General features: G+C 39.0%; 4 protein-coding genes and 3 pseudogenes across 21 annotated transcripts in view; all 7 read left to right on the forward strand.

The window, feature by feature from the left end:
* The first annotated feature begins 1,702 nt into the window (after window positions 1-1,702).
* Window positions 1,703-81,439, forward strand: dyrk1b (dual-specificity tyrosine-(Y)-phosphorylation regulated kinase 1B). Of its 3 annotated transcripts, none has more exons than XM_049468949.1 (11): window positions 1,703-2,601; window positions 65,769-65,914; window positions 66,748-66,867; window positions 68,115-68,303; window positions 69,643-69,790; window positions 71,754-72,040; window positions 74,797-74,943; window positions 75,110-75,271; window positions 77,322-77,625; window positions 77,744-77,847; window positions 78,533-81,439. In XM_049468949.1, the coding sequence occupies exons 2-11, from the start codon at window positions 65,852-65,854 to the stop codon at window positions 79,265-79,267; spliced, it is 2,259 nt and encodes a 752-aa protein (XP_049324906.1). In that variant the 5' UTR covers window positions 1,703-2,601; window positions 65,769-65,851; the 3' UTR covers window positions 79,268-81,439. The 3 variants fall into 3 exon arrangements, with proteins under 3 accessions (XP_049324906.1, XP_049324896.1, XP_022518295.2); XM_049468939.1 differs by lacking the exon at window positions 1,703-2,601 and adding an exon at window positions 39,690-41,795; XM_022662574.2 differs by lacking the exon at window positions 1,703-2,601 and adding an exon at window positions 39,690-41,795 and having other exon boundaries at window positions 75,110-75,250.
* Window positions 81,440-89,222: 7,783 nt separating this feature from the next.
* On the forward strand, window positions 89,223-105,331 carry zp3d.1 (zona pellucida glycoprotein 3d tandem duplicate 1). 3 transcript variants are annotated; one of them, XM_022662577.2, is made up of 10 exons: window positions 89,223-89,961; window positions 91,484-91,602; window positions 92,375-92,481; window positions 94,394-94,568; window positions 96,750-96,861; window positions 96,946-97,037; window positions 98,227-98,297; window positions 98,648-98,754; window positions 101,294-101,861; window positions 105,249-105,331. In XM_022662577.2, exons 1-9 carry the CDS (start codon window positions 89,425-89,427, stop codon window positions 101,801-101,803), a joined length of 1,830 nt encoding a protein of 609 aa, XP_022518298.2. In that variant the 5' UTR covers window positions 89,223-89,424; the 3' UTR covers window positions 101,804-101,861; window positions 105,249-105,331. The 3 variants fall into 3 exon arrangements, with proteins under 3 accessions (XP_022518298.2, XP_022518300.2, XP_022518299.2); XM_022662579.2 differs by having other exon boundaries at window positions 89,227-89,961; window positions 101,297-101,861; XM_022662578.2 differs by having other exon boundaries at window positions 89,228-89,961; window positions 96,949-97,037.
* A 3,075-nt stretch (window positions 105,332-108,406) lies between these two features.
* The window catches only part of LOC125780519 (zinc finger protein OZF-like), a 108,810-nt gene continuing 73,037 nt past the window's right edge, over window positions 108,407-144,179 (forward strand). For 11 of the 13 annotated variants that reach the window (XR_007427507.1, XR_007427519.1, XR_007427506.1 and 8 more), the window contains exons 1-3: window positions 129,408-129,497; window positions 131,314-134,066; window positions 140,899-141,375. Coding sequence is in view for 1 of the 13 variants with exons in the window: in XM_049469056.1 (XP_049325013.1) it covers window positions 131,383-133,098 (1,716 nt within the window). In the remaining 12 variants the exon portion in view is untranslated. Of the gene's footprint in view, window positions 108,543-129,407; window positions 129,498-131,313; window positions 134,205-140,898; window positions 141,376-144,179 lie in introns of those variants that run through there. The other 2 variants (XR_007427505.1, XM_049469056.1) reach the window with 2 other exon arrangements.
* On the forward strand, window positions 108,437-125,699 carry LOC111188781 (zinc finger protein 239-like). 2 transcript variants are annotated; one of them, XM_049469156.1, is made up of 3 exons: window positions 108,437-108,542; window positions 120,011-121,161; window positions 125,641-125,699. In XM_049469156.1, coding segments are annotated over exons 2-3 (1,083 nt in total). In that variant the 5' UTR covers window positions 108,437-108,542; window positions 120,011-120,080; the 3' UTR covers window positions 125,643-125,699. The 2 variants fall into 2 exon arrangements, with proteins under 2 accessions (XP_049325113.1, XP_049325112.1); XM_049469155.1 differs by lacking the exon at window positions 125,641-125,699 and having other exon boundaries at window positions 120,011-121,242.
* LOC125785381 (zinc finger protein 239-like) lies at window positions 125,710-129,058 on the forward strand (annotated as a pseudogene).
* The window catches only part of LOC125785681 (zinc finger protein 850-like), a 92,606-nt pseudogene continuing 77,834 nt past the window's right edge, over window positions 129,408-144,179 (forward strand).
* LOC125784903 (gastrula zinc finger protein XlCGF26.1-like) overlaps window positions 129,408-144,179 on the forward strand; it is a 31,644-nt pseudogene continuing 16,872 nt past the window's right edge.

Genomic DNA, 144,179 nt, shown 5'->3' on the forward strand with positions numbered 1-144,179 from the left:
GTTAGGAAGTAGACAATGTTGTTGAAATTTAAATATCTCCATGTTCAATACTTGAGTAATGTTGAATACTTTAGTACTTCCACTTAAGTATGGAGCACTTTAAAGACCACTTTAACTGTGACTCAAGTTACTTTTTCGATGAAGCAACTTAACATTAACATTTTAATATTTAATATAACATTATAGTCATCATGGCTTTTAGACAAAGATATCGAAAGTATCTCCATTCATTACTCTGTACGTAGAAGTATAGATACTTCTTTAAAATACTTCTGTAGAAGTTAAAGTATCAACTCAAACTTTTTACTCTTTAAGTAAAAGTACTGGTTTCAAAACTACTTAAAGTATAAAAGTAAAATTAATGTAAGGGGGAAAAAATAAAGCCATTAAGGCTAAAAACAAAAGCTTAGGCGATGTCACAGAGTCCTATAGTGCACTACCCCCCTCCCCAAAACACATTTTTCTAAAAGCCATAATGACTATAATCTTCTATTAAAATGTAAATGTTGATAAGTTTGGAATGCACAATGCCCCCTGTTTCAGCTGAATATAAGCACATTGAAAATGAATGTATTTTAGAAATATTTTAAAGAAGCTTAGTTGGACTTTTGTCTTAAGTTTTTCTTCATACTCTGCATGGATCATAGAAAACAAGGTTGCGTGAAAATTAATTACTCCAGTAAAGTGTAGATAACCAAATCTGTATTACATTTCATTCTGAGAAATGAATGTAAACCTGTACTTTTGCTGTATAAATTGAAGTTAGCTAAGCTTAGCACAGCTAACAAATACCACCAACTGCGCAACCACATTTGTGTATCATTGTAACAAGGCAATTTTTACAATGTAAAGAGTAGAAAGTACAGATAATTGTGTGAAAATGTAAGGAGTAGAAATAAAATATTGTATTAAAAACTAACTACTCCGGTAAAATATAGATAACCAAATTTCCATTTTAGTAAGGTAGTGGAGTATTTGTATTACATTACATTCTGAGTAATGAATGTGAACGTGTACTTTTGTTGTAGAAGTCGAAGCTAGCTGAGGAGTAGAAAGTACAGATATTTCTGTGAAAATGTAAAGAATAGAAATAAAAGGCTGTCTTAAAAGTGAACTTCTCTGGTAAAGCATAGATAACCAAAATGTTCACTTTAAGTAAGGTAGCGGAGTATTTGTATTACATTACATTCTGAGTAATGAATGTGACGGTGTACTTTTGCTGTAGAAGTCGAAGCTAGCTTAGCTTAGCATAGCGTAGCTAACAGTTAGCACCAAGTGCACAACAACATTTGCAGTTGTTTCACAGCTTGGCGAGGGTTACACGTCGATTTTAACGAACCCTACGGAGTCCAGCGACACTTAAGCGCGTCGTTTTCGGACTATTGTAGCTTTGCGGTCGAAATCCCGCCTCTTTTATCGCGAATCCGAGAGGAATCCGGCGGAGCTGGCGGCGGCCGCCGCGCGCGAGAGGTTTGTTTAGGCGGCCATTTTGTGAGGGGAAAGTCAACCGAGCGCTGCTCGCTCGGATCGGGGGCGCGCGCTTCAGCTTCCACTTCAGCAGGGACGCGCGGGTGCGCGCGTGTGCCTTCCTCCCAGCAGAGGCGCGCGAGCGAGCGAACTAACGAGCGAGCGGTCGGTCGGTCGTGAACGAGCCCGGTGTGCGGGGGCGCGCTTCACCCTCTCTCCCAGCCAGAGCGAGCCGAGTGAGATTAACGGGCACTGAGGGGGGCGCAGCGCCGCTAATTGGCGGAGAAACAGCCCGGGTTTGCGTTTTTTTTTACGTTTTTTAGCCTTTTTTCGTTTGGTGTGTTTTTTTTTGTTTTATATTGTTTTTAATTTAATCTTTAATCTCCTTCTCACCCCTTTACCACCACCCACTCCCCCTCTACTACATTCTGCTACTTCTCCTCCACCACCTCCACCTCCTCCTCCTCCACCACAACAAGCAGCAGCAGCAGCAGAGCCTCCAGTGAGAAACTAGCTAGCCTGAGAGAGCTAGCCACCGAAAAGCCGCACAAAACACACAGCGAGCCGAGGGGGATTCTCGCCCTCTAAACGGGGAAAAGAGCGGCTAAAAGAGGGAAATCTGAGGGAAAACTGAGGAAAATATCACCCGAACCTTCTCAGAGAAGCCGGTTGTGGACGTTTTTCTTCAGCGTGGACCGAAATACGGCGTTTTTCGCCGCCGTTTCTGAGGTAGATTGATCAGACCGACTGCAGCAGTACAGCAGCAGAAGCGGTGGGAGCTGAGGAGGAGAGGATTTCACTGACATACTAGCTAACTGGTTAGCTAGCTAACAAACACAAACGATAATCGGCGTCTTTTTGGACTGAAAATCGCACCCTGTGGAGGGGTGGCGGATTTTTTATTTGGGGGGGAGGGGGTGTCCGAGCTTTATTTTTTATTTTTTTGCCGGTTTTGTGGTCTGGCACTGGTACTGGTAGCTCTGTAGAGATCTATCTGTCTGTGTAAGCTCTGTAGAGGTCTATCTCTCTGCTTGTGGAGGTTTAGGAGCCACAGGCGGAGGGACAGGAGGAGTAGGACACTGCTGCTGCTACTAATGGCTGCTTCGGGAAGCTGGACACGAACCGCCGCCTGAGGTAAGAAACGAAGCACCCGCCGGTTGGTGCATTTTCACCTCCCCTGTCAACCTCCTGTGGTTGGTTTTTGAGATGGTAGGTAGGTAGGTAAGTTAGTTATGTATATAGGTAAGTAGTTAGGTAGGTAGGTTGGTTAGCTTGCTGACTGCTAGACCTGGTAGGCTGGCCATGGCTCTAAAAGGGCAGTTCAGGGGCTGTTCCGATGTTCCTCTGACTGATCACGGCAGCGCCTTGGCTGCCCAATTTCTTCCCGGAGACAGTGCGCCGACTGGCCGCAGAGCAGGCAGTGCAGGCCGTGCAGCCCGTGCAGCGCCGGGCTTCTGGATGAAGCTTAGAGTCTGTGCTGTTGAAATGGTTTCTTCCTTCAAACTGGGTCAAAATGACCCGAAACCAACACCCTAACCCATCATCTCTTCTCATCCTTCATCCTTAGCATCATCCACAGCCTCTGCATCATTCTCACATTATTGCAAAAGCGGTTGAAAATCACCACCAGTCACCGATTGCTTGCTTGGCTTGTCGTTTTGGACCTTGATAAGGTGCACATTCCCTCACTGAATATATGTATCTGTCTATTTTTCTATATGTATCCGGCTATCTATCACCATGGTGTCTTAATGATGGCCAGCTAACCACCACCATCACCACCACGTCTAGTGTGTTAGTTAGCTAGCATGATAGATCATCTTCCTCAGTTGCACCACACAAACCCTGAACAAACCTTAAAACCTTCATTCTACTAATTGTTGGATATCTGTTTCTTAAAGATCAGACCCCAAGAAAAAAAGGTGCATCTTGAATGCAAGTAAGGGGTTGCAATGTAAGAAAAAAAACCCAAAGGAAAAAAGATTTAAAACCCTTCCCACACGCCACAATTGCATTAATGCAAAACTGCAGTGTCTTTTTTTTCTGGAGGGAAGCTGCTATTTTAACACTAACCAGCCATGCCTAGAGAGGTATGTGCATGATTTGTTTTAAATCTTGGCAACCATATATGCAAATATTTACAGTGGATAATATAGGGTGACGTTACAGTTTTACCATTAATGTGCATACGTGCACACTGGTAATGGCTTATGTGCATTTTTTTTTAAAACTGCTATGGGTCTTAAACAGCATCCCTGTTTTTGAGGGTCTAAAATGTTAAAATGGCACATAAATGGCATCTGGTGTTCTTCATTTTTCCTCCATATATGTGCTGCAAGGCTGGGATGTGACTGTGCCTACACCCCTCATCTCCTTGGAGCGGTTTGTGCAAGGCTTTTGCTGTGGTGCTGAAGTACAATGCCGGTTCAAAATGGACACACTTTCCCCCCTCCCTGCTGTTCCTTTTTCCATGTTACCATTTCCACCAAATCTGTCACCACCAATCCACCTTAGAAATGGTTTCAGCGGAGGTGTATTTGGACTTGTGGGATCGGGATCATTAATGTGGCCTGTTAAAATGCAAGAGATCATTTGGATGATTCTAGTATCTCTACCAGTGGGGTAAAGCAGCATGGGTGCAGTTTGACATTGGGCTAGTCTGCTAGCAACAGAGTCATCTTATGTACACCAATTTAGAAAGGTGCCAAGTATGCTTGCTTGGTGTGGAAGAACCTCATTTGGTTCCTTACAGATCAGACTTTAACCTTGGAGGCAAGGATATGTACTGCGACATTGTGGATTTCTCTATCAAACCAGTCTTAGATGTTCTAGATTAAGGCCTACCTCTTTGCTCTCTCAGAATAAGCTTTAGCTGCAACAAACCATGATCTAGATAAGGGTTCTTAAATTTTAGCTCTGGTGTCTACAATAGTTTGCCAACCTTCCTGCTCTAGCACACCTGAAAATGGCCAGCTTTAGTAGATGTGATTTAACAATTGAAGAACTAGTCTGACTAGTCTGAATTACCACTAATTCTTGGAAGCAAGCTTAGATAGAAACATTTGAAGAAGCCAGTTCCATCTCTAAAGAACATCTATTTAACTTAACATTTTGAATTTCTTTGGCTCACATAATCAAATGTTTTAGACTGTGGTCTGTTTATTCCAAATCAAGATCTCTATACTAAGGGGATGGAACCTACCTCAGTCTATATGAGGATTCTGCAGTTCCAGCTCTATCTTCTCAACATCTTGGCATTGATGATAGAACACACCTACCAGGTTTATGAGGTGTGTTTGGGCTTGGAAAGATCCAGACTCTGCTAGATATGACACCAAGGTCAGAAGTTCCCAAACATGTCTAGTTTATTTAAGGTTTTCCTAGAGATCTGATTAGAATGGATGGATTTCACAGATACCCATTCAGTCCTGATTAAAAGACTTACAGTGCCATCTGCATCTCTCTGAACGGCTTCCTTTTAATCAATTATACTGAGAGGTAGGCTTTGTCAAGGCCACACCTTACTGGCAATCTTTTTTCGAGAGCTGATTCTGCTATTGACTCTATGTCTTCATTCATTAGTTTGGGTTTTGTTGGTTATTATGATAATTTTATACACATGTCAATTGTTTTCATTATGTTCTTAGAGGGCTAGCATTGAGGTGGCTCTTGACCAACAGTAGAGTGGTTTTATTTTTTAATGTACCGCGTAATATTTAAGCATTTTCTGTATAAGGACACTTCTTACAGTAAAAGAGCCTAGTGTGTCTTTTCTCATTTAGTTTTAAAGTGACCTCAATGGGAAGTTCACTATAATTCCCAAATTTGGTGTTTTTCTAGTAGTAACTGAAGTCATGCTAACTTTTACTGTATAATAATTTACTAATTTGCATTTTACATTTGTCAATGAAATAGCTTAATCGTACATATGCTATTGTGGCTAGCATGAAAAGTTTTAGCAAGTTACTTTCCTTAATGCTTTATTTTAGGTTCTTGCCTGATCCATAATTGTGTTCATTTTATTATTTTCTGTGGAAGTCTCTTTTGAATATTCTAATACTAATTAATCAGCTAGCTCACACATGTATATGTAAAGTGCGTAAATGTATTTTTGTATTAGTATTAAGGCTATTGGTAGCTTTACAGTCATTTCTCTGCCTTGAAATGTTAAGTGTTAAGTCTGATTCTTGTGTAAAGGTTAGCTACATTAGCCTTTTAGCTGCAGTACTAGGACATTGGCTTTCAACTTCCACTTTGATGATTGATTATCTGATGATACATGACGTTATACTTATAGAGGAACAGTATGGGTACAGCAGATTTCTGTATATACTGTAACTGTAGATCTGAGGGAAATTGCTACGTTCATTCTGCTGCAAGACACACCTCCACTCAAAGGGAGTCACGTTCTTGCAAGTAGGCACAATTCAGCACAACACCTAGAAAGGCAACTTGGGGAACTCACAGCAAACCTATGTCCAACATCTAACCTGGGCTCTGCCCACCCAATTCTTGAGTGCTTTCAGTCACTAAACTGCAGTGTTGAACTGGACAAAAGTAACCCGACTAAATACAATGTAATACAGACACAAAGCCTCGGTTGAACTTTTGTTCAAACTTTAAATTGGAAAATCGCCCTAAAACACACATCTCTTAGACAGAACTTCAGAATTTTCATGACACAAGGCATCATCATCCCATTCGTCAGATTTGGCCTTATTAATTATTATATTTGATTTAATCGAATAAGTAATCAAATTTATTGAGAAATGCAGAGGTACAATAATTTAATATAATAGATTTCTATAAATTATTTGACTCCAGCCACAGTGTGTCTCCTCTTAAAGCCTTCTGTGGCCCGTTTTCTCTCTTCCTGTGGCACTGCCCCAGTATGACTTTGCCCTCTTTCTTTCAGGACAGTCCCTTCCATTCATGTGATTCCTCATTGATTTCTATGTAGCCCCAAACAAGTCGCTTTTCCAATGAATGGCAGCTTTTTCAGTGCCGACACAGCACAGATTTTTCACTGAACTTAGTTAGGGTCAGTGACCCTGTCTTGTGTTGTTTTTATACTTTATAGAAGTAGAAAGAACACATAACTTTACAATTATTAGTTGAAGATTATGCCAACTGTTCCCGGCACTAAAATGTATACACTGGTCTTTCATGTATGTTAAAGGAACAGTTCAGCTTAAAATCAGAAAAATTTTAATTGATCACTGACTCTTCAAGCTTCAGTTGATTAGGCAAGACGTGTTTGGTGTCCGACGTACTGTTGGTTTAGTTTACATTGAAAGATGCTATGCTAACATTGCTAACACACACTGGACTTAGACTGACACTAGTCTTATCTCAGTGACTATAAATGGATGTGGTGTACAACAGCCTATTAACCCAAACAGAAACTCCAGCACAGATTAGACAGCAGATAGCAGGTTTTAGTTTTAGCCTAAAGGTCTAGTCATGCTGCTGTTTGTGTCCCTACTTTCCTGATTGTTGTAGCTTTTTGTCTTCATATAAATTTAAATTTTCTAAGATGAATATTGTTGGTTGAAATCAAGCATATCTTGGATTGATCTATGATTGTCCAATCCTGTCCAATCCTGTTCTTAGTTAGATTTTTTAGTTCCGGCCAACAGGGATTGAGCTGGGATATTTTAGGATCTACGGCACTTAGCTGCTTCTGTCCTAACTTCGAAATCTTACAAAAAAGGTCTGACAAAGGTTTTATATAGTATAAGTGATGTTTGGGAGATTCTTTATTTACATAAATGTAGACATAGGTTTTAGTGATTTGCCTTGATTGTAGTGGTGATGTAAAATGCAGCGCTTCATTGGAAAATTGTGATGCATTGAACTTCAGATGCCTCAAAACTTTAAGATGCACTGTTACCTATTGTTCTATGGGATTTTGGAATCGTGTGCTTCTGACATTTATCTACTTGGAATTTGAACATCCCAATCCCATTCATCATTTTCTGCCAATATTTAACCTGTACCCTCCCATACCCTTTTTAGTTAGAGGTAACCTTCAATGGGAAGGTCACTATAATTTCCCCAAAACTTTTACCGTACAAGAATTGACTCATTTACATTTTAACATTTGTCAGTGGAATAGCTTAACTGTTCATGCTAATGTTGCTAGCATGGAAGGTTTTAGCCACCAATTAGTACCCTTGCTTTAAAGTCCTACTCTACAAATGCTCATTAGGGAGAAACATTAGGCTGCTTTGTTAGCATGTTAGCAGTAATTAGCTCTACAACCATTTGTAGCAAAATGTAGCCAGTACCTCTCGTTTGCTATCGTTGAACATAATTATGATCCTGGTCACACTGATCAGAATCACAAATGTTATGTTTTTTTCTTTTGTTTAAAAGAAAAAAAAAGAAAAGGAAAAAAATGTAACTTGTGGGTTGGAGAACCCACTTATGAATCTTCACACAGTTAATGGTTATTTCTGTAGTATGCGATATGGGCGATAGTATTGATACACCCGCTAATTCATTGTTTCTTATGAAATCGAGAGTATTGACAGTTTATTCTGCTTCTGTTAGAGTAACTGTCTCAAATGTTTGGGAAAAGTTTTACTTGATTTTGAAGGAGGTTTTGATTTAGCATTAGTAAGGTTAAGATGTTAGATGATCGCCATTCTAAAGAACACTAGTCCATGTATGGCATTTGCATGCTGTTCACAACTAATTGCTCCAGAGAGTCCTATTCTATTGGCAGTACTTTTTGTGCAGGTTCTAGACAAGCTGTATGTGCTTGTGCATTTGCACATCTATTGCAACTTAATTTAAGGTAAATTAATGCATTCACTGGAAAGGGTGTCTACAAACATTTGGACATATGGTGTATGTGGATATATTGGATGTTTTCTAGTTATTTGACTTAATAGGCATTGCTCAACCAAACATGCTAATGCTAGTGTATGTGTATATCAGCTTAAATGTTTTTTTTCCATCATGCTAAATCGTGGCTATTCTCGTTCATGCATTATTAGCAACATCTACCATTAATGGCTTAACTGTAATCAGTATCTTAGCATGATCTGGAGATTTTGGACGATTAGCCTGGAAGGAAAGCTGAGTTTCCTCCAGTTCCTGAGCCGAACTGCCTGGCTCTGTCTACATGACCCAGCAACGCTAACCGCTCAGCTGTTCTATATGACCTAGCGGACGCCCAGATTGGTTGGTAGCCCTGCTTACATCAGCAGGGAGTGAGGAGCCCATCCAGTCTCCACAGTGAGAGCTCACAGGTAACTGCTGTAATCTTGCAGATTCTCGCCCACAGATGCAGTTAAGCACCATCTTGGCCTATATGAAGCGTCCTTCTTGGTTGCTGTATGGATTTTTGGGTGGATGATGTGGTGATATTTTATCAGTACTATTCTAAATTCTGTGACGATGGTGTGCATGAACAAGAAAAATATGATTTAGTCTAAATATCGAGAGGCTGTAAACAGCATTAGCATTAGTCTGTTAGCGTATAGCATTTTTAGTGTGTATAACCTGCCTAGTAAGAATCAGCTGATTGGTTAGCATCTCATATATAACGTTGCTTAATTAACCCTTATTAGTTATTACTGTAACTGTTTATTATAATGCAGTTTGTCAAAGCGACAGAGCATTGTAGAGCGCCCCCTACGCTTCCTGTAGTGTATTGCAGTCTGTCAGAATGAGCATTTTGTTGATCATATGAGCATTATAGAGCATTATAGAGCCCCCTACGCTTCCTATACTGTATTACAGTCTGTCAGTATGAGCGTGTTGTGGATCATATGAACATTATAGAGCATTATAGAGCTGCTCAAGGCTAGCCATTTGGGGTCCTAAGCACAAATGTTTTGCGGTGCCCTTGTCCATTCACCCATTTTGTAAGTTTGATCACATATAAATTCTATGATTAATTGTATAGAATGCGATCTTTGTGGATTGAATGATGTCATTTGATAACAGGTTGATTTGCTTTTTGCCTTAATAGGATTTCAGATTCTGGTTTATGCAAAACCGAATAGACTTTTTTTCCTAGGTATGACTTCCCATTACTCCAATATTACTGCTACAATAATATCACATGAAAGATAAACATAGAATACAGGAGAATTAGCTCTTTACATATTTAGTGGGTTGATATGATAAACCTTTGATTTTCTTATTGTATAGGAGTCATAATTTCTTATACATTTGCCATCCCATTAACTTAAATGCGGACATTATTATTACAAATGTTTCTTAAGACTTCAGTGTTTTTTTCATTTGATAATCCTTTGATTTTCTTTATTAATAAGACTTTGAATTGTGGTCTGTATATAACAATGTTTTAAATATAGTGGATTTTTTTTTTTGTATTTTAGTGTTTTTAATAAGAGAACATTTGCATTTCCAGAATTTTACACTGTTCTACAGATAGGTGGTAGTTGTGTTTCTGGTGTATATGTGTTAAATAGAGCTGGTTAAATGATGATTATTGAGTGAAAAACTCTTGTTTCCTTTCCATGTTCAGTTTCTCTGCAGGAGAAGCGAGCGCAGCTTTCTCCCCCAGCTCTGCTGTGCATGTTGCTACCATTATATGTGGTTTAGAAGCGCACTCCTACTTTTACACAGATTCATCTTTTTCTACAGCAAATACGTTACTTTTGTATAGCTTATATCTGTTAAGATGCTTTATATATATAATTTTTTAATGTGTCGTTATTATGATTGCTGTTATGATAATTTTTACAAGCCTGTTTTTTGGTAGCCTGATTATTGAGATCATGTTTATTTATTGTACGATAAATCAATAATATATTTATCAAGACAGGCCTACAGGCATGCTACACTGTAGCTAACACTTTGACTCCATAAATCATATAGAAATAATAAATATATAAATCAGCCCTAAGTCTCAGACTAGGAAATTTACAACTATCAAATAAGTGCTTGTTTCATACATATGTACATTTATTGACCTGCACATCTCAACTTAGAAATATTGACATATTTAAACGCTGGAAAAACGATAGTATAAATGTGATGTACACTGAGATGTGGGGTATTGGGTTTGTGTGAAGAACATTAACATTTGTGCAGAAAGTTTAGCGCATCCAGAATCGCTCAGTGATGTGCAGAGAATGGGTTATTGTGAGAGTTCTGGACGTACGTAGGGCGCGAGTTATGCTGTAATTTAATAAAGCGAGAGAGTGCCGGACATTTAGGACCTCAGAGATGCTGCAGGTGACCCAGTCCTGTTCACACGTACAGGCCTGCGTACACACAAAGCTGCATTCACTCTGAACCACATGACTTTACCTAAAAGTCTTTTTACTTTTTTAGCGATTTTTGTAGTGTGATGTGAGAAGATGGCATGGTTGTCTTTTTGTTTTGCGGCACATGTTGATTTTACATTTTATGCTAAAATAGTTTTTAGCTAGACATACATTTATTGAGTGATATGACTGTCAGGCTCTTTACACAGAGAATATATAGTTTACTCATTGATGCGAATCACTGAAAGCTTTTTTTTTTATTTCTAACAAGCTAAAAGTGAATAATCAAGATAAAATCAATGAACCAGCAGTTTGCAAATTCATAAATGAATAAATTAAGTGTTGCCTCAGGGAAAATCTTGGGAACGCACACACCTGTATAGGATCTGAGGTGTTATCTTGTGAGCGTGGTTGATGGAACATCGCTGGCCAGTGTGCTCATGGCAAGGCCACAGGAACTATAGGAGTTGGAGTGAGACGTAACAGTGTGTAGTTGGTGGTAATGATGGTGACTGGTAGCATCTGGCTAGAATTGTCCATTGTCTCAGTTTTTTTTTGGCTTGGAAAAAGTCATGACTTTTGGCTAAACAATGCAGATGGAGTGATGGGTAGGAAAATGGGCAGATACAGTAAAATAAAAGATGGATTGGATGGAGAGATGCATTGAGCTTGGGAACAGTGGAAAAAACAGTGGTTTGGAAAGAGTTTGTTGGGAGTTATGGATGAGGTGTGGTGTTGATAATCATCCACCATTCTGACCTCACTATTAATTGCTCTTGTTACTGTACACAGTGTGCAATTTTTTTTACAGCAGTTTTCCAAGATCTAGTAGAAAGTTTTTTCTAGACTCTTTTCAATATCCTTAATTTCAGAACAATCTTCTGAAAATTATTTTTGTCTGTATATTCCCTATAGAATCACTTACAGAAGCTATAAATATGTACTGTGTGCAACTAAATGCCTGTGTCAGAAGTGGATCATGTTAAAATAACAAATATTTTGTATTTTATATTTCTTTTGAAAACAGATTCTGGTTAAACATCAGCAGGCCCGTATTTGCTTTTCTTACAAATCCTTAAAGAGCTTTTTATTACAGGAAAATGAAACTGAAGGATATTAATTAGGGATGCACCGATGTTGGAACACCCCAACATAACTTTAAAACTAATGGAAATAAATAAAAACTAGCTTAAATCAGTGAATTGGAGCATGGAGCATGGCCAGTGTTGGTCAATTATAGTAGCATGAAAATCATTACACTTTACCTCTCTCTCTCTTTGCCTGTCTCTCTCTTCCTCTCTCTGACTATCTTTCTCTGATTCCATCTCTCCACCTGTCTCTATCTCTCGCTCTTTACCTTACTCTTCCTGTCTCTTTACCTTGATTTCTTCACCTATGTGTGTCTCTCTCTCTCTCTCTCTCTGACCATCTATCTCTCTACGTCTATCTCTTCACCTGTTTCTCTACCTCTTTGTCACTTTACCTCTCTCTTTACCTGTCTCTCTCTACCTCTCTCTGGCTGTCTATCTCTCTCTCTCTAGTCAGGTTTCCATCCAAACCTTTCGAAAAAAGAATGCGCAATTTCCAAATTTCGGCAGAAAAAAATGCGAATTAAGCCGTGTTTCCATTCACTACAGTTATGCGAATAAACTTTAGATAACGTGGGAGAGGACGCCAAACAAGCATGGAGAGGTTTGATTCTGTTTTTGCTCTGATACGTCATTTTTTATGCGAAAAACCCTTTTCCATCCAGTTTTTCCGAATTTTGGCGATGCGATATTCTAACTTTTCCACCCCCTCCTAGCGTAAAAATCGTTTTGCGATATTTGGGGCTTTTTTCGAATTTTTGACTTTTTCCATCCAGCTTTTTTCATGCGCATTTTCAAAATGCGCAAAAACTTGGTGGATGGAAAACCCTCTTCTGTTTCCATCTCTCCGCCTGTCTCTACCTCTCTTTACCGCTCTCTTCCTGTCTTTTCACCTCTCTCACTTTACCCATCTCTCTTTTCCTGTCACTTTACCTCTCTCTCTTTTCCTGTCACTCTCTTCCTCTCTCTGACTTTTTCTCTCTAATTCCATCTCTCCACCTGTCTCTACCTCTCTGTCTCTTCTTCACCCATGTCTCTCTCTCTCTCTCTCTCTCTCTCTCTCTCTGACCATCTATCTCTCTTTGTCTCTTTACCTTTTTTCCTGTCTCTTTACCTCTCTCTTTACCTGTCTCTCTCTTCCTCTCTCTGGCTGTCTATCTATCTCTCTCTCTCTGTTTCCATCTCTCCACCTGTCTCTACCTCTCTGTCTCTTTACCTCTCTCTTCCTGTCTTTTCAACTCTCTCTCTTTACCCGTCTCTCTCTTCCTCTCTCTTCCTGTCTCTCTTTTCCTCTCTTAATATTTTTACCTGTCTCTCACCTTTCTCTTTCTGACTTGGTCTATCTCTCTCTGTTTTTATCTCTCCACCTGTCTCTCTCTTCACTGCTCTCTCTTACCTTTCTCACTATCTGTCTTTGTCTATCTAGCTCTCTCTCTCTGTTTTTATCTCTCTTTTGGTCTCTCTACCTGTTTCTCTCTCTCTCTCTCTCTCTCTCTCTCTCTCTGAGTGAATGAGTGTATGGTTGCTCTCCTTGGTGCTGTTTTCTCCTCTCAGTAGTTCTGCCTGCTGACCAGTTGCAGAGAGAGAGAAAATGTCAAAGATATAGAAAGTAAAAACTAAGGATAGACTTAAGGATATATAGTTTCATTATTTGTTTTATAGAGTAAACAGGATATGAAAGTGTTATTAATTTGGAAACTGATTTCAGACTTTTGAAGTGTAGCTCATGAGTGATGAGAATCAGGGTAAAGAAGTGTGAACAGCAGAACTGGTTAAACTGGGAACTGATTGGACATGCTCAGTTACAGAACCAGAAATTCCAGTGCAGTCCGAGTGTAGCTTCATTACATACATTGCCCCCCCCCCCCCCCCCCCCCCCATTACCCAATCCTTTCAAACGTACCTGCTGAAAAAAATACAGCCTGGTCTGGTCAATCTAGCTTAAGGTATTTAATGATAATAAACCTCTTTGCCAGTATCTTGGGTATCTTAGCAGTGAGTTGGATGGTTTAGCTGGTCTACCAGCATTTCCAGTCTTACCTCGCTGGTTCATCAGTGAGACCGTACAAGTTGATTGTTACGACATGCTGATAGACCAGTTAGTCCTTCGAAAGCCACCCAAATGACTATGGCAATGGCGGACTGAGTCCAACACAGTGTGTTCAGACTGCAGGCAGATCAGATTATTTTCTCAATTTAGATATGTTGAGATGTCCGCACATTTATTGGCAAGTAATCAGATTGGATTTGCAAATCTGTGTGGGTTACTGTGGTATTTTGGTGGGTAGCATGGGTTGTTGCTGTGTTATATGCATGCGTTACTGTGGTGTCTGCGTGGGTTGCTGTGGTATCTTTGTAGGTAGTTGTAGTATCTGCGTAGGTTGCTGTGGTATCTTAGTAGTAGTTGTGTTATCTGGGTGGGTTGCTGTAGAATCTGCGTGGATAGATGTGGTATCTGTGGAATGCTGTGGTCTCTGGGTGGGTTGCTGTGGTATCTTTTGTATGTAGTTGTGGTGTCTGGGTGGGTTGGTGTAGTAAATGGGTGGGTTCCTGTAGAATCTGCGTGGGTTCCTGTGGAATCTAGTTGGGTTTCTGTGGTATCTGCCTGGATAGATGTGGTATCTGTGGAATGCTGTGGTGTCTGCGTGGGTTGCTGTGGTATCTGCATGGGTTGCTGTGGTATCTCGTTGGGTTGATGTGGTATCTGCGTGGATAGATGTGGTATCTGTGGAATGCTGTGGTATCTGCGTGGGTTGCTGTGGTATTTAAATGGGTTGATGTGGTATCTGCGTGGATAGCTGTGGTGTGTTTTTGGGTGGATGTGGTATCTACGTGAGTAGCTGCGGTACTGCAGTATTAAAGCATTTTAACAGTATTTTATGAATATTATGTCTGACGCTCCAGATTTCTTCTTTGTGGCTAACACAGACCAAAGTAGCTCATTCATTCAGTGCATTTAAGATGGTCACAGGACAGGGCGCACTCTAATTTCGAAAACACAGGTCCAACCTAGTTGTATGTTTCTCCAATGTTTGATAACAGCAATGTTCTGAACCTGCATGTAGAAATCTGCAAGAAGTTTAACTAATTAAGTAAGTCTATGTTTTTAATCATCGGTTCTCAGTTTGGTTAGCCAATACCAGCTGTACTGAGCTCCCTAAAACTTTATTTGTGCTAGAGCTAGCTTAGCAAATGAGCTTCAGAACCCAACAATGGAGAAAAATGCTAATTTCTGCTATGTATCAATCTTGTCTTGAAGTTTATGAGTGGAGTTCCCGTGTGTACAGTGTTTTCAATGAATCTGTAAACAAACTGAATGTTATATTTTATTATTCATCAGTTTAAATGTAGTGTTTTGACAGAGTATAACTGTATAAAAGAGGGAATACCTTCAAAACCAGGTTCTTGGACCCTTACACGTCCCTCACTCTGGATTTGATCTGGTTGTAGTTTGTTTAAGATTTAAAACTTAACAAAACGTCTCTAAACTGGCTTTCTTGATAAAGCACAATCCAGTATAACCAATTGGAACAAAACATGTACCCAAGCAGTGTTAGTTTTACAAAATAAATTCTCTGTACACTGCAGGTGTGGTATAAAACTGCTATACTTTCTAGATAATTAGTTCTAACAGTATAAAATTATACCTGTGTATCTAGTATTTCTGTAGGTTGTCAGTATATAGCCACATTGGTGTGGGCACATTTTATATATGTGTAATATTGGATATCAACCCAGAATCATCCCACTATAAACTAAAGCATCTTCACTGCTGTGGCATGCTAAACTGTACAGACATATGAACTAGTCCAGAACATCACCTACTTCCATTATTAACCCTGCCTCAGACAGATCTGACCAATAAGAAAAGAGAATGCTCTCACAAGGTTTCTTGTGTGTGAAACTAAACCAGACCCAAACCAAGGTTTATAAACTCATTCTTATTCGGACCTGAGCAAACAACATGTTTGGAAAACGCGAAAAATGTCCAGTAGGTGGGCAAAATAAAAAAAAATTGAAACATCCTCAGTATAAAGTTTGATTACAATATTGAACATTAAAGTCTGTCTTATTGTGTTATGTGTTCTAATCAGGGGTGGGTGAAATGGCCCTGAAATTATATTTCAAAAACAATATTTCATGGTATCTTTGCAATAACGATACTCTTGCCAATGACAAAACACTATATTAAAAAAATATATTAATTTTGAAAAAATACACTACTGCAACAAAATGAAAATTAAATTGTATTACTGCGTACGTGGTGATATGGCACACCCCTAAAAACTGATATATAAAAAAAATACAAGAATTTAATCGGATTTGTAACAGAAGTCAATGATCCAGAATGTCATGATACTACTAATAATAATAATGCACACCAAATACTATAATATCTCCATATATCCAGGATTAAAGCAAAAAGTGATATAATCTGTCTCTAGTAGATATTCAGTATAATGGCAAATAATGAGAACAGTGTGAATTTTTCTTTTGCTAAAAACAGTTAAAAAAAAAAAAAGTAGAACCCTGATGTGATAATTAGGGGTGGGCGATATGGCACCATATTTCAGGGTATAGTATTGCTTTAACGGTATTTAAAAAGGTTGGTGGTATTTTTGTGAACAGTACAAAATGGATTAAAGGGAAAATTAAAAAAATCTCTGCATAATGTAACGCTTCAGATGTTGAACACTCATTTCGTGTGGACATTCTTTTTTGAGTGTTGAGTCGCGTTTTGGTGCATTTAGGTTTGTGCCTGTGTGAAAACAAACCAAACCAAAAGGGAAATAATCCAATTAAACAAACTCATCCATTAATTCAGACCATAGAAACCAACTACAGGTGTGAAAACACTGTAAAACACTACGGTATAGACAATTTTACCGTTTAACTGAGGGGCACCACTGGCTGGGTGGTCCTTTCATAGTGCCCCCCTACACTGTAAACATGTGAGAGATTTAGTGCCTCACTTCAGGATGTTTATATGAGGCTCCCTCGTTCTGTCTGTGGCTCAGAGAGAGAGACAGCGAGAACCAGCTGATCAGGGAGACCATCAGCACAGCTCTGATTCATGACCAATACCAATCTTTCTGTCTGTCTGATTTTCTTATCTGTTTGTCTGATTATCTGTCTAATTATCTTGTCTATCTGAATGCATGTCTGTCTAATTGTCTGTTTATCAGTCTTTCTGTCTGCTTGTCTGTTGTCTATTTATGTAATCTATCTATCTATCTGTTCGTCCAACTATTCTTTCATCTGTCTTTTTGTCTGCGAGTCTATCTGTTTGTATCTATATGTCTATTTGTACGTCTATCCATTTATCTAGCTATCCCATGTCTCTGTTAATATGAGTAACTAAGGATCTGTTTGTCTGTCCATCTTTCTTTCTCTCCACCTGTCTCTCTTTCTCACTGTCTCTCTCTTGGTTTGGTTTGATTCTTTAGGAAACGATTCGGTTCATCAGAGTCTCAAATTTCTCCACAGTTTACTTCTTTAGTTCTGAATTTGAGTTGTTATTAATAAAACACTGAGAGTGGAACTCTAGAACTGGTGGATCGTTTGACACAAAACATGTTCATGAAGTTCTTTGCACAAAATCACATCACACTCATCTGCTGAATCTCAGCGACCAGTAGGTGTAGATCCCTCCCTCAAACGAGACCCACGTGTTAATGTCATACTACGCAAAAAGTGATTATTGCATAGTACGTCCACTTTAGTATTGGTTAAAGGAAAAGAGTCTGTGGTCATATTGATTCTTTAGGAAACGATTCGGTTCATCAGTGAACCTCACTTTTCCCCACAGTTTACTTCTTTAGTTGTTTAGTTCTGAATTTGAGTTGTTATTAATAAAACACTGACAGTGGAACTCTAGAACTGGTGGAACGTGTGGAGTTATCCACTACTAAGTGTTCATGTTCATATAGTTCTTTGCACAAAATCACTCTCACATAATGATAAAGATCTCATCAGCTCTATTCTCAACAGTTTTAGTCCCTTTCAGAATGAGCCGTTTAAGGGCTCTGTCACTTTTATGCAAATAAGTTTACGCTAAGCATTTACTACACTTTAGCGTTAGCTTGTAGTAAATGGCAAAACACAAACAAGCAAGTTCATGCTTAGCTGTAATAGAAGCAGAAAACACATTATTACATCTCCTTCATCTGCTGACTCTCGGCGACCAGTAGGTGTAGATCCCTCCCTCAGACGAGACCCACGTGTAAATATCATACTACGCCAAAAGTGATTATTACATCATATGTCCATTTTAGTATTTGGTCATGTTGATTCTTTTAGGAAATTATTGAGTATTGAGTTGTGATGATTGAGAGCAGGTTGGCAGAGGAGAGAGTGAAAGGTACTGATTATTGATTATCGGTCATGATTTGATGGCAGTGATTTTATATGGCTGTGCTGATTTGCTGGCTGTGATCTTGGGCCTGTTTGCATCATTTCCAAACTGAACATAGGAATTATGTAGTCTATTGTGTGTGTGTGTGTGTGGAGCAGTATGGGATCCTTATCAGGGACAGCAGTGGGTCAGTCACTCCTCTCAGGGAGAGAAAAGTGGGTCAGCACAGAAAGAGAGAGAGAGAGGAGGATAGAAGAAGAGAAAAGAGGAGGAGAATGATGAGAGTCAGTGAGGAGGACAGAGATGGAGAGAAGATAAGAAGGAAGAAGGGAGAAGAAGACAATGCAGGAGGAGAAGAAAGTAGGATCGATAGAAGAGAAAGTGAAGGGAAGACGGGAAAATAGTTGAGCGATGAAAAAAGTAGTGTGGGAGATGGGGAGAGAAGAAGAAGAAAAAAACAAGAAATAGGAAAGGAGGAGAAGAAAAGAAAAGAAGAAGTAGGCTTATATGAAAAAAGAGGACAGAATGATGCAGGAATTGGTTGAGAAAGAACAGAAAAGAAAGTAGAGTGGTAGAGAGGTTGAGAGGAGAGGTAGGCGAAGGAGAAAAGTGAGAAATTTTTGTAACATGACCGAAAGGAGGAGAGAATGTGGAAGTAAATATTTAAAAAATAGAGGAAAAGAAAAGTAGAAATAGAGAGGAGAGTAAGGTAGAGAAAAAGGTAAGTGAAAAGAGAGGAGGGATAGGTGAAAAGAAACGGATGTAGAAAAGAGAGGTGGAGAAAAATGGAGAGAGAAATCCTTGGAAAGATCTTTTGGAGTCCATGGAGTCTCAAAGTGTCAGAGCTGTATTAGACAGGTGGTTGTAATGTTATGGAATGTTATGATGGTTTGATGTATTGTTTTGGGTTGTATGTGTTGGGTACTGTGCATTACTGCACCGAAAACCATGCGATTTCTTCATTTTACTGCATTTGGAAACTCTAATGAGTGTTGTATTTTATTTTAAAGATTATTTCTGCAGAAATAATCACAATTCAATCACAATTCGTAGAAGTGCACTTTCACAGTATTGGGAATCAGCATATTGATGCCCATATTGGTGTAATAAATGAACAATACATGATTTATATATAAGCAAAGTTTGGTCGGTATATAAACAGGATATAATGGCTTCATAAGTGCAGTATATTGTCAGGTTTGATGCAACATTTGTTCAGTAATTAAACAGTATATAATGGCTTTATAAGTGCAGCATATGGGCAGATTTGGTGCAAATTTGGTCAGTATATGGACACTATATAAGGGCTCCTTGGGTGCAGTATATGGGCAGATTTAGTGCAAAAGTTTGTCAGTATATGAAGAGTGTATATAATTGCTCCTTTGGTGCAATATATGGGCAGATATGGTGCGAGAATTGGTCAGTATATGAACACTATATATATAAGGGCTCCATAAGTGCAATATATGGGCAGATTTGGTGAAAGATTTTGTCGGTATATAAACAGTGTATACAAAAGCTCATTAGGTGCAGTATATGGGCAGATTTAGTGCAAAAGTTTGTCAGTATATGAACACTATATATATGAGGGCTCCATAAGTGCAATATATGGGCAGATTTGGTGAAAAATTTTGTCGGTATATAAACAGTGTATACTAAAGCTCATTAGGTGCAGTATATGGGCAGATTTGGTGCAACATTTGATCACTATATGAACACTATATATAATGACTCCATAAGTGCAGTATATGGGCAGGTGTTTTGCAACATTTGGTCAGTATATGGCCAGTGTATGTTAGGGCTCATTAGGTGCAGTATATTGTCAGGTTTGGTCCAACATTTGTTCAGTATATGAACCGTATATAATGACTCCTTTGGTGCAGTATATAAGCAGGTTGGTGCAAATTTGTTTCAGTATATGAACAGTGTATATATAAGGGCTCCTTAAGTGCAATATATGGGCAGATTTGGTGTGAAATTTGGTCAGTATATGAACAGTGTATATAATGACTTCATAAGTGCAGTGTATTTTCAGGTTTGGTGCAACGTTTGTTCAGTATATAAACAGTGTATATAAGGGCTCTTTAGGTGCAGTATATAGTTAGATTTGGTGCAACATTTGATCACTATATGAACACTACATATAAGGGCTCCTTTAGTGCAATATATGGGCAGGTTTAATGCAACATTTGTTGAAAATTTAAACAATATATAATGGCTTCATAAGTGCAGTATATAGTTAGATTTGGTACAACAATTGGTCAGTATATGAACACTATATATAAGGGCTCCATAAGTGCAGTATACGGGCAGGTTTGATGCAACATTTGATCAGTTTATAAACAGTATATAAAAGAGCTAATTAGGTGCATTATATAAGCAGATTTGATACAACATATGATCAGTATATGAACAGTGTATAATATATTGGCAGATTTGGTGCGAAAATTGGTCATATTTCATATATGGGCATATTTCATGCAACATTTGATCAGTATATGAACACTATATAAGTGCTCTTTAAGGTGCAGTATATGGGCAGATTTGGTGCGAAATTTGGTCAGCATATAAACAATATATAATGGCTTCATAAGTGCAGTGTATGGGCAGGTTTGGTGCAAGGTTTGGTCAGTTTCTGAACAGTGTATACAAGGGCTCATTAGGTGCAGTATATGGGCAGATTTGATGCAACGTTTGTTCAGTATATGAACAGTATAAAAGGGCCCTATATGGTCGTTCCGTAATCATTATAGGGTTGTTACATGTGCAGTATACGAGTATTATATGGTCATTCAATGATTGTGTGTTCCAGTATATGGTCAGTATATGTGCCTGAAATTTGCAGTATATTGGTAATATATGTGCAGTAGTGTTTATGGATGTAGTGTGGAGTTTAGCAGAATGATATTAGTTGGAAAGAAGCTAATCCTGAACTGGCTGGTTCAGGTTGGGGAATGTGAACAGGAGAATAGATGTCAGTCTGAGTTACAGCCCAAACACAGTTTTAACCAGCAAAATGCCTTGGTTTAGCGATGTGGATTTATGGGGTGGGTTTTGGTATTTCTGTGGCAGGTGGGTTACCCTGTGGACCACCCCAGAACACCCTGGTTGTTACCCTGGTTGGCCTGTAAAAGCCCCTCGCTGCATAAATCAAGCCCGCAAACTGTAAGTGGCTTTGGATTAAAAGTGTCCACCAGATGACTTGATTAGCTGGCTCGTCTGTCTGAGTGCGCCACTATTTTTCTATCAATTAAGCTAACGACCTATTTTTATTGATTGGTGGATTAATCTAAATGATTTCCTTCCAAAAAAATCTAACTGAGCATTTTATTTTCCTTTTATTTCTCTTCATTTCAAATTGATTGTTTTATTATTAAATATTTTTTCATTTACATCATTTGTGCACTATATATGCAAAAGCTTAGATGTGCAAACGCTCTAGAAGAGAAGTATTGCCAATAGAATAGGACTCTCTGCAGCAATGAACATGATCATATTGTTTGCATCATGCCTAATGCCAGGTGTTGCATAGAGGGCTATAAAATCAAAGTTTTAAGAACACTGGAACTGTTTTCTCTGGAATGCAAAGGAAACTCAGGGGACTAATTGGGACTAAACAGTTCTGAAGCCTTAATAAATCCATTTATCAGCGAGGCTTATCAGTAAGGATAACCAGCGAAAATGACTTTAATTCGCTAGGAAGCGTAAATATTGGACTTTTGAGCAATGGAAGAAGGTCATGTGAAGGTCTGGTGATTCCAGATTTACCATGTTTCAGTGTGTTGGAGCATCATGGTAAGAAGAGAGGCAGTTGGAAGAGGTGATGCTCCCATAATGTATGATCTGGAGTTGGTGCAGTTGGTCTGCAGGTCTAGGTTCAGCAAGGTTATGTACCCAAAGAATGAGGTCAGCTGACTACCTGAATATACTGAATATAGACCAGGTTCTTCCTGGATCAATTGATTTTTTTCTTCCCTGATGGCACGGCCATATTCCAAAATGACAATGTCAGGATTCATGGGGCTGGAATTGTAAAAGATTGGTTCAGGAATCAAGAGATCATCATGGATTGGCCACCACAGAGTCCAGACCTTAACCTCATTGAGAATCTTCGGGAAGAACTGGAGAAAAAACAATCAGTCATGATCTTGGGAAAAAAAAAAAAATTGTGATGTTGCAGAAGCTTGTGGAAACCATAATGTTTGGTTCAACCAAATATTTAGAGTTGACTTCTTTTTTTTAACCAGGAAGTGTATAATTGAATTGTAACCCCTGTAATATGATGCACGTTGTACCACCAAGCAATACCAGGCGTGGTCATGCGGGACCTCAGGTGAGACCGGTTGCGGTTCCGTATTAAAGGCCATGTTCTCAGTTTGGGAGTGTGAGACTGTTTTATGATAGCCAAAAAGTGTGTGTGTGTGTGTGTGTGTGTGTGTGTGTGTGTGTGTGTGTGTGTGTGTATGTGTGTGTGTGTTGCATGCCTTCGCGTACCCTTTGCCAGCCTCCATGCCTGTTCTAAGCTGGCATAGCAAGAATTGAATAGCCAGAGCTCCTAGAGATTATGTCCGGCTTAACAGAAGCTTAATCACATCATATGTGCCATATAGAAGGAACCGGTGGGCGGTACCGGGTTCTGCCAGAACGTCAGGTGTCTGATCTTAGCATCATGGCTAATTTGGCAGAAATTATTGGTATTTTTTTTTTGGTGTCTTTTACTTGTGCATCTCAAAAAATAGACTAGCATTGAAATGTTACTTTATTTAAGTAATTCAGGTCAAAATGTGAAACTCACACGGAGTGATCTATTTTACTGTTATTGTTGATGATCATAGTTGATAGTGATTATATAAGACCAGTTGGTACTTTTGGCAGTGTGGGCAGTGTGCCAAATCCTGCTGGAAAATGAAATCTGCATCTCCATAAAAGTTATCAACAGCAGAGGGAAGCTGTAAGATATGAAGTGCTGTAAGATTTTGTGTGACAAAAAAACTGCACTGACTTTAGACTTGATAATAATACACAGTGGATCAACACCAGCAGATGACATGTCTCTTTGTCCAAACCATCACTGATCATCAGTAAATTTTACATTTCATTTAAAAATCAAGGGATCAGAGTCTGGAGGAAGAGTGGAGAGACACACAGTCCAAACTGCTCGAGGTCTAGCTGGAAATTTCCACCAATCAGTGATGGCATTTTGTTTGTTTAAGTATTTGTTTATTTATTTATTCTTTTTTTTTTTTTAGAAATATGCTAAATCAGAGCTATCCTCAGGGATCAGCTGTGATCTGACTAAAAGCTAGCATGCTAATGCGGCTACACTTGAAATCGAGATACTGAACATTCTAAATTTGATATAAAGTAAATTGGATCATGCTTTGTTTCTTTGAAATCAAGGGTATTAAAGAGTTTAACCTGCTTTTGTTAGAGTAACTGTCTCTAATGTCCAGAGAAGGCATTTTAAAAGATTTTGGAGGAGCATTGCTGTGAGGATTTGGTGTGAACCAAATTTCAGTTTGGTGTGAACCAAAAAAAGCAGGTGTGAAAGGTGCCATAAACCACACCCTGGACCAAAGAACTAAAGTTTGTTCCTACTAAAAAAAGGTGACCTCAGTTCCAGATCAGCTAAACCATGGTCTGTTTGGTTTGCAGAAGGGGTGCGCCATATCGTTTTGTACGCAATAATATCGGCAAAAAAATTATCCTTATTACAAAAATATCCTGTAATATTGTTATTTTTCAGGCAATGCAAGCCATCAACTTTTTTGCTGTTTGTATTAAAAGAAAAAAATCGCACTGTCCTAATTTCCAATGAAATAATATCTACTGTATCTAGACTGTATTTATACTGTATCTGTCCAGTAGCAAGTATTTTACTTTAAACCTGTATATATGGTGTATATAAGTATTCTATGCAATCATACAACAGATTACAGTGCTGGTGATTCTGTATCTACTGTAACTGTAGATTAATTACAGAGCAGTATGGGTACAACAGATTACAGTGCTGGTGATTCTGTATCTACTGTAACTGTAGATTAATTACAGAGCAGTACGGGTACAACAGATTACGGTGCTGGTGATTCTGTATCTACTGTAACTGTAGATTAATTACAGAGCTGTACGGGTACAACAGATTACAGTGCTGGTGATTCTGTATCTACTGTAAGTGTAGATTAATTACAGAGCAGTACGGGACAACAGATTACAGTGCTGGTGATTCTGTATCTACTGTAACTGTAGATTAATTACAGAGCAGTACGGGTACAACAGATTACAGTGCTGGTGGTTCTGTATCTACTGTAACTGTAGATTAATTACAGAGCAGTATGGGTACAACAGATTATGGCGCTGATGATTCTGTATCTACTGTAACTGTAGATTAATTACAGAGCAGTATGGGTACAACAGATTACAGTGCTGGTGATTCTGTATCTACTGTAACTGTAGATTGACCTTTCTGGTAGAGAGACAGAATTCAGCGCAACACCTGTCAACATGTGGCATTCTACAAACCAATCAGTGTGAAGGATAGGGAGACTCCGCCCACATAGGTGATTGTGACAGAACATAGTAAATTTGTTTTAAACCAAAGCTAAATGTACAGAATACAATGTAACGCACATCAAGCTTAGTTTAGTCTCTGTTCTGGGCTTTTAGGTGTGAAAACTCCTTGATGAGTCACTCTGACCTAATGTAGAGTATTTGGTGATTTGGTATTTACTTATTTATCGTGAACTGATTGTTGCATTGTGTCCTCAGATTAACCCACTGGCATTAATCTGATTGTGATGATGGCATTACATCACCGTTTGGTTCACACACTTTGCGTTATTATCTTTGATGTTGGCATTTTTTTCACACTCATTCAGTGCAACTTTTGTATTAAAATGTGGCAGTTATCCAGATACTTCACTACAGAAACATGAATTAAATAATTGAAATAAAAATGTGTCTAAATTACTCTGAACTCTGGAATGAGCTCCTGAATCAATTTTATCTACTAAACATGAATTTGGGGACCTGGAAACATAGTAATCCTGCCATTTCCTCATGAGAATTGGTTCTGTTACACAGTGATTTGAATATTTGCTAAATTAATATTTGCTATATTAATTAAACCATGTTCCCTTTTATATACTGTAAAAAAAACTCCAGATAAAGGAAAATACAGTAAAAAGAATGAAAAAGTGACACTCTGAAAAACAAAAGATAAAATAGTTTTCATGCATCTTGGCATCATGTTCTCCTCCACCAGTCTTACACACTGCTTTTGGATAACTTTATGCTGCTTTACTCCTGGTGTAAAAATTCAAGCAGTTCAGTTTGGTGGTTTGATGGTTTGTGATCATCCATCTTCCCCTTGATTATATTCCAGAGCTTTTTAATTTGGTAAAATCCAAGAAACTCATCATTTGTAAGTGCTCTCTTATTTTTTATTCTATTATTATATCTGTACATGTATATATATACTCATATTTCTATTGTATTACCATCAGGATTCCTTATAATTAACCAGCCCTAGTTTACCCAGACTTTTGCATGCACCTCCTCTGTGTGTGTGTCTAAATATAAACATATAAATATAATGTTTTCAGAGGTACTGGTATGGGAGTACTGGTCTGTGGTAAAGCATCAGTTGGGTGTAGTAACTGAGTTTGGCCACTGGGGGCAGCAGAGGAGGGCCCAATTCAGGCACACAGCACTCAATACAACCTGGAGCAGAGCGTCTCCCGCTGTAACCCTGTCCCTGCCTCCTGTCCCTGCCCCCCTGTCCCTCGCTCTGCCTGTCCCCCGACTGCTGTACATATAGAATTTAGGATTCCTGATTAATTTCACAGCACTTTTTCTGATCTAAGTTTCTGATCAGAGTATCTACCTGAGTGCAGGGTTACCGCGCCGACGCGTCTCCCTACCGCAGCTGAACCGCCTGCATGAGCTGGAACCACCCTGCAGTCAGCTGACCTTTGACCTTAAACTCTCTCTGACCCTTTAAGAGCAGGACTGGTGTAATTCCGCCGGTGGAGGACCGTCTCACTGCGTCCACAGTCTGAATTACGCAGAGTTTACAGGTTCTGCACAGGGGGGACACTTCTCGGACCGGACCGCCCGGTTCTAGTCGGGCAGGGCCGGGTGGGGTCGGGTCGGGCCGTGTGCTGATCCGCTGTAGAGGATGTGTGCTTTTCAGGTGAAAGGTCACGGCAGGGGAGGGGGTGGGTGGCTTGCGGGGGATTAACCGTGGGGATTCTCCTGCCTGTGACTGTCTCTCGCCTCTCTCTCTCTCTTTCTCTTTCATGCTCTGTCTGTCTCTCATTGTCTCTTTCTCTTACCCGTCTCTCACTATCACTCTCTCTCTTTCTTTTTGTCTCTTTCTCGTTGTCCCTTGCTCCCTCTCTCTTTTCCTCTCATTCTCTTTTCTGTCTATCTCTCTCTCTTTTTTTATCTCTCGCTCTCTCTTTCGCTCTTTGTCTGTCTCTCCCTCTTTTTGTTACTGTTTTTCTCCCCCTCTTCTCCTTGTCTTTCTCTCTCCCCTTTCCTTTTTGTCTCCCTCTCTTTCTCTCTCCCTCTTTTCTGTCTCTCTCCCTCTCCCTCTTGTCTGTTGCTCCTTCTCTCCCCCTCTCATCTGTGTGTCTCTCTGCCGTCTTCTTTTTGTCTCCCTCTCCTCTGTCTCTCTCTCCCCTTTCCTTTTTGTCTCTTTCTCTCTCCCCGCTTTTTTACTGTCTCTCTCTCTCTCTCTCTCTCCCTCTCGTCTGCCTCTCTCTCTCTCTCTCTCTCTCTCTCTCTCTCTCTCATCTGTCTCTTTCTCTTTTCCCCACTTGTCTGTCTCTCTCCACTCTCGTTTCTCTCTCTCTCTCTCTCTCACTCACTCTGAAAGGGACAGACCTCACTGCGCCAAACAGGGTTTGTTCATTCACATATTTTCCCATTTTGTAATTAAATAAAGTAAAATGCTGACGCTCCCTTGTATCCAGTGTGTGATGGATCATTCAGTGTCCTACCTGTCTCTAAATACACTGTATGGTGCGTTATTTTGGAGTTTATTGTTTGGTGGTATTTAGGAAGCGAGGCCTCTCTGTAATGAATCAGTGTTGTAGTCCAGGCTTATGTACACATGGTTTTGATTTCAGCATATTAAATACGGGAAACGAGGGTTATTCCACCAAATATTGATTTCTGTACTCTTAAAACTTTATGAATATAAACTTGTTTTCTTTGCATTATTTGAGGTTTCTGCTAATCTTTACAGACTTTCCCTCACCGTGCACTGCTCTCCATATATAATAGCTGTATATTAAAGAAAGTGATTAAGCACAGACGTAAAGATCTGCTATTTCTGTGATTTTAAACGGCCGGTGTCGGGTTCTGTGTGTCGTCAGCCTCATGGTGGGTTTTTCCTGTTGAGCCCCCCCAACACACACACACACACACACACACCGGAATTCGCGTCTGCTATTTAGGGACCTCCTCAAACTTTTCTAATGTTAAACTGGACGCAGTCTCCTGGCAGAACTTCTGCTGAGAGCACTAGCAACATTGGGCCATTTTTGTCGCGTGTAATTTCAGTCTGCAGCTCAGAATGTGGGCTAAAGTCAGCTGAGAAAACAGGAACATACACACTGAGCCTCTCCTAACACTATAACGCTAATAACATCTGCTAATTTAACTCAGTTCATGTCTGTTTATGCTCTCGTTTATCAATCAATCATTAATCCATACAGTTTCAACAGCTCACTCATCTGTCTGTCCAAATATTAGCTGTGCTACAGTTATTAGCCATACTGCAGTTATTTGTTGGCAGTGGTACAATTGTTGGCAATGCTACAGTTATTAGCCGTGCTACAGTTTTTAGCCATACTGCAGTTATTAGCCGTGCTACAGTCATTAGCTGTGCTACAGTTATTTATTAGCAGTGGTATAATTGTTGGCCATGCTACAGTTATTAGCCGTGCTACAGTTATTTATTAGCAGTGGTACAATTGTTGGCCATGCTACAGTTATTAGCCGTGCTACAGTTATTAGCCGTACTACAGTTATTTATTAGCAGTGGTACAATTGTTGGCCATGCTACAGTTTTTAGCCTTGCTACATTTATTAGCTGTACTACAGTTATTAGCCGTGCTACAGTTATTAGCCGTGCTACAGTTATTAGTTATTTGTTAGCCGTGGTACAATTGTTGGCCATGCTACAGTTGTAAGCTGTCTTAAACTTATTTTAGCCGGGCTACAGTTATTTTTTTAGCAGTGGTACAATTGATAGCCATAATACAGTTAATGTTAGCTGTACCACAGTTATGTAAGCCACGCTGTGGTTGTTAGTTGTGTTACAGTTGCTATCCATGCTACAGTTATGATAGCTGCACTACAATTATTTTTTAGCACTGATGCCGTTGTTAGCCATGCTACATGTATGTAAGCAGTACTACACTTGTGTTAACCACAACTGCAGTTGTTAACCAAACTACAGTTATTTTTTTAGCAGTGGTACAATTGGTAGCCATGATACTGTTCTTGGCCGTTCTGCATGTATGTTAGCCGCACTACAGTTATCTGTTTGCTGTGCTACATTTTTTAGCTGTACTGTAGTTTTTAGTCATGTTGCATTTATTAGCAATGCTACAGTTGTTAGGTGTCCTGCATCTGTTACCCATGCTGCAGTTGTTAGCTGTAGTACAGTTATATATTAGCCATGCTGCAATTGTTAGGCATGCTGCAGTTATTGGCCATACAACAGTTGTTAGCTGTATAAGTTAATAATTAGCTGTAAAACAATTGTTAGCTGTACTACAGATATTAGTTGTACTACAGTTATTTGTTAGCCATGCTACAGTTATTAGCCGAACTGCAGTTATTAGCCGTACTGCAGTTGTTAGCCATACCGCAGTTGTTAGCCATACTGCAGTTGTTAGCTGTACAGCAGTTATTAGCCGTGCTTGAGTTGTTAGCCGTACTGCAGTTCTTAACCGTACTGCAGTTGTTAGCCGTACTGCAGTTGTTAGCCATACTGCAGTTGTTAGCCGTATTGCAGTTGTTAGCCGTACTGCAGTTGTTAGCCGTACTGCAGTTGTTAGCCGTACTGCAGTTGTTAGCCGTATTGCAGTTGTTTAGCCATGCTACATTTATTAAGTATACATAAATATATATATATATATATATATATATATATATATATATATATATATATATATATATATATATATTAAATATATATAACAGTTATTAGCCCTATTGTCTCACAGTGAGAGCAGCACTTCAGTACGCTATTTTAAACAGTTCGGCAGCAAGAGGTCAAACGGCGCCTCCTTGCTTTATTTAGTAGTAAATAGTTCTCTGTTGGTGGACAGTCGTTGGGCAAGTGTGGAAAGTATTTGTGGGGTATATCTGGGTATTTCTGCCTCTCGATAAGGAGCTTGAAGTGTCGCTGCCCTGCAGAAAACTCATCGTACCATTACGACCTGTAAAAACTTAATTATCTTTTAATAGAAGTGATTGAATCATTTATTTCAGAAGAAATATGGTGAAAATTCTATTTGTTTTAAAATTGCAATATATATTGTATCTAATATCAGCTTTTGTACTGTTCATTAACTGAATTTATGAAATATATTGTGAAAATGTTCTCTTTCATCCAGCCTAAAACTTAACACTTATAAACTCTTTGCTTGGTTAAATAATGGTGCTTTGGTTAATTTGGTTAAATTTGGTTAATGGTTAAATGATTCTTTATATATAAGGAAATCTGCTTCATAATGTGTGCAAGAAACAACTACGATAAAAGATCAAATTGTACTTTTAACCTTTTTGACAGGGATATAATAATATAACAACATAATAAAGCAGTTACACCATTTTATAGCGCAATGAACTTTTAATTAAATCAGTAAATAAACTGGTTAACAGAAATCACTGAAAATCACAACTGCATAGTACAGACTAATTCATGTTTAAAGAATCTCCTTACTAAGAAAAACGATGGGCAATACTGGGTTAAACTTTATTCATAACATGATCATATATTGCACAATAAGATGGTAAATCAGTCATCGGAACAGAACTAGAGATTGTAAATTACTGTTTCTTTTTAACTCCAAATATCTCCATATATGCAGAATTAAAGTAAAATAAATGAAACTGGACAGATATAATCTGTCTCTAGTAGATATATAATTGGAAATGAGAACAGTGTGAATTTTTCTTTTGAAGAAAAAAAACAGTGCAAAACAAAATTGGACCCTGATGTGATAATTAGGGGTGGGTAATATGGCACCATATTTCATGCTACTTTTGAGCATTTCTTTTGGCCATGATAGTCAGATTGTTCTTAAAACATTTGCCTTTGATCTCTAAGGACTTTTCTAAAGAACTACAAATTTAAGAATTTTCAGTTTCATTTAAAGTTTGTCAAAATAACAAGCATCAAAAGAATTGATGAGATAATGTATATAAATATTGTGTATGTGTGTATATATATGTAGGGTGAGGAAGACCTGATCCGTCTGCCACCCCGCAGTGTAAAAGTGTAATTACAATAGATCTCATATCAGTTTCTGAATCAGTTTCCCTGAATTTGCCTTTTATATGTTTAAGTAAAATGAACATTGTTGTTTTATTCTATAAACTACAGGCAACATTTTTCACAAATTCCAAATAAAAATATTCTCATTTAGAGCATTTATTTACAGAAAATGAGAAATGGCTGAAATAACAAAAAAGATGCAGAGCTTTCAGACCTCAAATAATGCAAAGAAAACAAGTTCATATTCATAAAGTTTTAAGAGTTCAGAAATCAATATTTGGTGGAATAACTCTGGTTTTTAATGTTTTTTTAATGCATCTTGGCATCATGTTCTCCTCCACCAGTCTTACACACTGCTTTTGGATAACTTGATGCCATGAATGACATAAACTGGAGGTCCCTAAATTAGTTCTTTATAAAAGTTCTTTAAGAACAAAGGCCCAATGTTCTTAACATTGTGTCAGAATGTCATAGCCAATAGAAATGCCCTTAATTAATTTAGAATATAATATTTTATGTATGTATGTATGTGTGTGGGGTTAAATTTAAATTTCAAGTCACTTTGGAGCATTTCTATTGGCCATGACATTCTGACACAATGTTAAGAACATTGTGCCTTTGTTCTCCAAGGAGTTTCCTGAAGAACTAATTTAAGAGCTTTCATTTTTTTGTCATTCAAAGTTTGTCAGAAAGTTGAAAGCAACAAAACAGTTGATGAGATAATGTATAGAAATACTGTATATGTGTATATACATATGTAGGGTGAGGAAGAGTTCAGAAATCTAGAAATATATATATATTTCATGCATCTTGGCATCATGTTCTCCTCCACCAGTCTTACACAGTGCTTTTGGATAACTTGTGGATAGAACAAAGGACCAATGTGCCACCCTGCAGTGTAACAGTGTAATGGTACTAGATAAAATATATATCTTTCTATATATTTACTAGCTGTTACTATTCTGACAAAGTCTGAATGACGTAAAGTGGAGGGGAGGTTCTTAATTGTTTTTATTTTTTATATATTTTTAAGTCCTTTTTAGAACAAAGGCCCAATGTTCTTAACATTTGTGTTTTTAAAATGTAATATATATATATATATATATATATTATTTTTATAACAACATATATATATATATATATATATATATATATATATATATATATATATATATATATATATATATATATATAATGTATGATATGGAGGGTGAGGAAGGTCTTTGCTCGCGCGCGCTGTGGATTGTGGAGCTCGCGCTGCTGCTGCTGTTCCCCGCAGTGTAATTGTAATGCGCCGCTGCTGTGTTACCGCGCGCGCCGCTTCTTCTGCTCCTTCTTCCCGCGCGCTGAGACGCCGCGCTCTGAGCCCGCGTGCTGCTGCTGCTGCTGCTAGAGCTCGAGCTCGAGCCCGCTCCGCTACCGTATCTTCCCACTGCATCATGTTTACCTAGCAACACGCATCACCCGCAGCCGGCCCTCCCATTGGTCAGTTCAAATCGCGAGCGCGACCAATGGCGGGGCTGTTGCCATGGTACATTGTGTAGTTGCCGGGTGGAATTTCGCTGCGAGGCACGTGAGTCCCGGAATCTTCGCCGCTGCGTTTTTTAATCTCGGGTGTCTGGAGCTCCGCAAACGTGATTTATAGGAACCGAGTCCAACCGACCCCCCCCCCAACCCAACACAGCACAGCACAGAACCGGTACCGACTAACGCACGCGGCCGTTTATCCGCGCGCTTACCCGTTTAAACCCCCAACACCGAATTCGCACGGAAGGAGGTGGGGAGGTGGGAGGGGGGGCTGTGTATGGTGGGGGTCTGCAGTAAAACACAGGAACTTCAGGACTAGTTTTATTACAGCTCTCGCGCACATAATCACATATCAGCCCAATAACAAGCTTCAGCTCATCACATGTTATAATCACCCACACTGTGACAATAACCTGCATTTTTGTTATATATTAATCATTGTGTATAAAGTTGCTCTCCCGAAAAAATGCACAAGGCAGGGGCAGCATGCTGTTTCCAAGCTGATAATAAAAGTATACATTATTGCAGCTCTTTGTGTTTGCACGGCACCATTAATGCACAATAAGTGTACTTTTTTAATATTTTTTTTTAGGAAACTGCCCCAAAAAATACAAAATTAAAGTAATAACAATTCTAGTTCTAACAATTCTAATATCTAGTTAGTTTTATGGAGTTTCACAACATTTTGCTGTCTAATAATGCAGTAATAAAACTAAACAACCTAAGAAACATTATTATAACCTATAGCCTTTATTATTAATAAGATTTTTTTTTTTTTTACAATATTATAGTAAAAATCTCATCTCTTACAGTCAAGAACGAGCCCTGACTTGTGGAACTTTGTTCAATGTAAACAAAAAAAAAAAACTAGATTCATCTTGGAAAGCTATTAATTTTGCTTTTATTTTATTTTGGAATGTTTATTTAGTTATAGGATGTAGGTGACATTTCCAAAAAAGAAAATTACTTGGCGATTAAATTAAAAAGGTGAGGATATGTAAGTGTGTTGACAATCTTACTCTATGCAGTCTTTGGGTTGGTGGACATGTATCCACTTTATAAAGTTATTGTGAAAGAAAAAGGCAGTGTGTTTTTGTCAAACTGACTGAAATTGGATATTCTTGGTGTTAGTACATCCATACATAAATGCAGCTAAAAGTGCTTTTATGAATTTAACGAAATATAAAAACTGTAGGGCAGACCTACTAAAAAAGGAAAAAAGTAGAATAAATAACACAAGTTAATGTTACAAACTGACAGCAGTAATCATTTTAAAATTATCTATATATATAATACTTCTGTATGTTTTTAACTCCTTATAACCTCTTATAACAAAAAATATATTAATTTTACATTTAAGTTTAAAACTTTAAAAATAAAGAGTATTTTATGCATAATTGTATTTCTCATAATTTTGCATTAATATTATGTAATGATGTGATGGTTTTATAAAATAATCTTGGTTAGTATTTGTGTCTAAAATATACTACAATAAAGTTGTTTTTTGGTTTGTTTTATTGAATGTTTGAGACTGGTATACTAAGTAAAATTATTTTGCTGCAGTACAATATAATAAATACAGTATTTCAAAACAAAATAAATACTGTCTATATATATATATATATATATCAGTATTTTCTAACACCCCTACTAATTTTAGTCACATAAAAATATCGCCCAACCGTAGTGGCCTTTGACCTGCATATTATAGTGTAAGATACAGTTTATAATAAATCGAGTGTGGTGTGTTTGGGTTACAGTACAGATGTAATTTGTTTATATTTTGCATTAAACACTATGAGGACTGTAGGATTCTGCAGAAACAGTATTTTTTCTGGTTTATTTGATGAGTAAACCCTGAATAAAGCAGTTAGTGTGGATCAACAGTGGATAAATTACCGGCTGCAGTGTGGAAGAGCAGGATTGACAGTGTGGGTTACAGGAGGAGCTTCGGCCGGGGAACAGGACTGCCTGTTCTGCTCTCCTCAAAACATTTACGCCTAAAAAAAAAAAAAGTTAGAACTTTGTGGAGTGTAAATTTGGCACAGGAACAACACTGAATAAATGTATGTAAAGTTTTGGAACGGAAAAGCTCAAGTTAATGCACATCTCCTTATGCTGTATATGAGTGTGAGAGTATAGAAAATAATTACATTTTCAAGTTTTAAGGCTGACAGAAAGCAGTTGTATGTAGTTTATTGTGAGGATGTTGCTACTAAAAACTGGTCTTTTTTGACATTATATGACATTTTGTATTGTATTGAAAGTTATTAATTAGTGGGGTGCCATATCACATTGTACACAATATAGTTATATTATTTTAAATGATTTCTAAAAGAAATATATTGTGCAAATATTGCTATTCTCTTTGATTTGTATTTATTTTGCTTCTTAAGAAAACATAAGAATATTTTTTGTATATATTTTTTTATGTTTGTTTACGGTTTTTATGCATACACTACATATTCTGCATCTCAGTTTGGTAAATATTGTTTATCTGTTGCATTATTTGTTTTGTCTCATCCTTATTATGTTGGACCAAATCTTGGTAATCTTGGAGTTTTGGTAAATTAGTGTTGTTTACTAATCAGACAAAAGGTGCTTTTTTTTTGGAAACTGTAAAATAATATAAAACAGTAACATATTAGTTACACTAGTATATTTTTGAAATTCATAAAATGTGTTAATAAATTAAATTAATCAAGTTATTAAACACATATCTTCAGAAATATTGTTGTTTCATAAATACCCTGAAATACTGTAATAGCATAGACTCCTTATGTTGCAGTATAATACTAAATGTGCTGTGTAGCTTTGTTAAGAAAATGTATTCTTTCGATTCGTGTGTTTTAATCCATATTTACTTTATAGAATGTGATCAAAAATAGAGTAAATTGCTGACAGAAACTAGAGTTTACTAGCAGAAGTTACATGTAAAGGCTTTGTAGTATAAAACACTGTCATGTGTATAAAATATGAAATATTAATAAATATATTATTATAATCTCTGCAGTGTCTAATATATTCATTCTAAAAACAGAGTGATGTGGTAGGTTTGTTGCATGTCATTTATGCCAAATCCCCAAATTACATGGACTGATGCTTTAAAGATTGTGGTTGTGTAGCTAAACTGGTTCTGACTGGTTTCTTAAATGTTGCTAGGTGGTTGCTTAGGTGTTGCTATGGTACAGTTTTTGGTTGCTAAGTTGACACGTGGTGGTTGCAAAGTTAGGAGGTTGCTATACTGTTACCATGCAGTTAGAATGCTAATGTGGAACTAGGGTATTGCTAAGGAATGTTATGCTATAGCTGTTGGTTGATAAGGAGTTGCCAGGTGGTTGCCTTTCTGCATTGTTCCAGGTTTAATTGATTGGTTGCAAACTTGAGGACGTACAAAGGAGGAGTATGCAGTTTGATGCTTTGCAGTGAGAAACTATGAACAGATTTGTTGTTACATATATGTTATTCATATTTGTTTCTGTATTGATACAATCTCATGTTAAAAAAATATTAGATGTTATGCTAAAAGAATATAACATATGCAGGGCTAGGAAATTGCATTTCTAACTTAGATATTTAATAAAATACAAGAATTTTATCAAATTAGTAACAGAAGTCAATGATCAAGAATGTCATAATACTAATAATGATAATGCACTCCAAATATCTCCATATATCCAGGATTAAAGTAACATAAATGATACTGAACAGACATAATCTGTCTCTAGTAGATATGAATTGTGAATTTTTCTTTTGATAAAAACAGTAAACAAAAAAAAGTAGTAGCCTGATGTGATAATTAGGGGTGGGTGATATGAATAAATATTGATTAAGTAATTATTTAGCAATTGTTATTGAAATATTGGTTATTTAGCAATTTTCATTGATATAGTAATAACTTAGCAATTGTAAGCATAAACACCAGTACCTTTCTTCACAGTACGATGCATTATGACACACTTCTAGGAGTTTTTGGAATAATCAAAATTGTTAATTTAACTCAAACAAATTGTAAAACCAGAGAAACTGATCATTTTGATGATATCTCTTAATTTTTCTTGGAGCTTTGTATGTATGAAAAAAAGTGAGTTATTATTTGTATTTTTTTAAGGAAACGTTTTTTATTGCATATATACTGCCATCATAATATTAAAATGTTTGTGTGTTTCTATTGTATTTCCATCAGGATTCCTGATAATGGAATTTTGTTTTGCTAATGTTGCATCATTCTGTGTGTGTGTGTGTGTGTCTAAATATAAATATAAATATATAAATAAAATGTATGTGTTGATTATGTTGGATATTGATTTAATTTATACAGCTCTGGAAAAAAATGAGATCACTTCAGTTTCTGAATCAGTTTCTCTGCTAGTTGTAGGTTTATGTTTGAGTAAAATGAACATTGTTGTTTTATTCTATAAACTACAGACAACATTTCTCTCGAATTCCAAATAAATATATTCTCATTTAGAGCATTTATTTACAAAAAATGAGAAATGGCTGAAATAATAAAAAAAATATGCAGAGCTTTCAGACCTCAAATAATGCAAAGAAAACAAGTTCATATTCATAAAGTTTTAAGAGTTCAGAAATCAATATTTGGTGGAATAACCCTGGTTTTTAATCATCAATCAAGTTTTCATGTATCTTGGCATCATGTTCTCCTCCACCAGTCTTACACACTGCTTTTGGATAACTTTATGCTGCTTTACTCCTGGTGCAAAAATTCAAGCAGTTCAGTTTGGTGGTTTGATGGTTTGTGATCATCCATCTTCCTCTTGATTATATTCCAGAGGTTTTTAATTTGGTAAAATCAAAGAAACTCATCGTTTTAAGAGCGCTGTAAATTGTGTATATCGTCTGATCAGGACAGGCCTAGTGACACACACATTGTTCTTCAGTGTTTCTGCTGCATATCTCCTGTTTTTGTGTTTATTTCTTGTAATCTGCCTGTCCGTGTTTTGTTTTTTAAGGTGTATTTTAGTGTTTTAATGTAAAAACCCTGAGTAATCCCGCATAGTTAGCGCAGTTTCCAGCTTTAAGTTTCGCTGTGGAGCCCCTCCCCCTCCCCCTCCTCCTCCTCAGCGCGCGCGGATCCGTTTACCTGGAGTCCTGTGTTATTCCCGCGTCATTCTGCCCGCGCGCACAGACAACCAGGAGTTCAGGGGGAGGAGGGGGGGGGGTGAGTCTCTCCGGCATCAGCCCCGCCCACAATATTCAGCCGACCAATCGAAGCAGCGGAGGGGAGGCGCTCCGACCAATCGCAGGCGAGCTGCCGTGGCGTCGGCTAGCAACAGAGCATGTGAACGCGCGTCAGCTGGAGCGCGAGGGGGAGGGTGGCCGGGGGAGAGCGCGAGCGCGCGCGCGCCCGTTCGCCTCGGCACAGCAAAGTTGTGTGAAAACTCCTGAGGGGAGAAGAAAATGTGGAATAAATCATTTATTACGTGATAATTACGACCAAAACACATAAATATGACTAAAATCAACCACTATACAAGATCAAACACAATTTTGAGCCGTTTTTGGTGTCGGATTTTGGGTTTATTTTACCTTTTTTTTTTTTTACTGAATGTGACAGCTGATTAACCTAGTTAGCTAAACTAGCTAGGTAGCTGACTGCAAGCATTTAGCTTACTGTACTGGTGAGGTAAATGCTAGTTAGCTAAAATGGTTTCAAACTTACTAACTGGCCAAATTGAAGCTAAAACGGTTTTAAATCCAGTTTTATTCAGTCTTAACAACCAAATTGTGTTTAATGTAGCAGTTAAATATTGCAGTAATCATATTATTGCAGTGTATCTGACTGGCTACACTGTGGTGACTATGCTAGCTTAGCTAACTTTACTACAAATTGTTGTAAATCCAGTTTTATTTGAGTCTTAACAACCAAATTGTGTTAAAATGGAGCAGTTAAATATAGAAACATCATATTGTTGAAGTGAATCTGACGGTGAAGGATAGCTAGCTCACTGTAGTAATGGGGTCATTGCTAGCTAGCAAAAACGTTTTTAATTTAATTGTGGCGATTTTAACTCTTTCAAACCCTGCGTCCATTGCAATGGCCGTCATGTATTTCCTCAATCATATTTATTTTTTTGTGTAGGAATGGTTTGTGACATAAAAAAGGTTAATATCCTATATAAAATAAAAATGTTAAACACGGGCTTTCAATACAATGGACATTGAAAAAAAAAAAGTTTTAGTTAATTGGATTGAACTGGATTTTATATTATACACTAAGAAAAATATCGTCAACTTAATATGTGTCAAGAACTTGATTAAAAAAGGACTGGCTTTATAATATGAAAAATGTATAGTTAAAATATACCTTGTTTTTTAGTACAGTGATACAGAATACTGAATATACCTTTTTGATGGTTAATTGGTACAAATAATTGGTACTTCCTGCAGTTAGGAAAGACTTTGTACTTCAGAGGGAACATCTGACCCTGTAAAGACCAGTAGTACGGGTACAGTTATGAAATGTTGTACCTGTAAATACGAGAATGTACATATCATACCCCTGTTTTTTTATGTGTATGGTATTAGTTTGTTATTTTGTGTGCATTACTATGGAAGCCGCCATCTAAAATTAACCAGCTCATTCTTTTCTTATGATTAAGTAAACTGCTGTCTCATTATTTTGAGATAAGTCTTTATTTTGAAATAGCAAGTCATTATTTTAATATACTTAGTCATTATTTTGAAATAGCAAGTCATTATTGTGAGATAAGTCGTTATGTTGAGTCAAATTTTTTGAGATAGCAAGTGTGTTTGCTATCTGGGGTGGGGGGGGGGATTTTTTCTTTCAAAATATTAACTTACTATCACAAAATAATGAGAGAGTATCACAGAACACTATACTTTTGTCATTCCAGATTGCTCACAGATAGAAACTCTTGATCATTTTTTATTTGAATGCTATGGAACAAAATAGATTGTTTTAGCAATACAATTAATACAATGACAGTGATGTGTTTTTAAACTTCAATTGAACCTAAGAGAAAAAGGACTTTAGACATCAATTAAATTTTAAGCTTTGAATTTATTTTATTGTAAATATGTTTTGCTGATCTATGTTTTGATCTTGTTTGGATAACTCTGTGAGAATGATTTTGTATGGACTCAATAAAGTATAAATAAAATATATCACTATTACTTTTCGTGAAATAATGAGATGGCAGTTTACTTAATAATATTAATATTAAATAAATGTGCTGGATTATTATGATTTGTTTTTAGGTGGCAGAAGTAGGCTTCCATACATTACAGGTAGAAAGCATTTTTCTCTTTTTCCATCACTGGAACATAACCCAGGATTGAAGGGGTTAATCGTGTTAAACGTGTCGGAAATGTGTCAGAAACGAGCCATAGCGTGTCAAAGTCCCTGAGATGGTCATTTGATGCGTCAACCGCTCCCCCCCGATTTCCCTGCTGATGGTTCAGCCCAGTCCCCCCCGTTTGGACGGCGGTGGTGCAGTCCGCATCGCAGGGTGTGGAGTGGGTGCCGGGCGGAGAAGCGAGACAGCGGGCAACAACAACGGCAAAGCCAGGCTGGTGTGGACGGAACTCTAATTTATCTCCACTCCGGAGAGACGCGACGCGTTTCGGAGTAAAATCAGGCCGGGAGACGGAGGACGCTGAGCGGCAGCGCGGCTCCGGAATAATGTAAGGGGAACCGCGGCGGATCGGGATGGGAACGAGCTTGACAACAAACCGTATGTTTGTTTTCTGAACGCGCTGAAAAGTCGTTATTCGAGGACGGAGGATTTGACTTCACTTTTCTCTCTCCGCACCAATCGTCTCAACTCGCAGCTGTCAAGACTTCTGGCGGACCTTTGGACCTGTTTGGAGTGTTTTCTGGTTCCGAAAGGCAGCAGAAGCAGCGGCGACACATTGCAAGCGAAGCTTCTTCAACTATTATACTCGAAGTGTGAGACGGAGTGGTTGGAACCCTTGTGTTGTGTAGGGTGCGCACTTCAACTCACCACCCATTCCTAGACCAGACCCCATTTTGGAAAGGACACGTCTTTTTCCCCCCTGGTTAAAACATCAACAACAACAACGACAATAGTACGTTTTGTGCCTGTAAACCAAGACTTGCACTTTAGCACTTTTGCTTCGTCCTTGTTGGTGCATGCACGTCTTTTGTTCCTACGGATGCATCCCTGTCACTAGCAGTTTTTGACTAGGTTTGTAATTGTTGTGGTTCCGAGCACCTTTTGACCCGCGCAAAGCTTTCGGATCTTCTCTGCACATCTCCAGACTCTGAGGTAGTTCATTTATTTACAAGTAGCCGTGTGCGTGCGTGCATCTCACTTTTTTAAAACACTGTTGTTGTTATCGTTCAGTTTTTGGAGTCGGGGTTCCACCTTTCCCATTGGAATTGCTGCTGCGCCCTCTCTGCCACACCAGGAATAAGCTACAAGGTTAAAAAGCGAAGAAAAGAAAATAAAAGAAAAGAAAAGAGGGCAACCAAATAGTAGTTGCCCTGCACCTGTCCATTTCACTGACTGCTTCACTGTAGGATACTGGGATACGCAGACAGAACCCAAGAAGCCCTCGCTATTTTTAGAGATAGTGATGGGGTAAATGGTGTTGGAACTGAAGACCCCCCAACCCCCACCCTCAGCCCACCAGCACACCCGGGTTTAGCTCTGGTCCTCGCTGCCAGCTGCTGAATTCTCCGTACTGGAAAAACTCAAGTGGGACTTTGCTTCTGCTTCCACCAGCCTCCTCGTCCTTGTCTTACAAATTTAGCCCCTTCAGCTGGACGGAATCTTCTCTACTTCGGTGGACAATGAAACTAGATAGTGTACAAGTTAAGCAAGCAAGCAAACTTTAGTAACCAAATAATTTCATCCCCATATAAACAGAGAGAGATCTATATATGTAACAGAGTCTATATAATACAGATATATATTGCAGATTAGTAGTTTGAATATGTATATTCTATTTTTTAATGCTTAAAGTGAGCGTTGTTGCCTGAAACCCAATCCATTGCCTTATATTTACAGTAATAAAGGGAATAGCAAGGACTTGGTAAATACAACAGTTTTGGAAGTAACTTAATGGTGCCTTTTTCGTTTGTCAGTCTCGTCACTTCAGGATTTCACTAGAAATATTTTTGTGGTTGACTTAAGTTTAAATTCTTAGATATCTATAGCTCTATATATATACATAGATAAGAATATAATTAATAATAAAAATATATATATATGTTACTGCCTTCATGGCTCACACTTGAGTTTGATTGCCATTGGATGTACCCTACCCAGCTCTATTGAAGACTCACGATTGAAGCATGTGGAAAGGATTATATTGTACTAGATGTCATCAACTTTTTCCAAAGTGATTTTTTGAACACCCACCACCCCACCAATCCCCACCAACAAACTTGATTGATGTAATTCTTTGAAGATCACGGCTCAACACTAAAGCATTTCCGATGGTGATCACTTCATCCGTGGAGGAGAAGCCACAGCCTTCCAACAGAATGGTCGCCAACCTGTCGACCGAAACTTGGATTGGCAACCCAGAACAGAGTCACTACATACCGCAGTCTCACCTGCTCCGGAAGCCGTCGAGAAGTTAGTACAACCTGTTTGTCCATCCATTTGTTATGGAGCTTTGCCTGTTCGTGTTAGTGAATGAAGGCTTTATAGTCATTGTGGGTGTTCTGTCTTCTGTGATGTAGGCATGTGTTTGATGTGATGGAAGTTTGAGCCATGTTTGGAACACCTGTGACACTTGCTCAGGCAAAAAATGTCTAAAATTGCTTTGGGAATTTGGGTTTGGTCTCTCTTGTTTTAGCAGAAATTGATGTGCCTGGTAAAGATACGCGAAAAGTCTTGTAGTTGAAGTTTCGAACCTTCCACTTCGTTACACTCCAATGTGATGCACTCTCAGAATGACCTTTCGCTGGGATGATTGGTCCTGTATTTTGAGAGATGATGAAATTGCCACGTTCGTCTTTCGTCAGTGCGACAAAACAGCAAAGTGAGCGAGTCCGTAAAAAAAACCCACAGAGTAGTGATGATGTAACAATGACATAACGATGCATAAGCGGGGAATTCCGGGGAATACCCAGCTCAGGCTTACTTTTAATCAAACAGGGTTGTCATATGACAGACAGTCTGTTCTCTTGAACTAATTCATTTTGAGTTTTAGATTGAAATCTGAAATATTACAGATTTTTTTTATACTTTATACTTTATGGGGATGATACACAAATTGGGTAACTGGGGAACGGGAGTCCAACCTACGCTTTGACAATTTGAGAATTTTAATTCCAGTCGGAATACACTTTTTTAAAACTACGTAATGCTTCGTTGGTATTATTATTGTTGGCCTTCAAGTTGTTTATTTAAACAGTTTCAACGCTGATTGGCGTAGGGTCTAATTTTCAAAATCCTGGAACGCCTTGGGCCAATTCTTTCACACACTTGCTTTGGAGACCCCCGTAGATTAAGGTTCCTTTTCCCGCCATTGTTTTAGCTTTGGCTTGGTTCAAACAATCATGAGAATCTTCATGCACTGCTGTAGAGGCAGACTGAGATGTTTGTGTGGATTCAGTGTGTTTTGAAGTAAGTGTGTGTGTGTGTGTGTGTGGATGCGCACTGCGCTGTGCTGTGAGCTCACAGTGATGATCACCCTGTTGCTGGGAATGCTAGAGCAGAACACTGAGCTCAGGAACTGTGTGTTCTGCATGGAAAAGTGAGAACAACTACTTTGGGAATTGATAGTTGGGATGAGATGAGCTGAGGGTGGCTTTAAAGAGGAATTTTTAAAGAAGTAGTTTAACCAAGTATGCAAGCGTGAATAATGGTAATGTTTGTTCATTTGCATAAAGTTGAAAGTGTTTGCCTTCTTCCCTGAACTCTTCCTGTTCAGTTTGAGCTGTAATGCTTGTGTATCGAAGGTGACTCTTCGATTATGACGTACATTCTTGATTATTTTGTACTGGTTTACAGATGAAACCTCAATACAACACAAAATACTGTAGAAGATATCGATTAAAAAAACAATAGAAGTGAATCTTGTCTTTGGAGGCGTTGGCTTTACCATCTTCTGAAGTTCTAGATTGATGTTGATTGTTGAAAAATATGGTCAAAGGTATGGTCATTCTGTTTAGTCCTTGTTTCTAATGTGACCCGATGACAAGAAACTCCAAACAAACATTTGAAGAAGTTAATTGATTAATCCTTTATCTCCTTATTATTGCACTCTATCTGGTTATGTCATCCTTATTCTCACTCGCAGAATTAACAGACTCAATTACCTGTTAGGTCTTAAGCTCTATAATGCAGTTAAGATATAATTGTTTAATTGGCCCATTTTGAGGAAGTTTCCAAACAAGCGGTCAACGTCCACACAATGTTGGCTCTGAAATTAAGGCTTTTTTTTTTTAGTAGCCATAGCTTCAGATTTCAGGCCATCAGGTTGTGTAGGGAGCTGGTCCAAAGAGTGTCACAACTCCCAACCCCACCCCCCCAATGACCTATTTAACTCTAAAGTGACACCAGCAGGACCTATGGGAACAGCGACGAGGGACGCTACATAAAATCCTGCATTCCCAATCCGCTAACCAAGCACTGCCTGTTCTAACCCATAAAAAGTCCATACTGTTTTAGAAATTCCAGACGATGCCGGTCAGAACTGTGTTTGCCTTAGTTGGAATTGGACTCTAAAAGTGGGTGTAGGATGTGTCCTAATTAACAATGTCAAATCTTTCAGAAAGAGAATGGAGAGTTCTTGTTAATGGTGTAATAATGGGATCAGTTCAGGCCAATGGGGTTTGGTTCATTGATTTCATTGGGTTTAAAGAGTTTGATCACTCTTATGATCACATTGTTGGTTTTGTTGCGTTGTTGCTATTATACACAAAAGTGTACAGTTTTTTTTTTTAGTTTGTTCTAAAAGTTTGAAACGATTAACATTAAGTTTGTTTCCTATTTTTATTTTCACATGACAAAGGTAAACATTTTAAAAACTCTCTGAAATTTTGTGATTTAATTTTAGAAGTAGGCAGGAATTGGCTAGGAACGTGGAATGACTTCAGCGCATTACTTATTGTGATTGGTTATTTATATCGGTGTATCCAACAGACTTCTCTCGTGTTGTCTATTTCTGTCGGCTGTGTGCTCTGTGTGCATAACAGAGTTTCAGAGGTATGACTAACTGTCTTAAAGATAGCCGTCGCAGCAAGTGACCAACAAGATCCATGAAAGCTCTAAGGGCTCTGAAGCACAAGCTCTCTGGTTTCGGGTTCCACTTTTATTGTGAAGTGAAGTGGTGTCTTCAGCGCGACGCCTGTTGCCATGCCAGCTTGCGGTCGTCCAAACACGGGGCTGCTGTCCCAATTTAGGGAAATGAAGTGCTTTCACACACCTTCGCTTTCCGCTTTCCTCCGGGATTGTACATGATTTCAGAGCACAAAAAGAAATCAGATTAAGAGTTTAAGTTGTTCTAGGTCACAATAACTAACTTTTTTTTTTTTTGTTGGAACGATTTTTTATCCTTGAAGTCATGGTGTTTAAATGTTGCTATTGTGATGTTAAATACACAAATTTAAGGAAAATATAATAAAATAATGCAGATGTACCCTATTTAAAGTTGATGAGCTTTTAATTTGAAAAGACGTTGACTCATTCTTGTAAAAGGAGAGTCTTGAGGGTTTTTTGCTAAGAAGAACATAAAGGGCAACATTGAGATTGCAAGATAAGTCAATTATGAATGAATGTAAGTCAATTATAATAAATAATTAAATTATCGTGATTGTAGGCAATATTTTTTTGTGTGGGGCGATATAAATGCGTATGTTACTAGATACACAAAAAATCTACCAAATGACAACTTTTACAGAAGGACAAAAATTTTAAATGTAGGTCAGTGTAAAAATGTAAGACATTATTTCAAAAATATTTGTTTTTTTGAGACACAACAAGAACCATCCTTTCAGTGAATGTAACGTTTTATGTTTCACGATTTGTAAAAATGATTATGCTTGACTTATTTTTATTTTATCTCAATTATCAAAAATTATTTTGTTCATGCATTGAAGGTTTGCAGTACATTACATGGATATGGATTGTAAAAAAATAACACACATTTATGATGCAGTGCGCCTTGAGTTTCACCAGGGTGTTAAAAGTTTAGACCTGCATTGTTTGTGACTCTTGTCACTGTTGGATTACATAAATATCTTCTGGACGTGTGATTGGTCAGGTTGGACGGTCTTTTTGCATTTTTCTGTTTGTTATGACCCAGGGCAGTAGGGTAAGATTATGTATTGATTGATATTTATCAATATTTACCAAATGTGGTGGGGCTGTAATCAAATGAAAAGGGTAAACTTGCGAAATTCTGTGAAACTGACACCAAAAAATTCCTAATTCCTGGTATTTTTTTATTTAGGCGTGTCACAATAAGATTTTTTTGTGGACGATATATTGTCCCATAAATTATTGTGATACAAGATATTTTTGTAATTTTAAGACTATTAAATGCCCCTGACATAATGATAACAGAATAGCCTAAAAAAGCAATTATACACTTTTTATAGACAACAAAATTTGAATAATCATTTATTATCATGAGCTTATGAATGGAGTCACAGTTATTGAAGGACGACTGGCTAAAATACTGTTATATATGTTATATATGTGAACAAACATACAAATAAACACAATAGTCAAAAAATATCACGGTTATCAAAAATGATTGAAGTCATGTTTGTTTACTGTACGATAAATCGATATTGCAGTTATTGTGACAGGATTAGCCTTATTTCGAGTATCGTAGAATCACAGTATCGGGGTATCGAAATTGTAGGCGACACATTGGACCCATGATTTCCACCCATTAGAAAACGTATCACAATGCGATAAAATATCATAAATATCATGACCGTGTTTTCAGGGCATAACAGTGCAAGAGGGTGGTATTTTTTGGATTTGGATTGGAACACAGCCATGCCCTGTGTGTTGTGTAGAGGAGCCTGTTGAAGCTAAAAGATAAAAGGAGAAATTATCCGGTTAGCAGGAGGAATCTGACCCGAGTCGTGCTGTTAGTGGAGTTTGGACTCTGATACATGGCAAACAACTCGTCCCAATCCCCGAGCTTTGCTCCGTCTCGCTCTGTCCAGATACTGATGTCTAAAGGTGGACGTTCAGAAGTGTTTTCTCCAGCAGTACCTGATCACATGCTCATGCTAACGCTGAACTCTGATACGCTGCTTCTGGATGTCTATAAGTGCACTTGAAAGATGATTCCGTTGTTGTTGGAGTTCTGTTCTAACTTCAGACCGGCTCATCTGACATAACGGGCCAGTGTAAGAGAGATGGGAGCATCGGTTTTAAGCATAAATAAGTGTATTAAGAACGAGCGACGTGAAAAATGTGACAACAGTTTAGCACCAGATGTATCGATTCTATCTGATAATATTGTCATATATTATCTACAGGGGTTAGACAATGAAACTGAAACAAGAGCACAGTTCTGCTCTAAATATTGCAATGCACACAACATTATAGGGGACATACCAGAGTTAAAAAGAGGACAAATTGTTGGTGCACGTCTTGCTGGAGCATCTGTGACCAAGACAGCAAGTCTTTGTGATGCATCAAGAGCCACGGTATCCAGGGTAATGTCAGCATACCACCAAGAAGGAGCAACCACATCCAACAGGATTAACTGTGGACGCTGTAAGAGGAAGCTGTCTGAAAGGGATGTCCGCAGCCACAGTAAATTATTGTGCTCTAAAACAAGGTGTTTCAGTTTCATTGTCCAACCCCTATATGTACAGTACAGTATAGGCCAAAAATTTGAAGAGACACACCTTCTCTTTTTCAATGCTTTTACTTTATTTTCATGATTCTCTCAATGAGCTTCAAGAGGTGGCCACCTGAAATGAAAAGTTTTCCAACAGTCTTGAAGGAAGGAGTTCCCAGAGGTGTTTATTAGCACTTGTTGCTCCTTTGTCTTCTTCACTCTGTGCTCCAGCTCACCCCAAACCATCTGGATTGGGTTCAGGTCCGGTGACTGTGGAGGACAGGTCATTTTTTTGTTAAGTACATAAAACTCCACATGTGTTCATTCATAGTTTTGATGCTTCAGTGAGAATCTACAATGTAAATAGTCATGAAAATAAAAAAAGGCACTGAAAAAGAGAAGCTGTGTCCAAACTTTTGGCCTGTACTGTGATATATACAGGGTTCGTACGGTCATAAAAAAAAGTCCTGGAAAAGTCATAGAATTTGAAAACAACATAAGTTTTGGAAAAGTCATGGAAATTTGCTGTACAAATCTTTGTGTTTAAGTTTATCAATGGAGAAAATCTATTTTGAGCTAAAAAAAAAAAAAAGGTTAATTTGGTAATTTAGCTCTTCTATTGGTCCATTCATCATGAAGAGGTGTCTCATAACGCCAAAAGACATAATACATACATACACAAACTTAATGTTGCTTTAGATAAAGTATCGGGTCAGTATTATCTATTATGTAAGATAAATCTTAATAAAGATAAGACAATATTTTTGTAATATATTGCAATAACATAAAAACAGCTTTTTGTGCTCATGTGACATAACTGGGCTGGAGGCAGATTGAGGTAGTGCTTTCAATATCAGGATAACCAACAGAACTATGGCTCATCACATTCTTTCTCCATATCATACACCCCTAGCATTATCAGATAATATAATCATGTATTAGTGCTGTCAATAGGTTTTTCCTCTAAAACTATTTTAAATTGCGCAATTCAAAGGAGTTTTAGGAAAGCTGACTTAAAACTTCACAGCTTTTTGTTTTGCACGCATAACGATTTCATCATTCAGTTTGTTACTGAAATTTAAGTAAGAGAAGCAACAGTTTCACTGTTTTCACTTCTTACATGTTTCTTTTTTAGCCAGTTACTGAAATCTGTCCGTATCATCATCAGAATTCATAAATCTTTCTGTGATTATTCTAAATTAATAGTGTTATTGTGAGATAGTGAGATGTATTTCTGTTCTCAGTTATTGTGGAGAGGTTATCTGAGCTACTGTAGCTTTTCTGTCAGCTCCAAACGTTCTGGCTCTGTAAGGTTTTTTTTTTTGTCTGTAGAATTTAAGAACCTCCTACTGGAGGTGTTCTCTTTATTCCACTGCTTTTTGTAAAGTCTAGAGACTGTTTTGTCGAAAACCATTGAATACTTAAAGCTTTGGATACTTACAGCTTACAAGCAGTACAATAAATATTGGAATCTCTGAGATAAGATTTGTTGTGAACATCTGAAGCTCATACCTGAAGCTGCTAAGCTGATCTGCGTGGGTTTTGTTCGTGATTGGCTGATTTTGTTTATTGTATGAATTGCTGCCTTCAAGTCCTCTTCGGAAATTCCTACTTACGAGGTAGGAATTCATAATAACGTAATAATTGCTAGTGATTATATAACTTCGCTAATAACAGCCTGCAAGTGTTGTAGCAATAACAGAAGTGTAGACAGTTTAAACAGTTAATTTATTGAATTTATTATTCAATTTAAATTGAAAAATAAAGACACCTCTAACTGGGAAACTTGTGGCATATCTAAAAATCTTCCCGCTGGTGAATACGAGTTTGTGGTGGGGTTTATGTGCTCTCATCTTATAAATACGATGTTTCCAACACGACGTGGAAGGCAGGAAATGTGTGGGTTTGGAGGTGTTTAAAATAATGTGCTCATGTGCAAGTAACAGAACAATCATTATAAAACTGCAATATCAGTATTGCAATAACGAAGAACTAATGATATATTGTGCCATTTTAGTGTCAGCAACACAAGTTTGGATTCGAATAGGGCTGCAGTTATTTGCGCTGTTTCACATTAAAAGTCCACGCTAAACTCTGTGCTCTGCGTTTTTAAATTAATTAAAAGATTCCTTGATTCACAAAAAAATTAATTGATCCATTTTTTTATCGAGTTTTTAGATTAGGAGCAACAGTTCTAATGTTTTGATGTTCGGGTGCATCTAAATACAGATCCAATCCAGAGTCAGGTTTTGTGGTGTTATTGTTCTGAGACTGGAGGAATTAAACCATAGATTTCACACTTTCAGGGAAATCATGCCATGTGCCCATGGCTCGCTCTGATTGGTCGCTTTTGCCCATCCTCCGGATGTTACTGAAGGCTCAGATCCGAGCGAAAACATGTTATTGTGTTTGTTGGGAAGAGAAAGCATAACAACCTCGATCACAGACACCCAAGACCACCCTCCCTCCCAACACACACTCTCTCACGCTCGCTGACATCATGTTCCATCATTATCTATCCCGTTCTATCAGAACCACAACGGAACAGCATCAGTAATAACAGAACCCTACAAGAGTAGGTACTTTTGGTGCTCCATCACTGTAAAATAAACAAGTAGTTTATTGAAGAATCTCTTCTTTACTTCAAGAACCTCTGAGATATCTACTTCCATTCTCTTGGCTGTAAAAAATTCCGAAGGTTCCTTAAGGATCTTTAGGCTTAAATATTTGGATCCTTATGCGAGAGACTGGAAGTTAATAAATTTAATGTTTTTGATATTTGGTAAAAAAAAAAAAAAGAAAACCTTCATTCCTAAGAATGGATTCTTTTAGGATGGATGGATGGATGGATGGATGGATGGATGGATGGATGGATGGATGGATGGATAACTGTTCTAAACTGTTCTAGCTCTCTCACAATATAAACCATGGAAATGATAATATTGATACAGAATATTATTGTCTGTTCAAGTCAATTTTATGCCAGTAATATAATTATAAAATAAGAGAATAAAAAAGGTCATTGTATTCTTTTAAAGAGTAACAATAATATTTATAGTAATAAAATAATTACATCTAGATGCTGTCTAGATGGACATTTAAGCACATTTGTTTTACTGGACTAAAAACTGTTATTAAAGTTGACTGGGTTCTACATCTCCATCTTTTGCAAAAAAAAAAAAACCCAGATCCAGCTCAAAAAGCACTCATTGATGAGCCGAAACTGTCGTACTGGTAATAAAGTCGTTGATTTATTAAGCTTAATAGTATAGAGATTCGGTAGTGGTCAGGCGCCAACAAAATAAAACTGTAAAGGACATAAAAAAAAATAAAAAAAATTAAAATCATCTGCTTAATAGTGTGTTGGTCTGACTTAAGACAGGAAAGCTGACCTGTTGAGTTACGTACTTCAGAAGTAAACACGGTTAAACCTCACGCATGGCCTCCATCCACATGGTTGGGCACGTGCTCGTAAACGTGAGCACGTGCAGAAAGCTGTGCTCCTCAGTCCAGCACAGTTTAGCAGTGCAGATATTTCCAGTTACAGCTGAATTCACACTTTTAATCCCAGAAAAACAAACACTCTTCTTATTTATCTTTTTAAAAGACATTTAAATGCTGATTAAAGTGCAGATTACTGTTGTTTTGCTGATTTTCTCTGGTTTTGAGTTGAGCTCGGCGCTGACTCGGCTCTTGATCGGTCTTGAGCATCTGGGGGCGGGGCTGGTGACATCATGGACGCCCTGCATTGTTTAATATCGCAATGTAATTTTTTTTTTCAAATATATTGCAGCCCTATCAGTGAACTGTGGACTCCCATGTTCAAAACGTGTCTTTTCTTGGACACTTTTGGTATACTGGGCAAACTGGGAACACCCAACAATTGGGGTTTAGGGCTTGCATGATGTTCTGGAGATGTTCTGACCCAATCGTTGTCTAAAACGTCACAGTTTGGTTCTTTTTGATGTGTTTCGGGTTCTTAGCACTGCGTTACTCTGGGGTTACAATAGAACTAGGTCGTTACTGATCTTCACTTTGCTTAGTAGTGGTTTTAATGTTATGGCTGGTTGGTGTATACAGATTCAAAGTCAGTAATCACAATTTGCTGTTTGCTGTTTGACGTGGTTACATCACACCAAAACATAATGACCTCATTATAGCCTAGCCTGGTGTACAGCTATATCTAAATTTGAGGAGGTGTGTTAGTGCAACATTCCCCTTGCATGTACGTTCATAATTATGTTGGCGACGTTATAGAATCTTTTATAGTGCTTCCTGTGATTTGTCCACAAAATGTATCTAGGGCTAAAGTATTGGGACACTAGGGGTGTCACGATCTCGATATTTTATCGAAATCGAATCGAAATGAGGTCACGATCTCGAGTATCGAAGTCAAAAAGAGGATCGACGATCCCTCCCGCGCGCGCTACGCAAATAGCGCAGCGCGCTACGCAAATGGCGCGGCACCAACACAGCGCATCCTATTCATTTAAATAGAGATAGCCACTGCATGAGCGCAGTCGGCGGGAGTGTGATCACTGTTTTTATCTGTCCAACGGGGGAGGGGGGGGCGGGGGTTGGGCGCGCAGGTTTTGTATCTGTATCTAACGGAGGGGTGGGTGCGCGCAGGTGAGAGCGTGTGAACTCGCTGAAATGCGTGTGTCAGTGTGACTTGAGAACACTGACTATAGATCACAGTGAGGTGGATTAAAAATCTTAAACTTATAATTGACTACACCTGTTGCTTTCCATTGAATTAAAAAAACATCTTTCTCTCAGATAAAGTAAACACAAGCGTGTTTCTGACTAAAATAAAAGCTTTTCAGGAGAGATATAAGTTATGTGTAAATATTTATAAGACAATACCCACATCACTTATCTAACCAGCCTGTACTGATTTCTGCCCCCCAATAATGCTTTCAATAACCTCTTGTAACCCCTGGGAGCCAGGGGTTACACTCTAATAGCCTTTAATAGTCTTCAGTAGCCTTTAAAAGACTTACCTGGCGGCCGTGGTGTGTCCACTAAACTCCGTAGTTCTAAACATCCTGAGGTTAGCAGCACGCTAACTGACCTGTTTATAATGTAATCCGAGCAGTGCCTCCGTGTCGGCTGTTCTAACCTGCTGCTGTTAGCTGCTTGGGCTGAAAGATGAACTGTAGTGAGCTGTATTATCCGGTTAGTGGGGTTAAAACCTTTATTTGTTTACAGAAACAGTAAAAACGGACTGGCTGAGCTCTGTAGCCCGTGGCTGGGCTGTACTGAAGTAGTGATTGAGTGAAGAGAGCGGGGCTTGTGCTGCTGCTGCTAGTGGTTGGATGAAGAACTGCAGCTTCATGTAATGAGCAGTTTCACCAGCCATCCACACACAGCTCTGATAAACTGCTTGTTTTAATAGTGCACACTGTTGCTACCAAAAAAAGTCACTAGATGGCATTACCATATATATCTTAATAAATAATAATAATAATATTTATAATATTTATAATAATAATAATAATAATAATAAATATATTATTTAAATTTTATGAGGCATAAAATAATAACAAGAAAAAAAAACAAGAAAATCGAGAATCGAATCGAATCGTGACCCTCAAATCGAAAATGAAATCGAATCGAGGATTTAGAGAATCGTGACACCCCTATGGGACACATACTTATTGATTGTTTCTTTAGAAATAAAGGGAATTAAAAGAGTTTATCCTGCTTTTGTTGGAGTAAATGTCTCCACTGTCCACCACATAAAGACTTCATGCTAGAGTCTTGAGGCAGTTTTGCTTTAAGCTCAACAAGAAGAGTATTGGATGGAGCGCCATCATTCCAGAAAACACAGTATGTACATGAAATGTATTGGCGTGATCACTTTGCATAAACTCGGTTTATATAAGTGATAATGAAGTAATCTTCGCAAAAAAAGCTTCATAATGTGGTTTTGGACGTGACGCTGCTTTATGTTATTAAACTCATGAGAGCTGAATAATAGAGGCGCATTTTCTTATATAATGTGGTATATCATTATATATATTGTTACCGTGATATTAAAAATTCCATATCGTGTTATATATGGTTTTTCCCAAATCACCCAGCACTACTCTAGCCCACGTCTGTTTTAGTCTATTTTATTGGCGGTATGTCTAGTCTTGACTAAACAAGCTGTGTGTGTGCGTTTGCACATGTGCCAGCAGTGGGTGAAATTCACAAAGTAGATCAGTGCAATCATTAAAGGGGGCGTCCACTAGTATTTAGGTATGTGTAGTGTTGTGTAGTGAAGTGTAGACATAGCCTATACAGCTACATTTTCGCTTACCTCAATATGGCAACATGTGGACTAATGAAGCTTCAACTTTACGGTTGGTTTGGGGACGAGTGTTAGCAAGTTTAGAGCATCTATGTTTCAGTAAATATATCCGTATTTGATGCCACGTATCGATAATGCATACGAAATTGTGATAATGATATTCTGTCTGTGGGACAAAATATTTTTTCTTGTTAACAGATTCCAATAGGTTCCAATAGATTCTTCTTAATTTTTCCTGCTTTAACTAGTCATCTTTCAAAAGTGAATAAACACTGAATTCATCGAAACTACGAAGAAAAACATATGGAATTATATAGCACACAAAAAAGGTGTTAAACAAACCAGAATATGGTATATATTTTAGATTTTTCAAAGTAGAAGCATCTCTTTCTTAGATCTCTGCTGGATTTTCTCAGTCAGTTTTATGAGGTAGAGTCTCCTGTAATTCAGTTCTTTCAGTTAACAGCTGTGCTGAACTCATCAAGTTCAAATTAATTACTTGAATCTCTTGTCTCTTCATAAAGTGTTTGAGAGCATCAGTTAAAGTAAAGTAGTGAAGAGGTAGAGTTACAGGTATACAGTGAATAGTGAATATTTGAGTAATGTTCGAATCCAGGTTATGAGAAGCAATAGGGGTGGGAATCGATTACTATCTCACGATTCGATTCGATTCCGATTTTGGGGGCCACGATTCGATTCAAAATCGATTTTTGATTCAAAACGATTTGAATTATAAAAATTTCTGCTTCTGGCTTATGAATCTTATTGAAAAAAAAACCCTCCATAATATACACTGGTCCTGGAGCAAGTAATGTGTTACAAAAACAATAAAATGTGCAGGAATGTGGGTCCTCAGTGACAGAGGAATCACTGGGATATCACAATGACGTTAATGAACAATAAATAAATAATAAATAACACTGCTTTATTACCAGGCTACTAGCGGTGGTGTGTAGGTGACGCTGCTGGGCTGATGTGATGATAGCAGTGGAGCGCTAAAGTTCAGGAGCAGCTGCTGATTAACTAGTTAATTTAAGGTCGTTGTATTTCTTCAGAAAGGGGGCAGGAGGTGGAGAAATTAATTCATATTGTCCATTCCTTAATTCCTCTGTGATGAGGAGCTGAAATGAGCTCTGATTAGCTTATTGTTATTTTTCCGTTCCGCCTTAAATGCTGCAGCCCGCAGCCACCTGTAGCGTTATTTAAGGTGGAACTGGAAAGTTAGCTTGTTAGCTAGCTAACAGTTACTGAAACTAACTACTAGCGATCTTTTTTATGCTTGTTATGAAGCATTCTGCCATAAAACATTAAAACTACACGTTAATCTAAGGTAATATAGTGCTTGTTCTGCCATCTTACCGGTGATTCTCAAACACCTACTACGCTCTGTGTGGGTCTGGAAGACCTCGGTTTGAAGGGACAAGCGGGTTGCCAGGTCCAACAAAAATACCCAGCCCAAAATCAGTCCAAAACCCGCCCCTCAGAATCGATTTTGGGACATTTTAAATCGATTCTGAATCGTAGTAAATGAGAATCAAGATTCTTATGTGAATCGATTTTTTGGCACACCTCTAAGAAGCAACAACTACTCAACTAAATACAGAAAAAAATACTTTAAGAAAAGATGAAGGTCAGTCAATCCGAAAAGAAGAAAAATATCGAAAACATTAATAATGATGGAACTGGAACTCATCAGGATTGCCCCAGTAAAGGAAGAGCGAGAGTTTTATTTGTTGTACAGGAGAAGTTTATCCTAGTTACCAACTAGTAACTAGAAACCGCATGTTAACAGCTCCCCTTGGTTTGTTTTTAACACTGTTTTTAAGTTACTACATGATTCCTTATGTGTTCCTTTATAGTCGGATAGATCACTATACTATTTATTTACTATGTAGCTTATGACTTTAAACAACTGTTTAGTTGTTTTAGTGTATATTAGTACTGGAATTTAAATGTCGTAGACGTTGCAGAAAGGGGCTGTGGGCTCCAAAAAACGCTAAAATCCCCCGAAACCTCCCAAGAGTGAGGGCTGAGTGCGGCGCCTGTTGCTGAGGTCGAGCTTGGTACGGTTCACAGACTGAAGCGGTATTTTTATTTTTAATGTCCTGCACCAGTTCTCAATTTACCAGTGTCACTGTTTGAGACGACGACCCAGATGGCCTTTATTAATAGTGTGGATCTGACTCAGCGGACGGGTCGGGTCTTAAAGTTCACGCTGAGAGAGAACCGAGGGGAAGGGTGGAAGAAATGACCTCTTCAGACTCCGCCCACTAATGTGTACTTTCGTAGATACGGTACAATTAAATCCCAATAAAAGTCTAGCCCCGCCTCCTCTGTGTATAATATCACAATACCTACATTTATAGTGTTGTTAATATATATATTCACTTTAATAATGAGAGACAAACTGTAGCTCCGCCTCCTCCTCAGTGTATAATATCACAATACCTACATTTATAGTGTTATTAATATTAATATTTACTATAATAAAAACAGACAAACTGAAGGTCCGCCTCCTCCTCAGTGTATAATATCGCAGTAACTACGTTTAGTGTTATTAATTATTACTATAATAATGAGAGGCAAACTGTAGCTCCGCCCCCTCAGTGTATATCAAAGTAACTACATTTAGAGTGTTATTAATATATATTCACTATAATAATGAGAGACAAACTGTAGCTCCACCTCCTCCTCCTTCTCCTCCTCAGTGTATAATATCACAATAACTACATTTATAGCATTATTATTAAATATATTCACTCTAATAATGACAGACAAATCGAAGCTCCGCCCCCTCCTCCTCAGTGCATAACATCAGAATACCTACATTTAGAGCGTTAATATATATTCTCTCTAATAATGAGAGACTGTAGCTCCGCCTCCTCCTCAGTGTTTAACATCACAATACTTACATTTAGGGCGTTATTAATATACATTCACTCGTTTACATATTTATTCAGTTCTTCATGAATAATCCTTCATCCTCCTCTTCTTCCTTCTTTTGAGTCAGACTGTGAGACACACTGCACTTCTATCTTACACCAACCTTAAAACAGCCAGACTGGGCTGCACTGAGTGTGTGGGTGTCCAACAGGAAATGGAGTGGACAGTGGACATTGAGAGAGAGAGAGATGTAAAGGTATGGAGGGATGACATAATGTCTCTTTCCCAGAATACTAGAATTCCTAATATACGTAATTACAGACTGTAATAGGGGTGAAACAAGGCCTGTCACAATAACTACATTTATCAACTTATCCTTCAATAAATGAACAAGACCTCAATCATTTTAATAATCGTGATCTCGTCCATTGTTTTTGCACTTACGAAAAAGCTATTAAAGTAGAGTAATGCATTATATTTAAAAGTGTATGTTGTCCGCTTAAACAAGTGATTTAATATTTAATTGAGAAATAAAACAGTACAGTAGTTTCTGTGCATTTATACAAGGGTGCATTTTTATGGTTAATGCACAAGGCATGGGGGATTAATGAAATTAATAGGATTTATTGAATTACTGCTTTAATTCGATTTTCAAAATGTGATAATAGAGAATGTGGAAGCTGCAGAGTAATTCTCAGTAGATAGACCTTTCCTTCTGTCAGAAACCTGTAAAGAACTCTCTTTTTTTATTATGCAGTGATTTACATATTTTACACTTTTACTTATTTTTAACTGAAATATAGGCAGGTTATGTTTACACCATGTTTAATTTAAAAGCTGCATGAACTAAAATTGCTCATATTTTTAAATAATATTTGTAAGCGATTTTTTGACGGTTTTACAGTATCGCCAAGCCCTATATATATATATATATATATATATATATATATATATATATATATATATATATATATATATATATATATATAAATCTTAAAATTCTGATAAACAAAAAACGTCAGATTCCAAAAAAACACTTACAGGTTTAAACAGTTAAAATTGCCCATGATGGGGCACTTAAAGGAGAATTTCAGTGAATACTGTTTGTCTAGTTGGGGACTATTTTGTGTCTCAGCACCCTGCAGCATGTGTCCCTTTGCCATGTTAATGATATCAATGATTACTGTACTTTTATTTATTTAATATGGGCTCTTATTTTGATATTTTGATATTTTCTTTGGTTAACTGGCTGAGTAAAGCATGCTGCTGGTTCTGGACTAAATGATTCACCAGTGGGAAAATACTTACTCGTGACTACGTTAACATTGTTTGGGTGCTTGGAGTTAGCGCGACAAGCTAACCCCGCCTCTTACTGCAATTTACACAAAACTCCTGGAAACCTGAAAGCTAATTGCTGCCTTTAGTTTCAGTCCACTTCTGACCGTGTTAGCATGTTAGCATGTCAGTGTGAGGCAGTGTTCTGGCGTGCGGCGCTCCGGATGATCCTGAGGACTGGCGGTGGTCTGGTTGGGAGCGGATGTGCGGCGATGTGTTGATATGATATCAGATTTGATTATGGTGTTAAAAGTAGGTGTTCAGGTATGTGGTAGTGAGAGAGGTTCCTGCGGTCCAGCTCCGGAGCGCAGGCTAGCATAGCGCTAAGCTTTCTAAGATTAGCCTTGATTCCAGGCATCTAGAGTTCCACCCATGCCTCCGGATACGACGCAGTTTATCAGTGGATTTGAGCAGAATGAATCTTTTGGAAGCTTTTAGCATAAATCTGATTGTTAGTTTAACTGTAATTATTTATATTTTTTATGTTTCTGAGAAAATGATTGGTGCGTTACACAGGTTGTTGTTTGTTTGGATCTGTTGCTTATAAACTGCAATTATCTATGACAAACAGATTAAGTGAATTACTAACCTGGAGTAATAATATTAAGAATAGTAACTGGGCCTGGTTACATTTTATAGCATCATTTTGGCTTATAGTACAGACTAAGATATTAGTTTTGGTCTTAAGCCATATAGAAGATGATAATTTAGCTTTTACCCCTTTAAGGACCAAAACTCACATGAGCGTAATTGGAGTTCACAAAAACCTGTATTTAAATACCTATAGTTTTGCTAAAACAGGAAATTTGTACTAGAAGAATACTAAAAGTAATTCCCAACTAGTGCACAAATATCTGCACTATAATACTAATTGAATAGTATTTCATACTAAAACACCAACACTTATATACACCCCAGAATATCTTAGTGATAATGAAAAGTAAAATATTCTCAGAATTCATACTGGAACAAGAAGTTCACGCTAGAAAATTGAGGAACATTTGAGAACAGAGGAACACTTCACGATTAAATAAATTAAATTTATATTAAAATATACAGCAGGAATTTTAGGACAACACCCAACAGCTGCGTAACCAGCCGCAACAAGCCGCAGCCGCACCAGCCGTAACCATAACCAGCCACAGCCATAACCAGTCGTAACCAGCCACAGCCATAACCAGCCGCAACAAGCCGCAGCCGCAACCATAACCAGCCGCAGTCGTAACCAGCCGCAGCCATAACCAGCCACAGTCATACCCACCGGCAGCCGTAACCAGCCCCGGCCATAACCAGCCACAGTCATACCCGCCGCAGCCGGAGTCGTAACCAGACGCAGCCTTAACCAGCCGTAACCAGCCGGAGTCGTACCAGCTGCAGCCATAACCAGCCGTAACCAGCCGCAGTCGTAACCAGCCGCAGCCATAACCAGCCGTAACCAGCCACAGCCATAACCAGCCGCAGTCGTAACCAGCCGCAGCCATAACCAGCCACAGTCATACCCACCGGCAGCCGTAACCAGCCCCGGCCATAACCAGCCACAGTCATACCCGCCGCAGCCGGAGTCGTAATCAGACGCAGCCTTAACCAGCCGGAGTCGTACCAGCTGCAGCCGTAACCAGCCGCAGCCATAACCAGCCGTAACCAGCCGCAGCCATAACCAGCCGTAACCAGCCGCAGTCGTAACCAGCCGCAGCCATAACCAGCCGTAACCAGCCACAGCCATAACCAGCCGCAGTCGTAACCAGCCGCAGCCATAACCAGCCACAGTCATACCCACCGGCAGCCGTAACCAGCCCCGGCCATAACCAGCCACAGTCATACCCGCCGCAGCCGGAGTCGTAATCAGACGCAGCCTTAACCAGCCGGAGTCGTACCAGCTGCAGCCGTAACCAGCCGCAGCCATAACCAGCCGTAACCAGCCGCAGCCATAACCAGCCGCAGCCGTAACCAGCCGCAGTCACCTACAACACCCTTCCCGTAACCAACTGTAGCCCCATCCTACCTATACCCAACCCTCACCGTAACCACCCGTAGCCGTAACCGCAGTAACCATTCACAGCTGTATCCCACCTATACCCACCCCTTGTTGTAACCACCCATAGCCGTAACCCCGTAACCATCCATAACCAGAAGAAGAAGAAATTCATCCTTTAAGGTTCTGAAGCTGCAAGGAGTTTTGGAGTTTTGTGTAAAGTTGGCATTTCTGATGTTATTATATATATATATATATACATATATATATATATATATATATATATGTATATATATATATATATATATATCCCTTCACAGTAAGAGGCGGGAGGTTAGCTTGTAGCGCTAACTCCCATTTTTAGATTTCTGGGTTAAAGGTATGAACTGAAGGTGTTCAGGTTATAGAAAGGTCATGTGGTGGGGTAGAAGGTATGAGGTATTTGCAGCGGGGTTGGCGAGCGCTAGTCCTACCTGCATGCTAACACGCTAGCGCGCTAACCCCTCTGCCCGTGTCCCTCGCGTCGCCTGTCCAACTTTGGCCGTGCGCAGGTTCTGTTACCCTAACTGGGAATGGGATAGGGGTCGATGCGGACACTGGGGGTGGGGTGGGGGTGGTTAGATATGTATGTTGGATTGGGGGGGGGGGGGTTCAGCTGTTCTGCTCCCTCTTCAGCTCCTGCCTCTTCCTTAGAGACAGGGAGTGGGCTGGCCTGTTGCCATGGCGACTCTCTGATTGGCAGCTGGCAGCTGTGTTTGGTCAACTGTGGTAGTGGTAGTTTTGAGGGGGGTATGGGGTTGTGTATTCATTGTGTGTGTGTGTGTGTGTGTGTGTGTGTGTGTGTGTGTGTGGTGGGGGGGGGGGGGGGGGGGTCATTACACTGATATATTTAACCACTGTGATTTAACACTGTTAACCCTCCCACAACGACACAATCAGTCCTGAACACACACACACCTCTACCGCAGCCACAGACAACACACACACACACACTGTCCTTATAGAGTTAATATAGAATTATTATTAATATTACTGCTGAGACGCACACTAAAACAGGGGACAGCACAAGAGTTAAAGAGCAAGAAAAAAAGAATTACAGAAAGAGAGGACCAACAATGAAGTGAAGAAAATAAAAAAGGTGAAGAAATGAATAGAGAGAGAGAAAGAGTGAAGTGAAGAATAAGCATTAAAAAGAAAAATGATAATAGAAAAATGGAAAAGAGAAAGAAGAAAGCAGAAAAAACAGAAGTAAAGAATAAGGGAAAGAATAAAAAGTCTGAAACATAAGAATGATGGATAACGGCATGAAGCAAGAGAAGAGCTCAATAATATGAGAAATAAAGAAAATATAGAAAAAAAAGAATCATAAGAAGAGAAAAAGAAGATAAATAAGCATGAGGAAGCAAGAAAGCATGAGATAAATAAAAATAAGAAGGAGAAAGGTAAGAATGGGAGATGAGAGAATAAGAAAAAAGAGAAAAAAAATATTTTAAAAAGATAGAAACGACAATTAGATCCATAAAGAGAAGGAATGAATAAAAAAGAGAACAATATAATAAATAAGAGAAGAGAAGAAAGAAAAAGAGAGTTAAAGAACAGATAAGAGAGATAGAGATAATAAAGACAAAAAAGAAAAGGAAAAAAGTGAGAAGACAACATGGAGAAAGAAACAAGAAAGAGAAGTAAAGGAAGAACATTAAATAAAATGAAATAAAAAGGAGAGACAGAAAGAGAAAGGTGTGAGAAGAAAAAAGGACGAGAGGCTGGTCAAAAGAACGAGAGGAAAAAATTAAAGAGAGAAAAGGAGGAAAGAAAAAAGAATGAAAGAGAGAAAGAAGGGGAGAGAGAGAAAGAGAGAGAGAGAGAATGAGAATGGCATTGTGGGAAGGGTTGCTGATACAGCACAAGCTACCAGGTTTATTTATAGAGACCTCGCCGCCCAGCCCTTAGATACCAGCAGCCAATCAGAAGGAGGGAGGGAGGGCCCTTCGGCCAATGGGAGCGGAGGAAGGGGGGCGTCACTCAGGAAGTTCTCAATGTGTTCGCTTCAGCATTTAAAGGGCCAGCGTGACATTTTTCCTACTGTTCTCAGCACATCCACCCTGCGCACCCACCGCACCACCCTCAGCCTCCCAGCCGGCGTCACACCGGCTAAAATTAGGCAGCTGTAGGGGGGTAAAAATACGGGCAGGGACCGACTAAACACAAAAGACTGTTTCAGAGTTAAACCCAACAGCCCTGAGAAACAGCCTGCGCGAGAGTGTGTGTTTGTGTGTCAGAGTGATCCTCTGTGTGTGTGTGTGTGTGTGTGTGTGTGTGTGTGTGTGTGTGTGTGTGTGTGTGCGCGCGAGTGCTTGGCTCTGGTGCTGTCAGTGCTGCATCACTGTTGCTGAGTGAAACTGGTTGTGTAAGCCTTCCACCAGCTTCAGCCAGTATCTGTGCAAAAAAAGAGGGGAAAGTGAGGTGATTAATAAGCTGGATGAGGATAAAATATATACAGTAATATATTTACATATGCAGCTCTGAAAAAAATAAATAAGAGAGCACTTAAAAACGATGAGTTTCTTTGATTTTACCAAATTAAAAATCCTCTGGAATATAATCAAGAGGAAGATGGATGATCACAAACCATCAAACCACCAAACTGAACTGCTTGAATTTCTGCACCAGGAGTAAAGCAGCATAAAGTTATCCAAAAGCAGTGTGTAAGACTGGTGGAGGAGAACATGATGCCAAGATGCATGAAAAAAAAAACTGTTTAAAAACCACCAGGATTATTCCACCAAATATTGATTTCTGAAATCTTAAAACTTTATGAATATGAACTTGTTTTCTTTGCATTATTTGAGGTCTGAAAGCTCTGCATCTTTTTTTTTTGTTGTTGTTTCAGCCATTTCTCTGAAAGATTCTGTAAATAAATGCTCTAAATGAGAATATTTTTATTTGGAATTTGGGAGAAATGTTGTCTGTAGTTTATAGAATAAAAAAACAATGTTCATTTTACTCAAACACTATAAATAGCAAAATCAGAGAAACTGATTCAGAAACTGAAGTGCTCTCTTCATTTTTTACAGAGCTTAACCCTCTCTCCCTTTCTCTCTCTCTATTTACAGATACATATATCTGTAAATGTACAGTACTGCACACACCATCTCTGTTATATAGAGTTAATTGCTATATAGAGCTGGGTTTGTTTATTTGGGTTTAGTATTCTAGTGTTATATAGAGTTAATTACAGGTAGACACTCAATGACCACTGACTTTATTTACACTGGAATGTGTTGCTGAGGAATTTCTGCTCAGTTTCTCTGTGCTGCTTGTGTTGAACGGGTCGTTATTGGTGTCAGAAGGGTGTTCAGTCGGTTTGGTTCTCTGTTTGATTCAGAGTCTGTTAATGAAGTGATTCAGTGAATCATTTACTGTTGAATCGTGTTTGAATCGTTGAATAGCTGCTGTACTGTAACGGGTGTTGTGCTGTCTGGATCCATTAGAAAGCACTGAGGCCTGATGCTAATGCTAATAAAGTTCTGACTGTATGAGTGAAGTAATGCACACATACACACAGAGAGCGTCAGTGTTTGTGTCGGAGTGACACGGCAGACTGCAGTCCGTTTTCTCCGGGTCAGAGTAACCCAGAGTGATTTTAGGTAAATAACTGATCTCAGAACTGCTTCACTACAGCTCCTCCTCCCGGTTCTGATCCAAACAGAACCTGCAGATCCACCGAGTCCTGGAGCTGGAGCTACTTCTACACCATCAGTCATTTAGTACCAATCAGGAACTCCAGGTTAATTATTCATTATACAGTAAACGTTTGTTGGTATCTAGTATGACTTCTTCAGAATATAGTATTAGAATTTTCCAATAACTAGTATGAATTATTTAGTGTTCAGCTTAAATTCTTCTGTAAGTTAGTGAATAACTAGTATGAATTGTCTAGATATTTGTATGAATTGTCAGGTAACTGGATTGAATTGTTCAGTAACTAGTATGAATTATTTAGTGTCCAGTTTAAAGAGTCAATATATAGTGTGAGTCAGTAACTAGTATGAATTATTTAGTGTCCAGTATAAATTGTTCAATATAGTAGTGTAAGTGTAGTAGTGTAAGTTAGTCAGTATCTAGTATGAATTGTTCAGTACAGTAACCAGTATGAATTGTTTAGTAACTAGTATGAATTATTCAGTACAGTAACTAGTATGAATTATTCAGTACAGTAACTAGTATGAATTATTCAGTACAGTAACCAGTATGAATTATTCAGTACAGTAACTAGTATGAATTATTCAGTACAGTAACCAGTATGAATTATTCAGTACAGTAACCAGTATGAATTATTCAGTACAGTAACTAGTATGAATTATTAAGTTACTTGAATTGTTCAGTAACTCGTATGCATTCTTCAGTGACTAGTATGAGTTGTCCAGTAACTAGTATGAATTGTTCAGGAACTAGTATGAATTATTTAGTGTCCAGTTTAAAGTGTTCAATATATAGTGTAAGTTAATCAGTAACTACTATGAATTGTTCAGTACAGTAACTAGTATGAATTATTAAGTTACTTATATGACTTGTCCAGTAACACATTTGACTTGTTCAGTAACTAGTATGAATTGTCCAGTAACTAGTATGAATTGTTCAGTAACTAGTATGAATTGTTTAGTACAGTAACTGGTACAAATTGTTCAGTGACTGGTATGAATTCCCAGTAATTCATAAATTGTTCAGTAACTAGTATGAATTGTTCAGTTCAGTAACTAGTATGAAATTGTTAGTACAGTAACGAGTATGAATTTTACAGTAGCTAGTATGAATTGTTCAGTAACTAGTATGAATTGTTCAGTAACTAGTATGAATAGTAAAATAACTGATAATATTAAAATAAATAGTATAAATTATTCAAGGTATAATTTTAATTGTTCAGCAAATTCAGTGTAAACTGTCCAGTGTCCGCTATGAATTGTTTAGTATGTTAAATATTTAGTAAGAATAGTTCATTGATTCTCTAGTATCCAGTGTGAACTATGCAGTAATTAATAGTAATTATTTGGTATCTAGTGTTATTTGGTGCCCACTATGAATCTCTTGTTTGTTCTGTCGTTATGTGAGGTAAGGATTAAAGTGTTGGCCCCTGAATGAACTCTTACAGTGTGAGATATTTAATCCGGTACAGGAATGGAGAAAATGTGTTGTTTAGTTTTTGTTTTGTGGAAAAGATGATTCAGTATGTTGTTGGTACAGTTTCCTGTAGAATTGCAGGACCTGTTGGATGCATTATTTTTGTTGCTTTGTTACAAAACTCGAAAATGCTGTGGCTTAATTGAGTTTGAAATGACCTTCAATGAATGGAAATAACCCATTTCCAACTGTGAAGCATGGGGGTGGCTGCATCATGCCAAGTGCTAACAAACTTAAGTTACATTTGCTGTGTATCGGAGTACGTTGACGTTGGGCAGCAGTATGTAAGCAGTTCATAAAAAAGGTGTTGCCTTGGGATATGGCTTGAGCATCTCCACACGTGTATAAATTGTGAGGTGCTATCTTGTGAAGGAGGCTGATTAGTTTCTAGAGCTCCTGATTTCTGAAGTTGTGCAGCCATTTAACGTTCTTCTGTACCGGTGTTGTGCCGAATTCAGCACCCCCGCCATGAAAAGCGAGGGGGTGCTGAATTTGACACAACACAGGGAATATCCTGTGTATGTGGGCAATATTATATCGTATACAATATATCGTGACACAGAAATATCATGATATTAAAAATCCATATTGTGATAATAGAGATGTTCTGTCTTAAAAGTAGTCTATTATTTACTGTGAAGCTTTAGGTGTATTTATTGTATAATTGTTTTAGTTTGCAGTTTATATGCATGCACTAAATATTCTGCAATATTTTTTGCTGCATTATATTATTTTATGCTATATTATTTATTTTGCCACATTATGATTATTCTGTTATACTATTATACTATATTCCTGAAATGAATGAAAGTATATCGTTATCGCAAAAATACCCTGAAATATCATGATATTATTTTAGAGCCATATCGCCCACCCCTAGTGTATATTGCCTTGCTTACATTATCGCAATTTATCGTAAATATATTTCATATTAATTCTTATATCATGATGCATATTGCATTGTAAAGTTCTTACCAGTATTTAGCTCGTATACCCCAATGCCTGAGGATGGTATGGTCTGGTATAATTTGTAACATTTTTATATATGAATGCTTGTGTGTGCAGCGCTTCATGGTACAGTGTGTTCTATAACTCTCTCTCTCTCTTTTTCTCTCCATCTCTCAGGTGGAAGCAGCTCAGGATGCAAGCCCCCCACCTCCTCTTCCCTCTGCCAGCCTGCTCCCGGCTACTCCCCCGCTGAGCTCACCATGACCAGCCAGCACACACACCCCCCCTTCACCAACATCCAGTCCATGGCTGAACAGCAGCAGGTACGCCACCAGATCACCTGGAAACACCTTAGCAACCACTTAGCAACATATACTATAGCAACAAGCTGGCCTACCATAGTGACTTTGCAACCACCTAGCTATTAACACTGTGTCAACCACCTAGAAACACCTTAGCAGTGACCTAGCAACCAGTCAGCAAGGACCTAGCAACCACTTAGCAACATAATAGCTTACAGCTAGCAACCAAATAACAGCACTATAGCATCTATCCAGCAACCAGCAAGCCACCTGTTAACAACACTATAGCAACAATCTGGCCTACCATAGTGACTGCTTTGCAACCACCTAGCTATTAACACTGTGTCAACCACCTAGAAACGCCTTAGCAACGACGTAGCAGCCAGTCAGCAACAACCTAGTAACCAGTTAAAAACACTGTAGCAACAGCCTGATATACTGTAGCGACTGTCTTGCAACCAGGCAGCAACATAGTAGCAACCACTGTGTCCTCCACCTAGAAACACCTTAGCAACGAAATAGCAACCAGTCAGCAACAACCTAGTTACCAGCTAGCCATCACTTAACAACATTATGGCAACAAACTAGCCTACTGTAGTGACTGCCTTGAAACCAGCTAGAAACACATATAGCAACAGTCTAGCAACCACTTAGCAACATATAATAACAACCAGTCAACAGCACTATAGCAACCACCTAAGGATACCATAGCAACAAGCAGGAACCAGTTGAGCTGCACAGTCATTCCACACTTTGTTCAGGAAATTAACTTTCTAGTTTTGTTTGTAATGATTGTTCATGAAATAAGATTTTTGCTTCTGACCTCTGACCCCTGACCCTTCTCACCTGAGCAGGTGCTGTCTGATATGACCATACTGCAGAGGAGGATCCCCCCGAGTTTCAGAGACCCCGCCAGCGCCCCGCTGAGGAAGCTCTCCGTCGACCTCATCAAGACTTACAAGCACATCAATGAGGTCAGCTCTCACCAACACCCACAAACTGTACTCAACTCGCCGTTCTAACAGACTGACCAATCAGAGACATCGACGGACAGAAGGACAAAAGGACAGATTGATGGACAAAAAGTTAAATCAGTACACAGATTTAGACATAGATGGACAAAGTTGGACCAATAGATGACAGATACGTAGATCAATGGACGAAAGATGGATAAATAAACAGATAAAGGCAAGTCAGATAGATAGATAGATACATAGATAGATGGATCAACGAAGAAATAGATAAATTGATGGACGAATAGATGGATATATAGACAGATAGATTGACGAAGATTGACAAGGATGGGTCAGGAAACCAATGGATGAATAAATAGATTCATAAATAAGGGACACTTGGATTTAATTGGAGACCAATCTTTGGACATAAAGATTTATCCATGGACAGATACGTAAATCAGTGGACAAAAAGATGAATAGGCAAACAGAAGGACAAATCAGATTGATGGACAAATAGATGGATAAATAAACATATAGGTAAATTAATGGACATATGGGTAAATATAAAAACAGATAAATTGACAAAATGGGTCAATAAACCAACAACTTAATAAATGAATGTATGAACTTACAGATCAGTGGACATAAAGACGGACAAAATGGACAAAAAGATGGATCAATGGAGAAATGGAAATATCAGTGGACAAAAGAAATTAAAGATAAACAGATGGACAAATCAGATTAATACATAGATCAAATAAAAGAAAGATTGATGGAAAAATAGATGGTTAGATAGATGGATGGAACAATTAAATGAAATGGACATATAAATGGATGTATAGACAGATAGATGGACGAAGATTGACAACGATGGGTCAGTAAACCAATGGATGAATTAATAGATGAATAAATGGATCTGTGGACAAAAAGGTCGACAAATGGGTAGATTAATGGACAAATGGATGATGAACTGGATGTATCGGTGGACAAAAATAAAAACTGATTGATGGACACATAGGTAGATAGAGGATCAAGTAGATTAACCGATAGACAAATAGATGAATAGATTGATGGATAGATCGTTATCCAAAAAGATAGAGAGATTGATGGACTAATAATTGATGGATTAATATAGAAAGAGATTGAGGAACTGATTTATAAATTTACAGATGATTGGCCCTTTTATCGTATTCTCAACACGACTAATACTCTCACTTTAAGACTAAACCAGTCCTTTGTTCGTTTTTTCCTCCCTCGTTCCGCAGGTGTACTATACGAAGAAGAAGCGGCGAGCGCAGCAGGTTCCCCCGGAGGACTCCAGCACCAAAAAGGAGCGCAAGGTTTACAACGACGGCTACGACGACGACAACTACGACTACATCGTGAAGAACGGGGAAAAGTGGCTGGACCGCTACGAGATCGACTCGCTAATTGGCAAGGGCTCCTTCGGACAGGTGAGTGTGTCGCACCTGAAGGTAAAGAACAGTTTCCTTGTGAATCAGTAACGTTTAAATCGCTCGAAAGGTTCAGGTGGTTCTTTAGTAAAAGCAGAGGTTCTATAGAGAACCGTAACATCTGAAGGAAACCTTGAGAAACCAATTTGTTAGAACATAGGCTAACAGATCAAAAGTGCTAGAGAACATTAGTTAGAAGTGAGTATTATCGGACTGTAGTCTGCTGCTAACCCCGGCTAGCACTGCTGGCGCAGCATTAGCATCAGCCTCTAACCGCAGTGCTAAGCGCTAGCTCTTTCTCCGTTTATCAGAGATATCGGAGTGTAGTCTTTGTGTTTACCGTTCTAAAACAAGCTACGTGGGCGAACTGCTAGCTAATATCACCCTGGCTTATCGGAACACTCAGGGTTCTTCAGTGTAGCGCTGTCGGGTTAGCGGTTAGCCATTAATGCTAATGCTCCAGCCTTAGTGCTGGAGAAATTTGGGAATCTAAGCTTCCTGTAAATACACAGAAGCGCTTTACTCACCCAAATAAATGGTTTTCAGGAGAGAAATCTGTGTAGATTAACTTTCAGCGCTCGTTTGACTTTAAAAGAAAGTCTTTTTTCATTACAGTTTTGTTTACTCATGAATATTCATACATGCAAACATATATCGCCTCTGATTGGCTAACAGCACTGTGACACCAGGAGGCAGCGAGACGGACAACAGTTAGAAACGTTTTAAAATAAAGACATTTTTACACTAATAACAGTCTTTGCGATGTCATATGTCATGTCACTTTACAACATGTGTAATAATGCACTGCTAAGTGCAGTTCAGCCACTGATCTAGTCTTAGAGTCTCTGTAAAACACCAAATCCACCGGAGATCCTATTTAAACCTATAGTTACTTACACACTATAGAGGTGGGTAGTCCAGGTTCAGAAAATTAAAAAACTAATCCCGGGGTGGATATTTACTACTTTTAAACATCTATACACCTACCTATCTCAGTGTATAAAATACTTGGCTGGTGTTTTTCCTCCATAGACTAATTCTAACCATTTGTTCCTCAGCTCTGAATTACTTGGTAAAGTATATAAACACTGATGTGTTATTCGCACAAATAACACAGGAACGAACTGCATGCTGTTCCTGGAAATTACACCACTCTGATAATCGAATTAATATATGGGACGCTGCTTGAATGGGTTTATCAGGACATAAAAACTATTAATTACAACATCTTCCTCACACTATACAGAATACTTCAGTAATACTGCTCTACATTTAACATTCATTTTAACAGCAGGTTTCCAGGTCCCGTAACGCTCAGTCCTCTCATGTTTTCCCGCAGGTGGTGAAAGCCTACGACCACCACGAGCAGGAGTGGGTGGCCATCAAAATCATCAAAAACAAGAAAGCCTTCCTGAACCAGGCCCAGATCGAGCTGAGGCTTCTAGAACTCATGAACAAACACGACACCGAGATGAAGTACTATATAGGTAAGAAAAACACACACACACACACACTTATACACACACACACACAGTTTCAGACAGCCCGGCGTGACTCACCCAGAACCCAGTTCAGCTTCATCTATTGATCTCGTCCTACGCTCAGTCTGAAGCGGCTTCTCCAGAATTCAGTACTGGGCTGGAGTTAAGCGATGCTCGTTAAAACCAAATTCACTGGAAATATATGAACAAATACTTAAAGAACCGATATCATGAAAAACTTGAAATATCAGTTTCTTTAAATATATACTGAAGACACTGCCTGGTCCGTACAGTTCATATACAGGAACTGAACAAGTAAAAATATATAATTTTGAAGTAATGTGGGTACCACTTTAAAATAAGACTTTATAAAGGATTTATAAATAGTTTACAATTAGTTTATTTATTGTTACTAATTAGGTTGTAAATGCCTTAAAAATCATTAATAATCAGTGATAACACATACGTAGAAAGGGCAACAGTATAGATGGCTGTGGGTTCACTATTTGGCAAACAACAGGTCATTGTTGCCCTTTCTACGTATGTGTTATAACTGATTATTAATGATTTTTAAGGCATTTACAACCTAATTAGTAACTATTAATAAACTAATTGTAAACCATTTAAAAACCCTTTATAAAGGTAGTCTTATTTTAAAGTGGTACCATAATTTGTTTCGCAGAAAGTAGTCTTTTGGTACATAAACCTACACAAAGTTGCAAATGTTGGATATGGCTGCATTTAATGATTTAATATATACAGCTCTGTAAAAAAAATGAAGAGAGCACTTCAGTTTCTGAATCAGTTTCTCTGATTTTGCTATTTATAGGTTTATGTTTGAGTAAAATGAACATTGTTATTTTATTCTATAAACTACAGACAACATTCCTCCCAAATTACAAATAAAAATATTCTCATTTAGAGCATTTATTTACAGAAAATGAGAAATTACTGAAATAACAAAAAAAAGATGCAGAGCTTCTTTTATAGACCTCAAATAATGTAAAGAAAACAACATGTTCATATTCATAAAGTTTTAAGAGTTCAGAAATTAATATTTGGTGGAATAATCCTGGTTTTTAATCACAGTTTTTATGCATCTTGGCATCATGTTCTCCTCCACCACCAGTCTTACACACTGCTTTTGGATAACTTTATGCTGCTTTACTCCTGGTGCAAAAAATCAAGCAGTTCAGTTTAATTTGATGGCTTGTGATTATCTAATCCAACTAATTGCACTCTAATGTAACTGACTCTTAATTCCTCTACTTAAATTTTAAATATACCGGTAGTATAAATCAGGATAACACATTTTGGCACCAATATTATACATTGACCTGATATTTACCATCTGCTTTTATTTTTCCCCAAATTTCTCAAATCTTTCACATTTTTGATTGACTGATTTTGACAACATTTTTGATTGGCATTTTGTGACGATGTGTCCAAGGACCAAAGTGTACGGAGGTGCTTAGATTCCCAAATTTCTCCAGCACTATGGCTGGGGCATTAGCATTAGCGGCTAACCGCTAGCCCAACAGCGCTACACTGAGGAACCCTGAGTGTTGCCGGTAAGCCAGGGTGATATTAACTAGTGGGGTCGGCCACGGGGCTTGTTTTAACAGGGTAGACACCCAGACTGATAATACAGACTGATATACAGTCTGATAATACTCGCCTCTCTATGGAGAAAGAGCTAACGCGGTTATCAGCTAATGCTAATGCTGTTCCAGTAGGGCTAGCCGGGGTTAGCAGCAGGCTATAGTTCGATAATACAACATCTGTTTGGATTTTTTCCCCCAAATTTTTTACATTTCTTAAATGTTTCTCATTTTTGATTGACACAGTTAACTGGTATGTTTCACACTTCAAGAAAATTTGGTTTAGGGTTTCGTGCCTCTCAAAAAAGAAACTGTGCTGTTAATTCTGTTTCTCTAATTCTTCCTTTTTTCTTTCCTTCCTCCTCCAGTCCACCTGAAAAGGCACTTCATGTTCCGGAACCATCTCTGCCTGGTGTTCGAGCTCCTCTCCTACAACCTGTACGATCTCCTCCGCAACACCAACTTCCGGGGCGTCTCGCTCAACCTGACGCGGAAGTTTGCGCAGCAGCTGTGCACGGCGCTGCTGTTCCTGGCCACGCCGGAGCTCAGCATCATCCACTGCGACCTCAAGCCCGAGAACATCCTGCTGTGCAACCCCAAACGCAGCGCCATCAAAATCGTCGACTTCGGCAGCTCCTGTCAGCTCGGCCAGAGGGTGAGCGAACACGAGGCCCCGCCCACCTGACCACGAATCTAAAGCTCCGCCTTATTGTGTATCATATTATCGTATTTATCTCACTATACGGCGCAATATTGATAAACATTTATTTTCTGGTCTATTTTAATTCATAAGACGCTCCGGATTATAAGGTGCATTATGCTACACTAGTAAGGAACAGGGGTGCTACAAGCTACAAGCTGCTACAGCAGTTCTAGCCGGAATTGACAGCAGCAGGCTACAGGTCAGCAATACTCACCTCTGAGCGGCCAAAGAGCTAGCTAGCGCTTAGCGCTAATGTAGTTAGCGGCTAATGCTAATGCTGCTCCAGTCTCGGTGCTTTGGTGCTTAGTGCTTTACTGCTCCTTAATACCCGACTTAAAGAATGTATACACAAAGCGCACCGTCGATTTTTGGGAAAATTAAAGGCTTTTAAATGCACCATATATTGCGAAAAAATACGGTACCTATATTAAAAGTGAAATTAATTAGCCTATTGAGCATGAACATAAACACAGTTTAAAAACTCCATCAGCACTGCTGCATCACTTGATCAGTGGATAATGGGTGTAGAACCAAGCATAGGTGTGAAGAAGTATTGAAGTACAAACACTTACATTATCCTACTTAAAGCAGCACTAGGTAATTTTCTTGATTGTTTATCTTTTTAAAGAAGTAAAATTACAGCTTGAAACTCACTGCAGCGCTGAATTGAGGTGTAATGGGAGGAATAGCGGTGCTCTCGTGTCTGTGCCGGAGCTCCTCTGAGCTCAAACCAGACTCTGTAAGTTTTCTGAGGCGGCCGCGACCAACGCTCACGAGAACTGCGACCTGCTTTCCGACCTTTAGTTCTAACAGTTCTACAAGAAAAACTGGTTCATTCTTTACAAACTAACATACAGACACTCTGGCAGAAGCTGGAAAGAGACTGAATATGTCTGTGAAAGCCAGAAAACGAGAAAGAGAAACTAATCCGCCTGAAACATTTATTACACTCTGTACACAACTGTAGGGGGAGCCCATGAGCACAAAATCTCAATCCTACCTAGTGGAGCTTTAAGTAGAAAATGTAGGTTATCTATACTTTACTATACTTACATATTAATATAAATTGTTACTCCTATTTAATTTCAGCTCGTTTTTATTCCGTTCAATAAAACCCCTATCCAGATAAATCTCTCCTTTATCCAGATAGAGTGAATCTGATTGTGATTGGATATAGAGAAGTATAAACATATACCATTCCGACTTCCTATTGGTTTATACTGTGATCCATCACACCTGCGCATGTCCCGCCCCCCTTAAGCTTAAGCTTTTGTTTTTAATGGATTTAAAGTAGTTTTGAATCCAGTATTTTTACTTAAAGAGTAATGAAAAGATACTTCTACTGAGTCGATACTTCTTCAACTTCTACTGAATTTTAGGGTATTTTATTAAACACTGGTATATATGTATTTATACTTCTAACTACAGAGTAATGAATGGAGATACAGTACTTTTCACACCTTTGGAAACAGGATCTCTCGGTGTGTTTGTTTGGATGGATGGATGGATGGATGGATGGATGGATGGATGGATGGATGGATGGATGGATGGATGGATGGATGGATGATGGATGGATGGATGGTGGATGGAACAGGTCATTAGCAGCAGTAGCTCAGTGTGTTGGAGCTCCACACCCTTTTTCCTCCTGATGCTGATCACCCACAGCTTGTTCATCCTGCGCTTGTGTGTGTGTGTATATATGTGTGTATATATATATATATGTATATATATATATATGTGTGTGTGTGTGTGTGTGTGTGTGTGTGTGTGTGTGTGTGTGTGTGTGTGTGAATAAAGGGAGAGGTCTAATATGCTTGAAAGGGCAGGACGGGCTTTCCCTGCTGCAATACACAATAGTGATCAGCACACATTGTCAAGGACTCTCCGGCTGAGAAAATGGGTTTGGGTGAAGTGCTGCTGGAGAATGGATTCCCAGCGGCTGTGCTGCACCCTCTTTATCTCGCTCACGCCCAGTTCCTGCTGCCCCCCAGTGCCTGGAACCAGTTACTGCAGGCGTCTGAATGTAAATCAGTGCACTGGTTGAGCACACTGCATCTGGAGCTGCACAGTATATCGCATTAATTAGCCTTTTTTTTTTTTCACGCAAGGAGGAGGGGTCAAGTTCCGGGCGAGGTGATGGATAAACCTATTTCCGGTTTAGAGCACCGCTACGAAAAAAAAATGGATGGGTTTTTTTATTCCTCATGTTTTTCCGCACTTCAGGCAGGACGACGTTGCTAGAACCGTCGAGGAACTATGGAGAGAAACTTAAAAATTAATTTTTCGAGCAGTTTATTTTTGATTATGAAGGTAAACGGCTCCAGTTCTGTGGTTTAGGTTAACCAAGCTCTTAGCTCACTTAGCCTTCTATCATTTAAACTGCTTTTTGTTTATCTTATTGTTAATTAACGCATATACTTTACTATTATTGTACTATTTTAGTTGCCTGCAATTATTGTGTCTTATGATTTTGTATGTTCGGTGTCCAACACCAGGTGCTACCCGTGTTCTGTCGAGTTGTGCTACCCGTTGATATGTGCACCACCAGTGTGCCCGAACAAACCGATTTTTTATAATTATGTTCACGTTTTTATGATTTTTTTTTGTGCCCCTTATAGTGCAAAAAATACTATATATATATATATTGCAATGATGCATGTCTCCTGAATATCTTAAATGCAAATTGTTGCATTTTTTGTTTTTTGCAGATTTACCAGTACATCCAGAGTCGGTTCTACCGCTCCCCTGAGGTGTTGCTAGGCATGCCCTACGACCTGGCTATAGACATGTGGTCACTCGGATGCATCCTGGTGGAGATGCACACAGGAGAACCCCTGTTCAGCGGCTCCAATGAGGTACATACACATGTTAGCATTAGCATAATAGCGTACAGTAGTGTTAGTGGTATATTAGAGTACAGTGGTACTAGTGGTACAATAGCGTACAGTGGTACTAATGGTATATTATTAGTATGTTGAGTACATTGGATTGATTGTTCTCACTGAGATGTTTGTTCTTCAGGTGGATCAGATGAATAAAATAGTGGAGGTTCTTGGGGTTCCCCCGAACCACATGCTGGATCAGGCCCCCAAAGCACGCAAATACTTTGATAAGCTCTCTGACGGCCTGTGGACCGTCAAGAAGAACAAGGACATAAAGAAGGTACTATATCCTTCAGCCTCTGTGAGTAAAACTCTGCTTCTTATTAACCATTCTCCATAACCCATTCACCCTCTATTACCCTTCATAACCCTCCATTACCCTGCATAACACTTCATCATCCTTGTCAATCCTCCCATTATCCTTCATAACCCTCCATTACCCTGCATAACACTCCATCACTCTTAATAACTCACCATTACCCTTCATAACCGTGCATAACGCTCCAGTATCCGTGTTAACCCTCCATTACCCTCTATAACCCTCCATAACCCAATGTACCCTCTGTATCCCTCTATTATCCTTCATAACCCTCCATTACCCTTTATAACCCTCCAATACCCTTCATAACCCTCCATTACCCTGCACCTCTATGCTCCAAAACTCTCCATTACCCTGCATAACCCTTGATCACTCCTCATAATCCTCCAATACCCTTCATAATAATTCATAGCCAACTGTACCATTTATTACCATTCATAACCATCTATAGTCCACTTTATCTTTCATAACCCTTCATTACCCTGCACCTGTATGCTTCATAACCCTTCATTACCCTGTAAAACCCTCCATCACTCTTTATAACCCTTCATTACCCTGCACCTCTATGCTTCATAACCCTCAATTGCCCTTCATAACCCCCGATCACTCTTGAATAACCCTCCAATACCGCTCTGTAGCCCACTTAACCCTCCATTACCTTGCATAACCCTAGATAACCCAATGTACCCTCTATAACCCACTGTACCCTTTATAACCCTCTTTTCCCTTTATAACCCTGTATTACCCTTTACAACCCTCCATTACCCTTCATAACCATCCATAGCCCTCTGTACCCTCCACAGCCCTCCAATACTCTTCATAACCATTAATTACCCTGCATAACCCTCTATAACCCAATGTTCCCTTCATAACCCTCCATTACCTTCCTAATCATCCATAGCCCACTGTATTTTTTCATAACCCTTGCATTGCATAATCCTCCATAACCCTCCATTACCATGAATAGCCTCCATTACACTTCATACTCTCCGTAACATCCATACCCTGCATAACCCTCTGTAACTCTCCCTAATTTCCCTGAGGGAACCTGCCAAAGGGATCAATAAAGTTCTATCTATCTCTCTATCTATCTATCTATCTATCTATCTATCTATCTATCATATTCTATCTATCTATCTATCTATCTATCTATCTATCTATCTATCTATCTATAACCCACTGTACCATGCATTACCCATTATACCCTCTATATTCCTTCATAATACTTAAAGACCCCTATAACTGTCCAAAACCCTCCTTACCTTCCATAACCTTCTATACTCTCCATAAACCCTCTATACTTGTCATAACTGGCCATAAACCTCTATACTGTCCACAAACCACCATAAACTTCCTTACCTTCCATAACTGTTCATTACCCTCCATAACCTCCCATATTCGCATGTTCCCTCCATAACCCCTCTGAGATTCTAAACCTGGGTTTATAGAATAGTGAGGTAACTAAAAAAACTAAAAGCTGTATTATGGGCGACCCCAACAGTCGGGAGGTGAAATGTGGGCTTTGACTCACCGCTAAAGAACATGCTTTACACATGCAGTTTTGGACAAGCTGAGAAATAATTTGGTTTTATGCTTAATGTGATTTAGTTTGGGAATGTAAAATATTGTCCCTTTTGGGAGGAATGTTATTTTCCTTACTATTGTAAGGGCCTTCATAAATGAAGATAAGAGTCTCAAAAACACAAAACCATTCACCTGCATTTCTTCACCTTCCCTTTCCTTCCAGCATCCTCACCCATCTTACCTTGTTCCTTAGTCTTCAGTCACAATTTTAAACACGATAATTTACATTCACAAATATGCTGAAAAGCTTTTTATTACATTTAAGAATGACCCACATTAGGCCTTTTTTTAATTGTACCCATCACTTAGTAAAATACACCAGACTGTAACTCTAACACCGAACTAACCTGAGACTAATCATTTAGAATCGTGTAAACTCTGATTAAGGTGAAATGTTGAGTATAAAATAAAAATTTAATAGCTCATCCCTACCTCCCCCGTCATCCAGGAGTATAAGGCTCCAGCGACGAGGCGGCTGCACGAGATCCTGGGGGTGGAAACCGGGGGTCCTGGGGGGAGGCGGGCCGGCGAGCAAGGCCACGCCCCCTGCGACTACCTGAAATTTAAGGACCTAATCCTGCGCATGCTGGACTACGACCCGAAGACCCGCATCACGCCGTTTTACGCCCTGCAGCACAACTTCTTCAAAAAGACGACGGACGAGGGCACCAATACCAGCAGCTCCACCTCAACGAGCCCAGCCATGGACCACAGCCACTCCACCTCCACCACCAGCTCTGTCTCCAGCTCCGGTACACAATCATACACCATCTTACATACACTACAACCTCTAGCTCTGTAATACACTACAGGAAGTGTAGGGGGCGATCTATAATGTTCTATAATGCTCTTCCTCTCTCTAACCCCCAGGTGGATCTAGCGGTTCTTCCAATGACAACCGAAATTACCGGTACAGCAACCGGTACTACAACAGCGCCGTCACTCACACGGACTACGAGATGCAGAGCCCACAGGTAATCCATGAATATTTTTTAGAAACGGTTAAAAAAGACGTTAACAGGGCGCCGAGTGGTCCAGCGGTCTAAAGCGCTGTCACTATGAGCGGGAGGTCGCAGGTTCGAATCCCGCTCATGCAGCTTTATCATCAAGCTGCCGGCGCTCAGAGGGAGCACAATTGGCTCTGCTCCCTCCGGTGGGTAGATGGCGCTCTCTCCCCACATACCTCCTAGGGTGATGTCTGCAGCACAGGGCGTCTGTGAGCTGATGTATCAGAACTGAGTCGCTGCGCTTTCCTCCGAGCGTTAGCGCTGTGATGCTGTTTGGTAATGCTGCATCAGCAGCAGCTCGAAAAGAAGCGATGGCTGACTTCACATGTATCAGAGGAAGCATGTGTTAGTCTTCACCCTCCTGGGGTGTTGAGGTATCACTAGTGATAGGGGGAGTCCTAATGAGTGGGATGGGTAATTGGCCGTGTAAATTGGGGAGAAAATGGGAAAAATTAGAAATAAAATTATAAAAGATTTTTTTTTTTTCTTTAAACACACTGTACCCTGGTGGTTAATGTGGCTCATGTGGAAGTAGACACTTGGGCCCCAGAAATGGATCCATTGTTTTCCACTATTTTAAATACTAAATTAAATAATCTCTTTCTTCTCCTCCTCGTTTCTTCTGGCCCCGCCCCCCCTCCTCCTCCTCCAGGCGCCGTCTCAGCAGCAGTTGCGGATCTGGCCGGGCGGCGAGGGCGGTCTGAACAGCAGCGGCGACGCCCCGTACCCGCAGCTCCTCCTGCACAAGCCGGCCGCCTCGCAGCACTCACGCCACTTCCTCGGCAACGTGGGGGGCATGATGGACCCCCCCCACCACCCCCACCCGGTGTACGGCGGGGGGCACCACGGCAACGGCCGGCCGCTCCGGCAGCAGCAGCAGCAGAGCCAGGCCCAGGGCCAGACTCCACAGGGCCCGCAGGGTCAGGCGCTGATGCCGGTCTCGTCGCCGCAGATGCAGGACAGCATCGAGCTGAGCCTCACGCACCACCACCACCTGGCCCAGTCTTCCATCGTGCAGCCGCCGCCGTCGAGTTTGGACTCCAGTCAGTACGGCTCCTCCAACATCCACCTGGGCCTCTCCGCCTTTCGGACTAGAGCGGCCTTGGCCCCGCCCCCCCAGCCTCCCACGGCCTCCTCGCAGCAGCAGCTGGCCCAAGCCCCGGCCGCTCAGGACAGCATGGTGCCTGCCTCCGGCCTGGGCTACATCCCGCCCTGTTACCCGGGCAACAACAATAACAACCCGCCGCCGCAGGGCAGCGGGATGCTCACCGGCGCCCCACCCAGGGGGGGAGGAGCCGGGGTGGTGCGGCCGGATTCGGATGAGTCCATCATGATGGGCGTGTGCGGGAGCGGCGGGGGCGGCGGCCAGAGCGCGGCCAACTCTTGATAAATCTTGAACAAATTCCAAAAGCCATACAGAAAAAAAAAGAATTTTAACGAAAATGATTAAAAACACACACACACACATGCGACAAACAGCGCATACACACACACACACACGTACATGTAGTACACACACATACACACACACACACGGCCACACGACAGAGAAAAAAACTTGTGAAATATCAAAGCATTATTTTGTTTTTGTTTAGTTTTTTTTGTTTTGTTCTGTTTTGCATTTTGCATGGGGTCGTGGAGGGAAGATTTAACCTTATTTTCTTTGTCAGATTTTTTTCGAAGGAGACGGAGAGAGAGAGAGAGAGAGAGAGAGAGAGAGAGGTTCAGAAAGATTCAGAACGTTTGTTTTTATTGTTATTCTATTATATTATTATTAATATTATTATTGGATTTTATGTGATTTAAGAATAGGTTTGCAGCGAGAGATTGTTTTTTTTTGTTTGTTTTTTCTCGTTAGTTTTTGTTTCTTTTTTGTTTCTTTTTTTTTTTTCGTTTTCGTGGCGAGGCTCCGCCCCCGCCCCCTCCCCCCACAGGTGAGTAGGGATGGGATTTGAATGTGAGAGAGGTAGGGAAGCAGCAGCAGCAGAAGAAGAAGAAGAAGAGAGGGAGAGAAGATTATCCAGTATGAAAATCGTTTAGAATTTTTTTTTTTTTCGTTTGTTTAAATGTATGTTTAATTTATTAAGAATCACTACCGAAGGAGAGAGAGAGAGAGGTGGAGATCAGAGAGAGAGAAAAAGAGCGAGAGGGCGAAAGAGGTGTGTTTTTTTTTATTTTATTTTTTTTCGCTTTGTTCCACTTTATTTTCTCAGATTTATTTATTCAATGTTTATTTTATTTATACAGGTTTGTTTTTTATTTCGTTAACGAGGGAAAATGGCACTCACTCATCATACACACACCACAGACAAACAAACAGACAAACAAACAGACAAAACAAGCAAACACAACGGGATTGAGTTGTTTTTTCATTTTGACTTTCTCTCTCACCCCTGTGACTTACACACAAACACTTTTGTTACTGTTTATTTTTTGTTTTCCTTTTGTTTGTTTGTTCGTTCGTCTGTTTTGTTCTATTTTTTTTTTTTTTAATGTTTCTTTTCTTTAGTTTTTTTCCTCGCTTGACACACTGGCTTATATATCTCAAACTATGAAACAAATCTTACGAATAAAATAAAGCAAATGACAAAAAAAAAAAAACATACAAACGAAACCGTAGTCGCACCGCGGTGAGAATACCGACGCGAGGAGGAGGCGGAACCTTTTTTTTGCCGAGGCGAGCCGCCCTGAAAGTGAAGAGGGGGGACCTTTTAGCTAATCTTTACAGAAAAAGGAGGAAGTGAGAAAAAACACCACGACAAAACACTCGGCCAGAAGGAAAAACCAAAATGCTTCCCTGATGTTTTTTTTTTTCTTATTTTCTTTTCTCAGTTTTTATTTTGCTTTCGTTTGATTTGGTTTTTTTTTTTTTTTTTTCAGAAACGAGAAAAAAATTGTCTGCCTTCTTCACCATCTTTACCATCTGTTCTTTCTCTCTGTCTCTCTTTATCTCTGTCTCTCGACCTTCCTCTTTTTATGTTTGGTTGTTTCGTTTCAGACGATGAAAACAAAAAGAAATGCATTTTTGTATTGATATCAGTATGGTTATTATTATTATAATTAACTATGGATATGCTAAGCCAAATCTCACATCGCTCTTTTTCTCTCTTTTCCTGCTTTCTCTTTCTCTCTCTCTCACTCACTCCTGCTTTTTTCGTTTTTCGTTTTGTTTTATTTATTTTTTTCGTTTCGCTTTTCTTCCTGGCCCCATTATTTGTGTTGGAAGGAAGAGGAGATGGGCGAGAAAATCAGGAGGACAGCGCCCTCCTGCTCTAACCTAACCCCTGATCTCTCTCTTTATCTCTCTATCTCTCTCTCTGTCTATCTGTCTATCTATCTATCTATCTCTCTCGCCCTCGTCTTTCCTCCCCCTTCCTCCTTCCTCCTCTGCAACACTCTGTGAGTGCTGTTTTGCCATCGAGTCCAAAAAGAAACGAAAAAAGGAAAAAAAAAGTGAACTACTTCTCTCTCGGCTGCTATCTCTCCACTCTCAACCATGTTCGGATTGCTGCTAAAGAAAACAAACAGATAAATAAATAAAATAAATGAATAAAAAAAACTTTTTAACCCTCCTGCTTCAGAAAAAATGGAAAAATAAAAACACTGCATCTCATGTATTTATTACTATTTAACAAGAAAAAAAGAGGAAAAAAAAGTCAACCTGTTTTCTGCTGTTTTTGTTTTTCGCTCTTTCTTTGCTGCAGGTGAACGATTTCTGATATTTCTGATCTGTAACGGAAACATGGTATTAAAACAAAGTGCCTCGATTCATGGGTCAGACACTGGACACGGGTACGGGGGCGTGGTCCTAGGGTTTGAGCGGGGGTCAAGTTCTTTTATGTATATATAAATTTACACATATATACAAACGTATATATACACATACACACAAAAAATATACACATACGTCCATCTCTGGAGGGAGACTCGACCCGACCAATCAGAACCGGACCTGATCACAGCGCTGATACCTGCTGAAGACGACGTCATCACCACCACTCCTCCTTCATCATCTACTGTCTATAACAAACCTGTGTACACAGCATTTTACTGCCCCTTCATCCATCCATCGACATATATATTCATTCTTTTACCAAATCCATGAAAAACCATCTATATACCTGTCTCTCTCTCTCTCACTCAAACCCAGTGTCTTTATCCCTCTATCGCTCTCTTTCTCTCTCACAGTGTCTATCCCTCTATCCAATTTTCTCTCTAGATCCATCTATTGCTCTCTCTCACTGTCCATCTATGCCTTGTGTCTCTGACAGTCTTTTTCTGTCTCATTCTCTGTTTCTCTGTCTCTCATTCTGTTATTGTCTATCTGTCTCATTCTCTCTGTCTCTCTTATTGTCCATCTATGCCTTGTGTCTCTCTGTCTCAGTCTTTTTCTATCTCATTCTCATTGTCTATCTTTCTCATTCTCTCTGTCTCTCTTATTCTCCATCTATGACTTGTGTTTCACAGTCTCTCATTCTCTGTCTCTCATTCTCTCTCTGTCTCATTGTTTCCCATTGTCTCTGTCTTTCTCTCATTCTCTCTTTCTCTCTCCTTGTCCATCTATGCCTTGTGTCTCTGTGTCTCACACGGTCTCTCTGTCTAATTGTCTCCCATTCTATCTGTCTTTCTCTCATTCTCTGTCTCATTCTCTTTCTGTCTCATTGTCTCCCATTCTCTCTCTCTCTTGCTCTCTCTTTCTTATTGTCCATCTATAACTTGTGTCTGTGTCTCATTTTCTTTCTCATTCTCTTTCTGTCTCTCTCACATTGTCTCTCACTCTCTCTTTGTCTCATTCGGTCTCAGTCTCTCCCTGTCTCTCACATTGTCTATTCTCTTTCTGAGATTTTAACTTTTTATCTTTAACTGAGATTCAAACCTTCAACCATAAGGGGCACGAGGTTCTGAAAATTGTGACCTTTCTTTGCTCTCCGGTGGTGATGGTGGTGGTGATGGTGATCATAATGGTGACTGCTGTCAGATCTGTTCTTCAGAACTGTTACCCGGCCGACGCCGGCTCCTTTACTTTTAATTATTTTTCTCAACTTCATTATTTATGAAATTTATGAAGTTTTATCACAGATGGGTTCTTTGGGTTCTGGATTAAAGAGAAAGTAGCCTCTGATCTCGTGCTGAGGAGAAGTTGATCACACTGATGTTCCTGTTTGGTGAAGCTCCAAAATGGGGTTTAAAAGAAACAAGAAAACAAAAAAAACAAATACATACTGGGTACATTGTTGGATGTCCATTACTGCATGATGGTGTTGGGCTGCTGGTGGTGAAGAAATCTACAGAAACTGAACATCAGCCTCAGCGTCGACTGTTTAAACACATGAAATACAAACAAACTGATGGGTCAAACTATTGTTTTTATAAATGTCTCTTCAGAGCTGCACAATATGGATACAAGTATCACATCATATATTTTACATGAAAACACCTGAACACAAGTTTAGACCTAAATAACGTCACTTCATTTAAACAACTTATTTTCACACATTACTTCACAGAATAATTGAGTAAACTGTTAATGTACACAATTTGAAAAAGAAAAAAATAATTGCCTTGACAAAAATCCTTTTTTAAATTCACAAATTGACACAATAGTTCAAAATTAATTACATTTTGGATTTTTTTTTTACAGATTACCCGACACTTTACTTCACAAAATTGTTGTAAAATAATTTACAAGAAATGAGAAACTTTGAATTATTTGTTTGTTATTTGATATTTTCACATGCCAAATTCACATAATTACTGATAATATATAATTATATATCGAGAAAAATATTGGTGCTATACAACTGCACATTTCATTACAGGTTGTGTAAAATTAGGCCTGGTTAAGTGGATGATGTGCAGCAAAAATGTAATAAAATCGCTGTACTTTGGGTGAGAGAATTTGAGTAGCAGTTTTTGAAAATATTAAAACATATTGCATCTTTATGTATCGTAAAAATGTCTTTAAATATCACGATACAAAAGTTTTCACCTTATCGCCCAGCTCTATTGCGAAGTCACTACATACACTATATGAAACATTTCCAAAAAATATTTTTTGGCTTAACAATTATTTCCTAGTTTTATAAAGAATACAAATCAAAATTTCTCCCACTTTTTATGTATCTTGTTATCAGTAATAGTGATGCACCAGCTGATGATCTTTTGTGCATTATAAAGTATTTTTCTCATCTTAACAGCATGTATCATGTCCACAGAGAGTAGTTGTACAGTACTGTTTATAGCACTAATATAATGAGACACTAATGGCTAGTAAGCAGTTGCTGTTGATGTGCAGGGCCGCCATCTTGGATTTTGAACTCCTGACTTTCCCAGTAAAAAATCCACCTTGGAAATTAAGAGATACTGAAGTCAAATGAAACACAGCATAAATTTAAAGTCACAAAGGCCTTAAATGTGAGGTTAAATTTATTTTATAAAAAAAAATGTCACTTGATTAATTCATTATTTCAGAGAATATTTCACGTCTTGGTTCACACTGAATAATACGGGTCTGTTTGGGTGTGTTTAGGATTCTTCTACTGGTACATTAATACCAGGTTTACGCTACACAACTGGTTGTGCTGTAATCTTAACTCCTTCAGTTGTTGAGACTTTCACACTACATGATGTTCAACGACTTTGGGTCACAAATTACACAATTTTTCACTGTGGGAAATATCGGACTCACCTGGCTGCTCTCCAGAAACACGTTTATCACAAGAATACGGTGCAAGAGAATCACTATAGAGGAGAATACGCACTTAAAGTGAGTCCAACATGAACAGGTTCATATGAAGCAACTGAGTAAAATGACAAGTTTATAAATGTTTGATCAGTTTTATACTAAAATGTGTACATATGTCTTTAACACAACTATATTAAATGTTTCAGCACCACAGACATAATTATTAACGTTTTTAACTCAGTGTTCTGCCTGTATCTCCAGCTACTTCTTTTATTATACGTTTTTACCTTTTGGCTCCATTCACCTCCATTCATAGATAGAGGACTCGTGAGCTCCCTCTAGTGTTTAACAGTGATATAACAGGGGGACAGAAACTGGTCACAATCTACATAAACAGCACTGGTCATGTAGGAGATGCCCAAGCTGGCATTTCAACTTTGAATCACTGCTGATGTTGTGGTTGAATCAATTTTGTATTCGGTGCTGATTTTGGAAAGGAAGCGACGCTGTTTCAGCTTTAAATAAACCAGAGCTCGTTAAAGTAGAACATCCAATGATTAACAGTGTGTTAACAATAAACTTAAATCACTGCAGTAAATCTGAGTATAAAGAAAGTTACCCACCACCACTAATAATCTGATTACTGAACATCTGGGGGCTGTTCCACGAAGCGAGCTTTAAAAAGCGGCGCTTATTTGAGTAAGCCTCGCTTGAGTTAGCCACACAATTCACTTACAGCTAGTTCAGTTCCACTAACGAAATCCAGACTTAACCTGTTCCCACTAATTCAAGCCAGGCTTTTGTAATCAAGGCTCACACACGCGCACACAGTATTTAAACAGCCTCAGTAATCGAGCTTTGAAAAGCTGAGAAAAATGGTGAAAGACGTGAAGGAACGCACTGCTTTTTTCTCTCCTACTGAACAGGAGTTACTTTTACGTCTATTCGATGAATATTAAAATATATGCAATTTTTTTTATATGCAATGCAATTTAACGCAAAGTTACTGATCAAACCCACACTACTTGTGTCATGAATACATACCAGCTCTTTTGTAAAAGGCTTCTTTTATGGGAAGGATGCCTCTTTGACCAGGGAATGTGATAAATATATTAAGGAAGTGTTTGAGTGCCAAGCAAACCTTTCTAATTTCACAGCAGACCATTGCCTTACTAAGATGCTCTTTTTATAGCCTACATTTTTTGCAAATTATATTTTATATTATTATATAATATAATAATATATAATTATCTGTATGCAAATATTGGTAAGGTAGTTGTCTGTATCCATTAACTTTTTTATTGCATCATTAAGTGAACCAAACATTTATTTTATTTATTTTAACAAATATGATCACATATGTGCATTGATATCATTTGTATAAACACTTGAATGAATCTGAACAGGAATTTTGGGATTAAATATACTTCAGTAACTTCATCTACAGTACTGGGCATCAATAATACTAATTAAAGTGTTTTTGTGATATAGAGTTTAAGCAAATATATCCTTGTGGAAAATAATGGCGATTAAATACTGGTTTTTATTTTACACTGGCCTGAATTTGTTAAGATTGCACCAATAAATTGCAATGTGCAGACACATTTCCAATACAGTTTAATACTCGATTAATTGTATACAAATATTATATGATCTGCTGCATCCACTGCAATTTATTTATATTTTTATATATAGGTTAGATCGGGCCCAAAAAATCCGACCCAACCCAGCCCGAGCCCGTGCACGTTCTGCCCGAGCCCGTGCACGACCCGAACCATAAACTGTCATTATGAGCCCGAGCCCGACCTGACCCGCCCCACAAACTGTCTGTTTTCGGGCTGTTTGAATGAGCGAAATATGTTAATTAACACTGTAACATAGAAGCATAGAACTATTATTTAATTAAAATGATTTTTAAGAACAGCTAAACACAGTGCTGCAGGTCAAACGCGGAGGAGTTCACGTGCGAGAGAAAGAGAGACAGAGAGAGACAGAGAGAGAGAGAGACACACCCCAAATCCCAAACCGCTCCCTACTCACTCCGCCTCTCTACTCCGCCTCCGTTTGCGCGTTCACGTGGAGTGCTCGCCACATTAAGGGCTGTCCCAAAGTAAAACCCTGTAAAACCCTCCAACAGCGAGTGTACACCAGAGCACACTCCACGGAAGTGCAGCTTAAAAAGGAGAATGGGGAAACACCGTACAAATGTAAGTTCCGACATCATTTTCAGCAACAGTGTCACAGACTGACGGGTCAAACGAAAATCTCTCCTCAAGCAGGTCTCTGGATTATTGTAGAGACGTAAAATGGGCACTGCTGAATTAATCTGGAAGTACAGCATCCTGCCTCGCTGCAAAGAGACATGTTTTAAATATCATACAGATGCTTGATTTTATCTCATAAAAACTATTTGAATACACACCTCATTTTTATCCGCAAACAACATTTAGGCTGCGAATTTACCTAATGTATTTTCTTTACCACTGAACATACCCATTAGATTGTAATGTCTATAATAGACTATCATAACTATCGTAATAGACATTACTATCAATAACATTATTATCATATTTACACAATTTTTTTTTTAATTAAAACATAACTACACATTTGTACTACTTATAAAATAGTTACCACTTGCTGATGCAGTAATGCAGCACGATGTAGCAGGCACTTGCGTCTCCTGACAGCTCGTATTCCCGCTTGGAGATGCTGAAACGATATCAAAGCACAAGACATGACAGCAAGGCGTCTGTCGGTAGCCATGGTGACGGCAGCTTCCTTTTTCCGCTAGAAAGCAAAAAGGGCGTCCCAGAGTTGACTCCTAAATTTATACCCTCCCCTTAATTGGAAGCACCCTTCACAGCACAGAGTGTGACTTCATATGGAGTGTCACTCTGTCGTGGAGTGTTAGTGAGGAGGGAACGGTTTGGGAAAGGGCCACAGAGAGAGAGAGAGAGAGAGAGATTTGCGTGTTCTGGTATGAGCTACTCACAGGTAAAAGTTCTCTTTTATCTCCTCATGCTTATATTCTAGTCCATTACATAATATTGCAGTTCCCTCAGTGTTTTCTGTCGTATTTTGCGGCTAGCGCGAGCGCTTACAACTAACACCGCGGACCGCGAGGTGCCGCCGCGCTTGTGCCGAATCCGCTACTGAATCCGACTCCCGCTTCACGGACAGAATCGGCACAACACCCCCCCGCTGTACAACTGCGGGAGTGAAAACAGCGCTTATAAATAAAATAGTTTAGTTTCACTTTCAGTTTTCTGGAGCCCGACCCGGCCCGAGGAATGTGGTGGGAAATCTGGGTCGGGCCTCGGGTCAGGTCGGGTTCGGGCAGAGAATCTAAGCTCTAGGCGGAGCCCCGGAACCTTGTTCCTGGATTTTGTTTCCCACCCGCAAGGCTGTGACGTCACACGGCTCATCCAATAGAAGCGTTGCAGCTTTTGTTTGTGGAACGAATTTTGAGCAAAATGAGCCAGACTCGTCTTAAAAAGCCTGACTTACTGGGTTAGCTCGCTTCGTGGAACAGCCCCCTGATCTCAAAAGCACTAAAACATTAAAACTAACAGACCGTGAACATCCCCCCATATATGGTGAATAATTGGTGTTAAATTAAAAAGCAGTTACTGCAAATAGAAGTAAAACACTTTTTCATTCCTCCATCCAACTGTTTTTAGAAATTATATGGTAAATAAATGTAAAATGCTGATTCAAAAGGCAGAAGGTTAAGGACATTCTGCAAACGTGAAAATTGCAACATTTGCACAAACATTTAACATTGAATTTTGTTGCAACGTTGTTTCTACATTGAAACAACAACAGATTTTACTTTGGTCATATTTTAACCAAATTTCATTGTTGAAGGTTTGTGTGCCAGCTGGGGCGTTTTGGACCCGTGGTTCTTTCTTTGTCTCTACTGGGTCGAGAGATCTATGATTTGCCTTTGAGCAGAGTTTTTGTCGATGATCAATGAAAGACTATCAGCGATTAAAAAACTTCACCTTTACCTGCAGACAATGTCAATTAATAATGACAATCGCCAGGCTGGACAGACATGGGTAGGGTTGCCACTTGTCACAGTAAAATACAGAATTGTCCTTTATTTGGCAATAAAATGTTGCATCCCGTATTGAACCAATTTGTTCTGTATTTCCATAAATGTCGAATACACCTATTTGTAACACAAAAATAAACACTAAAAGTAATAGTAATAATAACAACAATATTGATGATCAATTTCCTTTCTGGTCTGTCAGCCCTTATTCTCATTTTTGAAAGGTGGCAACCCTTGACATGAGTTTAATGACTATGTTCAAACGCCTAGACCAAATCTGATATTTTGCCATATCTACATTGCATTCAGACTGACCAAAGATACCCATGCAGATACCATCAATACAAACAGATACCAGAGATACAATTGCAGATACCACAGGAACCCAAACAGATACCAGAGATACCCATGCAGACACGACAGCAACGGGCTCGGGCTCGTAATGACTCAAAACTCATGTTTATGGGTCGGGATGGGCTGGATATTTTTGGCTCTGATTTAAACTGTACCTTGACCATGCAACCATGAACCAACAACCAAGAGATTCCAATCTTTAGCTGAAAAGGGGGCGTGGCGAAATGAAATGGATGCAATTATTAGTTTTGCGCAGGCGCAAAAAGCATCAGTAGGACGCATGGGTGCCGCACGTGTTGTGTTGGCTGTGTTATTGTATTGTCTAATTGAATCCACCTAGAGGCCGCGTGAACTCTGGGACAAGCCGTGAGTCTCCAGTGGGAGGGCTGGTGACTGGTGCTACACCAGCGTTTCCACGGTCTCCAGTGAGTTTTGGGTGGCCGGTATGGGCTCCATTGGTTCTCCGTTGTGTTCCTCGCTGGGTTTGCTGGGATTGGTGTGGTGCGCTACAGTTTATGCCGCTGAGAAAGGCATCCACTACCCACTCAGACCTCTGGAGCATGGCTGGACCCCGCACCTAAAGCCCTGGACGTGGCAGAGGGAGGTTCTCCACCACCTAGAACCTCCCCAACAGGTGCCTCCATACCTGCGCCTCCCCATGTTCAGGCACGGAGCCGCTCCGTTCGTCGGTATGGAGCTGTTCAGGCCGGTTCCTGGAAGAAGAGCCTTTCCGAGCGGTTTAGCGGATGTTTTGGTCCCGCTTGGGCACGCGCAGCCCGCCCGGGCAGCCCCGGTAGATAACGCGCACGGGGTGGAGGTGTGGTGCGGCTACAGTAAGGTCTCCGTCCGGATAAACACAGCCCGCATGCGGGTCAGGGGGTCCGATTCTAACTTTTACCTGGGGACGTGTTCAGTATCCCGATCCTCAGGAGGTTACCTGTACTTCCACTACGACCTGAACGACTGCGGCGGATCCTTAATGGTAAACATCCACACAGGTGTTTTGTCCAGCTAAATTAGTTTTGTTTCCCGGGTGCATTGTACAATATGGACTCTCATTCGTCCTTCGTGTCACAAGAGTGCTACAACCGTGTAAAAAAAAAAAAATATATATATATATATCATACCGACACTTCTACTGCATGCAGCATGTTCTAACAATTTAGATGTATTTTTACAGTTAAACATAAAACACACAAGGGTAGCACGTTTTGACAGGGTAGCAGAACTCGGCAGGACACCGGATACAGGCCGACACACTTCATCATTTACACCTAATCAACTCCAAGTTAGATATTATTGACTTTATTAACAGAGGGAAGTTAAGATGAACTAATTCACATATGCGGGTTAGTCAGTGCAACATTTAGCAGTTTAATTTTCCTTCTGTATCAAGCTTAATTAAAGGATAGGAAATTTGGTATAAAACTTTATCATTTCTGTTTTCCATTTAGTATAGAAAAAGAGGAAATTGTTTCTCATTCATTTTTCAGTTATTTCGTTTTTTCCTTTCAGCCTTTCACAAACAAAATGTCAAGAAAAAATAAAAATTTTCTTGATTTTCAGATTTGTTCTTTTTTTGTCTTAATACAAATCTGATGTTGTAATCCAAATTGCTAAATGCAAAAATGAAAAAAAAAAAATAAATAAATAAAAAGTAGTTTTTTCATTTCCCCCCCAAAATTCCAATTGTGAGGGTTGGAGATGAAAAAACAAAAATTGCAAAAATTGTTAATCTTATTTACCGTACACTCCACTACAAAAAATATTTAAGTTAAAATACACATTTTTGTTGTGTCCCTGGATTTCACTCAGTCCTGTTACTGTAACACATTAACTCACCTGAAACATCTGGAACATTCTACAAATCACATCTACAACAGGAAGTGACTTCAGCTGGTTCTTGTGAAGATCATGGGAAGATAAAAAAAAATTAAGTTCCCTTATTAGTTTTTCTGTATATTTGATCTTTTGACTATATTTAACTTTCCAATGTTTTGTCCTGTTATATAAATTTAACTCTAAGATCTGATTTATTTTTAAAATACAAACCCCCGCTCTACCTCACCCCACCCTTGCTGTACCTTCCTCTACCTTACCCTACCCTTGCCTACCCTGCTTCTACATCTATCCTTTCACCTTTTTTAATGATATGAGAGTTTAAAAAGAGGTTTTACATCCAGAATGTTCTCCAAACTCTGGTAAAAAAAAAAGTGTAACAGGAATCAGTGTATTGTTAATCATTAATTGTAATAAATACGTTTCTGTTAAACCTTTTAGAGCGTCAGGTCTTCTTACTCTAATTATCTCCACTCTACAAAATTCTTAGAACAAACCATCCAAATTTGTTCAGAATGACATCTTTAGATGTTATAAGCTAAAAAACAATCAAACAGCTTGAATTTTGTGTCCACAAAAAAACTGGAAATAGCGAAAAACCCATGGATGATGGTTCAGACCTCCAAAGTGACTCAATCTCATGCTAAATCTGTGTTTTAATTCAGACGGTCCGAGATCAGGTTGTGTACTCGAACAGTATCCTCTACAGACCGGATATTAACCCGGAGGAGCTGGTGATCAGAGCTGTGCCGCTGACACTGCCAATCCAGTGTTTTTATAACAGGTAAACATCTGTCAAATAATTCATTTATTTGTGAGTCTTCATGAGGTTATTTAGTTCACAGTGAATCATATGTGGTTACTGCCCTTACACTAATTGCTGGGACTTTTTACACAGAATTTCTTTTTAATAAAGCCACTGGTTCTATATAGATCAGTGGTGCTATACTAATTTGACATAACCAGTTATGTCGATTATAAAAAATTGTCTACTCCAAATTTGTCATCTAATATTTTGTTTGATTCTACGCTGCTCTACACAAAGTACTGGGGTATGAAATACAGTGGTAAGGGTGTAATAGGCTTACGCTCACAGTTTACCAAAAGTGCCCAGACACAATAGATTACATGTTTACTCACTAAATATCAAAACATTTCACATTTTAAACATCATCTGGCCATTTAAATCCCATGTTTTACGGTTTCTATGGCTCAAACCTAAATAGAACCACCCTGGCTTCACCCCTCACCAGCTTAGAAGCTCAGACAGTACACAGCAGGATTAGCCAGTAGACTTCGTCTAAGGGAGGGATCTGTACCTACTGTCCATAACAAGTCAGCAGATGAGGGAGATGTAAGAACTTTCATGAACTAACTTGTTTGTTTTGCCATTTAGCACAAGTTACCACTAACGTGTGGGTAAACGTTCAGCGACAGATTATTTGAATAAAAGTGACATTATTATTATTATTATTATTATTATTATTATTATTATTATTATTATTATTATTATTATTATTATACATTTTATATACATTTTTTTTCTCTCTCTCTAGATTCCATTATTCGTATAAAGTGGGCTATGTTCCCAGGCCAGATCCTGGGACTTTCAGGAAAGGTCTGGGCAGTAGAAATTCAAAGTTCAGTCTGACTGTGTGTAACGGTGAGCTGCTGACCTGTCTGTCTGATTAACCCTGTAATCAGTCTCGTATATTGTCTTGTGGTTCATTTTAGCACAGTGTGGTTTTCTTTCTGAGGGATCTTTAAAGGGCAACCTTGTCAACGTTTCCCCTTTTTCTGTATAACTCAGGGTTTGAGACCATCCTATTTTACCCAACCCTCGCTCTATCTTACCCTACCCTTTCCCTCATCCTATTTTACCTAGCTTTCATTCTATCTTACCCTACTCTCGTCATCCCTTTCCCTACCCTTTCCCTTGCCCTATTTTACCCTACCCTGCCTCTACCTTACCCTACCCTCACTATACCTTACCCTGCCCTTGTCATACCTTACACTAACCCTACCCTATTTAACCCAAACCTTGCTGTACTTTACCCTACTCTCGCTCTACCTTACCCTACCCTCATTATACCTTATCCTACCCTTACCCTCGCTCTACCTGACCGTTCCTTTTGCCCTATTTTACTGTACTCTCGCCCTATTTTACCCTACTCTCGCTCTACCTTACCCTACCCTCATTATACCTTATCCTACCCTTACCCTCGCTGTACCTTACCGTTCCTTTTGCCCTATTTTACTGTACTCTCGCCCTATTTTACCCTACTCTCACTCTACCTTACCCTACCCTTGTCATACCTTACCTTACCCTCACCCTACCTTACCCTACCCTCCCCTCCCTCTACCTTACCCTATCCTCATCATACCTTTCCATACTCTTAACCTAACCCTACCCTTGTCATACCTTACCTTACCCTGCCTCTACCTTACCCTACCCTCACTCTACCTTACCCTGCCCTCATCATACCTTACCCTAACCCTACCCTATTTAACCCAAACCTCGCTGTACTTTACCCTACTCTCGCTCTACCTTACCCTACCCACATCATACCTTACCCTACCATTACCCTCGCTCTACCTTACCCTTCCTTTTGCCCTATTTTACCGTACTCTCACTCTATTTTACCCTACTCTCACTCTACCTTACCCTACCCTTGTCATACCTTACCTTACCCTCACCCTACCTTAGCCTCCCCTTGCTCTGCCTTACCCTACACTCATCCTCACTTACCCTACCCTTGCACTGCCATTGTCATACTTTACACAATCCTTGCTCTACATTACAATACCCTCACTCTACCTTACCCTCTCCCTACCTTACCCTCTCCCTACCCTTGCCCTACTCTCACCCTAGTCTCACCCTACTTTACACCACCCTCGCTCTACCTTACCCTACCCTTGAGCTACCCTCACTCTACCTTACCCTGTCCTCACCCTACCTTACCCTACCTATACCCTCACCCTCCCTTGCTCTACCTTGCCCTACCCTCGCTTTACCTTATCCTACCTTTGCCCTACCCTCACTTTACCTTATCCTTCCCTTGCCATACTCTCACCCTACTTTACACCACCCTCGCTCTACCTTACCCTACCATTGAGCTACCCTCACTCTACCTTACACTATCCTTACCCTATCTTAACCTTCACCCTCCCTCGCTCTACCTTGCCCTACCCTTGCTCTACCTTATCCTATCTTTGCCCTACCCTCTATTCTTGCTCTACCTTGCACTGCCTTTCCCTGCCCTCACCCTATTTCGCCCAACACTCGCTCTAGCTTACTCTACCCTTGTCATACCTTATTCTACCCTTGCCCTACCCTTGCTCTACCTTACTCTACACTTACCCTTGAACTACCTTATCCTATCCTTGCCCTACCATGTTCTGACTTACTCTGCCTTGCTCTGAAATACTCTGCCTTACTTTTCCCCACTTTGCCTAGCTGTACCTTACTCTGCCTCTCTCTACCTCTCATAACCTTACTTTTTTTCTCACTCTGCCTCCCCCAAACTCACTTTGCCTTGGTGTGTGTGTGTGTGTGTGTGTGTGTGTGGTTACAGAGAAGTGGGAGATGCTGGCAGTTAATGGAGGCTTCGAGCTCGGAGAGCTAATGTACTTCCAGGCCACTGCTGCGTTCATAGAGAAGAACGAGAGGCTCTTCATCAGTTCTTGTCACGTGACTGCAACTGAGGATCCAAACTCCACCCCTCGTCATGATGTCATCAGCAACTCTGGGTAATTAACAGCTTAAAGGACTCCAGTTTGTGGGATGGCTTGGGAACACCCACAGCTTGGAAGTTGGCTTAAGGATTAACGTGTGGCGAGATGGGTCATCTCATTTCAAGTTCAGAGAGAGGATATTTAGTATTCATCCATCCACAGAGTCACATGTGTACTGTGGAGTCCCGCCCACATATCCCAGAACACAATGCAGTGTTCTTCAGCGTCATTCACTGGACTTGGCAAAAGTCTTGGGACACTACTAGTTCTTATACCTTGACTCCCATTCTTAAATTTTAATAGTGACAGCAGTTAGTGTTCTTTTTAAGCATTGAGCTGTTTCATCATGGTCTATAAGGAAGTCTCTCAGCAATTGCAGCATCATGTGATTTTGAAAGATATTGGACATTGTAGTTCACTGTATGGACACAAGCGTTTGGAGTGTTACCGGAGTTGATCTTGATTTTGTGGGACTCTACTGCCCAGAGAAGGCTGTTTGCTTGACTTTTTTATACTAGAATGTGGAGCATTGCTGTGAGAATTTGATTGCGTTCTGATATAAAAGCAGCAATCGGGAGGATGATTACCATCCCATCTCACCCCCAACTGCCCAATTTATCCCATCCAGAAGAATTGCCTGGAGCTCTATCGTTCCTTAGAACACAGTTTCCCTGCTCAACTTAATAATGGCAGCTTCATACTCCTCTAGTTAGCTCTGAAAAGGGTTAAATACAGTTCTTACCCAATACATTTCCATATCTTTTCCATGACCTTAAGGCAAATTTTCATGACCATATGATTTTTAAAACATCAGTGCAGACATGGCCAATAAAACCAAAAATGAACTTATCAACAATAATACAAATTGATTACAGTAGGCCTAAAATTACTTTGATAAAAAAGCACAATCTTCAATAATAAAATGTGTGTCAGATCCTGAGAGCTCTATCTTAAATTATTCAACTGATGTTGAAGTCTGACCTTATGTATTTGTTAGCTCAAAATAGCTTTTGCATAGCAAATTTCAATGATGTTCCTCAAATTTATGTTTTTTTTTTATTTTTCCAAAACTTATCCAGGCCTGAAAATTTGCTATTTTGAAATTCCATGACTTTTTCAGGCTTTTCATGACCGCACAAACCCTGTCTGAAGGTGACGAGGTGACAAAGTTTGTGACGTCACTATATTTCAGGCTTCAGGTTGCCAATGATAACGATACTGTGATTCTGCGATACTTCGGTATGTCACAAGACAATTCTCTACACTACTTTATGGCCTCTTTGTTACTGAAGAGGACAAAATACTTGTAAATCAGCAAATACCAGGAATTTTGGATCTATTGGCATCAGTTCCACACAGTTTGACAACCACTATTCTTCACCGCAGGTTTATTAACCCTTTTCATTTGATTATAGTGCCACCAAGTGGAGTAATAAAGCAGTAACTTTAGCAAATGTAATTGGGAGTCAGGTCTTAGTAAGTTTAGAGCTTCTACATTTGCTATAATGATATATTGTCCCACCCGTAGTCAACAGCCGCTAAATAAAGGTTGATTCATGCCTGACCTTGCTACCTTCTGTTTATAGGATAAAAAGCATTTTAACTCTGTAAATGATTAAACATGAATTGTTGGCACTATTCCTAATACCAGACGTGGAATAGAGAGGTAAAATCTGTGTTCTCTGGATTGATGGTGCTCCATTGAATACTTTTGGATGAGTTAAGGAGTTGGAGGTGAGGTGGGACAAGGTGGAGCATCTTAACCTAACTGGCCTGAGCTCTTTTAACTGAATGCAATCCGATCCTCACAACAATGCTGCAAAATCTTGTAGAACGTCTTTTCTGGACAGCAGAGAGTGTTGTCTCTGTTGTATTTTTTATTAATGTATTTTTTGAATACTATACTTCAGACATCAGAGGACAAATGAGTGATATAATCCTGTGCATCTCAAAACATTTACCAAAGAAAACTGTAGACCTTCGACCCAGCGGAAGACTTGTGACTGACCTGGTAGGCTCGTATTTGAATACGCCTGCTATATACTACAACTAGTCAGAAATACTAGAAAATTACCTCAAAACCTCAAAACCAGTCCATATTAGATGGAAATCATTTAGCATTTAACCTTTCCTGGTAATTTTTATTTTATTATATATATATATATATAATTATTATTATTTTTTTTTTTTTTGCAGGTGCATGATGGACAGCAGAAGGAAGGGAAGTCTGTCCCAATTCGTTTTGAGGAAATCCAACATCATTCGCTTTTCACTGGATTCCTTTTTATTCCCCAAAGTCGCTTCTGAGGTATTTTTTTTTCTCACCTCTGCTTTAAATTTTAAACTTTCATTTTTTTCCGGATTTTGATTTTTAATCCACGATTCTGTTCAGCAGCGTCTTTATCTGCACTGCACTTTAACTGTGGGAAACACCGCTGCGAGCCATGCATCCAAGTCCTGCACCTACAGTGGAACAAAGCACAGGTGGCTAACAGACGAACAGTAATAACTTGTACAGAAATCGAAATGAAAAATCATACCCACTTTTTCCCACCACAAAATTCACTATACAGTTAAGTTTCTTTAGTTTTAGCTACAAAGCTATGAGGCTAAACTACCTAAGCATGCGAGTCTGTAGTCAGAACTGGGAATGACCTCACAACAACTGAGTAAACAAAACAATGTTTATTTTGTTTTTTATGGTAAATATGTCATATGTCTCACTTTTTACACTCCAGTTTAGTATTCTTACTGTTTTTGGCAACCAAACCACATGTAGAAGTAGGACAGTACTGTGTGTAGGACTGATGTAATGAGACACTAGATAGTAATAGATAGAAGTGATGATAAAATATGTATAATAATTCAATAATAATAATAATGGTGAAAACTAGTTTCCGTTGTTTGTTGTAAGGGTGTGCAATTCTGAGCAATTGAAAATGAATTGAAACCGGCATTGACATGCGGAGTCAATAACTGTGTTTATTGCGTGTTAAAATAATACTTTGTTAATCGTTATTGAGGTAAATTGTTCAGTTAATTGAGATGTTGATTTGAGGTCATATCGTCCAGCACTAATCCATTGGCTACGTTAGCCTCATAGCTCCAGTGCTAGAAGTAAGGATGCAAACTTTACCCAGGAAACATGCATCAGTGTTGGTTAATTACCAACATTAGGGGTGGTCGATATGGCTCTAAAATAACATCACGATATTTCAGGGTATTTTTGTGATATAACGATATACTTGGCGATATAGGAAAACAGAAAAATAATTAATTAATTTCTGGAATATAGTATAATAGTATAACAGTATAATCATTATGTGGCAAAATAAATAATATACCATAAAATAATATAATGCAGCAAATATTGCAGAATATTTTCATGCATATAAACTGCAAACTAAAACAATTATACAATAAATAAACCTAAAGCTTCACAGTAAATAATAGACTACTTTTAAGACAGAACAGCCCTATTATCACAATATGGATTTTTAATATCACGATATTTCTGTGTTACGATATATTGTATACGATATAATATTGCCCACCCCTAACCAACATTGTTTGATTTAAGATGGAAAGTGTGCACATTTTATATTTGAATAAACTAAAATAAAATGGCAAGCAATGTCGTGCTAATCGCTTTTCATATGTCTATTGTAATCAGGTGGGAGGAGCTTGATGGTGTGGATTATGTTTGTGATTGCTGTGATTCTCGATGTGAAGCAAAGGATAAGAGTAAGTTACAGAAATTATTCTTTTCTACATTTTAACCATAAACTTTTTTGATTTTTGATTTTTTTTGCCAGTGAATGTCTTAAGTAATGACTGTTTATCTGTATGAATAAAATTGATATATTATAGAGGTATATGATAAGTTTATTAGGGATATTGTAAATTGAAAGGAGCTCTAGTCCCTGTTGAAGCCTCTATTCTGTAATTTACTCACAGGTGTTGCAAAGTCAGAATTGAAGAGCTCACCACGAGGCCTCCATACTCAAACCCCATTCTGCTTCAATCTGTCCAATTTAAGTGTATATCTGATTTTTATTTTAAGTGTAATTTGATGTTTACTTCTGTGTTTTAAGACTACCTGTCCAGTTTTCATCAAGCACTGGTGACCAGTCCTGCTTTTAACCTGAAAGAACCTGAAAGATTACCTGAGATCACCTGGGAGTGGCCGAACACCTTGCAGGTACAACTGATACAGTTGACGGTTTAAAAAAAATGATAATCATACCTGACCATACACTATATCTCCAAACGAATGCTGCATTCAGCCAAACAAAGCTGTATTGGAGAAGTACGGCCAATAGGATTCTCTGGAACAGATAAACCAACGTGAGTCTATGGGCACCATGCGAACTGATGCCATGCATGGGCTAGAGGGGTATAAAGCCCCAGTATTGAGCTGTGGAGTAGTGGAACTGTTTCCGTTCACTACTTTTGAATGGGACGAGTTTGGAAGTTGGTGATTTACCCCAAATTCTGACCTCATTAACGCTGCTGTCATCACTGAATGCAATCAAATCTTTAGAGCAATGCTTTAAATACATTTAAACATTTAGTTTCTCCAACTTAAGCAGCATAAACTCGTTTAATACCTTTTTGGATTTTGGTAGAAACAGGGAATGAGCAGACGTCACAATACTTCTGTCGATATAGTATGTTGTAATAAGTTAAAAATGTTAACAAAACTACATTTAAGTCCTTTAAGACCTGAATTATGTTTCAGTGAAAAAAAATATACAGTGAGCAAAATACTTCTCCCACTTAGAAATCATGGAGGGGTCTGAACTTTTCATCTTAGGTGTACGTCCACTGTGAGACATACTCTAAAATAATCCGCAATCCACACAATGTATGATTTTTTTAAAAATAATTTATTTGTGTGTTAAGGCTGCAAATACGTATTTGAACACGTGCCAATCAGCAAAAATTCTGGCCCTCAAAAACCTGTTATTCCTCCTCTAAAAAGTCCACCTCCACTCCACTTATTCTTAATTAAAAGCACTTGTTTGAGGTCGTCAGCTGCAAAAAGACACCTGTCTCACCTGTCATACAATCAGTAAGACTCCAAGTACTAACATGGCTATAAGACCAAAAAGCTGTCCAAAGACACCAGAGATAAAGCTGTAGACCCTCACAAGGCTGGAAAAAGAGCTATGTGGAAATTGCCAAACAGCTTGTTGAAAAAAGGTCAACTGTTGGAGCAATTATTATTAGTATTAGAAAATAAAAGAAGCTAAATATGACTGTCGATCTCCCTTGGACTGGGGATCCAAGCAAGATCTCACCTCGTGGTGAATCAATGATCCTAAGAAAGGTGAGGAATCAGCCCAGAACTACGAGGGAGGAGCTGGTCAATGACCTGTAGAGAGCTTGGCACCACTGTTTCCAAGGTTACTGTGGGTAAAATACACTAAGACCTCATAGTTTAAAGTTATGCATGGCATGGAAGTTTCCCCTGCTTAAATCAGCACTCGTCCTCCAGGCCCAGCTTAAGTTTGCCCATGACCATTTGGATGATTCAGAGGAGTTCTGTGGTCAGATGAGACCAAAATAGAACTTTTTGGTCTTAATTGCACTCGCCGTGTTTGGAGGACGAAGAATGATGAGTACCATGCCAAAAACACCATCCCTACTGTGAAGCATGGAGGTGGAAGCATCGTGCTTTGGGGGTATGTTTCTGCACATGTATTGCGAGATTTTGGTTGAACCTCCTTCTATCAGTTAGAGCATTAAAGATGGGTCGTGGCTGGGTCTTCCAACATGACAATGACTCAAAGCACACAGCCAGGATAACCAAGGAGTGGCTCTGTAAGAAGCATATCAAGGTTCTGGAGAGGCCTAGCCAGTCTCCATACCTAAACCCTATAGACAATCTTTGGAGGAGCTCAAACTCTGTGTTTCTCAGCAACAGCCCAGAAACCTGGCTGATCTGCAGTGTTGCAATGCAAACCTGGTGAAAAACTACAGGAAATGTTTGACCTCTGTAATTGCAAACAAAGGCTACAGTTCCAAATATTAACATTGATTTTCACAGGTGTTCAAATACTTATTTGCTGCAGTAACAGTTTGTTTAGATTATGTCTCTCACAGTTGACATGCACCTAAGATAAAAATTTCAGACCCCTTTATGATTTCTAAGTGGCTGAACCTGCAAAGTCACAGGGTGTTCAAATACTTGTTTTCCTCACTGTATAAAAATGCTGTTTTCTGTCAGCAATGCACAAAAAAGAAGACTCTAAAAGTCTAAAGCGAAAACTGCATAAAAATTAAAACCACTTAACTAAAATATTCAATTGCATTGTATGCCTGTATTTAACATTTTTTTTATATTTGAATTTTAGATTTGATATTGACATTTTTACCTCACAAATCACCCATAAACAGTAACGTTAACATGATAAAAGTGTTCTAAAATATAAACATCAAGATAAATTTAGTTCTTACTTTGCCTCGTTGGCTCTAGTGCTTTCATGCCTTAATTTCTGCGTTCCTGTTTTTTGGGGCAAAGCTACTGTAATTTTTTATTTATTGGCTGGTTAATGTTCCATCTATATGTGCAACACAATTTGAAAAAAGAAAACACATGCTGTGCATTGTACTGGATGCACGGTCTGAAAGGGTTAAGTCCAATTTTAGAGAACAGAAGCAACACTGTTTGATTTATATATATATATATATAACTACAGTGTTAATGCAAACCAATGCTATTCCATTCCTACCAGCAGCACCAGACACAGGTGGGGTTTGGACACATCCAGGAAGTCTCTAAAGAAGAGGAGGATGAAGAGGAGGAGGTGGAGGAGGTCTTACAGGGAGAATTTAAGAAAAGCCTAAGCTCTGAAGTGAAGAGACTCGAGCCTGCAGGACAGCGGAAGCTAATCTGGGCAGGAGGAACCTTTGACGAGGTTCAGAAGAAGACCCCTTCATGGAACCAAAGGCTTGTCTTAGAAGAGATACGAGAGAAGGGGAGGAAGAGGGTGGAGCCAGGACCAACAGCGCTGATGATGAAGGAGCGCATGATGGACATCCTGGGAAAGTTTCCGCTGAAAAGCTGGGAAGGCGAAGCTTCCATAAAGAAACAAACCAGCTCCATCACTGTAGCAGAAAACCCTGAGCGCACTGTGGAGAAAGTTCTTTCCGAGGATTCAGCTGAAGAGTCTGTGGAAGAGGAAACCTTCCTAGGAGCTCAGCAGGAACCTCCAGAGTGGAGCCGGTTAGTAGCAGTGACCTGAGCAGACGAGCCCGGTGATGGACTTCCCTCATCTCTACGCTAATGAGATCGGCTCACAGGTGTGGCGTTTATCCCAATCACAGTAATATCAGTTATAATAACAGTAATGTAGGGGTGTGACGAGACACTAATATCACGAGATGAGCCGAGACACGATACTGGGTTCACGAGAACGAGACGAGATTAATTTTTTTTTTTTTTTTTTTTTTTAGAAAACGTCAAAAATGAAAAATGGCTTGAAAACTAGAGTTTTATTTGACAAAATCATATAACGCAAACTTAACAGACTGGTTTCTCTCACACATTAATTCTATAAGAAATAGAAATAAGAATAAAAAATAAAAATAAAACTTTTCTAGGTCTTATATAGTGCAAACAATAAGTGCAAACCACAACCAGTCATATTAAGACTATGGTTTGTGTTTTTTTCTCCTAAATCTCTTGTAATTTAACTATTCATAACCATAACCAGTCATATTAAGACTATACTTGAAGTGCAAACAGAGACAGAACATGTTTTTAAATACAGTACAGAGTTAAGGGATTAGTGCACCTGCCTATGAAACAGTCACGTGTAGGATTTACTTACAGTATTTACTAGGACTGAGAATCTTTGGGTAAGAGCACTGTACCGTGGAGCTTATCTACTGTCGCGCGGAGCTTTTTAAACTGTACCATGGAGCTTTTTAACTGTTGCTCGGAGCTTTTTAACTATACTGCGGAGCTCATACTGTCACGCGGAGCTTTTTAACTGTTGCTCGGAGCTTTTTAACAGTACCGCGGAGCTCACCTACTGTCGCACGGAGCTTTTTAACTGTACCACGGAGCTTTTTAACTGTAGCGCGGAGCTCACCTACTGTCGCAAGGAGCTTTTTAACTGTACCACGGAGCTTTTTAACTGTAGCGCGGAGCTCACCTACTGTCGCAAGGAGCTTTTTAACTGTAGCGCGGAGCTCACCTACTGTTGCATGGAGCTTTTTAACAGTACCGCGGAGCTCACCTACTGTCGCAAGGAGCTTTTTAACTGTACCGCGGAGCTTTTTAACTGTACCGCGGAGCTCACTGACTGTCGCGCAGAGATTTTTAACTGTTGCACGGAGCTTTTTAACTGTACCGTGGAGCTTACCTACTGTCGCACAGAGCTTTTTAACTGTACCGCGGAGCTTTTAAACAGTACCATGGAGCTCACCTACTGTCGCAAGGAGCTTTTTAACTGTACCGTGGAGCTTTTTACCTGTACCGTGGAGCTCACCTACTGTCGCACGGAGCTTTTTACCTGTACCGTGGAGCTCACCTACTGTCACAAGGAGCTTTTTAACTGTACTGCAGAGCTTTTCAACTGTTGCGTGGAGCTCACCTTATGTCGGGCGGAGCTCACCTACTGTCGGACTGAGCTTTTTAACTGTACTCATACTGTCTCGCGGAGCTTTTCAACTGTACAGCAGAGCTCACCTACTTTTTTTTTTTTTTTCTTCGCAAGACAGGTTTAAGCTTGAGATTATATATATTGTCTTGTTTTAATCTCGCAAAATCTCGTGCCACAAGATCTCGTCACACCCCTACAGTAATGACAATTGAGGTCTGTTGCTTTTGTGTCCTAACACCACAATCCTCTCTTGAGTTGTTGTTTTAACGATTTCGCAGCACATTGCAGTCAAATTTGTACATGTGTGTCTCAGTCTGGATCACAACTCTGCAAACAACCTCATCAATTCCAGAGTAAGGGAAGTGTGGGGGTCCAAGAAGAGCGCTAGTTAGAGTTTAGTTAAGGACGTCAACCTCCATATCGCTGCATCCCAGAGTTGAGAAACCAATTTAATTGCCTAAAGTCTGAACACAGCCAGAGAGGCCAAAATGAGACACATCTGATTTGTAATCACATTTAAACCACCTCCAAATGTGGTTTGGATCTCATTTTTGATAGTCTGGACTGCAAAAAAACCCCATTCTGGATCAATTCTAGATATGCAAAAATTAGATGGCAAAATTGGACTGGCAGTTTGGTTTTAGATCATTAAACACAGTGATTCTTAAAAAAAGCTAAAGCCTCAAGCCTCCATTGTGGTTGGATAGATGATGGTGGAAAAGCTTCCTGCTCATCTTTATTTGACAAAAATGGTTCTGTTCTGTGATATTTGAGATGTGTGTTAGTGGGCGTGAGTACCAGAAGTTGTGATTGACCTTTTCTTAAACAAATTTTAAAAGAAGTTATCTGATGCAGGTTGTTGGACATCTCAACCTCCCCTGTACTGCCATCTTGTGGCCCTGTTTAAGAACTGCTGATGTAAATGTTCGTACCAGAGGTGTTCAAACCTGAGCCTTGAATCCAGTTCAAGTCTATATTCACATTACAAATCTCATTAATCGTAATTCTTTGCTTAGATTGGGTTTTGCTTTCTGTTTACCCCTTAAAAATGCCTTGTCCCGTATACAGGCTACAGGTGTAGGTGATACAAAACCCCTTTAACTTAAACTTATTTACATCCTGAAAATTTGGACACTTGGAGAAGCTGCCTGTTTTCTCTCTACTCTACTTAATAATTCCAGATCAGTGACAGGAATCAACCCAAATTCTGCAGGTTTGCATTTAGATGGTAAATATAGACCAACATAATGAAACTAAAGGTTTGGAGGACATTTTTTTGGTATTTTCTATTACTATTACAATTATGCTTTTTGCAATGTTCCTTATAAAACATGAAAGCTTTTTATGTAATGTTTGAATAGAAATCCCCATTATTGAGTGGTGTAATGTCAGGCAGACAATTGACAAAAATCCTGGTCTGTTAAGGGGCTAATGTTAACCAGTCCACAAACACAACGTTTATACCAATAGGCTCTATTTTGCCACACTGCCAGTGTTGTGCAGAATCTCAACTCCCTTACAGAATCCGTCTCCTCATAAGGCACGGCAAGTTTATTTATTTAGCACCTTTCATACACAACAGTCGTTCAAAGTGCTTTACAAACTAGAAAATACAAAAATAAATTAAATTTAAAAACATGTAAAAGAATAACAATAAAAATGAAAGTGACGGTAGGGAAGAACCTGTTTTTTAAGTTGGTGGTTTTGCCTTTCACTCTTATGCACCTCCGGCCTGAAGGCAGCCAAAAGTGTGAACAGTCCATGCTGGAGGTGGGTAGAGTCTTTGAGGATGGAGACAGCTCTCCTGAGGACTCTATGGTGGTAGATGATGCTCTGTCGCCAATCCTGACAGACTGAGGCCTGCCAGTCCGGAAATCCAAAAGCCAGTTGCAAAGAGTGGGGTGCAGGCCGAGTACAGACAGATTATTAGTGGGTTTGTAGGGAATTACCATATTTCTAAACTTTTCAAACCAATAAGCTTCACTTTCAGAGGGATTATTGGATATATACTTAAATGTATCATGTTGCTCCAGATTTGTAATTTCATTGTTTTGTGTGTTTTTTTTTTTTCTTTTTCTAGGAACCCTTCGGAAGCTGTTCTGTATCAGTTTTATGGAGGAAATCTTCAATTCTCTCTTAATAAAGTTCTGTATTTGTGATAAATGGCATATGTGGAGTCTTGCTAGTGACTGATATTGGTAGCTCATTTATTTTGTTGTTCAATATCTGCACTGCAAAAAATCCATTGGCAAAAACTAGACAAAATATATGCAAATTAAGACAAATATATATATATTAAGCAAAAAATGTAATTTTTTTAGTAAGAGTTCATACAAAAAGCAATGGCAAAGTCTCAAAATGAGTGAAGAAACACCTAAATCAAGCAAAAAAGTCACTGTTTTTGGACACAAGAAGCAGAATAAGTTGATTGCTGCTTGATTGTGCTTCTTTTGAATTCAAATTAAAATAAGGTACAAATTTAAGTAAGAACGATTAAGATAATTATCTCTAAAATAAGCAAAATAATCACTCACACAATGCTTAGTAAGACACAACGTCTTATCAGAGAAGAAAATAAGATTTATTGCCTTAAATTTAGAAAATTTCACTTGCTAAGATTTAGTTTTTTAGCTCTTTGGTAATAAATCTGGAACTGTCTAATGAGGTTTAAGTGGCAGTTCACCTTTTCTCCCTTTGTGTTGTGAGGTTTATCCATTATACTCCTAAAACTAGTATATTAACTTCCAAAGTTAATATACTAGTGCCTCTAAAACAAATTAGAATATCATTAAAAAGTGACTATTTCAGTAATTCAGTTGAAAATGGATGTATTAAACACAGAGTGATCTATTGGTCAGATATATTTCAGTCAGAGCATTAAAGTAAATACAGGAAGAAGGTTCTGTGTTCTGGACAAATCCATATTTCATTAGAGTTTAACATGCTGCCATTACGCTATTCTTGTCAAAGTTTGGAGGTCCCTCTTGCAACAAAATCAATCGTTTTCCAACATTTATAATTAGAAATTAATGTAAAATAAAATAGAGAGTAAATATGATCTTCTTTTCTAAAAGTATTGATACAAGCTGGCCATTTTACTAAATATGCCCTGTGCTGGAGTCAGTGAGTCTGCATCACCCGGACTGTGAAAGGACACTAGAGCACATAAAACATTGATAAAGACTAGGTATTTGTAAAATAATTAGGAGAGAACATGTGATACGCACCTTCTGTGTTGATCCTTAGCTGTGTCAGGATTTAATTGTATACATTTATTTAGGGAACGAGTCTGGTTCTACTGAAGTCAGTAAACATTATACATGGCAAAAAAATATTGCATGTCTATAAACAGAACCTTGTTATTTATCCTCAAACTTAAATAATGCCAATTCTTTGGTCAGCAGCCCAAAAGGGGACAAAAAAAGGACAATTAACAACAACAAGTTAAAGAACATGAACAACCAGGCTCTGTTGTAAGTAATAAATGCAGGCAGATTGTGCATTAAATGTATTTAATATATTTCTTTTTTTAAGAAGCGCACACAAGCACTCATGTCATATCAAAAGATTCAAGTATAACAATAAAATTCATATATTTATTAAAAACAGGGTGGATGATTTCCCTCCAGAGCCGGTTTGTGGAGAGACTACCCACTCCCTATCTACCCCGATATATCAGAAAATTACTGCTAACCGCTAGAAGGAGCCCGCGAGAAATTCTTAAATGAATAGGGGTGAATGGAGATTAAAAAAAAAAATTAAAAATAGATATCATTCACGTGGCCAGGATTTTGTTTTATGTTCAAAAGTAGAACTAAACAACAACAAAAATCAAAGAAAATTTGCCTGTATATTTAATTTTTTTCTTCAGTAAACGGCTTTTAAAACAGGAAATAAAGACCCTGCATTACTGCTACTGTGAGCTGACTGGTTGGTGAACTGATGCTGGAGTTACAGCCAGATCACATTTTAAAGCTTTATGATAACTGGATTTTAAAAGATTTATAATAACTGGAGTTTAAACTTTTATCTGCGGTGCTGAATCATTTGATAGTGTTCTGTTGAGGAAATGAGTAAAAGTTTCAGTACAAAAGTAATGAAACATTTATAAACTCTGATTTTGCTCAGTTGCTCCATATAAACCCATTCATTTAGGGTAATTTTGGACTCACTCGGGAGCGCCCTCTACAGGTTCAACAATCCCACAACACATTCTGAAGTGACTATTGTCCTCTTTACTAGAGAGGCTCTGGTTTCCTCTTCAGCAGGGTATGATAGGTGGCAGTATGGAACTAGTTTTCCATCCGAAAACCCGCAGAAACAGAAACTGGATCTCCACGAGCTTTCAGCTAGTAAATCTGTAGGATTGAACAGTTCCAGTCTTCGCTGTGGATCAGCGGAGTCCGTTCTGAGAAAGAAATGATCATCAGTTAGATGGTAAGTGTTTCTCGTGCTCTCAAATAGCCCGTGTTCAGTTGATGGAATAGCTCGTTGTTTGGACAACATTGGACACAATAGGTTGTGCGACTTTTTTTCTGCTAAATCAGTATGTGTTCTTGTACTTATTATTACAGCTATTTTTTATATGTGTACATATTGTAATTTTCGAGTGATTGAGTGATTATTATTCAACATAAAGGGTTGTTACTGTAATAACTGTAATTTCCCCCTGGGATCAATAAAGTATTTCTATTCTAATCTAATCTAATTCCAGATGTTCCGCGTTTTACCGAGTCCGGCTTGGATTTCCAAACTCCAGCGCCTCCGATAGATCTCTCTTTCTCTCTCTCTCTCTCTCTCTTACTCTTTCAGTCTTTCCCAGATCTCCAACTTCTCCTTATTGCACTGCTCACATTGGCGGTTGTATCTGCTGTGTATTTGACCTGTTATTGTATCTGTGTTAGATTGTATTGTATACAAAATTAATAAAAATAAATAAGCAGATGGACGAAATTTTTCCTAAAAACAAAATGATTTGTTTTTTCTTCTTCTATTTAGTTTTATTTAATACCACTCCAGTCCAGATGATGGCGGTAATGTAACTGTAAAAATAACAGGAAGAAGAAGAGGAAGAGTAATACAGTCTAGGAGAGCAGAGTTTGTGTTTGGTTTTTAAGGATAATCAGCTTTTCTCTTAACTGGATCCAGTGTTTTATTTCTTGGTAAATAGTGAGGTAATTATAAGTTAGAGTTATAGAGTTAAAGTGTAAAGTGGATCTTAAATAGTTTAGTCCCAACACTTCCCTGGTTGAGTAGAGTTACAACGTTTACAGACGAGAAACAGATTTACTCCAGTTTTCACATTAAATCTTCTTTTCTCCTGCTTTACTCCAGTCTTCTCCGGATTACTGCAGGAGGAGACAGTTTTTAGAAGGTAAGTGAAGAGTTAAATTATTGTTGTAAATAAGGTCGAGCTGACGTGCTGAGAGCGTTCACCTAACTTAAGAAAAACATTCTGGGACCGTTAAAAAAAAATGGAAAATGAACGTTATAAGAACGTTCATGAACAGTGTTCTGAGAACGTTTCCTATAGCCTTACAAAACGTAAATATCGAGAAAATGGTGAAATTCCAGAATTTTTACAACAACAATACAACGTTATCTGAAAATTCTAATAATATTTTTTAGCTGGGCAGAATTAATTAGTTATAAGAACAGCATTTCCCCCGCTTTTTCCAATCTATCTTAAATGCAGTAGGGTAGGAGCGTTTAGTAGCCTGGCATGTGATGTTTTCCTGCCGCTGGCATCTTCCAGTTTTCTGTGACACATTCCACTTTTCTGGCTTAAATATGACACTTTCTCCGAGGAGCTTATTCCACTTTAGCGGACTTCACGAAATATTGATAAACTTACATTTTGAATGTATTACACGTTGCTGGGATGTGTAAAACGGCACATAGCTTAGCTAACTCTACTATTGCTGTCGGATTTGCAGCGTTAAGACTTGTAACAAACGAGAGTTAAGGCTACTGGGCTAGCAGTGTAGACTAATTGCCACTCCCGAGTGTAATATGCCTCAGAATATGCCACTCCTGATTGTGATATGCCAATGCTAGGTGTGATATGCTAAAACTGTGGTGATTTGTTGCTTAGTGTTACTGGCATTCTCTTTAGTTGCTTAACTTGTAGTATTAGCAGCTAGATGTTATTACCAGGTCAAGGTGGCCACGCCCCTATCCCTAGGGGCACAGTCACAATATATGTGCATTTTGTAAGTGCAAACACAATGGACTATATCACGATTATTAAATGATTGAGGTCATGTCCATTTATTGAACGTTAAGTTGATATTGTAATTTTTGAGCCTAGTTAAGCAACTAACTTGCTTAGTAGTAGCTACACGGACTTGATACCCCTCTGCATGTATTTTATGAATGATTAATTAAATAAATATACACTGTAGGAAACCCCATAATGCATCGTTTTCTGATAATAAAAATAAATAAATAAACTGAACTTCGTGGCCAGTGTGGCATCAGAGTGCTATTTCATAATCCGTGTATCATTCGTTCAATTAATATATTTAATTGAGAATCAAATCGAATAATTAGAAAAAATCTGTATTTCATTTTTCGTTTTTTTATATATATATATATATATATACACTGCTCAAAAAAATAAAGGGAACACTCAAATAACACATCCTAGATCTGAATGAATGAAATATTCTCATTGAATACTTTGTTCTGTACAAAGTTGAATGTGCTGACAACAAAATCACACAAAAATCATCAATGGAAATCAAATTTATTAACCAATGGAGGCCTGGATTTGGAGCCACACACAAAATTAAAGTGAAAAAACACACTACAGGCTGATCCAACTTTAATGTAATGTCCTTAAAACAAGTCAAAATGAGGCTCAGTATTGTGTGTGGCCTCCACGTGCCTGTATGACCTCCCTACAACGCCTGGGCATGCTCCTGATGAGGTGGCGGATGGTCTCCTGAGGGATCTCCTCCCAGACCTGGACTAAAGCATCCGCCAACTCCTGGACAGTCTGTGGTGCAACGTGACGTTGGTGGATGGAGCGAGACATGATGTCCCAGATGTGCTCAATCGGATTCAGGTCTGGGGAACGGGCGGGCCAGTCCATAGCTTCAATGCCTTCATCTTGCAGGAACTGCTGACACACTCCAGCCACATGAGGTCTAGCATTGTCCTGCATTAGGAGGAACCCAGGGCCAACCACACCAGCATATGGTCTCACAAGGGGTCTGAGGATCTCATCTCGGTACCTAATGGCAGTCAGGCTACCTCTGGTGAGCACATGGAGGGCTGTGCGGCCCTCCAAAGAAATGCCACCCCACACCATTACTGACCCACTGCCAAACCGGTCATGCTGAAGGACGTTGCAGGCAGCAGACCGCTCTCCACGGCGTCTCCAGACTCTGTCACGTCTGTCATGTGCTCAGTGTGAACCTGCTTTCATCTGTGAAGAGCACAAGGCGCCAGTGGCGAATTTGCCAATCCTGGTGTTCTCTGGCAAATGCCAAGCGTCCTGCACGGTGTTGGGCTGTGAGCACAACCCCCATCTGTGGACGTCGGGCCCTCATACCATCCTCATGGAGTCGGTTTCTAACCGTTTGTGCAGACACATGCACATTTGTGGCCTGCTGGAGGTCATTTTGCAGGGCTCTGGCAGTGCTCCTCCTGTTCCTTCTTGCACAAAGGCGGAGGTAGCGGTCCTGCTGCTGGGTTGTTGCCCTCCTACGGCCTCCTCCACGTCTCCTGGTGTACTGGCCTGTCTCCTGGTAGCGCCTCCAGCCTCTGGACACTACGCTGACAGACACAGCAAACCTTCTTGCCACAGCTCGCATTGATGTGCCATCCTGGATGAGCTGCACTACCTGAGCCACTTGTGTGGGTTGTAGAGTCCGTCTCATGCTACCACGAGTGTGAAAGCACCACCAACATTCAAAACTGACCAAAACATCAGCCAGACAGCATAGGTTCTGAGAAGTGGTCTGTGGTCCCCACCTGCAGAACCACTCCTTTATTGAGTGTGTCTTGCTAATTGCCAATAATTTCCACCTATATATATATATATATATATATATATATATATATATATATATATATATATATATATATATATATATGTATATATGTATATATAAATAACAGCTTGTATTTTCTGTTTATTTAATGATCCAAACAAATAGGAAATACCAAAAAAAAAAAACGGACCAGAAGCCGAATTTGATGTAGATTTTATGTGGGGAGAGCGCGCGCTCTTGCGCAGAGATTATTTATGCTGCATTTTAGTTTGATTTTTGCAACCAAAATAACATAAATACAGAAACTTTCAGTCATGAAATAAACCTTTTACTGATGCAGGATGACTATCTCTCTTTATTTCTCTCTTTCTCTTTCTCTCTTTACATATACTTCATTCACTATGCGTGTGTATAAATAAGCATTGCGTACCATTTTATATGCATGGGAAATCAGCCTGGGTTGGTCATAACTAATTATTTATTATTATTATTATTATTATTATTAGTAGTAGTAGTAGTAGTAGTAGTAGTAGCAAATAATGAGGCTGTGAAAGGCAAACTCAATTCAGAGCCTCTTCATTCTATACTCCCTAACCATTGCGGGTTGCACAACTAGTATTTTTACTAGTCTATTCGTTATTTTAAAAAGTAGTGGACTACTCATTTGCATAAGTAAAGCAAAACATATTTGTAAAATAGTTTTTTAAACAGCTGAACAGGCTCCAAATCACAGCTACATTTTCAATGTTTCTTTGGCATCGCCTTTAAAAAGGAAAATTAATACATTTGCAAAGTACTACAGCTGCTAATGGTCTTACTGTCCGTCCACACCGATTTCCATATGTTTTAAAAATGCTGCCTCAATGTAATAAATGATTCCTTGGATGTAATTAATATGTTTACTTATATATAGTAAATAATCCTCTTGATTTAATAAAGAATCTTTTTCTTAATACATAATTCCTTCAGTTTTAATAAACACTTCCGTTTAAATTTTTATGTTACTTTTATAAATAATTGCCTCAGTTTTATTAAACCTTCTGCTAATTTAATAAATAATTGCCTTAGTTTTTTAAACTGTTCTGTTAATGTGATAATGTAATAAAGTTTTAATAAATCATTCTGTTAATATAATAAATAATTCCTTCAGTTTTATTAAACCTTCTATTCATTTAATAAATAATTCCCTTAGTTTTAGAAAACATTTGTTACTTTAATAAATAATTGCCTCAGTTTTATTAAACCGTTCTGTTAATTTAATAAATTTATTCCCTCAGTGTTAATAAACCATTCTGTTAATTTAATAAATTTATTCCCTCAGTGTTAATAAACCGTTCTGTTAATTTAATAAATTTATTCCCTCAGTTTTAGTAAAACATTCTGTTAATTTTAGAAATAGTTCCCTCAGTTTTAATCATTATTTTAAATTGAATAATTCTCTCAGTTTTAATAAATCTTTCTTTTAAATGTAATAATTCTCTGTTTTAATAAATCTTTCTTTTAAAATTAATATTTGCCTCAGTTTTAATAAATCGTTCTTTTAAATGTAATAATTCTGTTTAAATAAAGTATTCTGTTAATTTAATTAATAATTTTCTCCTTTTTCATAAATAGTTTTTATTTTAATAAATAATTACCTCCTTTTTTATAAATCGTTTTTTAATTTAATAAATAATTACCTCCTTTTTATAAATGTTCTGTTAATAATAATTCCCTCAGATTAATCAATCATTCTTTTAAAGTTTTAATAAATAGTTTTGTTCATTTAATAAATATTTCCCTCCGTTTTAATAAAACGTTCTGTTCATTTAATAAACAATTTTCTTTGTTTTAATGAATCGTTCTGTTCATTTAATAAATAATTCCCTCCGTTTGAATACATATTTTTCTATTTTACAACAGTTAGTACCGACCTCATAATCTGGGTCCGTTTCCCAAAAGCGCAGTTGCTAACTACGTTAGCATTTTACATAGTCTGGACGATGCAGCTGCGACGCAGGTGTTTCCCAAAAGCGTAGTTGGAACTATGGAGGTAACCACGTTAGTAACTTACATAGTGCGAACCTTAGTTAAGCTACTCAGGTGTTTCCCAGAACCGTAGTTCCAGCGAACCTTCGCAACTACCATGGTTCAGCTGCGTCGTTCCAACTACAGCTCTAGACCTGTCGTTAGGAGCTTGTCTTTAAAATTTAGCTTTATATGGCAAACATAAATCCAGTGTAGTGAAAAAAGTGCACTGAAGTGCTCTTTAGGTAAAATGTATTTTACAATCTTGTAAAGATGTATGCCAATTATTCAAGCAAGCATCTCTTGAGTAAAGATAACTTCTGCTGTGGACATTTATGAATTAGTATATATCACTGTAAATACGTAGAAATATGTAGGCTACATTAATAGATATTTTTAATTGCCATTATGAAAAAACATTAAGAGAATAAAAACACAATTGGGATTCGAACTAGGCTTCCATTCGGCAGCTGTACCGTCGTAAACGTTACCCTGCCACTGATATAAAGAAAACGTGTGTTTAAAAGTAACACTGTCACAATTAATAATGAATTCATAGCAATTATTGTGTAGATTTTAATGGCATTTCATTGTTATTGTTGTCGGTTCCTGTTGTGGTGCTGATTACCATATAAATAGCCTAATCATATATTAGTAACATGTTTTTGGCATAATATAAGAATCTTTTGGTAGAGGTGGATTTAGGCCTGTACACTGGATAAGGAGATTGATTCAGGAATTAAAAAAATAATAATAATTCAATTAAATAAATGAATATAATAATAATAATAATATTATATTGTTGTCATTATTATTATTATTATTAATTATCTTGATTCGTTGTTTTCATTCTGTTTGTTCTGCGTTTGTTCTGATTGTAAAATACATTTTTCCTAAAGAGCACTTCAGTTTTTTCAATCCACTGGATTTCGACAGGTCTGCTGTAGTTGGAACGACGCAGCTAAACCATGGTAGTTGCGAACGTTCGCTGGAACTACATTGCGTGATTATTATAATTTTCCAGACTATTAATTTGCGGGATTTTTCTACACATATATGTGGTCCCACTCCCACATCGCCTAATTAAACTCCTGCTCCCGCCAGTAACAATTAAATTCTGTCCCGTGCCACAAGATATTCTGACAGGTCCTGCAAGTGCAGACATCTTTCTGCACCTTTGCTGCTGCTTTTGTTTCCTCCGACTAGTCGACTGCTCCCCACTCTGGGGTGCGTTTCCCGTACAACGACGGAGCCTAGCATTGAACTAACGTGGTAACGATGCATCGTTAAACTAACTAACATCTGAAGTACGACCGTTTCCCGAAACAATCGTACTTTGTTGGTACCACAGAAGTCTGAACTATGTTGGTTTAAACCACCGTGGTCTTAACTAGGGTGTTTCCAGATGTGTTCGGCCAGACTTTCCCAGCAGAAAACGTGCAAAACTCACAATCTTTAAAATATTATGCCAAAAATATGTTTCTAATGTATCATTTAGGCTATTTATATTGTAATTATCACCAGAACATAACGGACAACAATACTATTAATAAAATAACAATGAACTGCAAGTAAAATGTACACAATAATTGCTACCCACTGTGCAAAAGGACACTGGGCCAGATCCGTTTTGAATTGTGCCGGATCTGGGCCAGATCCTTTTTGCTATCTGGGTATATATTAATTATTATTTGTAACAGACAGTGTTACTTATAAAAAGCATACACATATTTGCTATTGCAATATTTTTTAAAAATAAAATAATCACCATTCTGAATGAGTCTTATTCAAATGAGACCTGAGAAATGTGTGTTACTCAGTGGTTCAGCAGAGCGCCTACGACGGTGCAGCGCGCGGTGTTCTGTCGAATTGTGCAACCCATCGAGATGTGCTTCTCAACACCAGCGCCCATGCGTGGAAACATTTTTTATTAATGTATTGTTTTTTTTTTATGGTAATTATGTTCTTTTTGGTTGCATTAAACAACCAGAAACCCCTTGCCATTATTTCTAGTATTACAAATGCGTAAATGACAGCTGATGATAATGAAAGTAATAATAAGTTAGCAATAATACAAAAAATAAGGTTTATAATCCCCCCTAATAACCCTATACTGTTTCCTGATATTTTGATTCAGGCTTTCCAAATATTCTACGGAAAGCATGTTTAAATATGGGGCTTTTTCTAGCAATTTTATATTTAAAAATTAAATATGCACTAGGGTAGTACGGTTTGACAGGGTAGCAAAACTCGACAGAACACCGGATGGAAGCCTAGTCCAAATCCCAGTCGTGGTTTTATTCTCTTAATGTTTTTTTTTCATAATGGCAATTAATGTTATTATTTTTTACATATATATTAATGTAGCCTACATATTTCTACGTATTTCCTGTAATATATTATTTAACAAATACTAATTGATAACATTTGTATAGGCCTAGAAACACACGTTTGGCAGTGTTAAATCAACACTGTTAGTGTAAAATTAACACTTATTAGTGTTAAACTTTACACTCTCGGTGTTAATATAACACTAACAGTGTTGATTTAACACTGCCAAATTTCCTGTGTATTGGCTAAATAATACATTTTCTTTATTCACACTCTGTCTGGCCCTGTTACCTCCGGAGGATAATTAGGTAATTCAAAACACCTGCTTATTGCATATCTTATTCACAGAGTGCATATAGCACAGTGGGTTTAAAAAAATAATTATTACCTATTTCATAAATGTTCACAGCACAAGTTATCTTTACTCAAGAGATGCCTGGTTGAATAATTGACATACATCTTTCCAAGACTCTAAAATACATTTTAGCTAAAGAGCACTTCAGTGCACTCTTAAGACTACACTGAATTCATGTTTGCCAAATAAAGCTAATTGTTAAAGACAGACTGAATTTTATTATCTTACCTGGGCGCACATGGGTAAAAGTGAAGTGGCTCAATTAATGTAATTAACACAAACATAAAAAATAGGTACACTTGACATCTTAAATCCGCGTGCAGCAATATTAATGTGATTTATCAGCTTTCTGAATCCTACCGTGCATCGTCTGCACTAATCTCCAGGAACTAAGCTCCTAACGACAGGTCTAGAGCTGTAGTTGGAACGACGCAGCTGAACCACGGTAGTTGCGAACATTCGCTGGAACTACGGTTTTGGGAAACACCTGAGTAGCTTAACTAAGGTTCGCACTATGCAAGTTACTAACGTGGTTACCTCCATAGTTCCAACCACGCTTTTGGGAAACATCTGCGTCGCAGCTGCATCGTCCAGACTATCTAAGTTGCTAACGTAGTTAGCAACTACGCTTTTGGGAAACGTACCCCTGGTTAGTGTGTTAGTCAGTACCCCCACAATCTTTAATCCTGTTCTTCCTTGTGCACCATATGGCTAGTTCTGCAGTACCATATAAAACGTTTAAAATCAACACTATTTTTTAGCCACGGAATACTTAGGACCATGAATAAAAAATCTTAATAATAGAGCCTAAAAAATTCAAGCCCCAATTCTTAATTAAAATCAGAATCTGACCCAGCCGTGCACACTGGAGAAACACATGGAAAACTGTCACCCACCCTCTTCTCAGTGGGTCTCTTGTACAGCGACCGCCAGATATCTTTAGGGGAAGAGTCAGTCCCAACAACCACTGTCCACTTAGTCTCTTTAAGATATCTTAAATACAGCCAGTATACAATACCCCCCTTCTGGAGCATGTTGAAATGGCTGAGCACAACTGTAAACATATGAATATAATTGTATCCAAAGATTCTTGAGGTATGTTTATGTTAAGTGTTGTTTTAAATAAGTGGAACATTTATAGATCTGGGCAAGTGAGCGAATTGTAAACGCAGTCATTACAGTTCAGTAAATGAGGTTGTGTTTGGAGGCTAATGTGTGGCGGGGGTACGGGGGATGGGTTGTGTCGGAAATCCACCATCAGCTCTGTTAAAAAGGCAAGGCGCCATCTAGCTGCCAATGACTGAAGTTATTGTTCAGGCATATTTGTGGACAGCCGTGTTGCAAAAAATCTAAGTGGGCGGCACTTTATAGTCCAATTCATAATCAATTTTGTCAATAGAACCCATGGTTCATGACTTATGAATCAAAACATAAAATGCTTTGCTATAGCACCACCATCAGGCCAATGAAGGCATGCTTTGGTGGTTTAGTCACAGCTACTGTACCTTGTGTCCAAATATGTTCTTTCTAGCCCTTACAGTTTTTGCTCCAGATCCTGTTTTAGCCGAGAAAAATAATAATAACAAAAAAAAAACATACAATTCGAATAAGTAGTGCTGGGACCTTAAAAATATGTATTAAACAAACGTACAACATAAATTTACCTCATGAGTGCTACAGGTGCTTCTCTTATTATAAATTTACCGTAGCATGGGTAATTATAGTTACAAGTATACATCAGAAATGCTTTTCTAATAATTTATATGTATAAATATAAAAGTTCCCCAGAATGGCTTTTATAATTATGCAATAACTGCTGTCTGAATTCGGAATTAGAGGTCGTGTGCTGAGGACAGTAGTGAAGGAGTTGTCAGATGTAGCTTTAAGATCTAGTCAGTGGTTGTGGTTCAGAAGGGCTGAGGCTACGTGGGGAAGGGAATGAGTTTGTGCTTCAACAGCAAGCTTGGAGGGGGGTGGGTCTGGGACGCCAGACTTCACTGTTAAGCCTTCTGGAGGTGTCGTGGGCTTAATTCAGTGAACCACTGACGAAGAAAGGTGCCTACCTGATGACCCCTGAGAAGAGCTTGCACTAAAGTTGGTGTTTAGAGTTTGGATGAAGGGGATTGGTGTGGTCCTGCTGTTCTTGTAGTAATTTGTCTTGTGAGTTTTGCAGACGTCTGAGTACTTGGCAGTTGAGGCATGGACCATGAACATAGTTCGCTAAGCTTCTGGATTCTTGTCGAGCCGGTATCAGATGGTAGTGGTTGCTGTGTTCACAGGGAGGAAAGACCCTGTGACAGCATGGAAGACAGCTGACAAGAGGGAATAGACCCTAACGGTGCTGCCATGGGCTGTCAATCCATGGTAGCAGCCACCATGTTTAACCATGTGTGTGCAACCAAGCAAGCTACATTGAGAAAGAGAAAAGCAATACCCCAGGAGTCAGCGAGAGCAGGGGTGGAAGATGACTCACAGGCGGGTAACACGTTTACGGACTCTGGAACGGACATGACTACGAGAAGTGGGTTAAGCATAGAGGCAGGTGAACAACACTTTGAACAGAATTGTTTGAGTTCTTCGCTTATTCCCAATTTCGATATCAAGCTAATGTTCGTGGTGTTAGTCTGTATGAACCATACACCGTTTTGTAGTTAAGTTTCAGTTCTGTTACAGTTGTTGTGGAACTGCTTTTTGGCGGAAGGCACAGTCCATATTAAAGCATATTCATTCTTAATTTCTTAAATTTCTTTGATTTATTTTCTTTATTCATTTTGTAAAAAAAAATGTTGTATAAAAGCAATAGAACACTCGAAATCGTGTGTTATCACGAATAAAAGGCTGTGATCATCTACAGCTGGGGGGGCACCTTACTGGTGTTTTTTTTTTGTAGCTGCTTGTGTTCTATCACTCTTTCTGACTCTTAACACTCTTTCTGACTTCTATCGCAGTTTCTGTCCAGCGGGTGCTGCTGAGCCCCTTCACCGTCACAAAACACTCACAGGCGGACACACTCCACACTAACCTCGCGCCAGTTGCGCCAGTCCCTAGCTAGGTAGCAAGCTGCACATAATGTCAGACAGTTTTAATGTTGTGGACCGAATTTTGGCGAAGCCATTTGATAGACTTGCTTACGAAGAAAAACTTAAGAGTTAAACAGCAGGGCAGATCAACTCCTCAGATTAATTTAGAGCAGAAGGTGGGGTCTGTCCTGGTATGACAAAGTGAGCTGTCTGACTGGAAGTGCTGTAACAAATAAAATGTACTGTTGGCCTCTTGATGAAACCATCTCAGGGAGGGTAGAATTTACATGTAAATAAACCGACACATTTTAAGATGTAGGCCGAAATTGAGCTTCCCGTCCTTTTTTTTTTAACTCTTTATTTATGCAACATTTTGAAATGCTAGCTTCCCCTCTTTGAAAGATCAGCATTCGCCACTGCTCAAATGTGCTGTTACCATAAATGCAGCTGTTTTTGACTGTTGGGCAAATTGTATAGACTGAATGTTTTATGCTTTTTAAAGTGAAAGCTGATGCAAAAATACAAATTGAAAAAATGTATTAAACATACATACAACATACATTTACATTTGCTATTCTAGTTTTACTATAGAGGTGCTTCTCTTATTATAAATGTACTTTAGCATGGGTAATTTTATTTACAAATATACATCAGAAATATTTTTCTAATAATATATTAGAATAAATATAAACGTTTCCCCACAATAGCTTTTATAATTATGCGTTTATATGCAGTCATATATATCATCTAGGAATTATATTCTAAATATATTGTAATCAAAGTTAACCTAGGCTAACTCAGAAATGCTTTTCTTAGCATACATTTATCTCAGCTGGACAATGGTAATGTTAAATTTACCATGGCAGTGCTTTTCTAACCACAATTTACCGGAAACCTTGTCCAAAATGTGTTGCTTAAAATCGTATTTGATTTACTTTATACAAGGACAGTGTAAAAATGTAGCCTCACATTTGCCAGCTGCCTGCCATTGCTGTAAAAAAAAAATTGCATGTAGATTTCCATTCCTGATTGCAGGCTCCCAATTTCCTGTTTGCCAGGGAAGAGATTTGCATTTTGCACCACAAACTGGAAATGAGTTTGGGTTTTGTTTTTTCTTTGCTTTTTCCAGAACTGAATATCATCCTGTTCCAGGTCTCCTGCTCCTAGTGTCGACTTCCCAAACTGTTTCAAATTTAGCTATGGAAAAACACTCAACCAGAACATTTCACACAGAGGTTAAACTAGAAGAAGGAACAAACACGGCATCCACAAAAATCTCCAATGCTCTGCAAACATCCTCGCCTACCCCTCCCAAACAAATGCAGAAAAGTACGGGCAAGAAACTCTGCTCAGACTGTGGAAAGAGTTTTAGTCAACAGAGTCATCTCCAACAACACCAGCGCATTCACACTGGAGAGAAACCGTATCACTGCTCAGACTGTGGGAAGAGTTTTAGTCATCAGAATCTTCTCCAACGACACCAGCGCATTCACACTGGAGAGAAACCGTATCACTGTTCAGACTGTGGAAAGAGTTTTAGCCGTCAGAGTACTCTCCAACAACACCAGCGCATTCACACTGGAGAGAAACCGTATCACTGCTCAGACTGTGGGAAGAGTTTTAGCCGTCAGAGTACTCTCCAAAAACACCAGCGCATTCACACTGGAGAGAAACCGTATCACTGCTCAGATTGTGGAAGGAGTTTTAACTGTCAGAGTACTCTCCAACAACACCAGCGCATTCACACTGGAGAGAAACCGTATCACTGCTCCGACTGTGGAAGGAGTTTTAACTGTCAGAGTACTCTCCAACAACACCAGCGTATTCACACTGGAGAGAAACCGTATCACTGCTCAGACTGTGGGAAGAGTTTTAGTCATCAGATTACTCTCCAAAATCACCAGCACATTCACACTGGAGAGAAACCGTATCACTGCTCAGACTGTGGGAAGAGTTTTAGCCGTCAGAGTACTCTCCAACAACACCAGCGCATTCACACTGGAGAGAAACCGTATCACTGCTCAGACTGTGGGAAGAGTTTTAATCAACTGAGTCATCTCCAACGACACCAGCGCATTCACACTGGAGAGAAACCGTATCACTGCTCAGACTGTGGGAAGAGTTTTAACTGTCAGAGTACTCTCCAACAACACCAGCGCATTCACACTGGAGAGAAACCGTATCACTGCTCAGACTGTGGGAGGAGTTTTAACTGTCAGAGTACTCTCCAACAACACCAGCGCATTCACACTGGAGAGAAACCGTATTATTGCTCTGAATGTGAGAAGTGCTTCCGGTATTCAAGTAGTTTGAAGAGACACAAATGCATTAAGATTAGTTATAGAACTGGTCCTTAAAACATCAATTTAACTTTTCAGGAGTAACAGTTAACTCCAAAAAGAGGTAGCAAACTGGATGTAGAGTAGAAAATCCAGCAAAGGTTTGTGTTTCTATCTAGCAGTTTCTTTTATATGCATTAACCAATACTCACCTTACATTTGATCATTTTTACTCAGTGTATTTTACACGCATTTATATAGAAGATTAACCAATAATCACAATATATATTCTTTACATATATAGTAAAACATTGTTTGATCAGGCATGTGACTAACACAGACTCTATTGTGACAAATTAACCCACATGATACATAAGGCGTTTACTAACACATAGGGTCTATTGTATGGCGGTCTAACCACGCGCCACTAACACATTAACATATAACATATGAGCAGGGGCGTAGCAGCAAATTCTGGGCCCTGTACACCCTCTATGTTAATGGGCCCCTATCCATGCCAGTAAACAAAGGAAAGTGAGCGAAAAAAAAATCAGGATTTTCATGGGCCCCTCTCCCTACTCGGGCCCTGGGTAGTCAGGTCCACTTTTCCCCCCACTACCACGCCCATGCATATGAGATCTATTGTGAGACTTGTGTAGCTCATGCTTGAAGCATTTCGTTCACTGCATGTCTCTGACTAACGACCATCAATCATCAGCTAGTGCACTCTGTATGAACTAAATTGATACAAAGGAGGCTTCGGGACGAACTGTGCGGCCTTTCTCTCTGTGCGTGCAAAGTCCTTCACCTACCAAAGCGGGAGGAGGACACGCGCACATAGGGAGGGCGGCACTGTCTAATTACTGGAACAATATCACACTGTCTGACTGGACCCAGTCAATTCTTAAAACAATACCACACTGTCCGGCTGGACACAGTCAAGGCCAAACACTAGTGGTCCGGTCAGACCTGTGAAACTTGAACACTAACACGTGAGATTATGCATACTAACATGAGATGATTTTAGCAACGCCTCATCAGCAGGTTTCACGTCATTTGGGGTATAAACATGGAGTCAGATCAGAGGGGGGTCAGAACTTTTACTGGGTCGGCTGTTAACTGTCTTGTATGTATTGATTCTCCTGAATTCAGTAATAAATACTTGGTTTGCTTTCAACTTCACTCCACCTGTCTACGACTCTCTATCAAACGAACACGTAGGGGAGTTGTACCCCGGACGAGAGGTGGGGGTTAACCCACCTTTCATTTTCTTTTCTACAACAGTACTTAAAAATTAAACTAGCTGATTTGAAAGGTGTATTTTAAACTTTTACAGGTTTGCTCCAATCATTTTAATAATTCAAATGCTTTAATAAAAGGACTTATATAACCACTTCTGACGTGATTTCTATAACAATGTTAAAGATAAATGTTAAGAAATTGTTGTGACATTTATGTTAAATCATAAAAATGTCATATGCCTCTTATCACAATGATAAACAATATGAATGAGCTGCTCATTTGTATCAATATTCAGAACATAGTCTGGATTCTTATGGGTTAATCGTGATGGAAAATTAATACTTTAGCTTGCTTAAGTTAACTTACTACTTTTAGTAACTTACCGATAAAAGTAGCTTAGTTAGTGCTAATTCCCTTCCTTTACGTTGTTTCAAATTTTGTTAAACCAGCTACTAGGTAGCCCTAAAGGTAGCCAGAACTAATGAACTAAGACACACTATCGCCAGCTCGCTTCATCCTTCATGACGTAAACATTATGATGACACAAAAATTACCCTCAGGCATTATCATATATCTATCATATGTAATATTTTTATTTACAAACATCTCTTTTCTCCATCTGCTCCCACGATATACCAAAACAGTATCTGAATGACATGTAACATTCTAAGCCGCTAGGTGGCGCATGTCTAAAACTACGGCTCGTCTAGAACTGCAGATCTAAAACTGCAGGCCTAGAACTGCAGATCTAAAACTGCAGATCTAAAACTGCAGGTCTAGAACTGCAGATCTAAAACTGCAGGTCTAGAACTGCAGATCTAAAACTGCAGGTCTAGAACTGCAGATCTAAAACTGCAGGTCTAGAACTGCAGATCTAAAACTGCAGGCCTAGAACTGCAGATCTAAAATTGCAGGCCTAGTACTGCAGATCTAAAACTGCAGGCCTAGTACTGCAGATCTAAAACTGCAGGTCTAGAACTGCAGATCTAAAACTGCAGGCCTAGAACTGCAGATCTAAAACTGCAGGCCTAGAACTGCAGATCTAAAACTGCAGGCCTAGTACTGCAGTTCTAAAACTGCAGGTCTAAAACTGCAGATCTAAAACTGCAGGCCTAGAACTGCAGATCTAAAACTGCAGGCCTAGAACTGCAGGTCTAAAACTGCAGGTCTAAAACTGCAGGTCTAGAACTGCAGATCTAAAACTGCAAGCCTAGAACTGCAGATCTAAAACTGCAGGTCTAGAACTGCAGATCTAAAACTGCAGGCCTAGAACTGCAGATTTAAAACTGCAGGTCTAGAACTGCAGATCTAAAACTGCAGGCCTAGTACTGCAGATCTAAAACTGCAGGTCTAGAACTGCAGATCTAAAACTGCAGGCCTAGAACTGCAGATCTAAAACTGCAGGCCTAGAACTGCAGATTTAAAACTGCAGGTCTAGAACTGCAGATCTAAAACTGCAGGTCTAGAACTGCAGATCTAAAACTGCAGGCCTAGAACTGCAGATTTAAAACTGCAGGTCTAGAACTGCAGATCTAAAACTGCAGGCCTAGAACTGCAGATCTAAAACTGCAGGCCTAGAACTGCAGATCTAAAACTGCAGATCTAAAACTGCAGGTCTAAAACTGCAGGTCTAGAACTGCAGATCTAAAACTGCAGGCCTAGAACTGCAGATCTAAAACTGCAGGTCTAGAACTGCAGATCTAAAACTGCAGGCCTAGAACTGCAGATCTAAAACTGCAGGTCTAAAACTGCAGGTCTAGAACTGCAGATCTAAAACTGCAGGCCTAGAACTGCAGATCTAAAACTGCAGGTCTAAAACTGCAGGCCTAGAACTGCAGATCTAAAACTGCAGGCCTAGAACTGCAGATCTAAAACTGCAGGCCTAGAACTGCAGATCTAAAACTGCAGGCCTAGAACTGCAGATCTAAAACTGCAGGCCTAGAACTGCAGATCTAAAACTGCAGGCCTAGAACTGCAGATCTAAAACTGCAGGCCTAGAACTGCGGTTGGCGCTGCAATAAAGGAAAAAAAAAACACGAAAGTGCCATTCCAGAAAAACGAGTATTTTAATCTTCGATTTAAAAATATCTAAGGTCAGGGCTTTTCAAACTTTTTCATTCAGTTACTTCTGTTTAAGAGCTGCATATAGGCAGGACTAACTACAGTAGCACATAAATGTGTTTAAACTGTTAATGTAGTATTTTGTAAAATACTTGTTCACATTCAGCTTCACCGCTGTTCAGAAGTTTAAATCAGTTTCCGCCTTCTTTTGACAGATCTGTTAAGGTGATTGGCTGCAGTAAAAATGATGGACAGCTTGTTCTGTCTGAGGATTGGCTTAATAAAAAGTGATTGACAACGAAAGTGTAGTATCTGATTGGCTGCAGTCGAAAATGATTGACACATGCTCTGCCCTTTAGCCACGCCCACTGTGGGCTCCGGTCTGCAGCATTACATAAATGGGAATTTGCTGTATTTCTCGTGTTTTTTATTTATAATTAATTTGTTTTTTTTGGGGGGGGGTGCATTAAACAACCTGGACGCACTGTCATTGCACAAAAGTGTAAATGGAAACGAATAATTACAATTATTATTATAAATAAATACAAAAGCAGTTTGTAATGAGCTTTATTTGCCATGATACAATGATTTATGCAATCCAAATCTAATAACGTACATCTACTGGAATTGCACTGGGTATATGCCCTAAAATAGTGCTTCTTTGTATTTTTACACTTAAATATACATTAGGGCAGCATGGTTCGACAAGATAGGACAATTCGACAGAACACCGGCATGCACCGCGGGGAGGTTGCGGTGGAGCAGCCGGCTCATACTGTCATACTGACAGTTTATAAGTCGAGCTCGGGCAGGGTCGAGGCTGGAGACGTCACACCATGCATTGTTTAATATCGCGATATCATCGCCGAAAAAAAAACCCAACGCGATGTCACATTTTTCCAATATAGTGCAGCCCTATTTTCTTATCACATATTTACCGGAACACTTGACCAAAATGCGTTGCTAAAAATTTTATTTAATTTACTTTATACAAGCACACTGTAAAAATTTTGCCTCATTTTTGCCAGATGCCTGCCATTGCTGTTAAAAATCATCGTAACACTGACATTTGCTGATTGCAGGCTCACAATTTCCTGTTTGCCAAGGAAGAGATTTTCATTTTGCACCACAAACTAGAACTGAGTTTGCGTTTTTGTTTTTTCTTTGCTTCTTCCAGAACTGAACACTGACCTGTTCCTGGTCTCCTGCTCCTAGTGTGACTTTTCAAACTGTTGGAAATTTAGCCATGGACATACACTCAACCACAACATTTCACAAAGAGGTTAAACTAGAAGAAGGAACAAACATGCCTACCCCTCCCAAACAAATGCAGAAAAGTACAGGCAAGAAAAAAACTCACCACTGCTCAGACTGTGGGAAGAGGTTTAGTTATCAGTGTAATCTCCAACGACATCAGCGCATTCACACTGGAAAGAAACCGTATCACTGCTCAGACTGTGGGACGAGTTTTAATCAACAAAATGCTCTCCAACAACACCAGCGCATTCACACTGGAGAGAAACCGTATTACTGCTCAGACTTTGTTTGTTTTAATCAACAAAATGCTCTCCAACAACACCAGCGCATTCACACTGGAAAGAAACCGTATCACTGCTCAGACTGTGGAAAGAGTTTTTGTCACCAGAGTCATCTCCAAACACCAGCGCATTCACACTGGAGAGAAACTGTATCACTGCTCAGACTGTGGAAAGAGTTTTAACTGTAAGAGTAATTTCCAACAACACCAGCGCATTCATACTGGAGAGAAACCGTATCACTGCTCAGACTGTGGAAAGAGTTTTAGCCATCAGAGTACTCTCCAACAACACCAGCGCATTCACACTGTAGAGAAACCGTATCACTGCTCAGACTGTGGGAAGAGTTTTAGTCAACAGAGTACTCTTCAACGACACCAGCTCATTCACACTGGAGAGAAACCGTATCACTGCTCAGACTGTGGAAAGAGTTTTAACTGTAAGAGTAATTTCCAACAACACCAGCGCATTCACACTGGAGAGAAACCGTATCACTGCTCAGACTGTGGGAAGAGTTTTAGTCAACAGAGTACTCTCCAACTACACCAGCGCATTCACACTGGAGAGAAACCGTATCACTGCTCAGACTGTGGAAAGAGTTTTAACTGTAAGAGTAATTTCCAACAACACCAGCGCATTCACACTGTAGAGAAACCGTATCACTGCTCAGACTGTGGGAAGAGTTTTAGCCGTCAGAGTACTCTCCAAAAACACCAGCACTGGAGAGAAACCGTATTATTGCTCTGAATGTGAGAAGTGGTTTCGGTATTCAAGTAGTTTGAAGGAACACAAATGCTTTAAGATTAGTTATAGAACTGGTCTTTAAAACATCAATTCAAATTTTCAGGAGTAACAGAAAACTAAGAAGAGGTAGCAAACTGGATGTTAGAAAATCTAGTGAAGGTTTGTGTTTCCATAATGTGCTTGGGTAGCCAAATGTACTGTATTAGTGCTATACTATACTACTGTAATGAACACCTTTTCCACATGTAGTTTTGCCAAGTTTGAAAGTTGTACACTCTGCACCAGTCTGTCTCTCATTCTTAATGTGATGCCAAAGAAGTTCGGACAGGGGCAACAGAAGACTGGGAAAGTTGAGGAATACTAAAAACACCTGTTTCATTTCACAGGTGAGCAGGTTAACTGGAAACAGGTGTGGGTCATGATTGGGTATAAAGGAAGCATTCCTAAACAGCTCAGTTTTTCACAAGCAAGGATAGTGCGAGGTTCACCACTTTGTAAACTTCTGTGTGAACAACTAGTCCAAAAGTTTAAAAATAATGTAAATAAACATGCAACTGCAAGGAATTTAGGGATCTACAGTCATCATCTACAGTCTATAATATCATCAAAAGATTTAGTGAATCTGGAGAAATTTTTGCGCCAAAGAAATAACACTGAATGTCTGTGACCTTCGACCTCTCAGGCAGCACTGTATTAAAAACCTACATAATTCTGTAACAGATATTACCACATGGGCTCAGGAACACTTTAGAAATCCATCGTCAGTGAACACAGTTCGTCGCTCCATCTGCAAGTTCAAGTTAAACTCTGCCGTGCAAAGCCAGATATCAACACCATCCAGAAACTCTACCGTCTTCTCCAGACTGAGATCATCAGAGATGGACTGACGCAAAGTGGAAAAGTGTCCTGTGGTCTGACGAGTCCACGTTTCACATTGTTTTTGGAGATTATGGATGTTGTTTTCTCTGGGCCAGAGAGGAAAAGGACTGTCCGAGTGTTCTTAGAGCAAAGGTCTAAAGCAGCATCTCTGATGGTATGGGAAACCTGCACAACTGTGAAGCACCATTAAAGCATTAATGCTTTATAAAACATTTAAATGTGATCCCAATTCATTAGTAAATTACAGTTACTTTTGGAAGATGGTTTACTTTATGGTGATATCTCTGGAAAATAGTTACGTTTTTTACTTAGTGAAAATCCCCTTAAGGCTTTTTTATATGTATTTTACCAAAAATCCATATAGGTATAAGTAGTCTTACAGAACAATTTTTTAGTTTTGTTTATCACCATAAAAATAAATTTGTATGTAGATCAAAATCTTACATAAAAGACATTACCCAATTTTTATTGTGCTTAAAAGATGTACATCAGCACGGTTAGAACACCTCTCAACCAATCAGATTGTGAGGTCAGAACTAACTGTTGTATAAATGTCTATAAACCCAAATACAAATAATAAGCATAACCTAATAAGCTAGCTAACACAAAGTGACGTGATGGATTTACCCAAACATTACAGTATTTTATTATAAGCAAAATAGCTTTTCTCAGTCGATAAACAGAAACACTAAGATTTGTACAGCACATTTCCACGACTTTTCCAAAATATTCTCGGTATTTTTATTTTTCTAAAACTTATCCAGGCCTGGAAATTGATATTTTCAAATTCTATGACTTTTCCAGGTTTTCGAACCCTGTGTTTATGATGAATAAACATGTTGATGGACCTGTGAGTGTAGTAATAGCCAGGAGGCCATAGAGCATGTTTTTATTCAGTGTTCTAAATACAACCTAGAACAACAAAGACTAGTTGCTCCACTAGAGGAAAAACAGACCCAGTTCAGTCTAAAGCGCATTATTCAGTTAAATACAGGTGATATCTGCTTCAAATACTTTAGTAGGTTCCTGAAAAATACAGGACTAATTAACAGGATTTAGGTTTGACCATAAGGAGAAATTTATAGTAAATTCAATAATAATTTTAGGAAAATGTTATATACACAAATCTAAATTTGCTAAACAGATACCCTTATTCAAAACTTTTTTTATTCAGACTTAAATAATTATTTACACATACTGACGAATTTTCGATTAATTAAAAATAATCAGTGTCATAAATCTATCAATGTTTTGAAGCTTTTCAAATTTATTTGAATCACACTTTTTTTTCTGTTTGTTTAGGTTTGTTTTTTGTTTGTGTTTTGATGTGATTGTGATGATAGTTGTACATGCTGTGTATTTGACTTATTGCGTTTATTGCATGCTGTTGAACTGTTTTGTATACAAAATTAATAAAAATAAATAATCAAAAAAGCAGATGGACCGTGGTGTCTTCTTTATCCTAAAAAAGGATTTATGTTTTTTTCTTCTTGTATTTAGTTTTATTTAATACCACTCCAGTCCAGATGGTGGCGGTAATGTAACTGTAAAAATAACAGGAAGAAGAAGAGGAAGAGTAATACAGTCTAGGAGAGCAGGCTTTGTGTTTGGTTTTCAGGAATAATCAGCTTTTCTCTTAACTGGATCCAGTTTTTTATTTCTTGGTAAATAGTGAGGTAATTATAAGTTAGAGTTATAGAGTTATAGTGTAAAGTGGATCTTAAATAGTTTAGTCCCAACACTTCCCTGGTTGAGTAGAGTTACAACGTTTACAGAAGAGAAACAGATTTACTCCAGTTTTCACATTATATCTTCTTTTCTCCTGCTTTACTCCAGTCTTCTCCGGATTACTGCAGGAGGAGACAGTTTTTAGAAGGTAAGTGAAGAGTTAAATTATTGTTGTAAATAAGGTCGTGCTGACGTGCTGAGAGCGTTCACGTAACTTAAGAAAAACATTCTGGGGCCGTTAAAAATAGACAGATAAACGTTATAAGAACGTTTATAAACAGTGTTTTGAGAACGTTTCCTGTAACCTCACAAAACGACCTGTAAACGTTTAGAAAACTGGACAGATGAACGTTATAAGAACGTTTATAAACAGTGTTCTGAGGACGTTCACGGTAACTATACTAAACGACCTGTGAACGTTAAAAAACTGCAGAAATTCGAGTAGAGCATTCCAGAAAACTTTCCTTAAACTAAAATAAAACTGATTTCATTAGAATCTGAAATTTCTAATAATAATTTTATCGGCTGGGCAGAATGAATGAATTATGGGCACATTATTATTCCCCCGCGTTTTCCGTTCCACCTTAAATGCAGCAGCTGTTACACTGAGAGCAGAAGTGCAGCTGGTTCTGCAGATGGATCATCTCTTCTAAACTGAAGAAAAGTGATGATTGAATGTTTGATTATGAGGCTGAAATGAGGGGATGTCAGTAAAATGCGAGATCAACGTTAGATACCAACACAATATAGCTGACTAGCTGGTATAAAACAGTGATTTAATGATACAACACAGGTAGAATGTGAAGCGTAAATAATTAATAACTAGCTAGTTAGCTAACTGACCCATTGTTTACTCCGAGCAGGACAGCCCCCGGCAAAAGTCTAGTAAATTCACCAAATGAAATTATGAAAAAACACAAAACCGTTAATAAGAAGCGCTTATTAAGTAGCAATTAGCACTGGGTAGCACAAGTACTTATTCATTTACCTCAAAGACTGCAAGGGAATAATGTAAAAATAAAATAATAAAAAAAGTGATCAAATATATACTGTTGTGTGTACAAGTCATTGGCTAAATATGCGCCACAACGCGCTCAACTTGTATTCGGAAACGAGACGGATAGTCATTGGATAAACGCTGGGCTTTGTCCCGCCCATCGCTCAGCGTCTCTGGAGGTCTATTGGGTGATCTGTCTGAGGCTGAATCCCTTTTTGATTGACAGCGTGTAAACATCCGCGCTGGGAGCATTTAAATTTCACTCTGTTCTGAGTTGAACCGGAGACTTTTCTAATCCTCTTAGCGGCATTTTCTTTATTACAAATGACTAGCGACAAATCCAGCTTCTATTTCTGCTGTTTTTTTTTAGTAGCTGCTTGTGTTTGGAGACTTCTGTCACTCTTTCTGACTTCTATCACTCTTTTCTATCGCAGTTTCTGTCCAGCGGGTGCTACTGAGCCGCCCCCCCCCCCCCCCCCCACCGTCACAAAGCACTTACAGACGGACACACTTAACACTAACCTCGCGCCAGTCCCTATCTAGGTAGCAAGCTAATTCGATAGTCTTCCTTACGAAGAACTTTAGATTTAACAGCAGGCCAAATCAACTCCTCAGATGAATATGGTGCAAAAGGTGGGAAAAAGTAAGAGTTATTTTCCTCTGTCCTGGTATGACAAGCTGAGCTGGCTGACTGAAAGTGCTGTAACCAACAAAATGTACTGTTGGCCATGCCTCTAAATGAAACCATCTCAGGAAGGTTAGAATTTACATATAAATAAGCCGACACATTTTAAGATGTAGGCCAAAATTGAGCTTCCCCTCCTTTTTTAAAACAATTCATTTCTGCACAATTTTGAAATACTAGCTTCCTGATTGCAGGCTCCCAATTTTCTGTTTGCCAGGGAAGAGATATTCATTTTGCACCACAAACTAGTAATGAGTTCTGTTTTTTCTTTGCTTCTTCCAGAACTGAACACTGACCTGTTCCTGGTCTCCTGCTCCTAGTGTGACTTTTCAAACTGTTGGAAATTTAGCCATGGACATACACTCAACCAGAACATTTCACAAAGAGGTTAAACTAGAAGAAGGAACAAACATGCCTACCCCTCCCAAACAAATGCAGAAAAGTACAGGCAAGAAAAAAACTCACCACTGCTCAGACTGTGGGAAGAGTTTTAGTTATCAGAGTACTCTCCAACGACACCGGCGCATTCACACTGGAAAGAAACTGTATCACTGCTCAGACTGTGGGATGAGTTTTAATCAACAAAATGCTCTCCAACAACACCAGCGCATTCACACTGGAGAGAAACCGTATCACTGCTCAGACTGTGGGAAGAGTTTTAGTCAACAGAGTACTCTTCAACGACACCAGCGCATTCACACTGGAGAGAAACCGTATCACTGCTCACACTGTGGAAAGAATTTTAACTGTAAGAGTACTCTCCAACGACACCGGCGCATTCACACTGGAAAGAAACTGTATCACTGCTCAGACTGTGGGACGAGTTTCAATCAACAAAATGCTCTCCAACAACACCAGCGCATTCACACTGGAGAGAAACCGTATCACTGCTCAGACTATGGGAAGAGTTTTAATCAACTGAGTCATCTCCAACAACACCAGCGCATTCACACTGGAGAGAAACCGTATCACTGCTCAGACTGTGGAAGGAGTTTTAACTGTCAGAGTAATTTCCAAAATCACCCGCACATTCACACTGGAGAGAAACCGTATCACTGCTCCGACTGTGGAAGGAGTTTTAACTGTCAGAGTAATTTCCAAAAACACCAGCGCATTCACACTGGAGAGAAACCGTATCACTGCTCAGACTGTGGGAAGAGTTTTAGTCATCAGATTACTCTCCAAAAACACCAGCACATTCACACTGGAGAGAAACCGTATCACTGCTCAGACTGTGGGAAGAGTTTTAATCAACTGAGTCATCTCCAACAACACCAGCGCATTCACACTGGAGAGAAACCGTATCACTGCTCAGACTGTGGGAAGAGTTTTAATCAACAGAGTCATCTCCAACAACACCAGCGCATTCACACTGGAGAGAAACCGTATCACTGCTCAGACTGTGGGAAGAGTTTTAGCCGTCAGAGTACTCTCCAAAAACACCAGCACATTCACACTGGAGAGAAACCGTATCACTGCTCCGACTGTGGAAGTAGTTTTAACTGTCAGAGTAATTTCCAAAAACACCAGCGCATTCACACTGGAGAGAAACCGTATCACTGCTCAGACTGTGGGAAGAGTTTTAGTCATCAGATTACTCTCCAAAAACACCAGCGCATTCACACTGGAGAGAAACCGTATCACTGCTCAGACTGTGGGAAGCGTTTTAGTCATCAGAGTACTCTCCAACAACACCAGCGCATTCACACTGGAGAGAAACCGTATCACTGCTCAGACTGTGGGAAGAGTTTTAATCAACTGAGTCATCTCCAACAACACCAGCGCATTCACACTGGAGAGAAACCGTATCACTGCTCAGTCTGTGGGAACAGTTTTAGTCGTCAGAGTATCCTTCAACGACACCAGCGCATTCACACTGGAGAGAAACCGTATCACTGCTCAGACTGTGGGAGGAGTTTTAACTGTCAGAGTACTCTCCAACAACACCAGCGCATTCACACTGGAGAGAAACCGTATTATTGCTCTGAATGTGAGAAGTGCTTCCGGTATTCAAGTAGTTTGAAGAGACACAAATGCATTAAGATTAGTTATAGAACTGGTCCTTAAAACATCAATTTAACTTTTCAGGAGTAACAGTTAACTCCAAAAAGAGGTAGCAAACTGGATGTAGAGTAGAAAATCCAGCAAAGGTTTGTGTTTCTATCTAGCAGTTTCTTTTATATGCATTAACCAATACTCACCTTACATTTGATCATTTTTACTCACAGTGTATTTTACACGCATTTATATAGAAGATTAACCAATAATCACAATATATATTCTTTACATATATAGTAAAACATTGTTTGATCAGGCATGTGACTAACACAGACTCTATTGTGACAAATTAACCCACATGATACATAAGGCGTTTACTAACACATAGGGTCTATTGTATGGCGGTCTAACCACGCGCCACTAACACATTAACATATAACATATGAGCAGGGGCGTAGCAGCAAATTCTGGGCCCTGTACACCCTCTATGTTAATGGGCCCCTATCCATGCCAGTAAACAAAGGAAAGTGAGCGAAAAAAAAATCAGGATTTTCATGGGCCCCTCTCCCTACTCGGGCCCTGGGTAGTCAGGTCCACTTTTCCCCCCACTACCACGCCCATGCATATGAGATCTATTGTGAGACTTGTGTAGCTCATGCTTGAAGCATTTCGTTCACTGCATGTCTCTGACTAACGGCCATCAATCATCAGCTAGTGCACTCTGGATGAACTAAATTGATACAAAGGAGACTTCGGGACGAACTGTGCGGCCTTTCTCTCTGTGCGTGCAAAGTTCTTCACCTACCAAAGCGGGAGGAGGACACGCGCACATAGGGAGGGCGGCACTGTCTAATTACTGAAACAATATCACACTGTCTGACTGGACCCAGGCAATTCTTAAAACAATACCACACTGTCCGGCTGGACACAATCAAGGCCAAACACTAGTGGTCCGGTCAGACCTGTGAAACTTGAACACTAACACGTGAGATTATGCATACTAACATGAGATGATTTTAGCAACGCCTCATCAGCAGGTTTCACGTCATTTGGGGTATAAACATGGAGTCAGATCAGAGGGGGGTCAGAACTTTTACTGGGTCGGTTGTTAACTGTCTTGTATGTATTGGTTCTCCTGAATTCAGTAATAAATACTTGGTTTGCTTTCAACTTCACTCCACCTGTCTACGACTCTCTATCAAACGAACACGTAGGGGAGTTGTACCCCAGACGAGAGGTGGGGGTTAACCCACCTTTCATTTTCTTTTCTACAACAGTACTTAAAAATTAAACTAGCTGATTTGAAAGGTGTATTTTAAACTTTTACAGGTTTGCTCCAATCATTTTAATAATTCAAATGCTTTAATAAAAGGACTTATATAACCACTTCTGACGTGATTTCTATAACAATGTTAAAGATAAATGTTAAGAAATTGTTGTGACATTTATGTTAAATCATAAAAATGTCATATGCCTCTTATCACAATGATAAACAATATGAATGAGCTGCTCATTTGTATCAATATTCAGAACATAGTCTAGATTCTTATGGGTTAATCGTGATGGAAATTAATACTTTAGCTTGCTTAAGTTAACTTACTACTTTTAGTAACTTACCGATAAAAGTAGCTTAGTTAGTGCTAATTCCCTTCCTTTACGTTGTTTCAAATTTTGTTAAACCAGCTACTAGGTAGCCCTAAAGGTAGCCAGAACTAATGAACTAAGACACACTATCGCCAGCTCGCTTCATCCTTCATGACGTAAACATTATGATGACACAAAAATTACCCTCAGGCATTATCATATATCTATCATATGTAATATTTTTATTTACAAACATCTCTTTTCTCCATCTGCTCCCGCGATATACCAAAACAGTATCTGAATGACATGTAACATTCTAAGCCGCTAGGTGGCGCATGTCTAAAACTACGGCTCGTCTAGAACTGCAGATCTAAAACTGCAGGTCTAAAACTGCAGGTCTAGAACTGCAGATCTAAAACTGCAGGTCTAGAACTGCAGATCTAAAACTGCAGGTCTAGAACTGCAGATCTAAAACTGCAGGTCTAGAACTGCAGATCTAAAACTGCAGGTCTAGAACTGCAGATCTAAAACTGCAGGTCTAGAACTGCAGATCTAAAACTGCAGGTCTAGAACTGCAGATCTAAAACTGCAGGTCTAGAACTGCAGATCTAAAACTGCAGGCCTAGAACTGCAGATCTAAAATTGCAGGCCTAGTACTGCAGATCTAAAACTGCAGGCCTAGTACTGCAGATCTAAAACTGCAGGTCTAGAACTGCAGATCTAAAACTGCAGGCCTAGAACTGCAGATCTAAAACTGCAGGTCTAGAACTGCAGATCTAAAACTGCAGGCCTAGTACTGCAGATCTAAAACTGCAGGTCTAGAACTGCAGATCTAAAACTGCAGGCCTAGAACTGCAGATCTAAAACTGCAGGCCTAGAACTGCTGATCTAAAACTGCAGGCCTAGAACTGCAGATCTAAAACTGCAGGCCTAGTACTGCAGATCTAAAACTGCAGGTCTAAAACTGCAGATCTAAAACTGCAGGCCTAGAACTGCAGATCTAAAACTGCAGGCCTAGAACTGCAGATCTAAAACTGCAGGTCTAAAACTGCAGGTCTAGAACTGCAGATCTAAAACTGCAAGCCTAGAACTGCAGATCTAAAACTGCAGGTCTAGAACTGCAGATCTAAAACTGCAGGCCTAGAACTGCAGATTTAAAACTGCAGGTCTAGAACTGCAGATTTAAAACTGCAGGTCTAGAACTGCAGATCTAAAACTGCAGGTCTAGAACTGCAGATCTAAAACTGCAGGCCTAGAACTGCAGATCTAAAACTGCAGGCCTAGAACTGCAGATCTAAAACTGCAGGCCTAGTACTGCAGATCTAAAACTGCAGGTCTAGAACTGCAGATCTAAAACTGCAGGCCTAGAACTGCAGATCTAAAACTGCAGGTCTAGAACTGCAGATCTAAAACTGCAGGTCTAGAACTGCAGATCTAAAACTGCAGGCCTAGAACTGCAGATTTAAAACTGCAGGTCTAGAACTGCAGATCTAAAACTGCAGGCCTAGAACTGCAGATCTAAAACTGCAGGCCTAGAACTGCAGATCTAAAACTGCAGGTCTAAAACTGCAGGTCTAAAACTGCAGGTCTAGAACTGCAGATCTAAAACTGCAGGCCTAGAACTGCAGATCTAAAACTGCAGGTCTAGAACTGCAGATCTAAAACTGCAGGCCTAATACTGCAGATCTAAACCTGCAGGCCTAGTACTGCAGATCTAAAACTGCAGGTCTAGAACTGCAGATCTAAAACTGCAGGCCTAGAACTGCAGATCTAAAACTGCAGGCCTAGAACTGCAGATCTAAAACTGCAGGTCTAAAACTGCAGGTCTAAAACTGCAGGTCTAGAACTGCAGATCTAAAACTGCAGGTCTAGAACTGCAGATCTAAAACTGCAGGCCTAGAACTGCAGATCTAAAACTGCAGGCCTAGAACTGCAGATCTAAAACTGCAGGCCTAGTACTGCAGATCTAAAACTGCAGGCCTAGAACTGCAGATCTAAAACTGCAGGCCTAGAACTGCAGATCTAAAACTGCAGGCCTAGAACTGCAGATCTAAAACTGCAGGCCTAGAACTGCAGATCTAAAACTGCAGGCCTAGAACTGCAGATCTAAAACTGCAGGCCTAGAACTGCAGATCTAAAACTGCAGGCCTAGAACTGCAGATCTAAAACTGCAGGCCTAGAACTGCAGATCTAAAACTGCAGGCCTAGAACTGCAGATCTAAAACTGCAGGCCTAGAACTGCAGATCTAAAACTGCAGGCCTAGAACTGCAGATCTAAAACTGCAGGCCTAGAACTGCAGATCTAAAACTGCAGGCCTAGAACTGCGGTTGGCGCTGCAATAAAGGAAAAAAAAAAACACGAAAGTGCCATTCCAGAAAAACGAGTATTTTAATCTTCGATTTAAAAATATCTAAGGTCAGGGCTTTTCAAACTTTTTCATTCAGTTACTTCTGTTTAAGAGCTGCATATAGGCAGGACTAACTACAGTAGCACATAAATGTGTTTAAACTGTTAATGTAGTATTTTGTAAAATACTTGTTCACATTCAGCTTCACCGCTGTTCAGAAGTTTAAATCAGTTTCCGCCTTCTTTTGACAGATCTGTTAAGGTGATTGGCTGCAGTAAAAATGATGGACAGCTTGTTCTGTCTGAGGATTGGCTTAGTAAAAAGTGATTGACAACAAAAGTGTAGTATCTGATTGGCTGCAGTCGAAAATGATTGACACATGCTCTGCCCTTTAGCCACGCCCACTGTGGGCTCCGGTCTGCAGCATTACATAAATGGGAATTTGCGGTATTTCTCGTGTTTTTTATTTATAATTAATTTGTTTTTTTTGGGGGGGTGCATTAAACAACCTGGACGCACTGTCATTGCACAAAAGTGTAAATGGAAACGAATAATTACAATTATTATTATAAATAAATACAAAAGCAGTTTGTAATGAGCTTTATTTGCCATGATACAATGATTTATGCAATCCAAATCTAATAACGTACATCTACTGGAATTGCACTGGGTATATGCCCTAAAATAGTGCTTCTTTGTATTTTTACACTTAAATATACATTAGGGCAGCATGGTTCGACAAGATAGGACAATTCGACAGAACACCGGCATGCACCGCGGGGAGGTTGCGGTGGAGCAGCCGGCTCATACTGTCATACTGACAGTTTATAAGTCGAGCTCGGGCAGGGTCGAGGCTGGAGACGTCACACCATGCATTGTTTAATATCGCGATATCATCGCCGAAAAAAAAAACAACGCGATGTCACATTTTTCCAATATAGTGCAGCCCTATTTTCTAATCACATATTTACCGGAACACTTGACCAAAATGCGTTGCTAAAAATTTTATTTAATTTACTTTATACAAGCACACTGTAAAAATTTTGCCTCATTTTTGCCAGATGCCTGCCATTGCTGTTAAAAATCATCGTAACACTGACATTTGCTGATTGCAGGCTCACAATTTCCTGTTTGCCAAGGAAGAGATTTTCATTTTGCACCACAAACTAGAACTGAGTTTGCGTTTTTGTTTTTTCTTTGCTTCTTCCAGAACTGAACACTGACCTGTTCCTGGTCTCCTGCTCCTAGTGTGACTTTTCAAACTGTTGGAAATTTAGCCATGGACATACACTCAACCACAACATTTCACAAAGAGGTTAAACTAGAAGAAGGAACAAACATGCCTACCCCTCCCAAACAAATGCAGAAAAGTACAGGCAAGAAAAAAACTCACCACTGCTCAGACTGTGGGAAGAGGTTTAGTTATCAGTGTACTCTCCAACGACACCAGCGCATTCACACTGGAAAGAAACCGTATCACTGCTCAGACTTTGTTTGTTTTAATCAACAAAATGCTCTCCAACAACACCAGCGCATTCACACTGGAGAGAAACCGTATTACTGCTCAGACTGTGGAAAGAGTTTTTGTCACCAGAGTCATCTCCAAACACCAGCGCATTCACACTGGAGAGAAACTGTATCACTGCTCAGACTGTGGAAAGAGTTTTAGCCATCAGAGTACTCTCCAACAACACCAGCGCATTCACACTGGAGAGAAACCGTATCACTGCTCAGACTGTGGGAAGAGTTTTAGTCAACAGAGTACTCTTCAACGACACCAGCTCATTCACACTGGAGAGAAACCGTATCACTGCTCAGACTGTGGAAAGAGTTTTAACTGTAAGAGTAATTTCCAACAACACCAGCGCATTCACACTGGAGAGAAACCGTATCACTGCTCAGAGTGTGGAAAGAGTTTTAGCCATCAGAGTACTCTCCAAAAACACCAGCACATTCACACTGGAGAGAAAACGTATCACTGCTCAGACTGTGGGATGAGTTTTAATCGACAAAATGCTCTCCAACAACACCAGCGCATTCACACTGGAGAGAAACCGTATCACTGCTCAGACTGTGGGAAGAGTTTTAGCCGTCAGAGTACTCTCCAAAAACACCAGCACTGGAGAGAAACCGTATTATTGCTCTGAATGTGAGAAGTGGTTTCGGTATTCAAGTAGTTTGAAGAGACACAAATGCTTGAAGATTAGTTATAGAACTGGTCTTTAAAACATCAATTCAAATTTTCAGGAGTAACAGAAAACTAAGAAGAGGTAGCAAACTGGATGTTAGAAAATCTAGTGAAGGTTTGTGTTTCCATAATGTGCTTGGGTAGCCAAATGTACTGTATTAGTGCTATACTATACTACTGTAATGAACACCTTTTCCACATGTAGTTTTGCCAAGTTTGAAAGTTGTACACTCTGCACCAGTCTGTCTCTCGTTCTTAATTTGATGCCAAAGAAGTTCGGACAGGGGCAACAGAAGACTGGGAAAGTTGAGGAATACTAAAAACACCTGTTTCATTTCACAGGTGAGCAGGTTAACTGGAAACAGGTGTGGGTCATGATTGGGTATAAAGGGAGCATCCCTAAACAGCTCAGTTTTTCACAAGCAAGGATGGTGTGAGGTTCACCACTTTGTAAACTTCTGCGTGAGCAACTAGTCCAAAAGTTTAAAAATAATGTAAATAAACATGCAACTGCAAGGAATTTAGGGATCTACAGTCATCATCTACAGTCTATAATATCATCAAAAGATTTAGTGAATCTGGAGAAATTTTTGCGCCAAAGAAATAACACTGAATGTCTGTGACCTTCGACCTCTCAGGCGGCACTGTATTAAAAACCTACATAATTCTGTAACAGATATTACCACATGGGCTCAGGAACACTTTAGAAATCCATCGTCAGTGAACACAGTTCGTCGCTCCATCTGCAAGTTCAAGTTAAACTCTGCCGTGCAAAGCCAGATATCAACACCACCCAGAAACTCTACCGTCTTCTCCAGACTGAGATCATCAGAGATGGACTGATGCAAAGTGGAAAAGTGTCCTGTGGTCTGACGAGTCCACGTTTCACATTGTTTTTGGAGATTATGGATGTTGTTTTCTCTGGGCCAGAGAGGAAAAGCACTGTCCGAGTGTTCTTAGAGCAAAGGTCTTGACGTATCTGGTTGATACATCAAAAAGGAGAATTGAAGAGTAACTGTTTATTTTACCTTGGGTGTATTGACAAATATCTTTCAATTATGATTACTTACCTTAGTATCTATAATTACATAATCATTGTGTGAAACCTTGTATTTTATATGTATAACCAATACTCACATTGTATTTGATCATTTTTATTACTCACAGTGTATTTTACACGCATTTATATAGAAGATTAACCAATAATCACTGTATATTTACATATATAGTAAAACATTGTTTGATCAGGCATGTGACTAACACATCTATTATGACAAATTAACCCACATGATACATAAGGCATTTACTAACACATAGGATCTATTATATGGCGGACTAACCACGCGTTACTAACACATTAACATATAACATATGAAATCTATTGTGTGACTATTGCGTAGCTCATGCTTGAGGCATTTCGTTCACTGCATGACCCTAACTAACGGCCATCAATCATCGGCTGGTACACTCTGTATGATTTCGACTGGTACGCTCGGTACGGGGCTAAATTGCTACAGAAGAGGCTCTTAGATCAAAGCGGCCTTTTGGTGAGTGAGTGCCTCCCTAAAAACCGCTGCTTCAAAGCGGGGGGTGACTCACACACACAGATAGTGCCACGATGTTCCATTCTGGAAGAACACAGTCAAGGCCAAACACTAGTGGTCCGGTCAGACACGTGAAACTTGAGTACTAACACGTGAAATTACGCATATTAACATGAGCTAATCGTTAGCAACGCCTCATCAGCAGGTTTCACGTCATTTTGGGGTATAAAACATGGAGTCAGATCAGAGGGGGGTCAGAACTTATACTGGGACGGCTGTTTACCTATTTTCCTGTGTGTATGGTTCTCCTGAGCTCAGTAATAAATACTTGGTTTGCTTTCAACTTCACTCCACCTGTCTACGACTCTCTCTATCAAACGAACACGCAGGGGAGTTGTACCCCGGACGAGAGGTGGGTGTTAACCCACCTTTCATTTCCTTTTTACAACAGTCTAAAGCAGCATCTCTGATGGTATGGGAAACCTGCACAACTGTGAAGCACCATTAAAGCAGTAATGCTATATAAAACATTTAAATGTGATCCCAATTCATTAGTAAATTACGGTTACTTTTGGAAGATGGTTTACTTTATGGTGATATCTCTGGAAAATAGTTACGTTTTTTACTTAGTGAAAATCCCCTTAAGGCTTTTTTATATGTATTTTACCAAAAATCCATATAGGTATAAGTAGTCTTACAGAACAATTTTTTAGTTTTGTTTATCACCATAAAAATAAATTTGTATGTAGATCATAATCTTACATAAAAGACATTACCCAATTTTTATTGTGCTTAAAAGATGTACATCAGCACGGTTAGAACACCTCTCAACCAATCAGATTGTGAGGTCAGAACTAACTGTTGTATAAATGTCTATAAACCCAAATACAAATAATAAGCATAACCTAATAAGCTAGCTAACACAAAGTGACGTGATGGATTTACCCAAACATTACAGTATTTTATTATAAGCAAAATAGCTTTTCTCAGTCGATAAACAGAAACACTAAGATATGTACAGCACATTTCCACGACTTTTCCAAAATATTCTCGGTATTTTTATTTTTCTAAAACTTATCCAGGCCTGGAATTGATATTTTCAAATTCTATGACTTTTCCAGGTTTTCGAACCCTGTGTTTATGATGAATAAACATGTTGATGGACCTGTGAGTGTATTAACAGCCAGGAGGCCATAGAGCAGGCATGTCAAACATACGGCCCGCGGGCCGGACCAAGCCCGTTGGATGATTTAATCCGGCCCGGCATAAATTTCTGAGTATGTCAAAAAAAAGAAGCGAGTTTCTAGCTCATTTCTATTAAAAGTTGTGATTTTTTTTTTAAATGAATACAAATTAAATGCTCTCTCCGGTCGCTAGAGGGCAGTAAATGTCCCGCATGCAGCAAAGACACGGCAATCTTGCTTCACCATTCACCACTGCTAAACAAGTAATCATTAAAAATAAGATTCATCTGGTTTCATATTAAAGACAGTTAATATTGTGCAGTATGTTCTCAGCTTCAGTAGGCCCAGCCTAGTAGTTTGATCTGATGTAGTCTAATCTTATTGCCCATGCACTGCTATAACTTTTATTTTGTATTTCTTTTTTTTATTTATTTCAAAGCAGTATGACAATTAAGGTGAAAATATTTTTTTCATAGCTCCCACTTGAGTTTGTTGATGTGGTGAGTTGGTTCAGGTGTAAAACTGCATTCACTCAACTGTTAAAATAAACCAGTTGTTAACACATTCACCGCCAAACATGAAAATCTTTTTTTTCCATTGTTTTATGAATAAATGTGTTGTGCTTAGAAAAGATCCCTTTTCCTCCATGATTATAATATGTAGGGTAGGCTAAAAATGTAGGCTGAATAATAAAGTACTGAAAAACAAAGCTAAATATTTGGAGTTGACATTCTTTTACTGATCCGGCCCACCTGAGAACAGAAAGTCTGGATCCGGCCCCAGAGCCAAACTGAGTTTGACATGCCTGCCATAGAGCATGTTTTTATTCAGTGTTCTAAATACAACCTAGAACAACAAAGACTAGTTGCTCCACTAGAGGAAAAACAGACCCAGTTCAGTCTAAAGCGCATTATTCAGTTAAATACAGGTGATATCTGCTTCAAATACTTTAGTAGGTTCCTGAAAAATACAGGACTAATTAACAGGATTTAGGTTTGACCATAAGGAGAAATTTATAGTAAATTCAATAATAATTTTAGGAAAATGTTATATACACAAATCTAAATTTGCTAAACAGATACCCTTATTCAAAACTTTTTTTATTCAGACTTAAATAATTATATACACATACTGACAAATTTTCGATTAATTAAAAATAATCAGTGTCATAAATCTATCAATGTTTTGAAGCTTTTCAAATTTATTTGAATCACACTTTTTTTCTGTTTGTTTAGGTTTGTTTTTTGTTTGTGTTTTGATGTGATTGTGATGATAGTTGTACATGCTGTGTATTTGACTTATTGCGTTTATTGCATGCTGTTGAACTGTTTTGTATACAAAATTAATAAAAATAAATAATCAAAAAAGCAGATGGACCGTGGTGTCTTCTTTATCCTAAAAAAGGATTTATGTTTTTTTCTTCTTGTATTTAGTTTTATTTAGTACCACTCCAGTCCAGATGATGGCGGTAATGTAACTGTAAAAATAACAGGAAGAAGAAGAGGAAGAGTAATACAGTCTAGGAGAGCGAGCTTTGTGTTTGGTAATCTGCTTTTCTCTTAACTGGATTCAGTGTTTTATTTCTTGGTAAATAGTGAGGTAATTATAAGTTAGAGTTATAGTGTAAAGTGGATCTTAAATAGTTTAGTCCCAACACTTCCCTGGTTGAGTGGAGTTACAACGTTTACAGACGAGAAACAGATTTACTCCAGTTTTCACATTATATCTTCTTTTCTCCTGCTTTACTCCAGTCTTCTCCGGATTACTGCAGGAGGAGACAGTTTTTAGAAGGTAAGTGAAGAGTTTAATTATTGTTGTAAATAAGGTCGAGCTGACGTGCTGAGAGCGTTCACGTAACTTAAGAAAAACATTCTGGGGCCGTTAAAATAGACAGATAAACGTTATAAGAACGTTTATAAACAGTGTTCTGAGAACGTTTCCTGTAACCTCACAAAACGACCTGTAAACGTTTAGAAAACTGGACAGATGAACGTTATAAGAACGTTTATAAACAGTGTTCTGAGGACGTTCACTGTAACTATACTAAACGACCTGTGAACGTTAAAAAACTGCAGAAATTCGAGTAGAGCATTCCAGAAAACTTTCCTTAAACTAAAATAAAACTGATTTCATTAGAATCTGACATTTCTAATAATAATTTTATCGGCTGGGCAGAATGAATGAATTATGGGCACAGCATTATTCCCCCGCGTTTTCCGTTCCACCTTAAATGCAGCAGCTGTTACACTGAGAGCAGAACTGCAGCTGGTTCTGCAGATGGATCATCTCTTCTAAACTGAAG

The sequence above is a fragment of the Astyanax mexicanus genome, chromosome 1, assembly GCF_023375975.1.
Source record: "Astyanax mexicanus isolate ESR-SI-001 chromosome 1, AstMex3_surface, whole genome shotgun sequence".
In the NCBI taxonomy this organism is placed as follows: Eukaryota; Metazoa; Chordata; class Actinopteri; order Characiformes; family Acestrorhamphidae; genus Astyanax; species Astyanax mexicanus.

Excerpts from the sequence above, each read along its gene's own strand:
- dyrk1b (XM_049468939.1), top strand. The coding sequence starts at position 41,654 with ATGGTGATCACTTCATCCGTGGAGGAGAAGCCACAGCCTTCCAACAGA. Across the intron at positions 68,304-69,642 it reads GCAAGGGCTCCTTCGGACAG|GTGGTGAAAGCCTACGACCA; the intron begins GTGAGTGTGTCG and ends GTTTTCCCGCAG. Across the intron at positions 75,272-77,321 it reads TACTATATCCTTCAGCCTCT|GAGTATAAGGCTCCAGCGAC; the intron begins GTGAGTAAAACT and ends CCCGTCATCCAG.
- LOC111188781 (XM_049469155.1), top strand. The coding sequence starts at position 120,081 with ATGGAAAAACACTCAACCAGAACATTTCACACAGAGGTTAAACTAGAA.
- zp3d.1 (XM_022662577.2), top strand. The coding sequence starts at position 89,425 with ATGGGCTCCATTGGTTCTCCGTTGTGTTCCTCGCTGGGTTTGCTGGGA. Across the intron at positions 89,962-91,483 it reads ACTGCGGCGGATCCTTAATG|ACGGTCCGAGATCAGGTTGT; the intron begins GTAAACATCCAC and ends GTTTTAATTCAG. Across the intron at positions 92,482-94,393 it reads CAGTCTGACTGTGTGTAACG|AGAAGTGGGAGATGCTGGCA; the intron begins GTGAGCTGCTGA and ends GTGTGGTTACAG.